The 144,179-nt window shown below is 41.2% G+C and overlaps 1 protein-coding gene and 1 pseudogene across 2 annotated transcripts; both read left to right on the forward strand.

Moving 5' to 3' along the window:
• The first annotated feature begins 4,651 nt into the window (after window positions 1-4,651).
• LOC114293458 (uncharacterized) lies at window positions 4,652-108,440 on the forward strand. 2 transcript variants are annotated; one of them, XM_082910069.1, is made up of 6 exons: window positions 4,652-4,832; window positions 12,028-12,138; window positions 13,503-13,560; window positions 13,776-13,866; window positions 105,756-106,016; window positions 108,332-108,440. In XM_082910069.1, the coding sequence occupies exons 2-5, from the start codon at window positions 12,045-12,047 to the stop codon at window positions 105,957-105,959; spliced, it is 447 nt and encodes a 148-aa protein (XP_082766195.1). In that variant the 5' UTR covers window positions 4,652-4,832; window positions 12,028-12,044; the 3' UTR covers window positions 105,960-106,016; window positions 108,332-108,440. The 2 variants fall into 2 exon arrangements, with proteins under 2 accessions (XP_082766195.1, XP_082766196.1); XM_082910070.1 differs by lacking the exons at window positions 105,756-106,016; window positions 108,332-108,440 and having other exon boundaries at window positions 13,776-14,280.
• On the forward strand, window positions 89,263-91,048 carry LOC145813558 (uncharacterized; annotated as a pseudogene).
• Window positions 108,441-144,179: the final 35,739 nt, after the last annotated feature.

Genomic DNA, 144,179 nt, shown 5'->3' on the forward strand with positions numbered 1-144,179 from the left:
TTTTATTATTTTTTGATTCATAAAAAACGGCTTTGCCAATGCCGTTTTAAGGAAAACGGTTTTGGTAAACCCGTTTCACCCTATATTGGGAATAAAGTAGAAAACACAACCTAGAGTTGGACTAAAATATTCAAAATGCCACAATCAGGGAAATTGGCCATAAATTAGGGTTGTTATGTATAGGCTTTAATGAGTTGATTTATTGTTGAATAGATCTTCTGATAATTAATGATATTTTTTATTAAATATTATTAAAAAAATATCACTAATTGTTAATTTTTAGTAACATTTTAAAAATTTTGTCATAAAAAATATCACTAATTAAAAGTTTTAGCAACAGTTTAAAAAAATTGTCACAAAAAAACATAAACTTTCAGTGACAGTTTGAAAATTTTCTCATAAAAAAATGTCACTAATTGTATGTTTTAGCGACAATTTATAAAAACAATAACAAAAAGGTCATTAATTGCCAATTTTTAACGAGATATGCAAAAAATCGTCACAAAAATTTATTTTTAACGACGATTTTATTATAACTTATTTTGAATAAGACTTTATGGAAATTAAGTCAACTATTAGGACCAATAAGTAGTTTATCTTATAAATTAGGAGATTTTTTAGAGTCCCTGGTATTAAGATTTTATAGAATAAAAGACATCTAATATTTTCATAATGTCTAAGGTCTCTCAAATCGATATAAAGAAAATTTGATTCAGAGAAATTCTCTCAAAACTAGAGAAATTTGCCTTATTACGTGCAGAGAATTATTCTGGGTTCAAACTAGAGAAAATTGAAATTTCTCTGGCTTTGTTCAAAGAAAATTGAAATTTCTCTGACGTTGTTCATAGAGAATTTCTCTAGCTTTCTTCAGAAATTTCTCTATGAAGAAAGCCTCTGTCTTAGCTTATCCAACAATTCTACTCCAAAATTTATACCTATCAAAACAATTCACACAATAGCCAACTAATCACAAAATTCAAAGTCCATTCAGATAGTGAAACAAATTGAAAGTAATATCTTCTAAAACTTAGTAGTATGATCAAAGCCACAATCCGAAATAGCCATAAGACCAGCATCGCTCACCTAAAACCTCTCCAAATGGATTTCGACCAAAGAGTTGTTTCAATTTGCGATCATTTCCAAAAGCCTATCCCAATTACCTAAACATCGCAACAATTTCAGCGTTTTCAGATTCTTCGCTCCAACAATGAGTGGTCCAAAGCATTGTCCATTGTAGAGCTCCTAGAGGCATATGGTTTTCAAAGACGAAGCGGCGATGCCTGGACCAATAGGCTCGGCGCCAGTGGCCACGCCTCCGCTGTTGTTGATGCCACAGAGGCACTTGACGGAGAGCTCTTCAAGAGAGGAACAGTGATCAAGCATTGTGTTTATGCCTTTGACTCCGAATCCATTGGGATTTAGACCTAAGTTCATCAAAGTTGTGTAACTTCTTGAGGGCTTCATTGTGTGCGGTGGTGATCAAGTTTCGACATCGTTAATTTTGGGGGTTTCAACCCTTTTCTTCTCCAAACTTGAGGTAGAGATTTTCTTTGAGTTATATATATTTTTGCAAGATCTAGATAATTTTCGAAATCATCCTTTGATTTGTTTTGGAAAATCGGTTGTTGATTGAAGAAGATGAATGATTTTGGAAGTGGGTATACTTTCTTGTTTCTTTTAAAATAGAAATAAAGGGTTTTGAACTATGTTGGTAAAAGAAATATTTTTTTGGTGAGATCTTCTCAAATCTTTGAAGATGGTTGGTCTTGGTGAGAAAACCTAAAAATTGGTTTTTAGAGAGATGTTGAAGATCTTTGGAAGATGTTGTTATATTTGTTTTGTGTGCCAAAATAAATGGTGTTAGAAAAAATTGTTTATTTATTTACATATAAATGATATTTTCATGGAATATGGGAATTGTTGAGATGGCTTGAAATGTGGGAGTTATGTTATCTCTTGGATGAATTGAAATAAATGTATTTATTCATATTGTGAAATTGTATTGAAAGGAGAAATGGAAATTTTGATCACAATGGAAATATTGTGTGGAAGAACTGAAAATGGATAAAATGTTGCATTTCATTAATTGATACATTAGCATATCAATTTATTGATAATAAAGAGTTTTGAAATTTGATTTGAAAACTTTGCATTGAGTAAAGAATGTTGAGAAACAAGTTTTCATGAATTGGTTTTGGGGTGAATACGGTGGTAAGTCTTGAAAGGTAGTATAGAGGATAGGTGTTGAGCCTTCCAGTTAATACTGGTAAAAATGACAGATTATGGGTGTCGAGCCATCCAGTTGATACTGGTAAAAATGACAAATTGGTAGTACTTATATAGTCTACCTGCAGACACCAACCTAGGGATTACCAGAGTCGTATTTACTGCCCTTGAAATAAATTGTTAAGTTTTGAACAATTGAAATTGCATGACATCATTGAGCATGATGGTTTTCAAACGATAAAGATGTGTTTTATTTTCAAAAAGGCATGGCATGGCATGTACATTTATCTCTTGAGACTTGTATAAAATGTATATACTTTGTTAAGGATTTCCTACTGGGCTTTATGCTCACCCTACCGGATTTTTGTGCAGGAAAAGACGTGGTGAATCTGCCTGAGGGCGTAGAAATGTGTGTGTTGAGAGCACAAAAGTTCTCATTTGCTGTGATCCTATTTGTAAGCCAAGGGCTATGTATGTGTGGGTTTGAATAACCATTTTGTGTACCTGACTTAAGCCTTGGAAGATTGTAAACCCTTGGGGGTGCTTATTTGGTTATTTACTTGTTGTTGAATCAATGTAATATCGCATGAGGAACTATTTATATTATGTAATGCAAGTATGGAGATTTATATTTGGCTTTCCTTAAAAGAGCCATGATTGTTGTATTATCATTTGGACTAGAAATTTGGGACGTTACAATTCTCTCGCACTCTCAATCAACACTATTACAATAATTACCTATAAGTGTTTGGTGTGTCATTGAGAGGAGTTGGAGAATATTATAATCGCATGAAGAGAATGATTTTGTGAATTGTGGATTGAAATGAAAGTAGTATCATAATTTTCATTTTGTTACAAGAGATTATTTGGATAATGAGAAATGCTAAGGATTCACAATAATTTATCCACAATGATATATCAATAGAGTTGGGTTCAATGTAGAGTTAAGTGTATGACAAATAAAAGATTAACACTTATCATGCCATATTATTGTGACATAAATTGACTTTTCTAGGGGTTACAAATATTTTCTTTTGAGTAATTTTTTCTTTCTTTCTTTCTATTAGGTCAATTGAATTAAATGATAAATTCTCACAATGAGGCATTTGTTATTTCCAGAATATAAGGAGAGAATCTATATTTTGGACAAATCTGTGAAGACATATTTGTAATTTATGGGAGGGAACTCTGGTCATAAGTTAAATTTTAAAATTTTTGGAATAATAGCTCCAAATTCTATGTTTTTGAGGGTAAAAAAAACAATGATTTCAAGGATCATATTATTCTTATCTATATATCTATCTGTTACTGTCAACCTCACTTATTTATCCAAATATTATTTATCTGTCAATCTATTTGTCCACGTCTAATCGTCATATTTGTTCATATGGGCAATGATTGGTGGCCACAAATTCTATGGTTCAAATGGCCCGAAAATGCCAAAACGACGTCGTTTTGGAATTTTCGGGCCATTTAAGCCACAGAATTTGTGTCCACCAAACATTTTCCTTGTTCATATATCACCCATATGTCCAACTGATTTGTCTATTTTGTCTATCTAATTATCTATCTGTCTGTCCAAATTGCTACCACCAATGGTTGTATCAACAACTTTATGGCGACTTTTCCAACCATTTTCTAGCAGTAGTCTGATGATCTAGCGGCAATAAGATACAAATAGAAAAAAAAATAATTTAAACAATAAATTTTCGCTAAATAATTTCATTATCATTATTATTATTATTTATAGGGTAAATTACAAACACATCCTCTGAGATTTACTTAAATTACAAATTATCCTTGTGGTTCTAGAAATTACATTATGTCACCTAAGTTTTCTAATTTCATAACAAATAAGTCATTTTATTAATAAATCATCAAGTTAATTAATAGTTTTTAGTAATATTAAAATTTTATTTTAATTAATTATTTAAATAATTTTATTATTGTATAGGTGAACAGTTAGAAATTTTACTTTTTCAATTAATTATGTTAAATAAAAAATTCTGAGAAGGAGGTATTTGTAATTTTTCAAACCACAGGAGACAATTCGTATTTTAAGCAAACCTCAGGGGGTGTATTTGTAACTTACTCTTATTTATATTGGGGGTGTTTGGAAAGATGGTTGAACTAAAATAGGTCACTAAAAGATAAAATAAGTTAAAATAATTAATAAAATAAAATGTCACATATAACTCATAATTATTATATTTTTTCTCTCACAACTATCAGATCAATTACAAAAAAAAGGCCAACTATAACTCCAAATACAAACTTTTTTTTAACCAAATTAAAATAACCCAAAAAATTCCTAACTAAAATAATCAACTATCCAAACAAGGCCATAATTTATTCGGGGGCTGGAACTTTGGTTACAAAGGTAGAGAGACTAGAGAGACGGAAAACAAAAGCACCAAACTCTCTCTAGTTCAAAAAAAACCGTTAACGCCTCACCCACCCATTATTTTGTGAAGAGAGAGAGGTTTTTGGAGAGAGTGGCAACAACTTCGTGGAGTTCGTCAACTCTTCTCCAGTCCCAGATTAGCGGGTTTGGTGGAGGTCATAGACAATCTCGTTCTCATCCCAATTCTCTCACCTTTTGCAAGGTACTATATTGGGTTTTTCACATTTTGTTGATATCTTGATGCTCCTTGGATTTTGATTCCTAGTTTTTTTTTTATTTTTTATTTTATATGTATTCATATGGATACTAGTCCTATGGAGTTTTGAAGATTGAAACACCATATTGATTATGTTCTGATTTTCAAAACGCCAGTAGAGAAACCAAATGGGTTCTTTTGATCTTGTGTTGAATTGATTGGATTATTCAGCTGATTAATTGCATTATGTAATAGTATTAGGTAATAATCAATGAAGGTACTCTGCATTTTTGGGGATTAATGGGTTTGTTCTTAATGAATTGTAATTTATCATTGAGTAAATTCTGCTCTGCCCCCTTGTGGTTTTACCTTAAAAGAACTTTACCTGTGCATAAATTGAACTAAAATAACAATGTGTTCGGAAATTGCAAAAAGAATTGAACACCCTCAACTCAATACTATAACACTGTCTTACTCCCTAGTCCCCATTGTAACACCCTGCCAAAGTCATGGTTTTAAGATCCAGCAATCCCACTGCATCACATGATACACATTTGATTTTGGGTTTGAATTTCAACCCACTGTTACAACCAGCCTAAATCATGGTTTTAAGATCCAATAATCCCATTATATCACATGATACACATTTGCTTTTGATTTTGAATTTCCAATTTAAATTTGAAATTCAAACCCAAAGAAATTATGTATATATATGTGTAATGTATATGTAGAGTGATCTGTATGTAGATATGCATGTGTGTTGTTTATATGTATATTGTTTACTTCGAAATCCAAATAACCTGAAGAGATTAGTTGAAAAAAGAAAAAAGAAAAACGAGGATAATTCAGGTGCAGTGATTTACACTTTGTTTTGTTTTGTTGATTCTTTTCCTTAAAAAAAATAGTTAAAAAAAAGAAAAAAATAAGAACAAAATATTTCTTTGATTCAAGCTCACCTCCATTTTGTCAAAACTTGCTTACGTTTCTATAATTAGTGATTTTGAGACAATTTTTGCAATGAATGTTGTAAATAAATGAAAGTTATTTGTGAAACCCGAGTAGTGCCGGAGAGGAGGTGGTGGGCGTGGTAGAGAGATGGGGGATGGTGGGAGAGGTGGGGGGATAGTGGTGAGAGAGAGTGGGTGAGTTAGAGTTAGGGTTTTCAAACGGAGGAGAAGAAAATGAAATGGAAAATTTGTCTTTTTACACTAAAATTTGACTTTTGACTCTTTGTTTTTCATGCCAACTCTAAAAATAGGCTTGTGTGACCCAAAATCTGTCAATTTGGACAAAATTAGTAACAGTAGGGAGGTAAAGTGCAAAATGGGTCAAAATCACGTGAGGGCACTTTGCATATATATATATATATATTTGATAAATAACCAAACTTTATTAGAAAAGCATCAAGAAGATGCAAAGAATACAGAACTATAAGCCAGAAAGGCTCAACGTATTAACAGATCAAATCCTCCACAAAACTTACAAAACCTACAAACTTTGCATATATTTAAATGTCAGAGGATAAAAATGCCCTAAGCCAATACCGTAAATAACATTTAACTCTTATAATTTTTACTTAGCTAAAACCCAAAAAGTAGAATTGATGTACTGAATTTAGGAAATTTCAAGTGGAAAGCTTTGTGCTTGAAAGAGTCAAGTTGGTGGAGTGTGTTAGCCTCTTACTCGTTTAACATGTTTGTGTCAAATTGATGAATGGTATTTTTTGAGTTTTGCCTATTAAATGTTTGTTAATATACTATACTAAACTATACTTCAGTGTGATAGCTGGTTGGGCCATGATTTTCCTCAAGAGCTAGACAGACATTGCCACAGGGCTTGATCCACGTAATAGAGATGCATAACCTAATACCATCATACTTGAATTGCGTGCATTTTTAACCACTCAGATTGAATTTTACTTGAAGTCATCAACAAATTCTTAGGGCTCTTTAACCATTTTACAGTTTTTTAAACATATTAAAAAAAATTAGAGGTATATTGAACTTACTTCCCAAACTACTTGAAAATGTAGTTTCTAAACGTTGCTTTCTTGAAAGCATGTTTAGTAACCATGCATTTTAGTTTCCTATTTGTTAGGTTTTATTTTTGGCAATCCCGTTTGACAAAACTTCTTTCAGTTGTATTTATTTTCGCACTTTTTATTTCAGTGAGGCTATGAGTGTTTAGATGCGAATCCAACCCGAATTGTGCTTTTCAGAGAAGTTTGTGATACTAATGCTTTCAAGATTGCCACTTCGCTAATTATGACGGGGATCGAGCTGCCCGGTCAGCTCGCGGGGGTCCAGGGGGCAGCGCACCTTGGCGGGTCCGGGGCAGCGCCACGGCGAGGTCGAGGGACAACGCCCCTGAAGCAAAATGCAAAAATGCATTCCAAGTTGCCTGTCCGCTCGAGCAGACATTACCCTGCTCGAGCGGAGAATGCTGGGTTTCAGAAGTTTGTCAGGTCTGTAAAAATACTGGAAGGTGTGATTTTACGCTCGAGCGGGTTCTCCAGCGCTGGAGCGGACCTTTGTTATATCACGCGCATATTTTGCTGAAGCCGCTCGAGCGGGCTGTTGGGCGCTCGAGCGGAGATCGCGGGACAGATTCTATAAATTGGCATGTTGGGTCAGATTTTAGGATTGCTACTCCAGATCTTCTTTTTGGGTTCTAGGGTTTATATCTGGGGATACTTTGTGAGTTTTCTTTGATGTTTTATTGAGTATTCAACTCATGGTTTAAAGAGAGTACATCAAAGGTTTTGTTTGCTATACAAAAGAGAGAGCTGTTCTTCGGTGGATTCTGAAGAATTCGAGTCTGAAGCTTTGGTGGATTCCGGGGTGGCTCATCGTAAAGACAATTCCGAGGTGAAGACGGGGTTGGAAGAGGCACATAGAGGTTGGTTCAATTAGGCGTGGATTCGCTAGGTAATTGGGAGTATACCTGTGTAATTCCTTTAAATCTTCTTAGTGGATTGTTTTGTGGCTGTTGCCCGTGGTTTTTTAATCACAGTTGGAGGTGTCCAATTGTGGTTTTTCTACGTTAAAATCGTTGTGTTGATTTGTCTTGATTGTTTGATTGGGATTGTTATATACTGCTTAAAATTGTTACATAATCACAAATCAATATCTAGAGGATTTCTAGATTTTTCACTATTTATATTCAAACTCTTGTGGAAACATGATTACTAACCATGTTTCTAATAAAAAGTGTGGCCAGCAACCACGCTTTCTCTACACTTCAATTATTAGCACACTTCTCCAAATCTAATTTCAAAATGAGGAAATTTAAAAGCATGTTAAGTAATGATGCTTTCACGTAGTTTGGGACTTAATAGCAGAAAACTCCTATGGGGGCCTTGCTCATCACTCGGAACCTTGCTCCCACCCTCGTCTTGGCCCCCACTCCTGCCTTGCTTCTGCTCCCAACAAAAAACTCTTCTACAGGGCCTTTGCTCCCCCGCTCACATTCCTGCCCCCTCCCAAGCCCTCACTTCGGCTTTGTGCAACTATGGTTTGGGAATAAAATGCAAAAGATCCCTAGTTTTTTAAATAAAGTTTTGGAAAAACATAAAATGGTTAAAAAGCCAATTCTTAGTTGCATGATGAAGTAAAAAAATAATAATGTTGCTCCCTTAAATTTACCTTATATTTCCATTATTTTGGTGGTTGAAAGTGCTATGCAAAACAATATTTTAAAATTTTCATTGAGCATTTGCCCAATTTCAGTTGGCTATTAAATAGTTTCTCTGTAATGAATTCCTAGAATCCATAAAATTACACTTAAATATTATCAGAATCAAATATCCATTGATTTTGATAATATCATAACCTTAAAATTTAGATTGGTGGTTTAACCAAAGTTATACCTTGAAAGAGGGGAATGGTTAAGTAGAACTTACATACCCATCCGACGCAAATGGCACAAGGCTTTGTTGAGTTGGATAAGTTGAATGGAGTTGTGTTTGAGATGGGGGAGGGCGGAAAGCTGAGGTGGTACTTGAAATAGTGTCTCACATATCAACCAAGGAGTTGAATGCTACTAAAGTAGTGCCCTTTTATATGGATGTCCTTTTTACCATTTGTCCATGGTTCTTGTATGACATCATATCAATTATCAATGTTCAATCCAACATCCATACACATTTTTGCTAACTATTCTACAACATAAAAGAAAAAAGATATGAAAGAATTCCTTGGCATCATTCGGCTTTTTCCTTTAATTAGGAAAGAATAAACAAGTCGCTCTCTTTCAATCTTAATACTATGATTTGATTTTCTAGAAGGATATAACTTGAGGATGGGAGACTATTTCATGTTATGGTGTTTGGCACAAGAAACATAACATGAAATAAGGCAAGTAAAATTCTTAATACAACTCAATGCATATTATATAATTGGTCCACCTTGAAATTTTTTAAGGTTCATGTAGAAGTTGATTGCTATGGAAAACCAACCTGAATTGGCAGGTCATAGTGTCTCATTTTGTGTTTATGAAAATGGCCTAGAAGGGGGTGATAGGACAGTTCTTTTGTTTTTTCTTCACTAGTCCTCAATGACCAATCTCAATTTTTCTAACTATTCTGTATGTTTAAACTTAGAAAGTGATTCAATGTGTCTTACACCCCATGAGTTTATAACTAACGCTTATGATATCTAATTGAATTATAGAAATATATCTATCAAAGGTTCAAGTTGTGCTTACTTTTCTAATTAATTTATCTCAATTATTTTAATTTGCTTAGTTGATTAATTAGAGCTAGCTTTTATTGTTAAGTCTAATGTAAAAGTACTTATGTGAAATCAAGTTCAATGGAAGGATGCTGACTCAATTCTTAATTGATCACAATTGAACATACACATGATCTTTCGAAATATATGATCATTCACATAAACAATTATAGAGATTTATATGATGGCTCAAATGCATACATTCATCTCATACATATAACATATTTAAAATAATGAGCAAGATTGTAAAGATATGGACAAATAATATATAGTGGTTTGGCCACTCTTCTCCAACCTTCTTGGGTGAAGCATCCCTGATTCATCCAAACAACTGGTGACTTACAATGGGCATGTCAGCACACACCTAATTTCTCCTCACAAAGGCAATCTCTAGGATTTGAAGAATGTTTCTCCTAGCCCAACCTAAAACCCACTAATCTACCTATTGTCTCCTATTCAAGTACTACACTAGGATTTGATGAAGGTTTCTCCTAGGCTAACCTACAACCTGCAACCTACTAATCTCCCTAATATTTTGTCCTGAAGAACAACACTACAATTTTTTCTAGGTTTTCACACCAAGGGCTCACCTAAAACCCACTACTTCAAGTCTATACCTAGAACCCACCACATAGGATTTTACAGGGTCACCCTCAGCCTCTTCCACAATTCAGAATTCAACAAGTTTCTAGGATAGGATCGCCTACAACCTCAACCACAATCCTTAACTCACAATGGGCTCCCCCACAACCTTTTTCACAATGCACAACTCACAATGGGTAGCCTACTACCACAAGCTATAAGAGTCAAACAAGCATTCCAAGTCTTAACCCCCAACCTTTGCAATTTACAAAATAAATATCAATGTGTGGTAAACTTGTCTCAACAATACACTAATAAGAAGAATTTATTCAATCCCAAGGGGTTGGCCTAGTGACAATGCTTTGTCTCTTGGGGGTGTGCTCTCTCTAAGGTTTAGGGATTAAAACCTCTTAGGTGTTAACAATTCCTTGGGGCCATGAAAACCCTTGAATTAACTGTGGTGCACTTGTGGGAATTAACTGTGGTACACTTGTGGAAAACTCTTTACTGAGGGCTTGTGCACCCTTGAGGATTAGTCGGGCTTTGATCCGGACACCCCGGTGCCAATTAAAAAACAAAACAAAACAAAAAAAAAAAGAAAAAGAAAAAAAAGGGAAGAATTTATACCTTAAATTGAAGCCCAAAAGTTGTCCAAAGTTTGGTTTTCAATGTTCTCAAGCTTGGCCAGTTGTTGATAGTTAGTGTATGATGAGTACTCTTTCTAATTTCTCCCAAATCTCTTTAAGATATGTTCTAATGTATATACATAATATTAGGTCTCAAATCATCAAGTTCTATGTTTAAAATGAAAGAAACTTATGCATAATGCGTGAGTTCCAATGGCTAGATAATGACTAGTTTATTTTTTTCAAACTGCACCCAGTTTGACAGGCCAAAATAGTTCATCATTCAAGTCTGTTGGATTTCTACCACCAGCAGCACACTTCAAAAGACTATTAACTCGCTCATTTTTAACAATGTTTTGGGTGAAAATTGTGCTCAAATTGAAACTCCGTAAATGTAGTTTCATTTGAAATTGGTCTTACTCAAGGATTTTAAACTAGAACCTAAGTTATGGTTTTTGGAAGGCTAGGAGGTCATACTTCATTTACCAAAATGGTCACCAATCTTGACCAAGACCAGCATAACTGTCTTCTAAAGTCTTGACCCTAGGTGGTTCTATTTAATACATTTTGGTCTTCTTGTCACTTGGACATCCCCATTGTTGATGACTTGAGTTCATCCTTCCTCGACTCTTTGATGCCTCTTTGAAATTGTCAAGTTCTTGAGGCTTGTATGTGCTTTCCCTTTCCAAACCCCTCTATGGATATTGGATTACACTTCATCCTTGCTACAATATAAGTCATGAAATTGCCAAACCCTATGGTTCTAGACTTAACTGTTTCTCCATGTTATAGATTGAAAGTTAGCGTTGTGATTGGAAAGCATAAAACGAGATCAACATGTTTAAAAAAAATAAATTATGATCATTGATTTAAAAGAATGCCAACACAGTTCTTGACTATTTTTTTTTTTTTTTGATGCAAGTTTGGAAGCAAAAGCATATGCATTTCGTCTTTTGTGCTTGTGAACATTGAGAAAGGAGTTGTTCTACTATAAGAATCTAAGTTACAAATTACTTACCTTGGTTATTCTGCTATAAGAATCTAAGTAACAAATTGCTTACCTTGGCTAAATGTTTGTTTTCTTGTATCATTCTTTATTCTTCTCTCTCTCTCTCTCTCTCTCTCTCTCTCTCTCTCTCTCTATTTTCTCATTTTTTTTTCATGTTTGGACTGATCAATTTGGTTCTATTTCATTTTCTCTACGATTTTTTTTATGTTTCTGGATACCTTGTTGATAGAAGTGGTGTTTGTTTCTTTGTTCAGTTTCTCTGCTGGATGGAATGGCAAATACTGGAATGGTTGAACTTGGAGAAGTTCAGCTTGCTACTTACCTTTTCGAGAAGATATTTACAGGGCAGCCTTCGTTTCAAAATGGTAAATATTTTATTAGATATTTTTAATTTCAATTTCAGAATAATTACCAAGAAACTAAAAAAAACTAGGACTCTTTGCCTCTATACACCTCCAAAATAGTGCATTGAGCAATCTATGGGATTTACAGCACAAAATCTCACCAAACAGATATTGATCTCCTAAGCTATGGATCAAATATTTGCTCTCTTCCATATAATGTACACAAGTTATACGCAATATGAAGATGATTAAGCACTGCAAACTAAATTTTCAAAAAATTGGAAATGAAACCGCAAAAAGATAGGACTACATGTTGACATAAATGAACTGCACAAAAATATACCGAGTTAATTGTGTGGGCTTGGGATGTAGAAGTATTTTTGTGGCCGAATTTGGGATGATTAGATTAGGCCCGAGGTTGGGCGGGCCTTGGGATAATACATATATTCTTACTATAAAGTGCAAGCCTATCCCAACCCAGTTGATGCCCATCGCTAGTAGAAGGCAAATTTGGATATATGGCTGAAATGATTGTCACATGATTTTCTCCCTAGTAAGAACTTTCTCTCACTTTCTGGAATCTAGTCATGTTTTCAATTGAATGAAGTTAGTAAATTTCTCAGATACATTATGTTATCAGTGTTGTCAGTATCTTACGATTCACAATATGTATCTTACGATTCGATACCTTTCAGAAGGAAATCGATACTATCATCAATACGTATCTTAAATTAAATGTATCTTACAATACATATACGATATGTGATGCAATATACGATATGCGATACATAATGCAATATGAATGTTACTTCTTTTCCTTAAATTTCTTTAGCAAATTAGAAAAGAAAAAAATATAGTCAAATTATTTTAAGTAAATTAATATTGTCGAAAATTTTCATTAACTTATTTTAAAAAAAAAACTATTTTTGAGATGTAGTACTTTTTAGTTTATTTCTCAACCTTTTTGACATATCTATTGTATGGTTTAAGAATCTTGCATTATTAATTTATGCCCTGTGAAGATAATATGTATTGCTGCATGTATATATTTAATTTAAGGAACTTTGCTTTTACAATTGACAGAATTATACATTATTTAGTGTTTTATTCTCATAAGATATTTGTTTTTTATAACTATATTTATTTTTCTACCTATTTCTAAAGGTATTAAAGTATCTTATGCTACACGATACGATACAATACGCGATTCAGAAAAATTAAAACATGATACATGATTCGTTTCCCGATTTGACAACAATGTTATAATTTCTTGTTTGCTATTTGTATTGTTTGATTATGCTTGTTAAAGAGTAGGGAGAACAACTATTATTGTTATAAGCACTTGACTTCTTCCCCTATTTTAACTTCATTTGATATGCTTACAGGCTTTCCTTCACTCATTGCATTTCCCTTTGGATGTAACACTGCAAATTGTCTAATTAGGTGAGTTTCCGCTTGAGGTTTAAATTTTGAAGCTGCGCTCATGATGCATTGTGAGTTTTAAAGTCAGTCAACACACAAGCTTTATAAGCTTTGCACATTTCTATTATGCCCAATGCAATCTATATATATTATATATTTTATGGGATTTGTCTTCTAATTTGCTACTTGATGGATTCTAAAGGAAATTTTAACATCATGTTGATTGTTTGATGCAGGTATGAGAGAGAGCTTTATGTTGACGCTGTTACTAATTGGTTTGCAACCATAAGTTTGCCTTGCATTCTATACTACTCAAAGGATTCATTGGTAACAAATGCACTCTTTCCTGGGTCCATATACACATTTTTTATGACTAAATTGTGACGTAGGATAGTTTGGGAAACGTGGATGATGCTGTCCACACTTGATTTTTTACTAGTTTTAGGGCCAAGAATGGTCGTGGATTTAGAGTTCAATAAGGTTGGATGGTTCTATTGTTTGTGACCATAGTGGATTATAACTGTCTTGCTTTTTGAAGTTAATTTGTGGAGAATAAGGTAGAAGGAATGAACTTTTGTTGGGAACAATTGACTAGGCTTGCTTTACGTTGTAATGCTGGAGTGGAATTTCATAGATTGATGCATTGAAAAAGCAACATGAAAAGAAATCATTATTTAATTAGGAGTCTTTTCTAATAGACCGATTATTTATGTTCATTTTGCTTTTCTGGCATTGGACCAATTGTTAGAATATGTTAGAATAGGAAATAATATTTGCCATATTTTATTCTTATTTGATATTATTTTCCCTTGATTGATGTAATGGCCTGACCCATAATTTATGCCTAATGGCACTCCTGTAATTACGTATTATTATCAATATAAAAGGGGATGAGGTCTCACTCATTGCCTATCTCTTTCTCTTCTCTAAACTCATAACACCCCAGAATTTTTCCCTCTGCTCGAGCGCAAGAGTTCACGCTCGAGCGGTCTTGTGAGGCTCTTAGTACTTTTGCAGTTTGTTCGAGATTCTGAGAGCTGTGAATTTCCACTCGAGCACAGGAGTGGTCACTCGAGCGGTCGGCTTCGGTAGTCTATTCACTCAAGAGCAAGATTGGACGCTCGAGCGGTCTGCCTGGTTGAGTCTGAATTTTTAGGACTAGTGGGGTTGCTCTTGACATTTTTATTATTGTGTTTGGAGCTTCCTTGTTTTATTTTGGGACATTGATCGAAGTAGTAACATGATGGTTGAGTAAGATTGGACCAAAAACTTTGATTCGAATAATTTTCCTATGAACAACAATCACTCTTTTACTCTTTTATTTTTCCACACTTTGAATTTCGATATGGGGCTAGAACCATTGGAAAGCTTGTTTCCGGGGCTTCGATTTGGACACAAAAACGACCTAAAACGAAGTCTGGATGAGAGAGTTATACCCGTTTGAAGTTTTAGTATCTGTACTGGAAGCAAGTGCACTTGAGCGCAGAAAGTGGCGCTCGAGCGGACTGTGCGAATTCAGCAGTTTAAAAAGTGCCTGTCTAGATCATTCTCTCCACTTTTCTTTTCTCTCTTTCCTCCTCTCATCTAAGTCGGAAAACCCTTGATTTCTTGACCTAAATACCTTCCATTTCTCAAAGATTTGGCCATAATCTCTTACCAAAAAGTGAAGAATACATGAAGATCTCATTTTCCTACCGATTGGATTTTTGGTTTTATGAAGGAATCTCCTGGAGCCTTGCTTTCTTGCTTGGTCATTGAGGTAGGGGTTTCTAGTTCTCCTTCAATACTTTCATATATAGATAGCTTTGTGGTATTTTCCTTATACAAATACAAATTTTACATTTTTTAGCATATTGTGAAAAATCATGAGATTGGGAGTTTCGGGTTTGAAGAGTTGGGGTTTACTTATTGGGTTATGATTTTGGGAGTGTATGCAATAGAAGTGTTGAAATAAAAAGTGTTTTTGTGAAAAGCTTTAATTTCTCTTAAAAACCCCAGTTTGGTTCATGAAGATAGATGATGATTTTGCTTAAATTGAAAGTAGTATCATGAAATTGAGGTGTTAAATTACAAATATACAAGTTTAATTGAAATTTTAAAGAGTTTGAAAATTTATGTAAAAGTTGCGATTGAACTCTTAATGTTGATATTTTAAATTATGCTATAATATGAAACCAAACTTGGGAAAATGAATTACTAATGGTATGGATGATATGAGCTTTGTGATGAAATGATGATGTGGAGGTTTAAGAGTTTGTATTTGTGATACTCCTGTTCCGTAGTATGCTAATTGGTCCTTAATTTGAGTATGATTATGTGTTTAATATGATTTCATGTGCCATTGTATGAAAATATATGGTTTTGAATTTCTATCTGTTCACCGTAGGAATATCTGTTTGATTATCTGCTTTGGAAACTAAATTGAGGGCCTTATCGGCCATAGAACCCGAAATTGATTACGCCATTGTGATTGGCATAATTTTTAGAGCCTACAGTGAAGTTTAATTGAAAAATTGATTCGAACCAGATTAAGTTGATTAAATTGCTAAATTAGTGCCCAATTACTTTATTAATATTATATTGGTGCTAGTGGAAACTTATGTAAAGAGGCACTACACCCTCTGTTCTCTCCTTATAACTTCATTTGGCTGATTTGAACTCAAGTTAGAGAGAGGGCCGGCTATAGAGAGAGAGAGGGAGAGAATTGTGTAATTTTTAGCTAAAGCTTGGGGATTTGAAGATTTAACTCAAGAATTGACTAAAGCTTGGGTGTTTGAAGCTCCTAGGTGAGTGAATTTGTATATATTAGTTGTGATTTTGTGAATTCAAGTTGATTAATGATCAAGAGCAAGAATTGTGCCATAAGTGAAGGAATTGTGTAGTATTTGATGAATTTGAAGGTCAATGTATGCATGCATGTGTGTGGTTGTCTTAAATTTGCATATTTGAGCTTGAATTACATGATCTATGTTGAATCTTGGTTGAAATCCTTGTGTTTGATCATCTCTTCACCAATTAAGTTAATATGAATGAATATTTCTCACATGCAAGAGTAGATCATGGAGGTATGAGCTTTGCATGTTTGAATTTGATGTGTTAGTGATGAGTTTGGGTCAATTTGAGGCATGCATGTAAGTAATTCAAGAAATTGAGCTTCATTGTGTTGTAGTTTGGTGTTGGTATCATGTTAGTATCTGTATATGTGAAATTTGAGCCATGGCATGCAAGAAATGTTGGTTAGAGTGTTGAATTCGAGCTCAAGAACCATACTGGAAAACCCAGAATTTTTGATGTCCGCTTGAGCGGGGGAACCGCCGCTCGAGCGGCGATTTCGAGCTCCTAGTATTTTCTTGCAGGCATGGTGTCCGCTTGAGCGGGGAAGTTCACGCTCGAGCGGGGAGCTATGTAGGATGAACTTCCGCTTGAGCATCTGAGTTCATGCTCGAGCGTAAAAATGATACATCCAGCACTTTTTGCAGACATGGTGTTCGCTCGAGCGGGGAGCCATGTAGAGAGGCCTTCCACTCGAGTGTAAATTTGACACAACCAGTACTTTTGCAGGCCTCAAGGGTCCACGCTCGAGCGGGGACCCTGTTTTCTGAAATTTTGAAAGTGTATTCTGTGTTTCATTTTCCGTTCTCTTTCACTTGCAAGCACTCTTAGCCATGCATTGAGCATTGTAATTCAGTTAAAGAGATAAGAATGAAGCCTAAAGAGGAATATGTGAATTTAGAACGGATTGAATTATTTGTGACCCATATGTGTTATGTGATATGTAGGGTCAAGCTCCAGGGCAAATCCACAAGCCCCAGGGCAAATCCACAAGCCAATCACTGTGAGTAATATCAATAGTTGAAGCTTGTCGTTTGTCCAATTGCTTATTTTCTTATAAGCCTTTTAAGTGTGCCAGTTTGAATTATGGACAAATGTTTTGACATGAATGAATGGGCCAGAGGCCGTTTTGACCTGAATGAATAGGCCAGAGGCCATTTTGACAAGAATGAATGTGCCAGAGGCCGATGTGATAAGAATGAATGGGCCAGAGGCCGTTGTGATAAGAATGAAATGGCCAGAGGCCGTTTTGATAAGAATGAATGGGCCAGAGGCCGTTTTGATAAGAATGGATGGGCTAGAGGCCGTTTTGACTTGAATGGATGGGCCAAAGGCAGTTTTCACTTGAATGTATGGGCCAAAGGCCGTTTTGACATGAATGGATGGGCCAAATGCCGTTTTGACATGAATGGATGGGCCAGAGGCCGTTTTGACATGAATGAGTGGGCTAGAGGCCGTTTTGACAGGAATGAAAGCTAAATGGGCCAAAAGGCTGGTATGTTTGAAACTACAATCACTTGGCTTAAATTGTGTATATAAATGTTAAATAAAAATGTGAATTGGGCCCAAGGCCATTCGGAGTATGTTGTTCTACATATCGTTTGTATCGTCTTATTTGATATTATTCCAAGGCCATTCGGAGTATGTTGTTCTACATATCGTTTGTATCGTCTTATTTGATATTATTCACTGGGCTATCGCTCACGCTCATTCATGTGTTTGTAGGTGAGCCAAGAGAGGTCCATACCCAGCCCCAGTGAAGTCTGTGTGGAACAACCGAGTTTTGGAGAGTTAGCCCTAGTGTCTCACGCACAAGACTCGTCTTCACCTTTCTACTATGTTATGTTATTTTTGTCAAGTTGGCGAGGACTTTGCATATGTCTATATATGGTTTTCATGGGTTGACTTAGTTTTTGGATGATCCTGTTTGTACAGAACTTATGCTACTGTATTTCCGTTGTGAGTTATTAATGTATATATGTTTGGTTGTTTGGATGTGCCATGTAAGCACAGCTCTATGGACAAAGTTTTGAACTGCTTCCGTTTGGTCCCCATTAACTCTGTTAAAATACGTTTGTTTTGGTTTGAGGCCGTAGGTAATTTCATGATTACTGGCCGGTTATGTCCTTAACCCACGGGGGCGGGTTCGGGTCATGACACTATTGAATTATGCCAAATTGTATTGAATGGTGTTGAATTGGGTTGTGTTGAGTTTTGTTGTGTTATGTTGAATTGCATTGAGTTATCTTGAAATGTGTTAAGTTGGGTTGAGTTGTGTTGAGTTGGGGTTGAGTTGAGTTGAGTTGGGTTGAGTTATGTTGTAGTTGGTACCTGCGCGGGGAGTTAAAAATATCTTTCGGTGCCCATGTCCGTCTATACAAGAGCCGGTAAATGTGGGGGTGGTTTTGAATTCAAGGTGCCCAAATGCCCTGTCTAGGCTTATCGTTGGATGAATGTGGGAAAAATGTTTTTGGGTGTCTACAAAGTCCTGCTGTATTGTAGTCGGCAAAAGTGGAAAAATGTTTTTTGGGTGTCCACAAAGTCCTGCCGTATTATAGTCGGCAAAAGTGCAAAAACGAATGATTTTAAAAATGTTTTTGGGTATCCTCGTCCTGTCGTATGAGAGTCCGTAAATGTGGAAAAACATGGTTTTTGAAAAAATATGGTTTTTGAGAAAATGGTTTCTGGGAGTTCACTTCTTGCCGTATAATAGTTGGCAAAAGGTGGAGGATGTTATGAATTGGGTGCCCACTATCCCGCCGTATCAAGTCGGCAAAAGGTGGAATGTGTTGTGAAATGCGTTGAATCGGTGATGATATGTGTGACTTGTGATGAACTTATGAAATTACAATTTGATGTGTAATTTGGTATGGAAGGGGAATACATATAGAAATGATTCGAAAAGAATGGATAAGGAAATAGTAATTAGATAAGGGATTGGTGATAATGAACTCGCCGGGTTGTATGTAATTATAAGGAAAGATTAAGAGTTTTGTTTCGTAATTAATTGAGAAATTGAATTAAGTGGGTTTATTATTCTTGTGTTATGTTGAATTATAATTGATAATGCAAATGTGGATGTGATGTAGTTGTTAGACAAATAGGAGTTGGGTCTAGGAGAATTGTTATTGTATATAAAGGAGATTTGGATTTCTACGTTATGGAGTCATAATAATGGGAATTAGTAAAAAGGAAAATGGAAATTAAATGAGGAATATTTTGGAATTGGTTAATAAATTTAAAATGATGTTCCTTAAATATATTTGTTTGCGAAAAGGATTTATGATTTTTCTGATAATGAGGGATAATTTTTATAGCTGAAAGTTTTCCTTAAATGTTCAAAGAAATTTTGAGAAAAAGATACTCTACATATAATATTTTGAGCTTACTAAATGTCACCCTATTATATGGTATCACCTTGCATACATGATCACTTCTATCTGTGTGTTAGTTATTGTTGTAGAACTATGAGATTCTATAGCGATCCCGGTATTCCCTGTTGTTGTTTAAATGTAATCTGGACTCAGTTCCGTAGATTCGTTGTTGTCTTATCCTCATTTCTATCCCTTACTCTTTGTTTTAGAGTTTTGGGTTGTGTTGGGCAAGTTGGGAATTAGTTGGTTGTGTTTTAAAGCTTTGAAATTTTGCCCAGGTTTTGGTCTCTCCGCTCGAGCGGAGGTTTGATGCTCGAGCGGGCTTTTGTTGCTGCCTTTCCGCTTGAGCGGCAGTTTGGACGCTCGAGCGTGAATTTCCTCCTCTCAACATTTTGGTCGTCTGCAGAAAATTCTGGGAGAGTGCATCCGGCGCTCGAGCGGATATTTGAACGCTCGAGCGTGAACCTATGTCGGACGCTCGAGCGGGGAGTTGTACGCTCGAGCGGACCAGCTTTTATATCAGTTCGTGAAACCACCTTTTTGGTCACTTTTTGATTTCCTTTCTCTCTCTTACTTTTTCAAAACCTCCATTGGAGAGCACCTCACTCTAAAACCGAACTTCTCTCTTAGGATTGATCTACCTAGAGTGCTTTCCTCACCTTGGGCCTTTGTAAGAAGTGTGTTGATCGTCGAGGGCTTCGTTTTGATCCGTGAATCTTGGAGTTTGGAGCATTTTGGTTTTCTTCATCCTCTTCTCTTGGGCTCCGAATTTGAGGTAGGGATATCCTACTCCTCTTTATGAATTTTGTCTTTAAATTTTAGCATTTTGATATGTTGGGTGTTGTTGGGTAGATTCAAGAAGGTTTGGGCCTTTGTGTAATTTTACAAGAGTTGGGGTTTTGTTTGAAATAAACCTATATGCAAATTTGGTATGAAAATGAGTTGAGTGATGGGTTGTGGATGAAAATGGAACCTTAGAGTTGTTTTGTTAATTAAGGTAATTAGCCCTAATTGTTTTAATTAATTAATGCATGAGCGATCGAAGTGGAAATGTTGAAATTTGGGAATGTATGGGACTAAAGGGTGTAGCTAGATCATTCATTGCTCACCTAATTGAAATGTTGATATGTTATCCGCTTGTGCATTTATTTCCTGCTTAGAAATAATTGCTTTGGGCTACCGGTGGAGGGTAGTGTTGATTGTTGTAGACAATGCATGATGATTAGGCAAACTAAAACTAATCAATCGGGGGTGTCATAAGGTATGACGGATGATAGAATACATTAACTTTATGTATTGATCGAATGTGTGTATGACCAATGTGTTTATATGCACTGCGTGTAGATAGTTGGTAGAATACATTAACTTTATGTATTGATTGATTGCGTATGTGATTCTGTGTATATATGCATTACTTGTGTATGGGAGGAGATGGGGGATGTACTCCACGGTTTAGAGGAAGATGGGGGATGTACCTCTAAGCTGGTTAATGGTTTAGGGGAAGATGGGGGATGTACCTCTAAACTGGCTAATGGATTCTGGGATGCAGCTCATATGCTCGCCCGTTGAAGGGTAGATATAGCTCATATGCTTGTCTAGTGAAGTGTAGATATAGCTCATATGCTTGTCTAGTGTAGTGTAGATATAGCTCATATGCTTATCTGTTGTAATATCGATATAGCTCATATGCTTATCTGTTGTAGCAGTGATATTGCTCACAAGCTTACCTATTGAAAAGTTTGTTTGATTTGACATAGCACTAAAATGTATATCACCATCGTTTGTGAAGTATGAAAGTAGTTTATGTGCTATCGATGCAACATCAAAACGTGTATCCACCTTGATTTTCAAAGTGTTCTAATGACGAACTACGATCTCATCAAATGTTTTGGCCAGAGTACTGAGCCTTGTTTCAAACCCAAAGTTGAATAAGAAATGGAAAGTGAATTGTAATATTGAATTGACTGTCTTGGAATGGTAATAAGATGTAAATGGAAGTGTAGTATTGACCCTATCCGTTGCTAATCTTTTAGGTATTGTTCATAGTCGGTTTAGTATATTCCTACTGGGCTGTGGCTCACCCTTTATGGGAACATCATTTTCAGGTACAGGTAGCACGCCACCTCTGAGGACATAGCTTGGGAGGCTAGGGGCAAACTCACTTTTGTAGCCTTATTTCCCTTTTGATGTATTACATGTAAATTCAAGCCAAGGGCTAAATTTGTAACCAAGTCAATACTCTCTTTTGTAACCAAGTGTTAACTTGGAAAGTTGTAAGCCCGTAGGGATTCGCTTTAGTTGTTAACGTGTAATACTTTTGTAATGAAGTACCTTGATTAATTAAGGAAATGTGGATCTTTATGTGCCAATTCATGTGTATATGGATGGGTTTAATGTTGTTTTTTTTTGGGGGCGTAACAACTTGGTATCAGAGCGTGCCGGGTTCGAATACTTTGGGTACGTGGGGAGTGATTAGGATCACAATGGGTTTGTCTCGCTTGATAGAGACTTAGATGTAATTTCATATGCTATGTGCTTAATTGATAACATGCTTATGTGACTATGTGGGTATGGGATTTAGTTTCTAGGATGTTGATTGGATCCTTGGGTTTCTGGGAGTCCTGTTGGAAAGGCACTTGATCAATGCTGTTTCTGACCGGAACTCTAGTAACGCCTCGGGACTATCAATATCCAGAAATGAAATTCGTAAGTGCTTATGTGTTTATATGCTTACGTGGAGTGAATTACAGTTGTCCATATATTAGGGTGCGAGTGTTTAACTTCGGCACATGTATGAATGTGCTAATATCCTTTGTTGCTTTTACTAGGATGCCTAGGCGAGGAAGTTGTGATTTCCCTCCTTCCGCTCGGGAAGAGTTGCGGAAACAGTTCGTGGAGTTACGCCAAGGTACTACACCTTTGGTACGGTTTGAAAGATGGTTTGCTAACCTGTCGAGGTTTGCCCCAGAATTGGTGGAAACAGAGGAATTGCGTTGTTCCGAGTTTGAGAGTAAGCTGTGTGACGACATCCGTGATAGGATTGCGGGGTCTTGGCATAGAAGTTATAAGGTGCTTGTTGAGGCAGCCGCCCATGTAGAGGCCGCGGTGTTAGCAATGGGGCAGAGTGGGGAGGAAGCCATTTCGGCGACTCCTGTGACTTGGGGTGTTAGTAGGCCTTTTAAGAGGCAGAAGGGTTTAAACCCGCAACAGGGAGGTCAGACTAGAACTACTCTTCCAGTGTCGGATTTGGGTTCGGGAGAAAGTAAACAGAGGGGTGTTATTTGTTTCAGGTGTGGTCCGCTGGGCCACAAGGTTTCGGTTTGCCCACAGAGGAAGGGGGCAGGGTTAGTAGTTCAACCAGTAGTTGTACCACCAGGATCATTTAACCAGCCGGGCTTTGGGCCGATCAAATGCTCAGTGGGGAGGCAGTCGTTGGGGTCTTCATCAGCCCAGATTTTGAACCAGTCTGGTGCTCAAGCACCGCCTACTTGTTGGGTGTGTAATCAGCCAGGTCATATTCGACGTTTTTGTACTCAGCTGGGGGCTTCCTTAGGGGTTTTGCAACCTAGCCAGGCTCGGTATCATTCGGCTAGGCAGGAACAGTATCGTTTCGGGGATCAAACAGGGCAGGTTTCGAGGGCCTCGGTAGAGTCGAGTTCCCAAGCCCCAGTTGGGGGAAACTCGCAGTTGTTGCAAGTATGGCCAGCTAGGGCACATCAGTAGCCCTTGTTCGTGGCTTGTAAGCTCATAGAAAATCTTGGGTCAGAGAATGACCAACTTTTGGCGGTCCAGCGAGGGACAACAGTGGTAGTAATACCGAGGGGTTGGGTTTGTTTTGACTAATCCATTTTGTAACCAGTGAATTATCGTTTGGTGGCCATTGGGTTCTATTGTGTAACCAATGTGTTTTGGGAATGTTGAAACATCTAAACTGTTTGTTTGTTTATATATATATATCTATGTGTTGAGTTTATTAATTTCTTTGGATTAGGTGGACTGGAACATGTGGTAGCTCTAAAGTTTTATTAATGTGATAAGTTGTAGTGAGACCATAAAATCGTTGGTGATAATGATTCGTATGTGTGTGAAAGAGATGTCAGTCCACTGTCGTGGAAACTCCTCGAGAGGATGTGAAGTATGAGATTAATACTAGGTATAGTATACTTTGTCATAGTATTTTGCAATGGGCATAGCGCATAATCTTGTTAAGATAAGATTTGTACCTTCGTGGTAGGTAACGTTGCCGAATTGGCATGTGTAGTGATTGGTCGTTTTGATAGAGGGGTGTTAGTCCCTATATAGGTGTGTGGCTGTTAGCATCGGGAGTGGTGTGTTGTGAGCAGCTAGTGCTATATCTCGAGTAGTAGCTTATGGACGCTTCCTAAGTCTATGGGTTTCCTTACGCTGATCGAAAGTGATAGGTTGGTACCTTGATACTAGTTAGGTCGGGAGGTGCTGTCGTGAAGGTTGATTGGGTATATAACCCGTGGTTAGAGTGTGACCCGAGGATAGAGTCACAGTAGTATGGTATTTGCGGAGGGAGATGTAGGTTAATGACGAGGGCGGCGATAACTTTTACTCCTCTAGGGAGTTAGAAGAGTGAATCTTTGAAAGCCTTGTCGGCAACTTGTAATGGTGTCGGGGTTTGGTTCATGGTGGTTGCCTAGCGGTAGTTTTGACTAGTGGTTTAGCACGGAGGCTGGGTCTCTGGAGGGTACTCTCGGGATGGGTGGCAGGCAAGATGTGGAGATTTGATGTGATGGTTAGATGTGATGGTTGCGAAAGTTGCGTGGTATCGGCAAGATTATGTGAAAATGTTCGAGGGAATGTGAGATTTGTATCTCGAGTTAGCGGGAATGGTACCTGTACGTTGGTTCGTGTTCTGGGTCTTGCTAGTCAGTGAGTCCGTGGTGACCCCATCGGTTGTACAGTGGCTGCTGGTAGCATTCTTTGAAGGAAGAATAGTTCATGTTCTAGAGTGATGAGTATAACGTTGGTCAAAGTGATCCTTCGTGTCTGGGGTTGTTGTGATTGAGGTTGACCACATCGGTCTTCGGTCAAGGAAGTGAGCAGGCTTGCTAGACAGTCATGGCGGGGGATGTTGATTCCCTTAGACGCATTGCTGATGCGGTTCAATTTTAGGAGATCCGGTGAGATTCCATAGTTTGTGGTTTGTGTGGAGAACTCCGTGGTTGGGGTTAGTGGTTTGAGTGGCACATCAGTGTGTGGGGTACTGAGTGTAGAATTTTTTTGAGTTGATTAGTCAGCTTGTCGGTATCGGGTTTTGGGCTGGCACCGATCACCTTGAATTTAGTCACGTTTATTGTAGACTTTGTATGTTGATTAGGGAAAACTGAAACTAATCGAACATGTTTTGTCGTTGAATCTGACGATTGGAATAATACACCTAGTATACGTACCGATTGATCATTGTGAATGATTGGCTTCTTTACATTATGTATGTATGATGCTTGGTTTGATGTTGATGCAGCACTATAATGTGTGTCATTTGGGTATTAAAGGGGTATTGCTGAGACGAGTTGTAATCTCTGAATTGTTGGCTAGGTTCTGAGCCATGTTTATGATCTCAAATTGGTTAAGTTAATGGAGGTAGAATGAAATTTGCCAAAAACCATGATTTTATTATGCCTTAAGTGTTGTTAATATTGTTGTTATTTCTATTAACCATCATTATAGAAATGTTGTGCCTCATGTTGGTTATGGCATCACTGTGTGAGTGATGGTTCTTGATAATGTTTTTCTTTGGAAAAAAAAAAAAATTTCTAGCGGTTGGGCCATCTAAAAGCGTTGTTGAGCTATTGATTTAATTCAAGGGCTTTGAGGAATTCCAAATGAATCTTTGGGCAGATAAATTGTGGATGGTTATATTTTTGGATAACACCGTATTTGTGAAAATGTTTTCCCTATAGTAGATTTGCCTTGATTATCCTTTTATTTGAAATTATGGTTGTTGTGTAATGACTTGGCTTGAGTGCTAGTCAGATGTGAGTAAACTGTTCCAGAAGGGTTGATTTTATTGTGGCTTTATGCCTATAGTGTTGTCATTTGGAACGTGTTCCCTGGGTTAGTCTCTTCCTTGGTAAGAGTGAAGCGAAGGTTTGTAGTGAGAGTAGTTTCTTTCCTAGTACTCGGGTGTTGGTGTTGTGTGTTCCGTTAGCCATGTGTTTTGGCGCGTCCTTAATTTCGGGGACGAAATTCTTTAAGGGGGGGAGGTTATAGCGATCCCGGTATTCCCTGTTGTTGTTTAAATGTAATCTGGACTCAGTTCCGTAGATTCGTTGTTGTCTTATCCTCATTTCTATCCCTTACTCTTGGTTTTAGAGTTTTGGGTTGTGTTGGGCAAGTTGGGAATTAGTTGGTTGTGTTTTAAAGCTTTGAAATTTTGCCCAGGTTTTGGTCTCTCCGCTCGAGCGGAGGTTTGACGCTCGAGCGGGCTTTTGTTGCTGCCTTTCCGCTTGAGCGGCAGTTTGGACGCTCGAGCGTGAATTTCCTCCTCTCAGCATTTTGGTCGTCTGCAGAAAATTCTGGGAGAGTGCATCCGGCGCTCGAGCGGATATTTGAACGCTCGAGCGTGAACCTGTGTCGGACGCTCGAGCGGGGAGTTGTACGCTCGAGCGGACCAGCTTTTATATCAGTTCGTGAAACCACCTTTTTGGTCACTTTTTGATTTTCTTTCTCTCTCTTACTTTTTCAAAACCTCCATTGGAGAGCACCTCACTCTAAAACCGAACTTCTCTCTTAGGATTGATCTACCTAGAGTGTTTTCCTCACCTTGGGCCTTTGTAAGAAGTGTGTTGATCGTCGAGGGCTTCGTTTTGATCCGTGAATCTTGGAGTTTGGAGCATTTTGGTTTTCTTCATCCTCTTCTCTTGGGCTCCGAATTTGAGGTAGGGATATCCTACTCCTCTTTATGAATTTTGTCTTTAAATTTTAGCATTTTGATATGTTGGGTGTTGTTGGGTAGATTCAAGAAGGTTTGGGCCTTTGTGTAATTTTACAAGAGTTGGGGTTTTGTTTGAAATAAACCTATATGCAAATTTGGTATGAAAATGAGTTGAGTGATGGGTTGTGGATGAAAATGGAACCTTAGAGTTGTTTTGTTAATTAAGGTAATTAGCCCTAATTGTTTTAATTAATTAATGCATGAGCGATCGAAGTGGAAATGTTGAAATTTGGGAATGTATGGGACTAAAGGGTGTAGCTAGATCATTCATTGCTCACCTAATTGAAATGTTGATATGTTATCCGCTTGTGCATTTATTTCCTGCTTAGAAATAATTGCTTTGGGCTACCGGTGGAGGGTAGTGTTGATTGATGTAGACAATGCATGATGATTAGGCAAACTAAAACTAATCAATCGGGGGTGTCATAAGGTATGACGGATGATAGAATACATTAACTTTATGTATTGATCGAATGTGTGTATGACCAATGTGTTTATATGCACTGTGTGTAGACAGTTGGTAGAATACATTAACTTTATGTATTGATTGATTGCGTATGTGATTCTGTGTATATATGCATTACTTGTGTATGGGAGGAGATGGGGGATGTACTCCACGGTTTAGAGGAAGATGGGGGATGTACCTCTAAGCTGGTTAATGGTTTAGGGGAAGATGGGGGATGTACCTCTAAATTGGCTAATGGATTCTGGGATGCAGCTCATATGCTCGCCCGTTGAAGGGTAGATATAGCTCATATGCTTGTCTAGTGAAGTGTAGATATAGCTCATATGCTTGTCTAGTGTAGTGTAGATATAGCTCATATGCTTATCTGTTGTAATATCGATATAGCTCATATGCTTATCTGTTGTAGCAGTGATATTGCTCACAAGCTTACCTATTGAAAAGTTTGTTTGATTTGACATAGCACTAAAATGTATATCACCATCGTTTGTGAAGTATGAAAGTAGTTTATGTGCTATCGATACAACATCAAAACGTGTATCCACCTTGATTTTCAAAGTGTTCTAATGATGAACTACGATCTCATCAAATGTTTTGGCCAGAGTACTGAGCCTTGTTTCAAACCCAAAGTTGAATAAGAAATGGAAAGTGAATTGTAATATTGAATTGACTGTCTTGGAATGGTAATAAGATGTAAATGGAAGTGTAGTATTGACCCTATCAATTGCTAATCTTTTAGGTATTGTTCATAGTCGGTTTAGTATATTCCTACTGGGCTGTGGCTCACCCTTTATGGGAACATCATTTTCAGGTACAGGTAGCACGCCACCTCTGAGGACATAGCTTGGGAGGCTAGGGGCAAACTCACTTTTGTAGCCTTATTTCCCTTTTGATGTATTACATATAAATTCAAGCCAAGGGCTAAATGTGTAACCGAGTCAATACTCTCTTTTGTGACCAAGTGTTAACTTGGAAAGTTGTAAGCCCGTAGGGCATTCGCTTTAGTTGTTAACGTGTAATACTTTTGTAATGAAGTACCTTGATTAATTAAGGAAATGTGGATCTTTATGTGCCAATGCATGTGTATATGGATGGGTTTAATGTTGTTTTTTTTTTGGGGCGTAACAGATTCCTACTGGACAATTGTGCTCATCCCTCGTTTTATTTTTTTTCAGGAAGAGAATTCAGATCCAATAGTTAAAGAGTTAAGAAGTTCATGAGTCTCTTTTGTGTAATTTCGTTGTGGATGTGAAGGAAATAAATATTGTATGTTGATATTTGTAATTATTTATTTGTAGCTCCTTAGTGGAAGCTTGGCATGTATCATTGTTATTGTTGTATTTTTTGAGAGAGAGATCATGTATTATTATGTTTCTATTACTCAATAGTAATAGATATGTGTAAAAAAAATAATAAAAAATAAAAAAAGGACCTAAATTACAGGCTTTTGGTAATGTTTCCGAGTAATTAAAATTTGGGGAGTGACAAAACTTACATGGGTATCATAGCCACAATAGAAGGACCCTACCACCAATCACAACCACCTTGCTTCCACCAAATGCCACCCAAACCCTTGTCTGGGTCAGTCGGACCCCATCCAGCTTAGCCAAAGGTCAATCGGCCCTCTACCAGTGCAGCCGAAGCCTCCTCTACTCTCCTCTAGGTTTGTCGACAGCCCTAGCCTGTCCTTATAGGTTTGTCGGCACTCCTGGATGCTCTGTAGACTGCGTCTAGTTGACTTGGTTGGTCGACTGGTGTCTCTTGGTTGGTTAACTGGTGTCTAACGAATAGACTGAACTCTTGTCATGGTACATACATCTATAACACCTTCTTCTCTGTTTTCTTTCTCTTAAATATATATATATATATATATATATATATGTAGCAAAATATATATATATATATGAGTTCGTAGTCTGTTATGCTTTCATAGTTAGAGGTTGCTCTTCGCCACTTGCTAGACTGTCGGGCCTCTAGTTCATATTCAGGTAATATTGCCCAGTCAGGTAACTTAGCTTCTTCTACAAGGTCTTTCCTCTCTCATCAAACGTTACCTTGGATTATCGATTATGGTGCTTCCAACCACATGTTTGGTTCTTCTGATTTGTTCTCCGTGTATACCCCTTCTTCAGGGCCGGATAAAGTTCGAATTGCTGATGGTACCATTTCTTCTGTGTCTGGGAAATGTTTAATTCATGCCACTGCTTCTCTCTCTTTATCTTCTGTCCTACATGTTCCCAATTTTAGTGTTAATCTTTTGTCTTTGAGTCGTATTACTCGGGACTTAAATTGTAGTGTGACCTTTTTCCCTGACCATTGTCTGTTTCAGGACCTTATCACGAGGAAGATGATTGGCAGTGGTAGACACGAGAATGGTCTCTATATCTTGGATCAAGCAGACAAGCTGGCTCACTCATCCATTTAGTTTCCATCTACCAAGGAAGACATCTGGCTATGGCACCGCCGTCTTAGGCATCCATCTTTTTTGTTACTTAAGCATCTTTTTCCCTCTATTTTTTTTGAAAAATAACATTTCTGAGTTTCATTATTAGTCATGTCAACTTGGAAAACAACACCGAGCTTCTTTTGCTCCTTCTATTAATAAAAGTTTAGTTCCTTTTTCTTTGATTCATTCTAATGTATGGGGTCCCTCTCGTTTTGTGTCTTTAAAGGGCCAATGATGGTTTGTCACCTTTATTGATGATTGTTCTAGGACCACCTGGGTGTATCTTATGAAGGACAAATGTGAGGTGTTTTCTGTGATTCAAAATTTTCAAAAAATGCTTTGCACTCAATTTGAGGCAGTTGTCAAAATTCTGCGTTCTGATAATGGGGGGAAATACATTGATTCTAGACTTGCCAGCTATTTTGCCACTCATGGTATTATTCATCAAACTTCTTGTACCAATACCCCTCAACAGAATGGTGTTGCCGAGCGTAAAAATCGGCATCTTCTTGATATTGCGCATTGTTTATCCTTTGAAATGCGCATTCCTCGATCCTATTGGGGGGAAGCGGTTCTCATTGCTACGTTCCTCATCAATCGGCTTCCTACCCAAGTTCTTCATAAACAAACTCCTCTTCCGATTTTGTTCGGCTTCTAAGCTTCTGCTGCCTTCTCCATTCCTCCCAAAACCTTTGGGTGTGTGTGCTTTGTTCGTAACCATTCTCCTACCCGTAGTAAGTTGGATCCTCGGTCTCTTCGGTGTGTCTTCTTGGGTTACTCCGCCACTCAAAAGGGCTACAAGTGTTATCATCCCCCCTCTCGCAAATGGTTTGTCTCTATGGATGTGTCTTTCTTTGAATCTCAGTCTTATTTTCTCTCCTCCTCGGTGTCCCCATCATCTCTTCAGGGGGAGCCTTGGTGTGAAGAGACTCCTGTATCACTATCATCACGATCAGTTATTGCAACTCCTGAGACTATTATTATTGATGATCCAACTATTGAGAATGCTGACTTTCCATCTGCAGTGAAAGATGGAAAAGTGTATGTCAGGGACAAGGGTAGACAGAAAGTTACTTGGGTACGAGAGACCAATTCAGATTCTCCACTACTATCTTCTTCTTCTGATGAGTGTCCAGAATCCTCTCCTTCTGGTGAACCTCCAGGGAACTCAATTCTTTCTGATCTAGATGTTCCCATTGCTAAAAGGAAGGGGGTTAGGTCATGTACTCAACATCCTATTTCTCATTTTGTCTCCTACACAAATCTGTCTTCTTCCTATAAAGCTTTTTTGTCTAAAGTTTCTTCTGTGAGTTTTCCTTCCAATTTTCAGGATGCTCTTTCTACTCCTGAGTGGAAGCATGCCATGATGGAGGAGATGAGTGCGCTTGCTAAAAATGGCACTTGGGAATTGGTTGCTTTACCTAAGGGCAAACGACCTGTTGGATGTAAGTGGGTGTACATTGTAAAGCACAAAGCCGATGGTTCAATTGAACGTTACAAGGCTAGATTGGTGGCCAAGGGTTTTACTCAGACTTATGGAGTAGACGACCAGGAGACATTTGCATCGGTTGCTAAGATGAATTCTGTCAGAGTCCTTCTCTCCCTTGCCTCTAATCTTGACTGGCCTCTCCATCAATTTGATGTAAAAAATGCTTTCCTCATGGAGATCTGGCAGAAGAAGTGTAGATGGACATTCCCCCTGGCATTGAGGATGTTAAAACCACAAGAAAGGTGTGCCGGTTACGCAAGTCACTTTATGGCCTTAAGTAGTCTCCTAGGGCTTGGTTTGAGAGGTTTACTCAGGCCATGCTGAGATATGGTTTCAAACAAAGTCAAGCTTATCATACTTTGTTTGTGAAACACTCCTCACATGGTAAAACGACAGCCCTCGTTGTCTATGTGGATGATATTGTACTGACAGGGATGATGTTGAGGAGGTTCCTCGGTTAAAGGAGTATTTGGCTAATGAGTTTGAAATCAAAGACTTAGGCAAACTGAAGTACTTTCTAGGCATTGAGGTTGCTTGGTCCAAAGATGGTATCTTCATATGTCAACGAATGTATGTGTGTAGACACCCCATTTTTGACCAACCTTAAGACTCAGACGTCACCAGTTGAGCACTCGGTGATATTGCATAATGTGCTCGTTCAGAAGTTTCAGAGTCGCGGCCGTGAGCCTTGCCTCTGGACTTCCGAACCCTCTTTTGTGCTTTGCCTCGGTTTGCGAACCAGGCTCAGTTTTCTCGTTTTCTTTTCCTGAGGGGAGGGAGAGGTCCAGTAGATCATCTCTCAGTGGCCGTGGGCTACATTTTGTGGCCGCAGGCCATTTTTCCCATTTCGGAGTCCGGTTTCCGGTTTTCGGTTTTCGGACCCGTCAGGCCGTGTGCCTCGGTTCGGGACCGCTTAACCATCTCCTATTGCTCCGGTTTTTGGCATACTTCCTATTTTCTCCCTTTTGAGGGACACTGGGGTCTGAAAAACCCACTTCGTGGCCGAATGCCACTTTCGGTGCTTAACAGCCCATTTTCGGGACCTCGAACTGCGCGTTTTGGCCCCCGAACATTCGTTTTGCATCGGTTTTCATTCATTTTTGGCAGGTACCTCTGTTTTATCACCGGGGAGGTCACTGAAGGGTGAGAGGCCAGTAATTGTTGCAGCAACCAGTTATACATCCTCCGACGCCCTCCGGCGCCCGTTTTTCACACTTCCGGGCTAATGTTGAACACCTTGGGCCCATTTTCTCGAACTTTGAACCACATATTTGTGATGTACACACATGGGAGGACCCTAAAAGATGGTGGCCGGCCATTAATGTTACTTGACCCTTTTGACCCCCTCCTTCCGGGCTAATGTTGAACACCTTGGGCCCATTTTCTCGAACTTTGAACCACATATTTGTGATGTACACACATGGGAGGACCCTAAAAAATGGTGGCCGGCCATTAATGTTGCTTGACCCTTTTGAACCCCTTGGACCCACATTCTTGAACTTTGAACCACAGGGTTGTGTTGTACACACATAGGAGGACACCATCAGTTGGTGGCCGGCCACTAAATCTAATTGACCCTTTTGACCCCTAGCCGGCCGGCTAGGGGGTGTGGCCGGCCGGCCACCTGGAGCAAAAGTAACTGGCCGGCCGAGTTCCTTGCACTGTGCACTTTACAGCTGTGGAGCTTTATCCCCCAGAAAATATCTTTATCCGGGGGATATTTTGTGGGGGAAAGTTGCCCTCCTTTTCCCCCACCTTTACACCCCCTTTTTGGCCCTTATAACCAGCAAGCTATATCACATTCAAGGGTTGGAAAAATTGTTCTTCAAGTCTCAAGAGCCATATCTCCCTCCATCCTTCTCATTTTCCTAAAAAAACCTTAAGTCCTATACCTTGTGTTCTTCTACACCACCAAGCTCTACCATCACCACTTCATTTCCAGCAACAAGGAGGGTTTCTCAAAGGCTAAAGAAGCTGCAAATTGGTCCAAGAAGCCACAAAAGCTTTAGTCTTCAAGGGTGAGTAACATTTCTCCTCTTTGACCCTTTTTCTTGATCCATTTGTAAGCCCCATATTCTTTTTGTTTCAAGCTCCGGCCCTAACTTAAAGGGGCCCTCTTTTGAGTTCATTTTCACTTTTCATTAAGGGATCAACCCTGTTTGAGCCCTCCATGATGCACTTGCTTCATTGACCCTCCTATATGTCATAATCTTGCATGCTATTTTTGGCCCATGAGTAATCTGTTTTTGAGCATGATGTAATCTGTAAATGTGCTTATTTTGGGCCCTTATTCAACATTGTTGAAGGGTCCCTCACCATTTGGTGCCTCCATGTGCCACTTGTAGTTATATCCCTTATTTGGCCCCATTTTTGCATAAATCGGCAGCCCCCTTTACTTCTGTTTTTGGACCTTGGTCCGAACTGAAAGTGGCCTTGTTTTGGCCTATAATTCATGTTTCATTAACATATTTTTTCTGTTTGGTGATTATTTTGTATACTTCATGTTATAGCACCTTTTGAGCCTCAATCTTGTGCCTTTTTTTTAGCATATTTGTATATTGATTTGAGGCTTGTCATATACTGTAAACATTCATATTTTTGGTCCCTCTTCAATGTTGTAGAAGGAAATTTTTCATTTTGGATTTTGGTTATATCACTTGCTTCATTACCCCTCTCTTGGCCCCTATTCTTGCATGCCATTTTTGCCATACCTATGCTTGCTGTTTGGCCATGTTTATAACTGTGAAAATGCTTTTTTTGGGACTGTCTAGCTTCTGTATTTGCATTGCATGTCCATATCGTGCATGTTTGGCATAGCTATAGGCCATTCCGGGTACCTAATATCGCATTTCGAGACTATTTCATGCATTTGGTGTCATTTTGCCTCATTTCGGGACTGTTTTCTCCCATATTTTCATGCTGAAATTCCATTAGAATGATTACTTTCCATTGCTATATCATTGCATCGCATTCCGTCATTGCCTCGGTTTGCGTGCCCGTGTGCACGCATTTCGAGGCACTCCATTTTCATCCACCGGCATCCTATGTGAGTGTGGCTGAGGCTCACTCGTGTCGGTATAAGTCCATGTTGCATTTCCATGTCATTTGCATTGCGTATGCCATTGTCTCGGTTTGTGTGCTCGTGTGCACGCATTTCGAGGCACTCCATTTTCATCCATCGGCATCCTATGTGAGTGTGGCTGAGGCTCACTCGTGTCGGTATAAGTCCATGTTGCATTTTCATGTCATTACATCGCATTCCGTTATCGCCTCGGTTTGCGTGCCCGTGTGCACGCATTTCGAGGCACTTCATTTTTATCCGTCGGCATCCTATGTGAGTGTGGCTGAGGCTCACTCGTGTTGGTATAAGTCCATGTTGCATTTTCATGTCATTACACCGCATTCCGTCATTGCCTCGGTTTGCGTGCCCGTGTGCACGCATTTCGAGGCACTCCATTTTCATCCATCGGCATCCTATGTGAGTGTGGCTGAGACTCACTCATGTTGGTATAAGCCCATATCATGTTTTCATGCCATTCGCATTACGTATGCCATTGCCTCGGTTTGCGTGCCCGTGTGCACGTATTTCGAGGCACTTCATTTTTACCTACCGGCTTCTCATGTGAGTGTGGCTGAGGCTCTCTCATATTAGTATAAGTCCATGTTACATTTTCCATGCCATTTTAGTCACTTGCATTGCATATACCATTTTCTCGGTTTGCGTGCCCGTGTGCACGCATTTCGAGGCATCTCATTTTCATAGCATAGTGCATGCTAGGTTGTATCTTAGATCGCATTCATGCATTTTCTCAATTTGCGTGCCCGTGTACACGCATTTCGAGGCATCTTTTTTTTTACAGCATAGTGCATATTAGGTTGTATCTTAGATCGCATCCTGTCATTTTCTCGATTTGCGTGCCCGTGTGCACGCATTTCGAGGCATGTCATTCCATAGCATTCTGTATGTTAGGATTGTATCTTAGTTGTATTTCGTGCATATCTTGCATATTGCATCGTGTTCGGAATAGGAGTTAGCCCGGACACGGGAAACGAGGTACATTTCGTACTCCGAGTGACGGAATGTATCTCAATTCCCCAGTCACCGACACTCCGGATCATCCATGATGAGTTAGGTTTTATTGTGTTTTCATGTGCATTCATCCTATATTGAATTGTGCAATTCGACTCCTCGGCCATCATGCCTCGGTATGCGTGATTGGTGGCACGAGGATCGAGGCATGCATATATCTGTGCAAATACATTGCTATGCCCCTTTCCTGCTCTCTGTTGCAGCAAAATGAAGAATCAGCAACTTTCCGGGACTTGGCGCGCATTTCAAGAACAGGTGCAAACAGAGGCTAATTGGGGCATCGTCATGGATTTCCGCGCAAGGCAGCCCGGACATGCATCACACATCAGAAGCAAGGCAGTCCTTGGCTTGCACGCCAGTTTTATTTACTTTCTTAGTTAATTTGTTAATTATTAGGAATTTGTATTATTCGGACTGTAATATTCGGGACTGTAATATTCTTTTATTTGGGACTGTATTATTTATTCGGACCCTCTGTGCGAGGGCACAACTGTAATAAGTGTGTGTGAGTGTGATGTATGTCTTCCAACCCCACGTCTTTCTCCCTTTTATTTATTCGCTTATGATGGTTAGATTAGGGCATATTTCAATTAGCATACAGTATGATAGCATGTTTGCATTCATTCATCTGTTTTGCATGCACCGGGCTCGGCGCACCATACTAACTGCATCGTACTTTCAATTCCAAATTGAATACATGTTAGTTGTAGCATTTCATATGCCATGTTTAGAATAGCCGAGCCTACTATAGTTGCATTTTGCATGTGTTGTATTAGGCATTTCTGTATGTTTAGGACCATGCATGATTTCTAACATAGCTTCTGTTTTGGCTTGGAGTACTCGGTAAGTTTTATGCTTTAGCATCCTTGCATGTGTGTGAGTGACTGCCATGAATAACATGCTTACCATGAGGCTAATTGCTTATATGATATAACTGTCTGAATGCCTGTGGCTGAAGGTTGGGTTACTTGGATTGGAATAAATCATCAATTGTTTGTTTTAAGCCCACTAGATAGTGGCGAAACCATCTTTTCCTAAGCCCACCTGCGGGTGGCAAAATCTGCATTTTAAGCCTACTTGCTAGTAGCAAACCATCTTTCAAATAAACAAGCATGAAATATTTTGTTCCAATTCAGGCGATCCAGTCTATACTTGTATGCCGTGAGCATCACATAGTAACCTAGGCTAATAACCGGAATAAGAACTCACAATGTTTTCAAAAATAGATATCATGGTTAGTAGAGGCCGATCTTTGATCGGGCGAGCGGGGGTGCTCACGAAGTGACCTTCCCCAATCGTACCCAAGTTCCCGAGCCGAGGCAACTTTGGTGATGACGGACACGTGGCCTTTTGGCATCGAGTCAGGGTTTCCTAAATTTCCCAAAATAAAATATTTAGGTGGCGACTCTGTATCTGGCAAAGCAGTCCATGTTTGGCACTCCTTTCAAAAATCTGTTTTCTCAAAACGATTTGCCGGATTTGGACTCTTTGGTTCAGATTTAGAACCGTGACAAATTTGAGAGTCCTGAGCTGTAGTGACCCCAAATGAACGGAACGGGACTCACCCTCCCGGGGCGTTCGGGGACGTCTACAGTTTCTGGCGACTCTGCTGGGGAATTAGAGAACTTGACTCGAACTCATGATATCTGTTTTTGACTACACTTGTGTGATTCTTTGCATTGCATTTGCATTGGTGCGCCTAGGACACCGTGTTTGCCATCTGCTATTCCTGAACGGTTTGCCGGAGGCTTGTCTTGTCAAGGCATGACCATAAGGCTGACCGGTTGTGGGCTCTGCCAGTATGGGAACACAAACCCCGGTTTTACCGGGGCACCCTCTTTGACCATTCGACTTAGTGCATATTCGGATCCATAGTGACTATTCCAAACTAGGACAGGTTGCTTACCCGTTTATAAGTTGTTTGAAACCGCTGTGTGCGTAGTGAAACCCTAGCTCCTGACAAAATAGGACAGGGAAACCCTACCCCAACATAGGGGTGTTTTGGCTCTCACTTATCTGTTATGTGCTTTAGAGTGCGTCTCTACAGGAATGCATGTATCAGTATATGAGTTTGGGCATCAAGCCTGCGGGCATCAGATCAGTATATGAGTTTGAGTATCAAGCCTGCGGGCATCAGTTCAGTATTGTCAGCATCAGGCCTGCGGGCATCAGTTCAGTACATGAGTTTGGGTATCAGGCCTGCGGGCATCAGCTAGTATTTGAGAATCAGCTATTTGCGGACATCAGATTCTGTTTTAGGGGACAATGATACAGGGATAATAATCAGTGTTTGAGGACAGTGTGTTTTCAGCTTATCAACTGTGTGTTGTTATGCCCGACTGTGTGTCATGCATTTTATTTTAAGCTGTTATGCTGTCCGTTTATCTGTTTATTTATTTCCTTTTCGCTTTATTTATCTTTTGCTAGGTCAGTTTTAGCACGATTGCTTCCAACCCAACAGGCATTTCCCAAGCACCTTGGACACGAGGGCGTCGACTCCATCGATCTGAGGATCTAATCGACGGACAACCAGTGTTCCATTCTCTACCCCCTGTTACCAGAAGGAAGCAGAAAAAGCGCAGTGTATCTGAACAGAGATCACCAGAACAGTGGTTTCCCCCATTAGTGGACAGTCGGATTGAGATCCCCATTGAGACAGATCTGCCAGTAGTTCAGACAAATCGAAACAGTATGACGGCACCAACAGGAGTTGAGGAAATGATGCGCCAAATGCAGGAAACCATGCGGGCCATGCAACAGGATGCCGTTCGCCGGGACGAACTCGCCAAGCAACAATCCGAGATTATGACCCAGCAGGCTGAGCTGATTACCAGACTGCAACAGTAGAATACAGCGTCTGCTTCACACCAAATCCCTCCTCCAGCAGGGGCTCCATTACCTGAGCAGGCACCTACTGTTCAGAACGCCCCACCAAATGCCCAGAATACCCTGCCGAATGTCCAAAATTTACAAGAGGACACGAATCTTCCAACGGGGCCAGCTCCACCCCCGCTTCCACCACAATTGTCCAAGGTCCATGCACCCAATCGCCCCGACTCTCCCTTCGAGTTCGAGGTTGATCATACAGCTCTGAAATTGAGCAAACTGGAGAAGCTCTTCAAGAAATCCTAAGGGGTCAAGGCTATGCCGGATATCGAAGACGGATATACTGAGGAGGCCGTAACACTCCCCGATAGGTTCAAAATGCCACAAATCGACCGCTTTGACGGGACCGGCGACCCCATGGTCCACCTCCGACTGTTTGCAGACATTTTGCGGCCAATGGGCCTAACACGACCACAGAAGCTTTCATTATTCGGTCGAACCCTGTCGGGTGTGGCCGCCCATTGGTACGCAAAGTTACAAGATGAAGTGAAGAAGAATTGGGATGAAATGGCTGAAGCCTTTGTCACGCAATATTCATACAACACTCAGATCGAGATCACAACTCGTGATCTTGAAACGACAAGGCAAGAACCCAAGGAAAGTTTCTCGGACTTTGTGATCCGATGGAGGGCAAAGGCATCAATGATGACTTTAAGGCCCACTGACAGAGATCAAATCCGGATGATTGTGCGCAATCTCCACCCAAAGTTGATGCAGAGAATGATTGTAGTCCCCTTTCCTACTTTTGCAGATTTACATGAGATGAGGGTGCAAATCGAAGATGCAATGAAACAAGGTCTGTTTGACCACGACAGGGAACAACCGAGGAGGACCTTTAATCGTAACAACAATGCGGGCCCGAGTGGCGCTGCAAATACAAGAGCCTCGGAAGTCAGTATGGTCACCACCACTCCCCCTCCCCCTCCAAGGCCTATGGCTGCCACACCCTTCTCCGGCGCGTCCGGAAGCAACGCACAAAACAGATTCCAACCGCGAGGCCAAAGAACCTTTACCCCACTATACATGCCCCTAACCAAGGCTCTAGGGGTATTGATCAGAAAGAAACATTTGAAGCCTCTGGAGCCGAAGCCACTACCGAACCCACTCCCTCCCTCTCATGACCCATCAAAGTACTGCACATACCACCAACAACACGGTCACGACACCGACCGTTGTTACAGATTGCGTCATGAGATCCAAGATCTTATCGACAAACAGGTGATCGCGCCACCCGACAAACCCAATGTCACAACCAACCCTCTCCCACCACATAACCAAGCTCCTCCTCCCAACAGAATCAATTTCATCCAAACTGGGGTCGCATCTTACGATCCTAGTATCTATATTACGCCCACCCACCTACCCAAGCCGGAGGTGTTCCTCCCCGATTGCACTGACTTCTTGTGCATGGTGGACATCTCCAAAACCCAACCAGAACCGATGGTGGTGACCGTTGAAGATGGGGCAGGGCAGATTTCGGGGGAGAATGAGATTGTTGAATCTGGGACTGGACAGAGTTTTGCTGGGGGAGCCTATGATCCAAGCGAGTATATCCTATCAACGAGCCGAATTGGGCTAGGTATAGAATTGCCAGAGACAGGAGAGCTATGCATGATCCGGGGGGATGGATCTGGGCTATGGGCAGATGATCTGATAGCCGTAGATGAGGACTTTGCCAACTTGCAATTTTTCAATGACCAAGAACTGGGGGATGCATCAATCAACTGGTTCGACAATGAGGAATCGGCAGAGGCCACCGGATGGCTTGAGGATCAACCAGATGAAGTGGGTGAAACCCAACCAGAACAGAGCCCGGCAGGGGCAGGGGTATCAGTTGTGGCCGGAATGGCCGAAAGTCAAGTTGTATCGCCGGAGAGCGCCGGTGCTAAGAATTCCGCTCGGGACATGGGCATTATGGATACAGGAATTGTTGAACAACCAGCTGTACTGATGCAACTAGAGCGAGAAAAGTTTGAGGAGGCTGAGAGAATTAGGAAAGCTAAGGGCCCTGAGGGGACTGAGAGTGCTGTGTGCACGAAGACAGAAAATGCTGCGAGCATGTGGACGGAGAGCACTGCGAGTGCGAGTGCGAGTGGACCGGAGCCAGACAGGTGCCTATTGGCTGCCAGTGGGATGTGGTGGGAAGACGACGACTTATGTCTTGCCCACACGGATGAAGACTGGGGAAGTGGCCAACCGGATGACACTTGGTACCTCGATGAGGTTGACCATATGACAAGAAGTGGGCGGTACTTTAAACCCCCACACCTAGACCAACCCGAGGTATCCGGGAAGGATAGAGAAGCGGAGAAACAGAAGGAGAAGCAGATTGAAGAGGAAGCTGTGCTGAAACAATTAAAGAAGATACAAGCAGACATCTCCATCTGGGGACTGCTAATGGCATCATGAGTACATAGAGAAGCTGTCCTATCTGCTATGGACAAGTCCAAACTCTCCATAGACACCACGCCTGAACAGCTGGTTGGGCTGGTTTTTCCGGGAGGAGGTTCCCCGGCGTTAACCTTTTCGGACAAGGAACTACCGCCTGAGGGCACAAATCATAACAAACCTCTCTATATCTCCGTGGAATGTAGAGATAAGTGGATACCGGTGGTACTTGTTGATACCGGGTCTGCGATTAATGTCTGCCCGACCAGAACGGCATATGCAATCAGGTTGAAGCCCGCGGACTTCGTCCCGACTACCCAAGTGATCAGAGCATACGACAATACCAGCAGAGAAGTGATGGGGACTGTTAAAATTCAAACCAAGGTTGGTCCAGGACAACATAACATCGAATTTCATATCTTGGACGTTCCCGCAACCTTTAACTTACTTTTGGGGCGACCGTGGTTGCACCAGGTCAAAGCAGTCTCTTCCACTCTACATCAGATGCTAAAGTACCCTCACGGGAAAGGGGTAGCGATCGTTTTTGGAAACTCATCAATCCATCCGCCGCCGGAAGTGTCCACACCTGTCTTGGAGATCGAGCACGTCACGGAGGATGTGTTTTTATCGGGGTTCACTTTGGCAGAGGCCCGAATTGTGCAGAATGTCATGGCTGTGAATGAGGGTATGTACGTTAGTGCTCAATCTATCTACCTCATGAACAAGCTAAAACATACCCCCGGGATGAGATTAGGGAGAAGCGGCCGGAAGGGCGTCTCAGTGTTGGCCGAAGTGCCACACAACCCTCACGCCTTTGGACTGGGTTATCTGCCCACCAAGGAGGATTGGGTGAGGAATGGAAAAGAAATGGCCGGAAGGGCCAGAGCAAAGAAGGCCGGGAAGCCATTTGAGTTAATGCACAGGCCCATCTGGGGTACCCTAAACGGACGTTTCGTCCGGGAGGGGGAAGATTTTCCATTCTGCGGCTTCCCGGAGCCATGGCTAAACGCGGAGGGGAAACGCGTGCCTGGTTTTGAAATCTTCTTCGACATACAATTATCTGGGGATGACGTTGCCGAAGCGCAGACAGACCCACCAACTGAGGCTGAGCAGTGTGAAGTAGTGGATTCTGAGAGCATAGAGCTTGAAATGGGGATAGCACTGGCGTGTCTACTATCAGATCCTCCGATCGGCCAAGAGTGCTTGGGGGATAACTCTTCGGTTTCTATGATTGGAGATGAAATAGCTGCAGGCTTTCCAGCGCCGATCTTGGATGCATCTATCGCACCTTCTCTCATCTGGCAATATGAAGAAGGCTTTTTATCTAGCAGTTTCGGGTCAGGTAGTGAGCCGGAATCTGATTCTACCGAATCTTGTGCATTGGAATCAGATTCCAGCTCGACTGAGTCTGAGTCCGGTATTCTTGGGGGTGATAACCCGGATGCCACAGTCCTGTCTAGGTCGTCTTTTTTCATTTTCTTTTGAGTCTGTTGTAACAGAGGAATCTGACGGCTTGGAAATATTTAATGAGAATGATGTGGATGTGGTTTCTGAGTATTTTTCTGTGCCTTTGATTTATTGCTTAAATCAGGATTTTCAAAATTTTGATGAAAACAACGAGGGAGAAATTCCCCCAGTTTTGCAACGATTAATTGATCAAGAGCAGGAAAGATTTGTTAAACCTTTAATGGATGAAATCACTACTGTGAATGTGGGTACTGAGAAGGACCCGCGGCTGGTCCAGATCGGGTCCACGTTGTTTTCGGAGGAGCGCGAGCGCTTAGTCGCTTTATTAAAAGATTTTAAAGATGTTTTCGCGTGGTCCTACGAAGACATGCCTGGAATCGATCTTGAGATTGTACAGCACCGGATCCCTCTTGATCCCGAGGCCCGCCCTGTCAAACAGAAACTCAGAAGGATTCGCCCGGACTGGGCTCTTAAGATTAAGGAAGAGGTCACCAAGCAAATTGACGCAGGGTTCCTGCTGGTATCTGAATACCCAACTTGGTTGGCCAACATTGTTCCGGTGCCAAAGAAGGATGGCAGAATTCGGGTCTGTGTAGACTTCAGAGATTTGAACAGGGCCAGTCCGAAGGGCGATTTCCCCTTGTCGCACATTGATGAATTGGTAGATTTCACGGCAGGACACGCCTTGCTTTCGTTTATGGATGGTTTCTCAGGCTATAATCAGATAGTAATGGCACCCGAAGACCGGGAGAAGACTGCGTTCACTACCCCGTGGGGTACATATTGTTATAGAGTGATGCCATTCGGGTTGAAAAATACTGGAGCTACGTATCAACGGGCAGCAACTACAATATTGCATGATATGATCCATAAAGAGGTCGAGGTGTATGTGGACGACATGATTGTCAAGTCCAAAGATAGAGAGGGCCACTACACCGCCTTACAAAAATTCTTTCAAAGGATCAAAGAGTTTCGGCTGCGACTGAATCCCCAGAAATGCACGTTTGGTGTTACAGCAAGGAAGATGCTAGGGTTTCTGATTACACAAAGGGGCATCGAGGTCGACCCTTCCAAAATCAAGGCCATCTTAGAAATGCCACCACCAAGGACTGAAAAGGAGGTGCGAGGCTTTCTGGGTAAAGTGCAATTCATAAGACGGTTTATTTCTAAATTAACCTTGACTTGTGAACCACTTTTTGGTCTCCTGAAGAAAGGAAAGAAATTCCAATGGGACGGCCGATGTCAAGCAGCTTTTGAACAAATAAAAGAGTACCTACAGAACCCACCCGTGTTGTCACCACCAGAGCCGGGGAGACCGTTGATATTGTACCTTTCGGTAACTGAGACTACCATGGGCTGCATGCTCGCGCAGGAGTCAGAAGACAAAGTGGAAAGGGCCATTTACTATCTGAGCAAAAAGATGCTGGATTATGAGACCCGCTATACACCGCTGGAGAAGGCTTGTTTGGCCTTGGTATGGGCAACCAGGAAGCTGCGGCACTACCTGTTAGCTCACTCTGTAATGTTGGTTTCACGATTGGATCCCATTAAATATCTTTTCGAGAAACCAACACTTACGGGTAGGCTAGCTCGCTGGCTGCTGTTGCTCTCCGAATTTGATTTAAAATATGTAACGCGCAAGTCAGTAAAAGGAAGAGCGGTAGCAGAGTTCCTTGCCGACCACCCGGTTGAGGAGGATGAAGCGGTTGAGTATCTATTCCCAGATGAAGCCATTCTACACGTCGAAGATGAAACTTGGACGATGTACTTTGACGGAGCGTCAAACCAGTATGGATATGGGATAGGGGTGTTGCTGATAGCGCCTGACGATTCCCGTATCCCCTTAGCATTCAAGCTCCGGTTCAAGGTCTCGAATAATGAAGCAGAGTATGAGGCATGTATTGCTGGCCTTGAAGCAGCCCTGGAACTAGGGGCAAGACGGTTGGACGTCATTGGGGACTCAAACCTTGTTGTGTCTCAAGCAAAAGGAGATTGGAAAGTCAAGGAGGAAAGGATGATAATCTACCACCAAACCTTGGATTTGTTAATTCCTCGGTTTGAGAAGCTAAATTTCACCCACCTCATAAGAGAGAACAACAGGTTTGCAGATTCACTAGCAACTCTATCTTCTATGATAGACATCCCGTCCGGAGTCCGGATGCGTCCAGTCATTATTGATCAAAAGTTTGCTCCAGCATACGAGTCAATTTCCGCCATAGATGAGGTTCAAGACAGCAACCCTTGGTACTACGACATCTGGAACTTCTTGGAAAAGGAGACATATCCACTAGGGGCAAATGCCAAGGATAAGAGGGCCATCAGAAGAATGGCCGCTCAGTTCATTATCTGCGGAGGTAAGCTGTACAAAAGGGGTCATCTGGGAATGCATAAGCTCTGTGTAGAAGCTGAAGAGTCGAGACGCCTAATGGAAGCCATCCATGGGGGGGAGTGCGGTGCACACATGAATGGAGTAATGCTGGCCAGAAAGATCCTCAGGCAGGGCTACTACTGGTCAACCATGGAGGAGGATTGTATTAGTTTTGTTCGGCGATGCCACAAGTGTCAAATTCATGCAAACCGCATGAACATCCCGCCGTCAAAGCTGTACAACATGACTTCACCATGGCCTTTTTTAGTCTGGGGAATTGATGTGATCGGAGCTGTTACCCCGAAGGGGTCAAACGGGCATGAGTTTATCCTAGTAGCGATAGATTATTTCACAAAGTGGGTCGAGGCCCAATCATACGCGGTGTTGAAGGCGTCTCACGTCGCAAAGTTCATCAGAAACAACATCATCTGTCGCTACGGGGTGCCAAACGAGATAATTTCAGATAATGGTTCCCACTTCAAGAAAGAAGTGATAGACTTGTTGGAAAAATACAATGTGGCTTTCCATAAGTCATCTACATACCGGCCGCAGACCAACGGAGCGGTTGAGGCCGCCAACAAGAATATCAAGCATTTACTGCAGAAGATGGTGGGAACCTACCGGGATTGGCCAGACAAGCTGCCATTTGCTCTGTGGGGCTACAGGACTTCAATCAGAACTTCTACTAGAGCAACTCCATATTCATTGGTCTATGGAATGGAGGCTGTTCTACCCATTGAGATTAAGGTTCCGTCGTTACGAGTATTGGCTGAATGCCAAATAGCCGAAGCAGATTGGCAGCAAAGCAGATTCGAAGAACTCATGCTCTTTGATGAAAGAAGACTGAAAGCACTGTACCACATCCAAGGCTATCAACGCAGAATTGCCCGGGCTTTCAATAAGAAGGTTAAGTCCAGGAATCTGAAAGAAGGAGATTTGGTGCTCAAAGACAACCGAGCTCCCATCCACAACCCAAGGGGCAAGTTCAAACCCAAATTGGACTGGTCCTTACATCATCAAAGCTATCTGGTCAGGTGGAGCTGTGGTTCTGATGGATATAGATGGCTTGGAGTTCTCACAACCGATCAATATGGACAAGTTGAAGAAATACTATCCTTGAGAGGCTCGCTAGGCCGAAAACCCGAAAGGGCGACCTAGGCAAAAGTCAGAGCACAAAAAATTAGAAAATATAAAAACTGAGCTCGCAAGGTTGAAAACCCGCAAAGGGCGGCCTTGGCAAAAGTTAGAGCGCAAAAGGAGAGTGAAAATACTCGAGTGAACCTTGGCCTGAACTACGTAAGGCTTGATTCCCATCTTTGGGATACGTAGGCAACTTCACCTTGAAGTTCAGCCATAAATTTTTTCCCCGATCAACTCTGTCCATTCTGATCACCTCAGTCATCTTTATCCATCAGCATTTATCGCGATCTCCGGTACAGTGCTGTTCAGACTAGGGGCAACTTTCTGTTGCCGTGCAGTGCCGCATTGTTCTTCAGACTAGGGGCAACTTTCCAGTTGCGGGGATCTGGGTTGTGCGTCTCAGTGACAGATCTTCGGCGTGTCCAGTTCTGATCCACATCGAAAATAGTTTTGAAAAGTTTTAATAAAAATCGACTTTGTTCAAATTAATCTTTTTACGACTAAGACCATTTTTGGACCAAAAGCGGAAAATTTTCAGTACCACAACTTTCAATTTCATTGATTTCAAAACTGAGTTCTCCCGCTCTTGCATTACAATCGAGGTTGCTTTTTTGGTACATTCATAAAGAAAACTTGAAAATGCTAAATAAGCAATAAATTTGGGGCATAGTTGAATCAAGTATCTCTGCGTCCCCTCCCAGAGCTGGACGAAGCATCTGATGCCAAGCTAGGCCCAACCTGTGCCTCCTCATTGAGCCAATCCAAGCACTCGTCGGACAAAGTGCAACTGAAAGTGGAAGCAGGGGCTAGGAGCTCTCTAGTCCTCCATGCTGTGGCATATCGGGCAAGCTGTGCACCCCGGACCGGGAAAGCGGCTGGGTACTCAATCCCCTCCGGTGGGCAGGTCTGATCATGACCAAACTGACGCAGGAACCGGAACGGAAAATAGAATACGCAGTGGGTTAGACCAATCAATTGGATCCCGATTAGCCGGGACATACTATAGCTCATTGCCGGGAGGTTGAGCCAAGGACAACGCCAAGCAATGCTGTCTGCAGACAAATTGCACATCCAATCAAACCACCACCTTTCGTCAAGGGCATTGACTAGGCACTGCCGAAAGAAGTAGCTTCGAGCTGAATAAGCTGGGCAGGAGTCCACAACCTGCAACTTGTCCATTAACCATACCTAGGGGAGGGATGGAAAATGAGAGAATAAAGAACAGAGAGATGTACGATGAGAGAAAAGTAAGACAAGGGTTTTGTGAGAAAAACCGAGCCTGAGGGTCGAGTGATGTGAGCAAATATATATGTAAGGTTGGGTGGGAAACATTACCTGCAGTAGCAGTGGACTCCCAGCAAACCTAGTCGCCTCCCGGCGATAGACAGAATCTAAGCCCATCAGTGTCTCGGCCAAGGTCATGGCAATACAACTCTTTCCTTCTCTCAAGCCTTGGGCGACTTCAATCAGGTGAATGCTAGCCCCGCCGAAGCCCGAGGAAAGCAGAAAGTGAGACAACAAACATAAGCAGAGGGCGTGTTGCCGGAAACCCTGCCAATAATGGTTGCCGCGGTCACCGGCGTCAAAAAAACGATGGACCAAGCCGAGGATGTCCAGTTCCCCACTGCAAATCAGAGATCGAGCATCATGCGCCGTGAGCCCACACATCCGCCCTAAAGCCTGGGCGTGACCAAAACGGAGCTGAGGCAAGATCACTTCAGAGCATTCAGACTCCATCAAAACCTGAAAATCTTCGAAAGTGGGACATACCTCTTGGCCGCCGAAGTTAAAAACGTGCGTCACTGGGTTCCAGAACCTTGCCGCGGCATGGAGAAAAGGGAGATGTAGCGGAGTACGGCTCAGCGTGAATAGTGCATTCAAACCGAAACCCCGGAAATTCAGCTTTTCCGAGCCATCTAGAGAAGAAATCCAAGATGTGACATTTTCTGCGAGAAACGCCTCCATCTTTGTCTAAAACTAAGATGAAATGAATGTTCCCGAAGTTGAGGCTTTTATAGAGGGAAAAACACTATTCACAGGGACACGTGTCAAAAACCAGGAGACTGCAGGAATAGCTGGCCGGCCGGCCACCTTTTCTGGCTGGCCAGCCATTTACTTTTTACAAAACTGGCCGGCCAGCTATCTCTCTCCACAAAAATGGCCGACCGGCTCCCAAAGATGGCCGGCAATGCTGCAGTGTATCCCTTTGGCCCTGTTTACCCTCTGGGGAAAAGTTTTGAGCATTTCCGTGCAACGGGAGAGTCAAAGGCCTTCTTCTCCCTCCGTTTCGCATGCGTTCCGATGCCCAGATCGTCAGAAGTACACTCTGTTGTCGTTTTGTTTATCGAGTTGTTGTTTTGATTATCGAGTTGTTGTTTTGCTTATCGAGTTGTTTGTCGAGCGGACGTGTTTCGTGTTTTCGATTCATTACTTTCCGATTAAACAATCTTTGTTTAAAGTCTTGTTTATTTGCGTTGTCAACGTTGTTACATTTTGCTTATCGAGTTGTAAACTTCCTAAGGTTCTGTTATATCTTAGTAAGTTGAGTTGTTTAGTTTGTTGCGTCGGTTCACTACCTGACTTGGTAATTACGCAATGCGCATTCCCATTCAATTTCATTTTTTGTGCAAAATAAAATGATGCGATACGATGCTAAAGTTTAAAATACAAACACCTTTTCAAAAGCTATTTCATTCCATCATGCTTTACAACAAACAAAGGTACAAGTTTCACAAGAAATAAAACTGCCTAACAATGTGCAAAGTGCTACAAACTACTAGCAAAAAGAAAAATAAAACAGGAAACAGCAGCATCAATGTCCTCGGGAGCGGGAATGAGAAGCACTCCTCATCCTCTTTTGCGGGACAACCTCTGCACCATCATCATCTGAGTCGGAGCTGTCATCCTCAGGATCCCCCTCAGCCCCACCTCTGTTCCCCGAACCAAAACCGGAGCCCCCCTCCTCAGCAGATGTCTCTGACTGACGATCGGTAGCCTCCTCCTCCTCCTCAGCATCCTCCTCCTCCTCATCAGGCTCCACCTCTACAACGTGAGCCCTGCGTCTGCGGACAGGCCCCCCTCGAGCTCCTCGAAAAGGCCTAGATGGCCCGGCTCCTCGGGAAGGCCGAGATGGCCCCGCCCCCTGAAAAGGCCCGGATGACCCAACTCCCTGAAAAGGCCCAGATGGCCCAGCTCCCCAAGGAGGCCCAGGTGGCCTGGCCTGCGGCTGACCGGACCATGAAGCCATCTGAAAACAAAAAGTTCAATCCAAATACATCAGTTCAAATATATACATCAGATGCAGATACAAGTAAAGGCTACGTGAAGTGGGTGCATGTAAATGCAATGTACAAGTGGGGTGTGTGTCAGATGTGCTCTACACAAGTAGTCTATCGATGCAGTAGAAATCAGCATGTCATCAGAAGTATGATAAATGCCAGAAAACTGAAGGGTACCTGAATGCCCGCGACAGACAACTGTGCCTCCCTACGCAGGACCATGCCCTCGAGTGTGGCCACCAGTCCAACCACCTCCTCCATATACCCTCGCGGTGGCTGCAAATATGAGCTCATAATCATCAATGAACAAAAGAATGTCTAAACATCTGAATAATGAATGAAAAACAGCGGAGCATACCAGCGGTGAGTCAGGATCAATGGCGTATCGATCACTGGGCATCGGAGGCTCTAGCGGAATCGAAGTCGGGGAGATAGCCCCACACTGCCACGCCATCAACTCAATGGGCATATCTGGCCATCCAGGATGAGGATAAGCCGACGGAGTCGGAGGAACCGGTCTACTCCCACCTCTAGATGTACCAGCCCTGCTAGTAGAAGGGGCGTCTGCAGCCCGAGCCCGAGCCTGGCCCGAGGATGACATACCGGCAAGCCTCATCATCGGGATGCGAGCACCCGTCAATGGAGGCATCAAATATATGTGACGGTAAGTGGCGTAGTCCCCCTCCTCAATATATAGTAAAGCATCACTACCCAGCATGGCGCCGACTACCTCCGAGTAAGAGAGCCTGTCAGCAGTCCGCATACTGACTGGGGGTACTGCGGGAGGATCCTGAGAAAGATACCCCCATACCTGACGCAGAAAACGTTCCCCCAGAAACCATGCCCTGCCAACCGGCCCTTCGAGCAGGACCCTATACTGGGAGATGTCTGACCCTTCGGTATACTGAAGTCGGAGACCGTCACCCAGGGACACCCAGGGCTGCCATGTGATCTGCGGATGTTAAATGCATAAACCAATCAGAAATCGAGAATATACAGAGCAAATCAAAGATGAAAATGAAAGGAACTGAAAGTTCTGAGGTACCTCTGAATGTCGCACAATGTCAAAGTACTGTCGCAGGTAAAGGAGGGTCTCTCGGGGTCTCGGCCGGTGCGGGCCCTCGAACACTAGTGAGTATGGGGTCATGGGAACCCCTGCCACCTCCAACTCCGGGGCCAATGCTGGGAAGTATACATAGACCCATAGCTGAGAAAAGCAGTGCAGAATGTAAGTACGAAATGCTGAGAGCAAAATACAGACTGTAAAAGTGCGCTGTGTGTGCAATGTACAAGTAATGAAGAGCAGAAATGTAAATCAAGAGGACAGAAAAGGACCTCCCAGGCTCTCCAGTAGCCGCCAAGCAAATCGCCCCACCCGCGGGAGGTCGCACTCATATAAAAGTAAAGGGTAGCCAGGCCGGCGCCACCCCAGTCATATCGATGGACCTGTGATAGGTCAACCAGAGCGCTCAGCAGATATAGCCCGACTGTGTTCCCTCTATCGGTGAACAGGGTAGTCCCGAAGAGGATCATAAGGAAACCACGGGCGTACTGCTCCGTCTCCTCGGGAGTCTCGGGCACCATCTCCGCCCGCCGAAAGTGGGAAGAGAACCAAGTGTATCGGACTCTCCCAGAAACCCTGTCAACAGGCGGGCGAGCCCCCAATAGATATGTCCAGGCGGCCTCCCACTCGCCCATGTCCTCGTCATAGGGGATGGGCCAACCTCCTATGTCTAAGCCAGTCAACACAGCGAAGTCTAGGGGCGTCATGGTCATGTCTCCAGTGGTAGAGAAATGAAAGGAGTTGGTGGTGTCCCACCATCTCTCTACCAAGGCTGCCATCAGTGTCCTCCTGGCAGGACAACGTGACAACCCGACGCAGAAGGGCCCGAACCCTGCCAAGTCTACTAAGTCTCGGACACCATCCGGGAGCTCAGCGTACCAGTCCCGCGCGATGGTGGAACCATACCTCCGCACACTGCGGGAACCAACCTGCATTCAGAATGAATACATGTATCAATAACGAAATGAAATGGGCTGTGTGCCGATGAAATGAAATGGGCTGTGTGCCAATGAAATGAATGGGCTGTGTGCCAATGAAATGAATGGGCTGTGTGCCGATGAAATGAAATGGGCTGTGTGCCGATGAAATGAAATGGGTTGTGTACCGATGAAGTGAAATAAGCTACGTGCAAATTTTAAAGTGTGGGCTGCGTGTTCACTATCTATCTGGGCTGCGTGTTCAGAAAATTTGAAGTTTGGGCTGCGTGTTCAACTTTCAGTTAAATTGTGGGCTGCGTGTTCACTATCTACCTGGGCTGCGTGTTCAGAAAATTTGAAGTTTGGGCTGCGTGTTCAACTTTCAGTTAAATTGTGGGCTGCGTGTTCACTATCTATCTCGGCTGCGTGTTCAGAAAATTTGAAATTTGGGCTGCGTGTTCAACTTTCAGTTAAATTGTGGGCTGCGTGTTCACTATCTACCTGGGCTGCGTGTTCAGAAAATTTGAAGTTTGGGTTGCGTGTTCAACTTTCAGTTAAAGTGTGGGCTGCGTGTTCACTATTCTTATCTGGGCTGCGTGTTCAGAAAATTTAAATTGTGGGCTGCGTGTTCACTATCTACCTGGGCTGCGTGTTCAGAAAATTTGAAGTTTGGGCTGCGTGTTCAACTTTCAGTTAAAGTGTGGGCTGCGTGTTCACTATTCTTATCTGGGCTGCGTGTTCAGAAAATTTAAATTGTGGGCTGCGTGTTCACTATCTACCTGGGCTGCGTGTTCAGAAAATTTGAAGTTTGGGCTGCGTGTTCAACTTTCAGTTAAATTGTGGGCTGCGTGTTCACTATCTACCTGGGCTGTGTGTTCAGAAAATTTGAAATTTGGGCTGCATGTTCAACTTTCAGGTAAATTGTGGGCTGCGTATTCACTATCTACCTGGGCTGCGTGTTCAGAAAATTTGAAGTTTGGGCTGCGTGTTCAACTTTCAGTTAAATTGTGGGCTGCGTGTTCACTATCTACCTGGGCTGCGTGTTCAGAAAATTTGAAGTTTGGGCTGCGTGTTCAACTTTCAGTTAAATTGTGGGCTGCGTGTTCACTATCTACCTGGGCTGCGTGTTCAGAAAATTTGAAGTTTGGGCTGCGTGTTCAACTTTCAGTTAAATTGTGGGCTGCGTGTTCACTATCTACCTGGGCTGCGTGTTCAGAAAATTTAAAGTGTGGGCTGTGTGTTCACTTTCGAATTCGGGCTTTGTGTTCGACAAATCAGTGTTTGAGCCGTGTGTTCGCCTCTTAACTAATGTGTACTGTGCGTTCGCAATTAATTAATGAGCCGAGTGTTCAGAAATTCGAGCGTTGAAACTGCATGTTCGGGGTGCAAGCAAAGTACTATGTCATAAGCTAAGCTGCGTGTTTAAACATGGCAAAGGTGCTGAAATGTACGAAAAATGCAGAAAATGAAGTAAATACCTCTCGGGCCTCATGAGAGAGGTGATGCTCTGGCTCTCGGAGAAGCAGATCCCCGGGTGCTCGCTCGTCAAAGCTAGTGAAGTGATGGAAGACAGCACGCGGAAGGACATGTGCTGGCGGGTTGTACCTCCCGGGAATAAAAGGTCGGGTCCTCGGGGGTAGGGTCATGGGATCAAAATCACCTCCGGCACCTGGAAAACCTCCGCCGTGGGGAGAATTACCCGCCATTTTCAGAAGATCTGCAAAGAGAGCAAAAATGAGCGAAAATGAGCCGAAATTGGAAAAAGTCAACAAAAGTCAACTCTCGGGAAATAAAAAGTTGACAAAAGTCAACTCCCGAGAAAATATTCCAAATATTGAGACAAACTTACCTCAAGTGGCGAAAATGCGAAAAGAAGCTCCGAAACCGAAATTTAGTCGCTTCAAAGTGCTTGAAACTGAATATTTTAGCGAAAACAATTTGCACGGGGCGTTGGAAAACGCGTATGAAACTCAGATCTGGAAAAGAAAGTGTTGTAGGAGGCAAGAAAGGAAGGGATCTCGGCTGCCTTATATAGGCTCAAGGTCTTGGTTGAAGAAGCATGAAGGAAGGAGGTGAAAAGACCAAAGTGCCCCCGGATTTGGGCATATGACCGGCCGGCCCTCTTTTCCAGCCGGCCAGCTATCTGCTTTTTGGAAAACCGGCCGGCCAGCTATCTGCTTTTTGGAAAACCGGTTGGCCACCTCCCCTTGGGAAGATAAACGGCCGGCCATGTCCCCTCCATGCCCACCTAGCTCCCTGCAAATTTTGAGGAGGATTGGAGTTCCCGGGACCTGAAAAAGTTCAAGAAAAGTACACTTCCGGTCGCGAAATTGCTCCGTCGGAACTTCGGTTTCGAGATCTGACATGTGTCTCATCATCATTCATCAAAATCAAAGTGTATCCTTTTTGAATGAGTTGTAGCCCTTCCAGGAAGTGGGTCGGAGGCCGTAATTGAGTCGTCTTCACCGAAACACGCATTTCTGTACTCGTTGTTTCATGACAAACGGGCACCCTGATTCATGCTCGTGTCACATTATCGTGCACATAACTTGCATTCTCATGATCACACTTGCATTTCCGTGCACATTTCTTGATATTTCCATACTTCTGTGTTTGAGCATACGTTGTTACATATGTTCCACTCTTGCATTGCGATGCATTCACTCACCAACACTGCGCGTGTCAAACTTTCGGAATCACATTAAATATATGTTGGTAGCATATTGTACTTGTTGCAACTTCTCTCTTTTACAGGCACGATATTGTATGTACGGTTCAATTGAGGCTGGTGCGACCAGACGAATCGCGCAGGTATCGTATCTTCTCCGTGTGAGACATGGCGGGGATTGAATAATCCTCCGCATTCTTAACTGCATGAAATATAGTTGTTGCTTTGCATTCTTGCTTAAAACTGTTGCATCTATTTGCGAATATTTGCCTCATTACAGCTTGCTGCATTTGCATGATCATTGAGTTATGTTCGGCTTCTTGCATATCATTTGCATTTTGCCCCTGCCTGCTGGCACATCTCTGTTTATCTTGTATGTTCGTCTAAGTCTTCGGCCTTGTCAAAAATGGGTCGTCTCTGGGCTTTAACATTCACTCCCGTCACTTGTGACTTCCGAGTTCTGTCAAAGAGGGGCAACTGTAGACACCCCATTTTTGACCAACCTTAAGACTCAGACGTCACCAGTTGAGCACTCGGTGATATTGCATAATGTGCTCGTTCAGAAGTTTCAGAGTCGCGGCCGTGAGCCCTGCCTCCGGACTTCCGAACCCTCTTTTGTGCTTTGCCTCGGTTTGCGAACTAGGCTCGGTTTTCTCGTTTTCTTTTCCTGAGGGGAGGGAGAGGTCCAGTAGATCATCTCTCAGTGGCCGTGGGCTACATTTTGTGGCCGCAGGCCATTTTTCCCATTTCGGAGTCCGGTTTCCGGTTTTCGGAGCCGTCAGGCCGTGTGCCTCGGTTCGGGACCGCTTAACCATCTCCTATTGCTCTGTTTTTTGGCATACTTCCTATTTTCTCCCTTTTGAGGGACACTGGGGTCTGAAAAACCCACTTCGTGGCCGAATGCCACTTTCGGTGCTTAACAGCCCATTTTCGGGACCTCGAACTGCGCGTTTTGGCCCCCGAACATTCGTTTTGCATCGGTTTTCATTCATTTTTGGCAGGTGCCTATGTTTTATCACCGGGGAGGTCACTGAAGGGTGAGAGGCCAATAATTGTTGCAGCAACCAGTTATACATCCTCCGACGCCCTCCGGCGCCCGTTTTTCACACTTCCGGGCTAATGTTGAACACCTTGGGCCCATTTTCTCGAACTTTGAACCACATATTTGTGATGTACACACATGGGAGGACCCTAAAAGATGGTGGCCGGCCATTAATGTTACTTGACCCTTTTGACCCCCTCCTTCCGGGCTAATGTTGAACACCTTGGGCCCATTTTCTCGAATTTTGAACCACATATTTGTGATGTACACACATGGGAGGACCCTAAAAAATGGTGGCCGGCCATTAATGTTGCTTGACCCTTTTGAACCCCTCATTCCGGGCTAATGTTGAACCCCTTGGACCCACATTCTTGAACTTTGAACCACAGGGTTGTGTTGTACACACATAGGAGGACACCATCAGTTGGTGGCCGGCCACTAAATCTGATTGACCCTTTTGACCCCTAGCCGGCCGGCTAGGGAGTGTGGCCGGCCGGCCACCTGGAGCAAAAGTAACTGGCCGGCCGAGTTCCTTGCACTGTGCACTTTACAGCTGTGGAGCTTTATCCCCCAGAAAATATCTTTATCCGGGGGATATTTTGTGGGGGAAAGTTGCCCTCCTTTTCCCCCACCTTTACACCCCCTTTTTGGCCTTTATAACCAGCAAGCTATATCACATTCAAGGGTTGGAAAAATTGTTCTTCAAGTCTCAAGAGCCATATCTCCCTCCATCCTTCTCATTTTCCTAAAAAAACCTTAAGTTCTATACCTTGTGTTCTTCTACACCACCAAGCTCTACCATCACCACTTCATTTCCAGAAACAAGGAGGGTTTCTCAAAGGCTAAAGAAGCTGCAAATTGGTCCAAGAAGACACAAAAGCTTTAGTCTTCAAGGGTGAGTAACATTTCTCCTCTTTGACCCTTTTTCTTGATCCATTTGTAAGCCCCATATGCTTTTTGTTTCAAGCTCCGGCCCTAACTGAAAGGGGCCCTCTTTTGAGTTCATTTTCACTTTTCATTAAGGGCTCAACCCTGTTTGAGCCCTCCATGATGCACTTGCTTCATTGACCCTCCTATATGTCATAATCTTGCATGCTATTTTTGGCCCATGAGTAATCTGTTTTTGAGCATGATGTAATCTGTAAATGTGCTTATTTTGGGCCCTTATTCAACATTGTTGAAGGGCCCCTCACCATTTGGTGCCTCCATGTGCCACTTGTAGTTATATCCCTTATTTGGCCCCATTTTTGCATAAATCGGCAGCCCCCTTTACTTCTGTTTTTGGACCTTGGTCCGAACTGAAAGTGGCCTTTTTTTGGCCTATAATTCATGTTTCATTAACATTTTTTTTCTTTTTGGTGATTATTTTGTATACTTCATGTTATAGCACCTTTTGAGCCTCAATCTTGTGCCTTTTTTTTAGCATATTTGTATATTGATTTGAGGCTTGTCATATACTGTAAACATTCATATTTTTGGTCCCTCTTCAATGTTGTAGAAGGACATTTTTCAGTTTGGATTTTGCTTATATCACTTGCTTCATTACCCCTCTCTTGGCCCCTATTCTTGCATGCCATTTTTGCCATACCTATGCTTTCTGTTTGGCCATGTTTATAACTGTGAAAATGCCTTTTTTGGGACTGTCTAGCTTCTGTCTTTGCATTGCATGCCCATATCGTGCATGTTTGGCATAGCTATAGGCCATTCCGGGTACCTAATATCGCATTTCGGGACTATTTCATGCATTTGGTGTCATTTCGCCTCATTTCGGGACTGTTTTCTCCCATATTTTCGTGCTGAAATTCCATTAGAATGATTACTTTCCATTGCTATATCATTGCATCGCATTCCGTCATTGCCTGGGTTTGCGTGCCCGTGTGCACGCATTTCGAGGCACTCCATTTTCATCCACCGGCATCCTATGTGAGTGTGGCTGAGGCTCACTCGTGTCGGTATAAGTCCATGTTGCATTTCCATGTCATTTGCATTGCGTATGCCATTGCCTCGGTTTGCGTGCCCTTGTGCACGCATTTCGAGGCACTCCATTTTCATCCATCGGCATCCTATGTGAGTGTGGCTGAGGCTCACTCGTGTCGGTATAAGTCCATGTTGCATTTTCATGTCATTACATCGCATTCCGACATCACCTCAATTTGCGTGCCCGTGTGCATGCATTTTGAGGCACTTCATTTTTATCCGTCGGCATCCTATGTGAGTGTGGCTGAGGCTCACTCGTGTTGGTATAAGTCCATGTTGCATTTTCATGTCATTACATCGCATTCCGTCATCGCCTCGGTTTGCATGCCCGTGTGCACGCATTTCGAGGCACTCCATTTTCATCCATCGGCATCCTATGTGAGTGTGGCTGAGACTCACTCATGTTGGTATAAGCCCATATCATGTTTTCATGCCATTCGCATTACGTATGCCATTGCCTCGGTTTGCGTGCCCGTGTGCACGTATTTCGAGGCACTTCATTTTTACCTACCGGCTTCTCATGTGAGTGTGGCTAAGGCTCTCTCATATTAGTATAAGTCCATGTTACATTTTCCATGCCATTTTAGTCACTTGCATTGCATATATCATTTTCTCGATTTGCGTGCCCGTGTGCACGCATTTCGAGGCATCTCATTTTCATAGCATAGTGCATGCTAGGTTGTATCTTAGATCACATCCATGCATTTTCTCGATTTGCGTGCCCGTGTGCACGCATTTCGAGGCATCTTTTTTTTTACAGCATAGTGCATATTAGGTTGTATCTTAGATCGCATCTTGTCATTTTCTCGATTTGCGTGCCCGTGTGCACGCATTTCGAGGCATGTCATTCCATAGCATTCTGTATGTTAGGATTGTATCTTAGTTGTATTTCGTGCATATCTTGCATATTGCATCGTGTTCGGAATAGGAGTTAGCCCGGACACGGGAAACGAGGTACATTTCGTACTCCGAGTGACGGAATGTATCTCAATTCCCCAGTCACCGACACTCCGGATCATCCATGATGGAGTTAGGTTTTATTGTGTTTTCATGTGCATTCATCCTATATTGAATTGTGCAATTCGACTCCTCGGCCATCATGCCTCGGTATGCGTGATTGGTGGCACGAGGATCGAGGCATGCATATATCTGTGCAAATACATTGCTATGCCCCTTTCCTGCTCTCTGTTGCAGCAAAATGAAGAATCAGCAACTTTCCGGGACTTGGCGCGCATTTCAAGAACAGGTGCAAACAGAGGCTAATTGGGGCATCGTCATGGATTTCCGCGCAAGGCAGCCCGGACATGCATCACACATCAGAAGCAAGGTAGTCCCTGGCTTGCACGCCAGTTTTATTTACTTTCTTAGTTATTTTGTTAATTATTAGGAATTTGTATTATTCGGACTGTAATATTCGGGACTGTAATATTCTTTTATTTGGGACTGTATTATTTATTCGGACCCTCTGTGCGAGGGCACAACTGTAATAAGTGTGTGTGAGTGTGATGTATGTCTTCCAACCCCACGTCTTTCTCCCTTTTATTTATTCGCTTATGATGGTTAGATTAGGGCATATTTCAATTAGCATACAGTATGATAGCATGTTTGCATTCATTCATCTGTTTTGCATGCACCGGGCTCGGCGCACCATACTAACTGCATCGTACTTTCAATTCCAAATTGAATACATGTTAGTTGTAGCATTTCATATGCCATGTTTAGAATAGCCGAGCCTACTATAGTTGCATTTTGCATGTGTTGCATTAGGCATTTCTGTATGTTTAGGACCATGCATGATTTCTAACATAGCTTCTGTTTTGGCTTGGAGTACTCGGTAAGTTTTATGCTTTAGCATCCTTGCATACGTGTGAGTGACTGCCATGAATAGCATGCTTACCATGAGGCTAATTGCTTATATGATATAACTGCCTGAATGCCTGTGGGTGAAGGTTGGGTTACTTGGATTGGAATAAATCATCAATTGTTTGTTTTAAGCCCACTAGATAGTGGCGAAACCATCTTTTCCTAAGCCCACCTGCGGGTGGCAAAATCTGCATTTTAAGCCTACTTGCTAGTAGCAAACCATCTTTCAAATAAACAAGCATGAAATATTTTGTTCCAATTTAGGCGATCCAGTTTATACTTGTATGCCGTGAGCATCACATAGTAACCTAGGCTAATAACCGGAATAAGAACTCACAATGTTTTCAAAAATAGATATCATGGTTAGTAGAGGCCGATCTTTGATCGGGCGAGCGGGGGTGCTCACGAAGTGACCTTCCCCAATCGTACCCAAGTTCCCGAGCCGAGGCAACTTTGGTGATGACGGACACGTGGCCTTTTGGCACCGAGTCAGGGTTTCCTAAATTTCCCAAAATAAAATATTTTGGTGGCGACTCTGTATCTGGCAAAGCAGTCCATGTTTGGCACTCCTTTCAAAAATCTGTTTTCTCAAAACGATTTGCCGGATTTGGACTCTTTGGTTCAGATTTAGAACCGTGACAAATTTAAGAGTCCTGAGCTGTAGTGACCCCAAATGAACGGAACGGGACTCAAGGTATGTGTGAGCTTTTATGGATTTGATTATTATTGCGGGATTTGGGGATTCATCAAACAGATTCTATGAGGCTATACTGTGACAATAAGGCCGCCATTAATATAGCCCACAATCCGGTTCAGCATGATCGGACCAAGCATGTGGAGATTGATCGGCATTTTATCAAGGAAAAGCTTACTAGTGGCACTATATGTATGCCTTTCGTGCGGTCTGGGGATCAATTAGATGATGTTCTTACCAAAGGATTAGGGATTAAACTGTTCCGTGACATTCTCGACAAGCTAGGCATGAGAGATATCTTCGCACCGGCTTGAGGGGGAGTGTTAGAATGTGTTAGGATATTTCCCATTTTATTCTCATTCAGTCTCTTTATTTGCTGTAATGGGCCTTTATTTAGGCCTTAACTTATGTTTATGATTTAATATAAAAGGGTATGATTAACCACTCATACCCTAATCTTTTCTCTTCTAAAATTAACAACACCCTCCTCAGGTCAGGAAAAAGTGCGAATTTCTAATGGCACTATTTCGTCTGTGTCAGGGAAAAGGTTTAATCCATGCCACCTCTTCCCTTTCTTTATCATCTGTACTTCATGTTCCCAATTTTAGTGTTAATTTGTTATCCTTGAGTCGTATTACTCGTGACTTGAATTGTAACATGATATTTTTTCTTGATCACTATCTTTTTCAGGACCTTCTCACAAGGAATAGGATTGGCAGTGGTAGAGAGGAACATGGTCTTATATCTTGGATCAAACAGACAAGTTGGCTCATACATCCCTTCAGTTACCATCCACCAAGGAAGACCTTTGGTTGTGGCACCGTTGCTTAGGACAACTCTCTTTTTTGCTACTTAAGCATCTTTTTCCTTATGTTTTTGAGAAAAATAATGTGTCTGATTTTTAGTGTGAGTCATGTCAACTTGGAAAACAACATAGAGCTACATTTGCTCATACTTTGAATAAAAGTTTTGTTCCATTTTCTTTAATTCATTCTGATGTATGGGGTCTGTGTCTTTAAGGGGTCAAAGATGGTTTGTCACTTTCATAGATGATTGTTGTAGGGCCACTTGGGTGTATCTTATGAAAGACAAGAGTGAGGTGTATTCTGTTTTTCAAAATTTTCATTGAATGGTTTGCACCCAGTTTGGGGCAGTTGTGAAAATCCTGCGTTCTGATAGTGAGAGGGAATACATTGATTCTGGTCTTGCTAGTTATTTTGCTACTCATGGTATTATTCACCAGACTTCATGTTCTAATGCCCCTCAACAAAATGGTGTTGCCAAACGCAAAAATCGTCATCTTCTTGATGTGGCTCATTGTCTGTCTTTTGAAATGCTTGTCCCTCGTTCTTATTGGGGGGAAGTTGTTCTCACCGTAGCTTAGTTGATTAATCGCCTTCCCATCCAAGTTCTTCACAAACAAACCCCTCTTCAGGTTTGGGTCCACATCTTCTGGGTTCTCCATTTCACCTAAGACCTTTGGATGTGTTTGTTTTGTTCACAATCATTCTCCCACTCGTGGCTAATTGGATCCTAGGTCTCTTAAGTGTGTTTTTCTGGGTTACTCTACAACCTAAAAGGGCTATAAGTGTTACCATCCTCCCACTCGCAAATGGTTTGTCTCCATGGATGTCATCATCTTTGAGTCTCAGTCTTACTTTCTACTCTCCCTAGTGTCACAGTCATCCTTTCAAGGGGAACCTTGGTGTGAAAAGATTCCTATTTCACTACCACCAGTGGTTGAACAAATAGAGGATGATGAGCCAGTGGTTATTGTGGAAAAGGAAACAGGCAAAGTTTATGTCAGGGATAAGGATAGACAAAAAGTCACCTAGATGCAAGAGACTACTTTGCCTCCTCTATTGCCAACTTCTTCTCCGGATGAGTGTCCAGAGTCACCCCCCTCTTCTGAGAGTCTAGGTAATTCTGATCCTAATGCTCATATTCCTGAGTTTTCAGATCTTGATGTTCCCATTGCTAATAGGAAGGGGGTTAGGTCATGTACTCAGTATTCTATTACTAATCATGTCCCTTATTCTAATCTGTCTCCCTCATATAAAGTCTTTCTGTCTAAGATTTCTTCTGTGAGTCTACCTAACAATTTTCAGGATGCTCTCTTTATTTCTAAATGGAAACATGCTATGATGGAGAAGATGAGAGCTCTTAACAAGAATGGGCACTTGGGAGTTAGTGAAGTTACATAGAGGCAAAAATCCAGTTAGTTCTAAGTGGGTGTACATTGTAAAACACAAAACAGATGGTTCCATAGAATGGTACAAGGCAAGATTGGTTGCTAAGGGCTTCACTCAGACTTATGGGGTAGATTACCAAGAGACATTTGCACCGGTTGCTAAGATGAACTCTGTGAGAATACTACTTTCTCTTGCAGCAAATTTGGATTGGCCACTTCATCAGTTTGATGTGAAGAATGCATTCCTTCATGGAGACCTAGAAGAAGAGGTCTATATAGATATTCCCCATGGTTTGAGGATGCTAAGTCCAAAGGTAAAGTGTGCAGGCTTCGAAAGTCACTTTATGGCGTAAAGTAGTCCCCTAAGGCTTGGTTTGAAAGGTTTGCTCAAGCTATGCTGAGATATGGGTTCAAGTAAAATCAAGCTGATCACACCTTATTTGTGAAACACTCCTCACATGGTAAGACCATAGCTCTTATTGTTTATGTTGATGATATTGTTTTGACAAGAGATGATGGTGAGGAGATCCCTCGGTTGAAGGAATACTTAGTCAAGGAGTTTGAAATCAAAGACTTGGGTAATTCGAAGTATTTTTTGGGCATTGAAGTAGCTCGGTCCAAGGATGGCATCTTCATATGCCAGAGGAAGTATGTACTTGACTTGTTAAAGGAAATTGGAATGCTTGGAGGTAGACCATGTGATACACCTCTAGAACCGGGTCAAAAACCAAGTGAGGATTGAAGGGGAGATCCAGTGGACAGGGGGAGATATAGAGGCTAGTGGGTAAGCTCATATACTTATCCCACTCATGTCCAGACATTGCCTTTTTAGTAAGCATGATTAGCCAGTTTATGCATGCTCCTAGACATTCCCATTTAGAGGCGGTTATGAGAATCTTGAGGTACTTGAAGTCTTCTCCTGAAAAGGGTCTCTATTTCTCAAAACATGGACATCTCAGTGTGGAGGCATTTACTGATGCGGATTGGGCTGGATCAGTCATTGACAGACGATCAACTTCTGGATATTGCACATTTGTTGGAGGCAACTTAGTCACATGGCGAAGTAAGAAACAAATTTTGGTTGCTAGATCTAGTGCTGAGGTAGAATTCAGGGTTATGACTCAGGGTGTATGTGAGTTGCTATAGATTAAGACTATTGTTGGGAGAATTGGGGATCCATCAAACTAATTCCATGAGATTGTACTATGACAACAAGGCGGCGATCAACATAGCTCATAATTTAGTTCAACATGACAGAACCAAGCATGTGGAGATTGATAGGTACTTCATCAAGGAAAAGCTCACTAGTAGCACCATATGTACTCCATTTGTGAAGATTAGGGATCAACTAGTAGATGTTCTCACCAAAGGAATAGGGAGCAAACCATTTCATGACATTCTCAACGAGCTGGATGTGAGAGATATCTTCAAACTAGCTTGAGGGGAAGTGTTAGAATATGAAATAATATTTGACATATTTTATTCTTATTTGATTTTATTTTCCCTTGATTGATGTAATGGGTTGGCCCATAATTTATTTCCCTGGCACTCTTGTAATTACGTATTATTATCAATATAAATGGGGATGAGGTCTCACTCATTTCCTATCTCTTTCTCTTCTCTAAACTTACACCAATATCATGCAATATTCTCTTGAATTTATTATTTGCATAATCATGACTAAGTTCGCTCTTTCATTGGTAGGGGACTCCACCATTTTTTTTCCTTTTCTAAACCCTTCTTTTTGTCTCACTTACGCTCTCTATTAAACTGTTATAGGTTTGGGCAAGATGGGTAACAATTTGACCTTGTCCTTTTCACTTAAAAAGAAAAGGTAAAAAAGTGTTTTTTATGGCTAAAATTACATTGACCACTCCTAAGGTTTGGCTATAATACTCCCATTGACCCTATCATATAAAAAATTACATTGAACACCCTTGTCAGACTTTGTTGGAAACATTATTAACGAATGATGTCAATTTATTTTTTAATCCTAATAAATTAAAGCCCTTACTATTTCTGCCAATTTATCACTCAAAACCTTTTTTTCTCAACATAACCATCACAACCCTCTCTTGCATTGCCCACCCCTTCAAATGAAACCTTGACAAAATTGTCTTTGACGACTCACTTCCACCACCAGGTCCAAGACCCATATTTCTCTAGCCTCTTTCCCTTCGTCTTCTATCTCTCTTTCTGATAGATCCACAATAATATGAGCCATAATGAATTCCAAGCCCTCCACCTTTGATCTAAACCAGGGCCGACCCTGCCTATAGGCAGGTAAGGCTTGTGCCTTAGGCCCCAAATTTTGGCCCAAAAATAGGGCCCCAAAATTTAAAAAATTGTTATAGGTTTAATTTTTTTTTTTTTTTTTTAAGATCAATTTAAAGGGTCCCAAATGTTTTATTAGGCCCATGTATAATTTAGCCCATATTTATTTGTAAATGTGTTTGGCCCATATTTATTAAAATAAAAATATATAAATAAATAAAAACAAAAACTGAAAATGTGTTTGGCCCAATCCAAAATTTATGTGGTGTGGGACAGTGAGTGAAAACAACTTTGGAAGCTTTAAAGGGCCCCATAACTGAAAATATATTTAAAGGGGCCCAAAATGTGTTTGGCCCAACCCAACCCAAACCATACATACAAGTATAATACACAATAGCATATAGCAGTGATGAAACGAAGTGGCTTTTCAATCTCTGTTTAACAAAACAAAACGAAGTGAATCACTCTCTCTTGAAGGCAAGCAAACGCAGATGAAAGCATAAACTCATTCTTCCTCTTTCACACACTCCTCCTCCCGGCGATTCACATTCACTCTATGTCACAGACTCTCTCTCATGTTGTAAGTCCTTTCTCTCACTATCAGATTTTATTAAATAAAGTTGCCCTAATTTTTTTTTATATTCTTTCTCTACCAATTAGTGGAATAATAAATTTGCCATAATTTTTTTATTACCTTCTTTATCCATTAGATTTTAGTGGAATAAATAATTTTGCCCTAATTTTTTTTTATATTCTTTCTCTACCAATTAGTGGAATAATAAATTTGCCATAATTTTTTTATTACCTTCTTTATTCATTAGATTTTAGTGGAATAAATAATTTAGCCCTAATTTTTTTACCTATGTATTTATCAGTTTTAATTGAATAATTTGTTTGCCCTAATTTTGTTTCATTAAATTATTTTTTATAATTTATTTTCTATCAGATCAGTGGATTGTGATTTGTGGATTGAAGTGTTTGTGATTTGTGGATTGATTTGAAGTGTTTGTGATTTGTGGATTGAAGTGTTTGTGATTATAGCCATGTTTCCTAGGAAGTATAGTTCTGGAAATGAAAAGAGAAAGAAGAGGATGAAACTAGAACAATTAATTCAATCTCAATCGGGAGCACTTGATAAATATTTTGGTACCAAGAAACAAGTAGATATTTTGGGTTCAAATGACAATGATGATGAAGATTTGGTAATTGAAGAGCCTACTCATTGTGTGAGTAATAATGAGCATGATGATTTGGTGATTGAACAACCTAGTGAACATATGAATGAGAATGAGAATGAAGATTTAGGGAATGTAGAATCTAATGAAAGTGAAGATGTGAATGTTGAATGTGGACCTCTAAACATTTATGACCCTAGTAACTGGGACAAGATTGATCAAAATTTAAGGGATTTACTAGTTGAAAGAGGTCCCATAAGAGGTAATGGTGTGAATTTTCCCCTAGATGACAAAGATAGGCATTTTTCTTCTACATTTTACATGCGACAGTTACAAAATGGAGAGAAGCAGGATAGAAAGTGGCTAGTATATTCAGATGCTTCAGACAAAGTGTTTTGCTTTTGTTGCAAGTTGTTTAAGCAAGATGGGAACAATGTTCATTTGGCTACTGATGGATTGAAAGATTGGAAGAATATGGGCAACAGTCTTAGAAGTCATGAAACTAGTAATGAACACTTTATTTGCATGAGCAAATGGGTTGAGTTGGAAAGTAGATTGAAGAAGAATGAAACAATTGATAGAAGTGTTCAAGAACAAATCAACAAAGAGAGGGAACACTGGAGACAAGTGTTACTAAGGATAATTTCTATTGTGATCACTATTGCTAAAAATAATTTAGCTTTCCGTGGAGACAATGAGAAGATTTATCAAGAAAGAAATGGAATCTTTTTAAGCTTAATTGAAATGCTTGCTAAATTTGATCCAGTAATGCAAGAGCACATTCAACGTATTCAAAGGAGTGAAATTCATTACCATTATTGTAGACGCGCCCGTGGGCCTCATGCTACAGTTTGGACTCGATTTGTGTCACGGTTCTTAATCTGAACCAAAGAGTCCAAATCTGGCAAATCGTTTTGAGAAACAGATTTTTGAAAAAGTAGTGCCAAACATGGACTGCTTTGCTAGATACAGAGTCGCCACCTAAATATTTTAAAATGGGGGAATTTAGGAAACCCTGACTCGGTGCCGAAGGCCACATGTCCGTCATCACCGGAGTTGTCTCGGCTCGGGAGCTTGGGTACGATCGGGGAAGGTCAGCTATGAGCACCCCCTTTCGCCCGGTCCGAAGACCGGCCTCTACTAACCGTGATATCCGTTTTTGAAAACTTTATGTGTTCTTAAACCAATTATTAGCCTAGAATTACTATGTTATGCGCGCAGCAAACAAGTATAGACTAGATTGCCTAATTTGGAAAGAAACATTGCATATCCGTTTGTTTTGAAAATGCTTTGAAGTTTGCTACTCGCAAGTAGGCTAAAAACACGGATTTCAATGAGTTTTTCCAACTCAAACAATCCAACCTTCACCCACAGGCATTCAAAACATTTTAACACATAAGCATCTAGCCACATGTTAAGTATGCTGACATGGCAACATTCACACTCATGCGATATGCTAAAGCGGAAATACTTACATCGTACTCCGTGCCAAAACAAAGAACTTGTTAGCAAACATGCATGATCCAAGTCCATGTTAAGTGCCTAATGCATCGCATACAAAGTGTTGCTAGAATAGGCTCGGCTATCCTAAACATGGTATGTGAGAAATGCACAACTATCACATATTCAGTTTGGGAATTGAAATATTGATGCAGTTAGCGTGATGTACCGAGCCTAATGCATGTAATACGAATGCATGGATGAACGCATGCATAGCATAAGGTATGCTAAATTAAACGTGCCCTAATACTAACCATTAAAGCGGGTAAGTAAAAGGGAAGAAAGAAGTGAGGTTGGGAGACATACACACCACCCACGCACACTTATTACAGATTTGCCCTCGCTCGGAGGGACCGAATAAATATTACAAATAAATTAACTACGCAAGCTAATTAATATTACAAATTAACTAATTTAATTAACAAATTAAATAAATTAATTAAAACAGGAAAACGCCTCGGGAAGCGCGCCACCATGCACGGGCTGCCTCTGTTTTCCTTCCTTTCCTCCTCTGGAGGCTGTCAAAGCCTCAGGACTGATCCCTTGGACAGAGAGGATCACCACCAGCCGATTGAAATTGCCACCGGCAGTGTGGTATGGCCATCGGCACAAAATTGAATCTGTCGGCAGAGAAATTGTTGCCGGTCGGCACATTACACTACCGGTCGGCAGAGTATTCCTGCAGAACCTGCAACTTACAGCAACAGAGGGCAAAACAAGGCATGGCAGCACAATTCAAGGCATGTATGCACCAACCCTGTCTCTTATCATTGTGATAACTCAAAGGGACATGTGTCTCGGTTCTCGGACCACCAATCACGCATTTCCATGCATGATGGCCCAAAGAACCAAGTATGCAACTTTGATTTCAAATGTATGCAAACCAATCAAACAAAACTCCCAATCCCTATCACCCAAGTCAAGGGACAAGGAATGCATGCAAGATGCAATGCAACCTAGGCATACAAGCTAAGGATGCAACATGGCATGGCAAAGCACTTATGCAAGCATACAAGCATACATAGGGCAATGCAAATAGATGGAAAGGTGGTCTTATACATGAATTAGGCAGCTCTAATAAGGCCTAAAACAGTGGCCATAAGTGCTAAAGAGTGAGGGCTAAATGGCATACACACACACATGCACATAAGGACCAACACTTGAGCACAAATCAAACAACATTCAAGAACACTTGAAAGGGGGGAATCATGGACAATTAGCATGCAACATAAGCATTGAAAATGCATGTTAGGATGGTGCCAAACCAAGCAACAAATCAAGCTAAACATGCGACAAATAGTCTAAGTGTTCAAAGCAAATCCAAGGAGCATTGAAATACACTTGCAAGACTAAACATGGTATGAACTTATTGACCCAAAACAGAGTTTTAGCACATAACATAAGGCCCGAAAGACCACTTAGATGGCATCTAAATGGCTTAAAACAAAGGCATGCACAAATGGTCAAAACAAGGAGCATGCAACACATGCTTCCAAAGCATTAAAGAGGCATGCAAGGCAATCAAACAAGCATGGAAATGGGACTGAAATGGCATATAGGATGGTCCCAAATCACCAAAACAATGCAAAGATGGCATGCTATACATGCGCATACTCAAGGCCAACAAGCCCAAATACAATGGAGCTATATAATGCATGCTAAAACCAACCCAAATACTTATGGACAGATCTAAAACATGGCAAAATAAGCACATAATCTTCACAAGACTAAGCCTAAAACATGCTCCAACAAAGGCTAACAACCTAAGACATGTTAAGGCATAAACAAGGCATTACATGGCAACTATGCTAAGCATGCATGGAGTTCCAAAACCAACTTAAAATCATGTTATATTATGGATATATAAGCATGAAAAGCAAACCAAACATGCTCAACACACACTCAAGCATAGGCTTTCTTAAGAGGCCAAAATATGCCCTTTTCAAGGACAACAAGGAGAGGGGGAGGCCCTCTCCTTCTTGGGACTTCAAAGCATCATCTTCACCACTGAAATCCCTCAAGATTTCAGTGGTGAAGAGACCTCAACACCAAAATCCCGGAGCTAGCACAAAATGGCTCAAAATGAGGCCTTTTGAGGCCTAAGGGTGGTCAACAACCCTCAAACAACAAAGCACTCTTAATAAACAATAAAGAGGGCCTAAAAACAGAACTTTTGTGTATTATATACCAAGCTCAAAAACAAATTTAAGGCAGGTAAAAATAAGGTGCAAGAATGGGGTAAAAAGGGGGAAAATTCTTACCCTTGAAGCCTTCTTCAACAATGGTGCTCCAATGGCCCTCCTTGGCTTGAAGTCAGCTTCAAAACCTCAAAATCAGTCCCTTAGAACCTCAGTTCCAAGAGAAATGTGAAACACTAGGTGCTTGTGTGCAATAGTATGGACTAAAACACACACAAGAGGGAAAAAGAGAGAGATAAGGTGTAGCAAACCCTAACCCTAGAACTCAAACCCTAACAATGGCTGTCTAAGCTCTCCAAAATATCCTAAGTGTCTAACCCCTCAAGCCAAGAGAGAGCCTGTCTCTATATAAGCCTTATGTCTTGTAAAGCTTACAAGACAAGCTACAATAGAGGGAGATCCCTCCATACACGTGTATGGAGGGAAAGTCACTGCAATACAGCTGCCTAAAAATATCTCAAAAAGCAACTGAACAGCAATCGGCCGGCCAAAAATGCCATCTTGGCCAAAAAGAGTGCCGACCGGCACAATAAAGTGTTGACCGGCAACAAATAGTGCCGGCCAGCAAACTACATTGCCGGTGACAGCAGACACCAGCCGGTGGCATCTAGCCACTGCCGGTGGTGGGTAGGGATGGTCTACAAGCCCTACCCTGCCTCTCAAGGGCAAGATGCAAGTGTTTGGTGCAAAACCAAACACTAAACGGTCGAGTTCGGAGATCCTGAGGCAAGGCACGCGAGCCGAGGCCTCCGGGAACTCCAAACGAACACAAACATGGATAATCACCGAGTGTTCAAACGGTGACGTCCGAGTCTTGAGGACGGTCAAAAATGGGGTGTCTACAGTTGCCCTCTTTGACGGAACCCGAAATTCATAACAATGATGGGAGTGAATGTCAAAGCCCAGAGACGACCCATTTTTGACAAGGCCGAAGACTTGGACAAACATGCAAGACAAACAAGGTATGCGCCCGGAGGCAGGGGCAAAATGCAAGACAATGCACGAAAGCCGAGCATAACTTATGATCATGCAAATAAAGCTGTAATGAAGCAAACATGCGACAGTTTTAAGCTAGCATACCAAACTACACTACAATGCAGAAAGGATGTAAGAGAATTATGCAATTCTCAATACGTCTCACTCGGGAGATACAATACCTGTGCGGCTCGTCTGGTTGCACCAGCTTCAAATGAACCGTACATACAATATCGTGCCTGCAAAGAAAACAAACTTAACAGGTACAATATTGTTAGCAACAAGCATGACAATGCAAGGATAGTGGCGTACTCGAAATGCGTGACAGCGCAAAGCAAGTGGGGAGCATAACAATGCTGTGAAGATACAAACATGTAAGTGGGGCATGCGGTCTACGCAGGCAACGAAATTGATCATAAGCATGCGGTCTACGCAGGTGATGGAATTGACAAACATGCGGTCTACGCAAGCAATACGTGCGGTCTACGCAAGTAACGAAATTAATCATGGGGTCTACCCAATGCGGTCTACGCAGGTAATGATATAATAATGCGGTCTACGCAATCAAAACATGCGGTCTACGCAGGTAACGAAAATAAGATGCGGTCTACGCAATCAAAGCATGCGGTCTACGTAGGTAATGAAATTAAGATGCGGTCTACGCGATCAAAGCATGCGGTCTACGCAGGTAATGAATTTAAGAAAGATGCAGTCTACGCAATCAAAACATGCGGTCTACGCAAGTAATGAAATTAAGATGCGGTCTATGCAATCAAAGCATGCGGTCTACGCAGGTAATGAATTTAAGAAAGATGCGGTCTACGCAATCAAAACATGCGGTCTACGCAAGTAATGGAATTAAACATGCGGTCTACGCAATCGAAACATGCGGTCTACGCAGGTAATGAAATCAAACAAATCATGCGGTCTACGCAATCAAAACATGCGGTCTACGCAGGTAATGAAATTGATAAATCATGCGGTCTACGCAAGCAAAACATGCGGTCTACGCAAGTAATGAAATTAAATGATCATGCGGTCTACACAATCAAAACATGCGGTCTACGCAGGTAATGGAATTAAACATGCGGTCTGCGCAATCAAGACATGCGGTCTACGCAGGTAATGGAATTAAACATGCGGTCTACGCGATCAAAACATGCGGTCTACGCAGGTAATGGAATTAAACATGCGGTCTACGCAAGTAATGGAATTAAACATGCGGTCTACGCAATCAAAACATACGGTCTACGCAGGTAATGGAATTAAACATGCGGTCTACGCAATCAAAACATGCGGTCTACGCAGGTAATGAAATTAAACATGTGGTCTACGCAATCAAAACATGCGGTCTACGCAGTCAGAACATGCGGTCTACGCAGGTAATGAAAATAAGAAAGATGCGGTCTACGCAATCAAAACATGCGGTCTACGCAAGTAATGAAATTAAGAAAGACGCGGTCTACGCAAGCAAAACATGCGGTCTACGCAGGTAATGATATAATAATGCGGTCTACGCAATCAAAACATGCGGTCTACGCAAGTAATGAAATTAAATGATCATGCGGTCTATGCAAGTAAAGAAAGGATTACAAACATGCGGTCTACGCAGGCAAAACATGCGGTCTACGCAGGTAATGCAATTAAGCATGCGGTCTACGCAATCAAAACATGCGGTCTACGCAGGTAATGGAATTAAGCATGCGGTCTATGCAATCAAAACATGCGGTCTACGCAGGTAATGGAATTAAGCATGCGGTCTACGCAATCAAAACATGCGGTCTACGCAGGTAATGGAATTAAGCATGCGGTCTACACAATCAAAACATGCGGTCTACGCAAGTAATGCAATTAAGCATGCGGTCTACGCAGGTAATAGAATTAAGCATGCGGTCTACGCAATCAAAACATGCGGTCTACGCAGGTAATTGAATTAAGCATGCGGTCTACGCAATCAAAACATGCGGTCTACGCAATCAAAACATGCGGTCTACGCAGGTAATGGAATTAAGCATGCGGTCTACACAATCAAAACATGCGGTCTACGCAAGTAATGCAATTAAGCATGCGGTCTACGCAGGTAATAGAATTAAGCATGCGGTCTACGCAATCAAAACATGCGGTCTACGCAGGTAATTGAATTAAGCATGCGGTCTACGCAATCAAAACATGCGGTCTACGCAATCAAAACATGCGGTCTACACAGGTAATGAAGTTAAACATGCGGTCTACGCAAGCAAAACATGCGGTCTACGCAATTAAAACATGCGGTCTACGCAGGTGATGAAACTAAACATGCGGTCTACGCAATCAAAACATGCGGTCTACGCAATCAAAACATGCGGTCTACACAGGTATTGAAATTAAACATGCGGTCTACGCAAGCAAAGAATTATCGTGCGGTCTACGCAAGTAATGAAATGGGATGCACAAAACCGCGCAACGGAATGCAATGCACAAAACAGTGTGATTGATTGAAATGCACAAAACAGTGCGATGATTTGAATCGCGCAAAACAGTGCGAAGATACGAAACAGTGCGATAATAAGTGTGACACGCATGCCACACGAAATGTAAATGGGCTCAAATGCGCAACAACGCACGTATTCCAGAATACATGACAATGCATGGAATGGAAATGCAATGATGATGCATGAGAAATGTGCATGACAATGCAAAGGGGTGCGTGTTGCAACGCATGTAACACGTGCATAACAATGCAAATGTGTGGCGCATGACAGCGCGATGTAATGCACCGAAGTAGTGTGATGAACTCGTGCAACACACATGGGGTAATTTTTGAATTTAAAAGGATACAAAAAGGATACACCTTGCACGAATTCGAGTGCCACGCACTGAAGACACGGCCCGAGGTCGAAACGGAGGCCGGTTGAGCGTCGGAGATGCACTTTCTTGCACTTTCTTGAACAATGAAGACCAAAAACTTCTCATATGGCCTAAACAAGGCTGTGGGAATACCACCGGCCGGGAGGGGAGGCCACCGGCTGGCCACCGGCATCAAAATAATTCCATCGGCACAAAAAAGTGCCGGCCGGCACAAAACATTGCCGACCGGCAAATAGTTGCTGATTCGGGGCAGTTTCGACTTTTCACCTTGGGTGTTTTAAAATAGGGTTTCAAAACCCTATTCCTTACTTTTCCACCGCCGAAATCCCTTGCTCTCTCTCTCTAGAGTGTTTCTTTCTCATTTTTCACCCGTTTGTTCGCGTTCTACGCTCATTTCGTCGTCGGATTCGCGATTCCCTTCGCGTTTCGGACATTTTCCACCGATCACATTTTCGTTTCGGTGCCTCGTTTGGCGTTCTAGCCTTTTCGGGGTTTGTTCCCCTCACTTTCCTCTTCATTTCTGTGCCTTTTCACATTCCGGCCTTCCCGGTCATTTCCGACCCTCTCAGGAGTTGACTTTCCGGTTGACTCTTCGTATTCCGACCCGGTTTTCCTTTTCCGGCCATTTTCACACCATTCTCTGCATGGCGGACGACATTCCACGTGGCGGGACTTCCCCGGACCACGAGATGGATCCCGGGGTCGAGCTCTTACCACTGAGCGAGCGCCCGTTCGACCCGGCGACCTACCGGCCGGCGATCCATGTTCTGCCCCCCGACGGCCTGCGTCAGTTCCGGAGCTTCGAGAGGCATGTGGCGCCTGAGCTACTACTGCGTGAGCCTACCTCCCACCTTTCATTCGGCACTTCCGAGGTAACTCTTTGTCTTCTGCTTTACTTTCCGCAATGTAGGATACAAAAACTGTCATAGTTAGTTGTATTCTTTAACTGCTGAAAACTGATATGCTGTAGACTGTAGTTGATTGTAAACATACATACAACTGATATCTGCTTGAGACTGACACATGCACACACACTGCACTAGCCCTGAACCATTCAAACACACTGCGCTCACTGTATTTCACTGCCTACACACTGGCACCCAGTATTTGTCTGAATCTGTTAGATTTGCACACATGCTACATCTGTTCTGAAACATCCAAACACGCTGACACAGCACACGTATTTTACTGTAAGCACACTGGTACCCGGTGTTTGCCTGAATCTGACAAACTTGCATACATGCCATATCTGTCCTTTCAAAACTGCATTTTGAATGTTGTCTTGCAATTGTTATTTCTGTTTACAGGAGGGTTCCCATGCCATTCGCGGGTATGGGAATACTGGTGCACGGGAGTGGTATGATGAGCTCCCTGATGCGGTCCGACGCATCGTGGACCGAGCGGGCTTCGGCACCTTCTGCCGAGGGCTCTCCAGGTTGTCCACATGCAGGCCTCTCCTTGCTGCTCTGGCGGAGAGATGGTGGGACACCACCGATTCTTTTCATTTCTCTGCTGCGGGGGATATGACGATGACCCCTCATGACTTCTCGATGCTCACTGGCATCGGGGTAGGGGGGATCCGATCCCTTTTGACATCGACATGGATGAGTGGACCGCCGCTCAGGTCCATCTACTGGGGGAGGCGCCACCCCTAGCTCGCCCAAGTTTCGTTCGATACTCCTGGTTTGAGGTCCAGTTTCGAGTCCAGCCCGTGTTGGAGGAGGAGTGTCACGACCCGAACCCGCCACCATAGGTTAAGGACGTAACCGGCCAGTAATCCTAAGATCACCTACGGCCTCAAACCAAAACAGACTTAACACATCAGAGTAAAGGGGGCCAAAGGGAAGCAAAATTTAAAACTTTGTCCATAGAGCCGTGCTTATATGCACATCAAACAAACCATGCTCAGATATGTTAATAACCCACGTCAAAAATACAGTTTCACAAAATTCATTACAGACAGGATCATCTAAACTGAGTCAACCCATATCACAATTACATACTGATATACACAAGATCCTTGCCAACAAGACAAAATGGAAATACATAACAGAATGGCAAGGTTGAGTCTCGTGCGTGAGACACAAGGCTGACTCTCCAAACTCATGTTATTCCTGGCAGACTTCACTGGGGCAGGGTTTGAACTTCTCTTGGCTTACCTACAAAGACATGAATGAGCGTGAGCGATAGCCCAGTGAATAATATCATCAAATATGACAGTTACATCACAATGTGTAGAACAACATGCTCCAAACGGCATTGGGCCCAATTCATACTTCTAATTAGCAAATATATAAGATTATACGAAATGCAAATCAAGTAACTGTAGTTCCAACATTCTGGCCTTTGGCCCATTTGGGTTTCCATTCATGGCAAAACGGCCTTCGGCCCATTCACTTATGTCGAAACGGCCTTTGGCCCATTCATTTTTATCAAAATGGCCTTCGGCCAATTCACTTATGTCGAAACGGCCTTTGGCCCATTCATTTTTATCAAAATGGCCTTCGGCCAATTCATTTATGTCAAAACGGCCTTCGGCCTACTCATTCATGTCAAAACGACCTTTGGTCCATTCATTTACATCAGGACGACCTTTGGTCCATTCATTTATATCAGGACGACCTTTGGTCCATTCATTTACATCAAAACGACCTTTGGTCCATTCATTCACATCAAAACGACCTTTGGTCCATTCATTCACATCAAAACGACCTTTGGTCCATTCATTCATTTCAAAACGACCTTTGGTCCAATTACTTTCATGACAGACTTTTGCCCACAATCCCAATCAGCAATTCTAGCAATTCATAAAGCTTATGAGGGAATAGACAATTGGACATTCACAATTATTCGAATATCGATATTACTCACAGTGATCGGCTTGTGGATTCGCCCTGGAGCTTGACCCTACACATTCCATGCACACAAAAGGGTCATTAACAATTCAATCCGTTCTTTAATTCACATATTCCTCTTTAGGCTTTATTATTATCTCATCAACTCATTTACAATGCTTAACATATGCCTAAGAGTGCTTGCAACTGAAAGAGAACGGAAAACAGAACACAAAATGCAAAAACAAAATTTCAGAAAATATGGTCCCCGCTCGAGCGTGGACTTCCCCGCTCGAGCGGACCCTTAGGTCTGCAAAAGTACTGGTTGCCTTCAATTCCAGCTCGAGCGTGAGCTCGGCCGCTCGAGCGTACTGCCTGTCTACATAGCTCCCCGCTCGAGCGTCAACTTCCCCGCTCGAGCGGGAACCATGTCTGCAGAAAATGCTGGGAGCTCGATTTCTCCGCTCGAGCGTCACTTCACCCGCTCGAGCGGACGTCGAAAATCTGGGAATCCCAGGTTGAGTTCTTGAGCTCCATTCCGACTTTTAACCAACAAATCATGCATGTTGTAGCTCAAATATCACATATAAGTATACTAACAAGGTATAAACACCAAAACACCTTATTATGGAGCTCAATTTCAAGGATTAAACACTTGCATGTCTCAAATTGACACCAAACTCAATTCTATCATACATATTCATGCATTCAAAGCTCCCATCTTCAATTATTCAGACATGCATGCCCATTTGACTTCATATTCACTTCAAATAATGTAATTAGTGCTCATTCCCATAAAATTTAACAAAGACATGCTTGCATGTGGGATTACACTACCAATCTTTCACAATTTCACAAATTACATGCTAGATTTTGTGATTCCATAGGAGTTCTTTACATGCATGTACATATCAAGCCTCAATTTCAATAAAACCAACTCAAATCATGCTCTTGATCACAAACAACCCTTGAACACACAAGATTACACATTAAACTCATGAATTCAAGAATCAATGCTTACCTAGGGGCTCAATTCTTCCAATTTGGTCAAGTCTAGAGTTGTCTTCAAGACTTCCAAGATTCAAGAGCAAAACTTTGATTTCCTCCCCTCTCTCTCTCTAATTCGGGTCTCTCTTTCTCTAGAGAGTTAAATCAGCCAAGAATGAAATAAGATGAGGGAGTTGAATACATAAGGGTCCCATATAACCCCACTAAGCCTCATTAATTTAATATTACATATTTGAGCACCAATTCATTAATTAATCAATTTAATCTGGCCTGAATCATTTTTCAATTAAATTTCACCGTAGGCTCTAAAAATTATGCGAATCACAATGGCATAATCGATTTCGGGTTCTGTGGCCGATAAGGCCCTCAATTAAATTTCCAAAGCTGATTATTCAAACAGATATTCCTACGATGAACAGATAGAACTTCAAACCACATATTTTCACATAGTGGAATACAAAATCATATCAAAATACATAATCACATCATGTTAAGGACCAATTAACATATTACGGAACAGGGGTATTACAAGGAGGCAGAGATGACCCCAGAGGACGTGGAGAGGTATGCTCGCGGCTTCCTCATGTTCCTGTTCGGGACTACCATCTTCACCGACCGGGCGAACACCGTGCCTCTTTGTCTTCTCAGCGCACTGGTGGACGTCCGGGACATTCTGCACTATGATTGGGGCGGCGCCGCTCTGTCCACCCTCTACGGGTACATGAGCTCGGCTTCTCGCGGCAGCGGCCAGCTACTCGGAGGCTACTGGCGGGCTTGGGAGGTACATTTCTTCTCCGCTTTTCATTTCTGCCCTATACTTTCTGTACTCTGTACACTGCACACACTGTAGTCTGCTTTACACTTACTGTATACTATACACCCGGCACACACATACATTCTGCTTTACACTGACTGCACACGGCTCACACTGTACACTGCACACAATACACTGCACAACACACGGCTCTGCCATTTTTGCTTTATTCTGTATATTCTGCTTCAACTGATAAATGCACTGGTATTTACCTTGCAGCTGTGGGTTTACGCCTACTTTCCTAGGCTTGCCCCCGTGCCAGTTGCGGAGACTCCTCTGGCCGTTCCCTTCTCGAGTCGTTTCGATGGGAGGTGCACCCGGCGACCACGGGAGACGTTCGGCTTCTTCCGCCGATATTTCGACACCATCACCCCGGCCGAGGTATGTTTTACTTTCAGTTCATTTAAGCTTCGCTTTTCAACTGTATATTTCCATAACAGTGGATAACAAACTGTCTGTCATTTTCAGATCACTTGGCGGCCGTGGGCTCTTATGCCGGCGGCGATGCGGGGTCGGTTCCCTGGTGCGGAGGAGACCTCGCGTTTCCGGATTCTGCTTGAGGGCCCGGTCTGTCGGGCTTGGTACCTGGGGGAGCGTTTTCTACGCCAGACCCTAGGGTTACCTGAGCAGATAGTCCCGGTTCACCCCCCTGCAGAGATGAGGGAGACCGAGGGGCTCACGACTGAGCAGATGGACGACTACACCATCGGCTGGGAGGAGGTCGGCTTCAGAGGTGCCGGAGACTATCAGGAGTACGTGCGGACGTACCTGATGCGCCCCCTGAGCAGTCGTCGAGCAGAGGGGGCCAGGCCTGTGGCATCGGCGGCTGGGGCCGGAGCGGGAGCAGGGGCTGGATCTTCGAGGAGGGCCCGGGTCCGTGGTAGGGGTGGAGCGCAGGGAGGATGAGGAGCTGGCTGGCCTGCCCTGCCCGCTGTACTGACTTTCCAGGGGCAGGGTGGGTCGACCTATCAGATCCCCTTCGCCCCTCCACCGGCTGGTCATGAGTTCGTCGACGTCCCCGACCTACCACCGGTATGTATCACTGCATTTCGTACAGTTATTCATTTCAGTTTACTTGATATTCCACGGAATACTGATGCATCTGACACTTTTGCAGGCTTCTTCTGGGTACACCCGTCAGTCGTTGGCGATGAATGCCTCGATGATGGGGATGCTCCAGCGGACATTTGATCTCCTAACCCTCTACAGCATACCGGTATGTCCTTCTGACACTGGCCTCAAACCATTTATATACTGATTCGCATAATCTGATACACGGCATGACATCTGATCCACTGATCTCACAGTATCTGACACACTGCATACACTGCATTCTGCACCGTACTCTGTACTGATAAACTGCTCACGGCATTCTCACATTGCACTCATATACTGCATTCTGCACTGATAAACTGCTCACGACATTCATACACTGTACTCTGCATTGTATTCTGCACTGATAAACTGTCTACAGTATACTGATGCATTTCCCTTTTTGTGTACTTTTTCAGCCTCCTTTCCAGATTCCCATGGCAGGAGGTGCTCCAGCCGGACCTTCTGTCCCTGCTCGAGGGAGAGATGAGGAGGGCAGGATATTTCCCCGTACCAGGGGAGGGCGTACTCACGTCGGGAGCAGCTCGCGAGCTCTAGTCCCGGATGATGACGACGACGAGGAGTCAGAGGCAGAGGCGGAGTCCGAGTCATCGGGGGAGGAGACCGGAGACGGTTCTAGCTCGGGCTATGACAACGATGCTGATGATGCTCCTGGACCCTCATCCAGGAAGAGGACTAGGACGGACTGACGGCCCCCCGGAGTGCTCAACATGGATGCAGATTTTTGCTATCTTCTTCTTTCTTGTACTTTTCTTTTGGTTGGTAGATAGATTACCTTGTACTGCCGCAGGCAGATTTTTGTTTCCAAAATTTGTACATTTGAAAAAGATTATGAAATGAAACGGACTTTTTATCTGAAAAAAGTGTTTACATTTACACATTTCATGCATTGCATCGCATCTCATCATGTTACACCTCAATGTAAATGGAACTGATTGGTTATCTGAAGATTAAACACTTGCACTTTAATAATCAGATAACTAAACAGCCAACAGTAAAATACACCCAAGCAACCCACTGCCTGATTCTGGACACACAGCCCTTGCTCTACTGGGGATTAATCTGCATACAGCCCATAACACAACATTCGATTCATTCTGCACACGGCAATTCTCAAACAAACAGCCCAATCTGACAGGACGGACCTCAAAGATGGAACCGGTTGGAGTCGAAATGCGTTCAAATGTAGAGAATGGCACAGCATTCTGAGCATAAACGATTTTTGAAATCGAATTGAGGGTTTTTCAAACCGGGATATCGAGCCTACAATTGAACACAGCGAGGAGGACTCAAATAAAGAGGTACACGACCTAAACACAACGAGACACGCTCGGGAGAGACTAAAAACAAAAGATGAGGTCGCCAAATCAAAAGGACACGACACGCAGACGCTTTAGCGAAGATGGGGGACCTCGGACCACGAGGAGCCAGTTCAATCTGGGTATTGTTTCCCACCCTTTCTGATTTGTGATCCTCACATCACTCGACTCTCAAGCTCGGATTTTCTCTCAAAAACCCTTTTCCTCACTTTTCTCTCAACTTACACCTCTCTATTCTTCATTCTCTCATTTTTCATCCCTCCCCGGGGTGATTGATGAATGAACAGGAAGTTGCGGGTTCACGCCCGATGCCGTTAGCTCACAGCTATTTCTTCTGGCGGGTAGAGTGCTCTTCTGGCAAGTACGTCGGTGACGGGGGAAAGACAGAACGCCTGGCTCAACTGTGCCCCTAGTTCATCATTTTAACCATTCTTTGTTTTTGCTTTCTACTAAAACAGTTTTGATCAAAATGAGCGTCGGATTAACGTACTTGTTCGATTTTTGATTTGAAAAGCATGCAAGTCAGGCTGCAAGCACTGAAAATTTTCCTTTTTTGGGTCCAAGACAATGGTCCAGTTTTGGAAAATGGAATAGTTTTCGAGAAAATAGTCAACCTCAGTAAAAATTTTCAAAAACTATTTTTCAAACAGTCAATGCTCGACGAGCATGGAGCTTACTCTTCGATACGCGCAACCTCGGATCAGAGGCAATGGAAAATTGCCCCTGGTTTGAAGGGGGGTGGGAGGCAACGCTAAGTTGCCCCTAGTTTGAATGGCGGCTCACGGCGGCTCGCGGCAACGGAAAGTTGCCCCTTGTTTGGGATGGTGCCGCAGCAATCTGCAGACAGTCTTCGTTGGCGGTGGTCGAGCTCTCGGACACAAAGACGGCGAAGACGGTCACAACAAGATATATGGACACAATCACCTTGAAGGGTGTTGGCCACTGGGCTTTGGGGATGAAATCGAAACCATTGCATGGACTGAGACGCTATGAAAGCGTTGGGGGCTGGACTTCATGATGAAGTTGCCTACGTATCCCAAACATGGGAATCAAGCCTTACGTAGTTCCGGTTAAGGTCCACTCGGGTATTTTAACCTTCACTTTGTTTGGCTCTTACTTTTGCCAAGGCGCCCAATGCGGGTTTTCAACCTTGCGAGCTTCTTTTCATTTCCTATTTCTTTTTCTTCTTCTTTCTTTTTTTTCTTTTTTTTTGTATTTTTCTTTGCATTTTTTCCTTTTTTGTATTTTTTGCTTTTTTGTATTTTCTCTTGCTCTAACTTTTGCTTGGACCGCCCTTCCGGGTTTTCGACCCAGCGAGCCTCTCAAAGGGTAAAAAGTGTAGCAAGTCCATGCCAAATGGTTTTTTTTTGAAGTTGAAGCCTCTCTGTGTCCAGGAGAACGGCCGTTGCGCTGATTTGCGGAGAATCCATCCCGGTTGCTCCACGAGCTTCTTCCGGCGAGATCCACTCCTTCTGATTCAATTTCTGCGCCTCTTGGTCGAGGGCTGTTTCAAAATTGGCCACACGGGCCTTCTCTGACAATCGGCCGTTTAGATGTTCTGAACGGGTCCAAGGTTCAGAGCGGGTGAATTGAATCTTGAGGCCGAGAGCGATCCTAGGCTGCGCAATCTCAAGAGCGATTCCACACAGGTCTTCACAGGGCCGCGTAAAACATTTGTTTTTGAAAGTTTTTAAGAAAGCGACGAATCGCTCGCGCCGAAGATAGTGTGGAACCAATCTGGATCAGGCCAGGATCCTTCTCAGTACTCACGCCGACAAGCATGGTTTCATCATTAAAAGGCTTAGCACACCTTTCTCTCTCTCAAAATGATCAAAATTTTGCAAAACCCGAGGAATTCCTTCCTCTTCGTTTTCATCACCGCAGTGTACAAAAGGTTTGTTTTTTGAAAATCTTAGGTTAATGCAATGAGTTTGGCACGCAGGGGAGCAGGCGAGATGTACTGTCGACCCAATCGAATTCTCTGGCACTTATGCTGAAAGCGAGCATGAAGTTGAGATAGCAACAGCTGTTCCGTTCGGGTTTGTTGATGCAACTGGTCCCTCGGCAGAAACAGACTCAAAAAAAAAACAAATAATTGCAAAACAAGACGGTGTTCGAGGCAACAACCCCTGAATCACCTGGTATTATATACAACGGGGACTGACTCGATACAACCAGACAGACCCTTAAGCAAAAAAGACTGACTCAAGGCAAAGAGACAGACTCAAAACAAAAGACTGACTCGACATCCAAGCCAGGATTTACAAAACTCGGTTTCACCGATGCTCAAAAATGCGTGCCAGACGCTTCAAAAATACACCAAATGTTGCCCGCAGGCGGTCCACTTCACATACTCGCAGTATCTGAGCCCTCGAAATCCAACAACTGAGTGGTGACGGGCTTGCCTAAGGTGGGTAGTAGGATAACCTTGTTATCAATCAAATCCTGCACTTCATGACGAAGGCGGGAACATCCATCGGTACTGTGACCGGACTGTTGAGGGTACGCGCAGTACAAGGTAGCATCATGAGTGGTGGGGAGATTCTTCGGGAGTGGCCGGGGGTCCAAAGGCTTAAGATGCCCCTTCTTCGCCAATATTAACAATGCCCTAGACAAAGGCATGTGGAGGTCGTGAAAGACCCTGCGCCCTCGAGGCAGGTACTTTGTAGTTTGAGGATTCTTGCCAGATGCGCTGGCGAAAGGATCAGCTGCCGCTGCCTTAGCTTTTTGAACCTTCCCCGGTGTAGGGTTGGGAACTACTGGAATTGTCTGGGCATGACGAGGCCCATCCCGGTTTTCTGCCTGGCTTGAACTGCCTTTGATTGGAGCGGGGAAAGCATCATCTACAGCTTTGGTCACTATTGCAGATGTTTGTTGCTTGTTCATCCCCCTGACTTTCAGAGCCTCGACTGCCCACAGCAGTTGCTCAATGGGATCGGCGTCTATCTTTGCCTTGTCTTTTCCTTTGGCCTCAGCCTGATCAAGGGTCGGGGTTGGTGCTGGCATGCCGTGGCTATAGCCGGAAGCCACCTCTGGCTGGCTGAGCTCTATCACAATTCACCCCAGCAGCGGGGGCTCCTGTGGTACGAAATTCCCGGCATACGGCGCCGCTGGCGGTGAAGCCGACATTCCATAGGCTAGATCGGCCACGGACCTCTGGAGATCGCCTATCATCCCCATCAATTCGAAGGTGGTGGGCTCGCGAGCCTGGTATAAATGGGGAGCCCAGACTGGGTGCACAACGGGCAACCTGGGTGGGTGCGACATACTGATGTTGGCCTCACTCTGCGGAGCAGTTCCTTGCTCCAATGCAGCCGTCATAACCACAATTTCTTCTAAACTTTGTGCCGCCATAAATCTTGCCTCAGCAAAGGGGAGACACGGGCTATTCTGTATCAACTCTGCAACTCTCTGAACTGAAAGAAAGACAGACAGTATTTCAGCCCAAACTGATCAAACACGGGTGTAGCCAAACAACTGTACCCTACTGCCGATCACTGTTCCCAGAAGTCACTGTTCCCGAAAACTGAACCGATACCCGCGGACAACTGATTCTCACAACTGATACTGATACTGGTGTCCCCAGGTTCGATACTCAAACTTGCAAACTGACATGTGCATTCCTGTAGAGCAACACTCTAAAAGCACATAGCAAGTAAAGAGAACAAAACACCCCTATGTTGGGGTAAGGTTTTCCTGTCCTATTTTGTCAGGAGCTAGGGTTTCACTACGCACACAGCGGTTTCAAACAACTTAGCATCGGGTAAGCAACCTGTCCTAGCTTGGAATGGTCACTATGGATCCAAATATGCACTAGGTCGAATGGTCAAAAGGGTGCCCCGGTAAACCGGGGTTTGTGTTCCCATGCTGTCAGAGCCCATAGCCGGTCAGCCTTATGGACATGCCTTGACAAGACAAGCGTCCGGCGAACCGTTCAGGAATGGCAGATGGCAAACACTGTGTTCCTAGGCGCACCAATGCACATGCAATGCAAAGAAACACATAAATGAAATCAAAACAGGATATCATGAGTTCGTGTCAAGCTCTCTAAAATCCCCAGTAGAGTCGCCAGAAACTGTAGACGCGCCCGTGGGCCTCATGCTACAGTTCGGACTCGATTTGTGTCACGGTTCTTAATCTGAACCAAAGAGTCCAAATCTGGCAAATCGTTTTGAGAAACAGATTTTTGAAAAAGTAGTGCCAAACATGGACTGCTTTGCCAGATACAGAGTCGCCACCTAAATATTTTAAAATGGGGGAATTTAGGAAACCCTAACTCGGTGCCGAAGGCCACATGTCCGTCATCACCGGAGTTGTCTCGGCTCGGGAGCTTGGGTACGATCGGGGAAGGTCAGCTATGAGCACCCCCTTTCGCCCGGTCCGAAGACCGGCCTCTACTAACCGTGATATCCGTTGTTGAAAACTTTATGTGTTCTTAAACCAATTATTAGCCTAGAATTACTATGTTATGCGCGCAGCAAACAAGTATAGACTAGATTGCCTAATTTGGAAAGAAACATTGCATATCCGTTTGTTTTGAAAATGCTTTGAAGTTTGCTACTCGCAAGTAGGCTAAAAACACGGATTTCAATGAGTTTTTCCAACTCAAACAATCCAACCTTCACCCACAGGCATTCAAAACATTTTAACACATAAGCATCTAGCCACATGTTAAGCATGCTGACATGGCAACATTCACACTCATGCGATATGCTAAAGCGGAAATACTTACATCGTACTCCGTGCCAAAACAAAGAACTTGTTAGCAAACATGCATGATCCAAGTCCATGTTAAGTGCCTAATGCATCGCATACAAAGTGTTGCTAGAATAGGCTCGGCTATCCTAAACATGGTATGTGAGAAATGCACAACTATCACATATTCAGTTTGGGAATTGAAATATTGATGCAGTTAGCGTGATGTACCGAGCCTAATGCATGTAATACGAATGCATGGATGCACGCATGCATAGCATAAGGTATGCTAAATTAAACGTGCCCTAATACTAACCATTAAAGCGGGTAAGTAAAAGGGAAGAAAGAAGTGAGGTTGGGAGACATACACACCACCCACGCATACTTATTACAGATTTGCCCTCGCTCGGAGGGACCGAATAAATATTACAAATAAATTAACTACGCAAGCTAATTAATATTACAAATTAACTAATTTAATTAACAAATTAAATAAATTAATTAAAACAGGAAAACGCCTCGGGAAGCGCGCCACCATGCACGGGCTGCCTCTGTTTTCCTTCCTTTCCTCCTCTGGAGGCTGTCAAAGCCTCAGGACTGATCCCTTGGACAGAGAGGATCACCACCGGCCGATTGAAATTGCCACCGGCAGTGTGGTATGGCCATCAGCACAAAATTGAATCTGTCGGCAGAGAAATTGTTGCTGGTCAGCACATTACACTGCCGGTCGGCAGAGTATTCCTGCAGAACCTGCAACTTACAGCAACAGAGGGCAAAACAAGGCATGGCAGCACAATTCAAGGCATGTATGCACCAACCCTGTCTCTTATCATTGTGATGACTCAAAGGGACATGTGTCTCGGTTCTCGAACCACCAATCACGCATTTCCATGCATGATGGCCCAAAGAACCAAGTATGCAACTTTGATTTCAAATGTATGCAAACCAATCAAACAAAACTCCCAATCCCTATCACCCAAGTCAAGGGACAAGGAATGCATGCAAGATGCAATGCAACCTAGGCATACAAGCTAAGGATGCAACATTGCATGGCAAAGCACTTATGCAAGCATACAAGCATACATAGGGCAATGCAAATAGATGGAAAGGTGGTCTTATACATGAATTAGGCAGCTCTAATAAGGCCTAAAACAGTGGCCATAAGTGCTAAAGAGTGAGGGCTAAATGGCATACACACACACATGCACATAAGGACCAACACTTGAGCACAAATCAAACAACATTCAAGCACACTTGAAAGGGGGGAATCATGGACAATTAGCATGCAACATAAGCATTGAAAATGCATGTTAGGATGGTGCCAAACCAAGCAACAAATCAAGCTAAACATGCGACAAATAGTCTAAGTGTTCAAAGCAAATCCAAGGAGCATTGAAATACACTTGCAAGACTAAACATGGTATGAACTTATTGACCCAAAACAGAGTTTTAGCACATAACATAAGGCCCGAAAGACCACTTAGATGGCATCTAAATGGCTTAAAACAAAGGCATGCACAAATGGTCGAAACAGGGAGCATGCAACACATGCTTCCAAAGCATTAAAGAGGCATGCAAGGCAATCAAACAAGCATGGAAATGGGACTGAAATGGCATATAGGATGGTCCCAAATCACCAAAACAATGCAAAGATGGCATGCTATACATGCGCATACTCAAGGCCAACAAGCCCAAATACAAAGGAGCTATATAATGCATGCTAAAACCAACCCAAATACTTATGGACAGATCTAAAACATGGCAAAATAAGCACATAATCTTCACAAGACTAAGCCTAAAACATGCTCCAACAAAGGCTAACAACCTAAGACATGTTAAGGCATAAACAAGGCATTACATGGAAACTATGCTAAGCATGCATGGAGTTCCAAAACCAACTTAAAATCATGTTATATTATGGATATATAAGCATGAAAAACAAACCAAACATGCTCAACACACACTCAAGCATAGGCTTCCTTAAGAGGCCAAAATATGCCCTTTTCAAGGACAACAAGGAGAGGGGGAGGCCCACTCCTTCTTGGGACTTCAAAGCATCATCTTCACCACTGAAATCCCTCAAGATTTCAGTGGTGAAGAGACCTCAACACCAAAATCCCGGAGCTAGCACAAAATGGCTCAAAATGAGGCCTTTTGAGGCCTAAGGGTGGTCAACAACCCTCAAACAACAAAGCACTCTTAATAAACAATAAAGAGGGCCTAAAAATAGAACTTTTTTGTATTATATACCAAGCTCAAAAAAAAATTTAAGGCAGGTAAAAATAAGGTGCAAGAATGGGGTAAAAAGGGGAAAAATTCTTACCCTTGAAGCCTTCTTCAACAATGGTGCTCCAATGGCCCTCCTTGGCTTGAAGTCAGCTTCAAAACCTCAAAATCAGTCCCTTAGAACCTCAGTTCCAAGAGAAAGGTGAAACACTAGGTGCTTGTGTGCAATAGTATGGACTAAAACACACACAAGAGGGAAAAAGAGAGAGATAAGGTGTAGCAAACCCTAACCCTAGAACTCAAACCCTAACAATGGCTGTCTAAGCTCTCCAAAATATCCTAAGTGTCTAACCCCTCAAGCCAAGAGAGAGCCTCTCTCTATATAAGCCTTATGTCTTGTAAAGCTTACAAGACAAGCTACAATAGAGGGAGATCCCTCCATACACGTGTATGGAGGGAAAGTCACTGCAATACAGCTGCCTAAAAATATCTCAAAAAGCAACTGAACAGCAATCGGCCGGCCAAAAATGCCATCTTGGCCAAAAAGAGTGCCGACCGGCACAATAAAGTGCTGACCGGCAACAAATAGTGCCGGCCGGCAAACTACATTGCCGGTGACAGCAGACACCAGCCGGTGGCATCTAGCCACTGCCGGTGGTGGGTAGGGATGGTCTACAAGCCCTACCCTGCCTCTCAAGGGCAAGATGCAAGTGTTTGGTGCAAAACCAGACACTAAACGGTGGAGTTCGGAGATCCTGAGGCAAGGCACGCGAGCCGAGGCCTCCGGGAACTCCAAACGAACACAAACATGGATAATCACCGAGTGTACAAACGGTGACGTCCGAGTCTTGAGGACGGTCAAAAATGGGGTGTCTACAATTATCTTGGCCACAAAATCCAAAATGAATTGATACAAATGTTAGCGAGTGAGATTATAGCGATCCCGGGTTTACCCTTGTTGTACAGTGATCCGGACATGTGTCCGTGGATGTTGGTAGTTGTCTATTATCTTGTTTACATCCTTTTTACTTTGTATATTGAGTTATAGGATGTGTTGGGCAGGTTTGGTACAGGTTGGTTGTGTTTGGGAGCCTAGTGCTGGTGCCCAGATTTTTGGACCTTCGCTCGAGCGAGGAGTTGGTCGCTCGAGCGAGAGTTAAGTTCGTGTCTGGTGGATCGAGCCAGAGTGGCTTCGCTCGAGCGAGCGATTGCGTCTGGTTCTGGACCTGAGAGTTGCATTTCTTGGCTCGAGCGAGCTTCCTTCGCTCGAGCGGTCTGGTTGTTCTTCGCTCGAGCGAGAAGTCTGTCGCTCGAGCGTGCTTCTGGTTGCAGACCTGAGGGTTTGAGTTGTTGGCTCGAGCGAGAGTTCTTTCGCTTGAGCGCACTTCTGAGTTGTTGGCTCGAGCGAGAACTTCTTGGCTCGAGCGAGAGTTTTCTGTGTCTGGTCACTCGAGCGACAAAGTCTTCGCTCGAGCGAGCGTGTTTTATATCAGCGGACAGTAGCGTTTTTGAACATCAGTTTTTCACTTTCTTTTTCTTTCAAACCCTAGATCCGAGACTCTCTCTCTCTAAACTTACACTCTCTCTAAGATTTGATCTCCCTAGAGTGTGAATCTAGCCTAGGGCCTTTGTTAAAAAGATAGAGGGCGTTGAGAGCTTCGACTTAATCTGAAAAAGTTTGGATTTGGAGCACTTTGATCTTCGAGTCTTCATCTCCTTTTTGGCTCAAACTTCGAGGTAGGGATATCCTACTCCTCTCTATGGATTTTGTCTTTAAATTTTGGTATTTTGAGATGTTGGGGTTGGTTTGGTAGTTTGGTGAAAGTTTGGGGCTTTTGTGTTATTTTACAAAAGTTGGGGTTTTATTCATAATAAACCTAGATGCATGTTTGGCATAGAGAAATGGAATAAATGTTGAATCATTGATGAAAATGGGACCTAAGGGTTGAAATGTTAGTTATGGGAATTGACCTAATTACATTGTTTGATTAATTGGGATAATTAATTGTGAGAATTGTGGTAATGAAATGATATCTGTTGAGAGTGGGAATGTATGGGGAAAAAGGGTGTAGTTGAACTAATTGTCACTCACCGGAATGAAATGTTGATTGAATATCCATTGTGCATTTATTTCCTGTTTAGAAATAACTGCTTTGGGCTATCGGTGGAGGATAGTCGTGATTGTTGTAGACAATGCATGATGATTAGGCAAACGGAAACTAATCAATGGAATGTGTCATGGAATTTGACGGTTGATAGAGTACATTAACTGTATGTATTGAGTGATTGTATATAGAACCAATGTGTTTGTATACGTTATGTTTAAGAGGAGGAGATGGAGGATGTACTCCGCGGTTTAGGGGAAGATAGGGGATGTACCTCTAAACCGGATAGTATTGGGAGAAGATAGGGGATGAACTCCGTAGATACAGCTCATATGCTTGTCTAGAGAAGTGAAGATAGAGCTTATATGCTTATCTTTGTGAAGTGTGGATACAGCTTATATGCTTATCTGTGAATGTGGGATATTGTTGTTATACATATCTGTTGAGAATGTGGATATAGCTTATACGCTTATCTGTGAATGTGGGATATAGTTTTTATACATATCTGCTGAAATAATGATAGAGCTAACATGCTTATCTGTTGAAAAGGGGAAAATGGAAAGTAACTTGGACTCATAAGTCGTATGGCATAAATATGTGATTTATGTGAATGTATCAGTGTTGGCCATCTATCAATTGCTAATTTTTTTGTCATTGTTCATGGTTGGTTTAGTGTATTTCTACTGGGCTGTGGCTCACCCTATATGGGAATATCATTTTTAGGTACAGGTAGCATGCCACCTCCAAGGACATAGCTTGGGAGGCTAGAGGCGGACATACTTTTGTCATTTTGCTTTTGATGTATTACATGTAAATTCAAGACAAGGGCTTAATGTGTATGAGTTAGTACTCTTTTGTTGTAACCAAGTGTTAACTTGGAAAGCTGTAAGCCCGTAGGGCATTTGCTTTTGTTGTTAACATGTAATACTTTTTGTAATGAAACTCTGATAAATGAAAGAATGTGGAACTTTTGAATATCAATGCATGTCTTATTTAATGGGATTAATGTTATTATTTGAGGGCGTTACAGAGATCAAGAGTACGATTGTGGCAAGAATCAAAGAAGCGAAATATTTTTCAATTATTCTTGATTGTACTCCAGATGTTAGTCATGAAGAACAAATGTCTCTTGTGATAAGATGTGTAGATGTTTCAACTAGTCCGGTAAAGGTAGAAGAATTCTTTTTAGAATTTTTGAAAGTGGATGATACATCGGGGTTGGGACTTTTTAATGTACTTAGAGAGGCATTGCACACACTCCAGCTTGATATTGGTGATATAAGAGGGCAAGGATATGATAATGGCTCTAATATGAAAGGGAGACACAAAGGTGTACAAAAAAGAGTACTTGAAATAAATCCAAGAGCATTCTACACGCCATGTGGGTGTCATAGTCTTAATCTTGCCCTTTGTGATATGGCTACCTCTTGTTCCAAAGCTATATATTTCTTTAGAGTGGTACAACGCATATATGTGTTGTTTTCATCTTCTACAAAGAGGTGGAAAATTTTCAAAGACAATGTGGAAGGTCTCACACTTAAGCCATTATCACAAACTCGTTGGGAAAGTCGCCTTGAAAGTGTTAAAGCTATACGGTACCAAGCTCCACAAATTAGAGATGCTTTAATTCAGTTGGAAAAAGAAGCTGATGATCCCAATACAAAGTGTGAAGCTGAATCCTTAGTTACATCTGAAATTGAGAACTTTGAGTTTTTGCTTGGCATGATTATTTGGCACAATCTGTTGTTTGCTGTTAATTCTGTTAGCAAGACATTTCAAGCTGAAGACATGCATATTGATGTTGCTATACATCAATTAAAAGGACTCATTACATTTCTTGAGAAGTATAGAGAAACTGGATTTTTGGAGGCCATGATTGAAGCTAAAGAAGTTGCAATTGAAATGGAGATTGAGCCTACATTTCGTGAAAGGCGTGTCATTCGTAGAAAGAAACATTTTGATGAGAATGTTAGTGAAGAGGTTGCACAATCAGCTGAAGAATCCTTTAGAGTTAATTATTTCATATATATAATAGATCAAGCTCTTTCTTCACTTAAGAGTAGATTTGAACAATTTCAAATATATGATGAAACTTTTGGATTTTTGTTTGATTTGAAGAAGTTAAATTCTACCAATGATGAGTGCTTGAAGACTTATTGTGCTAATCTTGAAGACTTTTTGAAACATGATGGGCTTATGGATATTGATGGGAGAGATTTATTTTCTGAGTTGAAAGTCTTCAAAGAAATTTTGCCAAAAGAAATCAGTAGGCCAATTGAGGTGATGAATTATTTGAAATTGATGGATGGTTGTTTTCCAAATGCCTGGATTGCGTATCGAATATTATTGACTATTCCAGTTACCGTTGCCTCTGAAGAAAGAAGTTTTTCAAAGTTAAAATTGATCAAATCCTACCTTCGATCAACAATGTCACAAGAAAGATTGAATGGATTAGCTATATTGTCTATTGAAAAGGATTTGGTAGATAAATTAGATTATACAAACTTAATTAGTGATTTTGCAGCTAAAAATGCAAGAAGAGTAGTATTTAAGTGATCGTTGGGTTAATTGTAAGCTGGATATTGCTAAACTATAAAGCAACAAAACCAGTTTTTAATGTTTTGGAGTCATTATACTGATTTCTTCCTATCTTAATATATGAAAGTAAATTTTAGTTTATAATTTTAATGATTATATGTTCAAGTATACTTAAATAAAAAATTTGTAGATACTTATCATTTTATGCATAAATTTTTTATTAAAAAAAAAATATTCGAGGGGCCCCATTTTCACAGGGCGCCTTAGGCCCCACAAATCTCAGGGCCGGCCCTGATCTAAACTACCAATCAACAAAGCACTCAATGGGCACACATTCTAACTCCCGAATCAACTTCAACATCTTTGGTGAGCTGAACTTTGCAATCTCTAACTTTTTGGCCCATCTGTAAGCTCTTAAACCCATTCAACCGGCATATTGTCCAACAATAGCCGAATGATTGTTATATTTGAATCAATGGAGAAAATAGGCAAAAGAATATAAAATATATGGGTCATGGGTGCAGTGGCTTTTTAAAGGCCATGCTTTATTGGTGGACCTGGTGGCTGATTCATGTTGCTTATCTGGAGTAGATTTAGATGGAAATGGTATTGATTTGTAACATCAACAAACCTTGTCTTGCATTAGTGGCATTTTGATCTTTTTACAACTACTATAACAATACCCTTGTTGAATTTTTTTTTCATTGCCAAGCCTTTTTCTTATTTTTGGTCAATAATCCTTCTCAGAGCATATCTTTTATCAAGTTAGGCTTTGGGTTGTGTATGATATCTGATAAATGATGGATGATAGGGGTTTGATTTTGGTGGTGGAAGAGGCATGGGCAATGTTTGTGGTAGTTGTGGTCTTTTTTATAGCGATCCCAGTTATCCCTTTTCTGTTCTGTTGTTTTCCGGATGCGGTTCCGTTGTGTTGGTAGTTGTAACTATCGTGTTGTCAACCTTTAAACTCTTTTGTTTGAGTTTTAGATTGTGTTGGGCTCGGTTGTTTCAGGTTGGTAGAGCCTTGGCTCCCATTATAGTTGCCCAGTTTTTTTTTTTGGACGGTCCGCTCGAGCAGGTCTTCTTGCGCTCGAGCGGGGTTTTCACAGTTTCAGTATTTCGTACCTCTGCAAAACTTCTGCAGATGTGTTTTCTACGCTCGAGCTGATTTCTTGTGCTCGAGCGGGTCACGCTCGAGCGGGCTTGTTAGCGCTCGAGCGGGTTGTACTGTTTGGTGTAAGTTCTGGAAAGGAGAAATCTACGCTCGAGCGGACTGGTTTTCGCGCTCGAGTGGATGTACTTTATTCTTGTGTCTTGGCGCTCGAGCGGGACTTTTTGCGCTCGAGCGTACCTAGCTTTTTGCCCTTGACGCTCGAGCGTTGTGTTCTCCGCTCGAGCGGGAGAGTCGTATATCAGTTGACAGCTAGGCTATTTTAAATCACTTTTTACATCCACACTCTCTCTCTTACTTTTCTAAAACTCCATTGGAGAGCTTCTCTCACTAGAAACCTGACTTCTCTCTAGGGTTTGATCTAGTAGGAGTATCCTCCTACCCTTTGGCCTTTACAAAAAGTGTGTTGATCATTGAGGGCTTCGTTTTGATCCGAGAAAGTTGGAGTTTGGAGCACTTCCGAGTTTAGCTCTTCTTCTCCTTGGGTTCTACATTTGAGGTAGGGAATTCCTTGTTCTTTTTCAATACTTCGTCTATAGATAGACATGTGGTAGTTTTGTATTGCATGAAAACCATACCTATGTTGGGTTTGTTTGAAAATCATGAGGGAACCTAGAGTTGGTTGATTAACAAATGGATTTATTGTCCTTGGTTGTTCATTGGACTATTTGTGGCGTGAAATAGCATGTTGTTGTTGAAATATAGAAAAGCCCTAATTTATATGTGTCATGATAAATTGAAAGAGGGGTTTTGATCTTTGGGCAAACACTTATGTATTTTGGGTATGAAATGAGGTCAATGTTGTGGGTTGTAGTTGATTGAACCCTTTTTGGTCAATATTGGGAAAGAGAGAGGAAAACCCAAATTTGAAGATTATGACTTAATTTGCATGATAAATTTGGAATGGCTTTGGAAAGAATGTAGTGGATTAAAATAAGTTATGGCGTTATCGTCCATGGAATTGATTTTTGTGAAAACAAAAAGGAATGGGATCGGTTTTGTGGAAACAAAAGGGATGAAGTTAGTTTTGTAAAAGCAAAAGGGATGAAGTTAGTTTTGTAAAAGCAAAAGGGAGTGGGAACTTGTTTTGTGAAATGGGAAAGGTATTTTCTGAAATAAGTATAAACATTGAAATGTTGTATCTTGAGTGTCGAACACACACTTGTGGGGAATCGTAGCTTTAACTACCATGTTAATGTTGTTGTTGAGTTTGTGGTCTCATAGTAGTTGAGTCCTTAATAGATGTACTAAATATTTGCATCTAGAGGTTTTGTCCTTGGTCATCGGTGGAGGATGACATGGTTGTGTTGAATTGTCGTGTATGCATTATACCATTGTTAATGGAACATCGTATGTGATGAATTGTTGAGATACATTATATATGTATGCTTGCCCGGGAAGAGGTAGTTATGTGTTCATATACTTTAACACATTGTTTGTATCTGGATGGTTTATGTATATGTGTTATACATGTTAGTTGTGCCTTGTTGCATTTGGTTGGTGGTGTTATACCCTGCGCTAATAATCAGAGGTACCGTGACCTTCCAGCTAGCGCCTGAAGAACTGTCTGCGCTAATAATCGAAGGTACCATACCCCTCCAGCTAGCGCCTGGTAAACTGGCTTGTTGTTGTAAAAGGTGTATCTTTGGCTTACTACACACATAGCTAGTAGAGCAAGTTTGGTTGTTGTTATAGTTTCAATGTTTCTGAGAACATCATGATTTGTGTTGGTTACAGTCTTGGAGGGCCGAGTTGCCTCATTGGTTTATCTTGTGCATGTATAGTTATAACTGAATTGAGAATGAACCAAAATGCATTTTGTCTTTTGGTAGTGTGAAAGAGACCGAACACTCTAGAAACATGTTTTGAAAGGGGGACATCTATAGTATGTGTAGAAATGGAAGAGAGTAGTGGGCTTAGTGAATTTAATCCCTAAGGAATTGTTAATGTTATGAAAGATTGGGAGCGGGGGTTAATGAAAAGAAAATAGAATTGAATCGCCTGTGGTGTTGATTGAAATGGTTGTTTTCAAGGAAGGTTTATATATATATATATATATATATATATATATATATATTGTATAAACTGTCACATTACTATTCTAGTATGAGATTGAGCATTCATGATCATAGATATCTGTAAGTTGTTATTGTTGAGAGCCATGTTGAAATCCCTACTGGACTATATGTTCATCCCACTTTGTTGAATCTTTTTCAGGTGTTTAGCAGGATGTACTACAAGATTTGGATCTTCTTATTTGTTGGCCACGGGGCCTCTTTGTTGTAGGCGGAACGCCATATATGTAAAAAGGGTTGCACCCTTCATTTGATTATTCAATGTTGTAAGCCTGAGGGCAATTTGTTCATTATACTCATGTTGTACTTAATTAGTACTCGAAAGAGAAAGTTATTGTTCACTCCTTTTAGTTGAACATTTGAGTTTATTTCCGCATGTTATCTCTGAAATTGAATTAAGTTAATGAACTTGGTAATGACTTCGAGTAATAAAAAGTGGGGCATGACATTTTTGGCCAGCGAAGTGTGTGTGCGCCCACCATTATGGCCATTGGCAAAGATTAGTGGAACTGAAATTCTGCATATTGTGATCTATATTGCATTGGGTCTGTCATTGCAAAGCTTCTCCAAATCGAAGAGAAATGCCTCTCGTGTTTGGGTATTTGGAAACTTTATGGTGATTCATGGATGATTGTGTTGTTGTGAATGTTTAAGGTTGAGTGTGGTGGTAAAGTAGGTAGTGATTGGAGTTTGTGAAACATGGGGTTGGAATTGGGTTAGATGATGGTGGTGGTGGTTGATGATCAAGGTTTTAAAAAGCGGCTGCAACTGTTACATAACGCCGTTACGTAACGGTTGCAGTGGTTACTGCTAGCCGTTACGGCTGCTATAGCGGTGTGACAGAAATTCACTACCATAACAGCTACTACCGTTACGTAAAGGTCGTAGCAACCGTTACATTGCCACTACAACATCGTTACAACCGTTACACTTCTATATATATATATTTTTTATAAATTTTGTATATATTGCTATTTTCTCTTTTTATTTTCTAGTTACATAGAACTTAAGAAAAAATGTTACCTATACATGTTTTGAATGTCCAATCTTCAAGTTCTACAAGATTTCATTACTTTTTTACTTAATTATATTTGAATATGAACTTAATCTATTTCTCTTATGTTAAATTTATTGAACAAAATTTAAATTTCATGTTATATACTTTTACATTATTATGTTGACATTTTGTATTTTGAACTCCTATTTATGAGACAATTGTGTTTTTAATATTCATTTTTTTTCTTAACAAATCGGAAAATTATCCATAATTATAATTAGTAAAGTAAAGAAAATTAAATAAATTTAACAATAGGATAATTCTCTATAGCAACTTAAAACTAATATAAAAATTAGTATATATATTGGATCATGTTTTAAAACTAAACAAAAATACGAAAAATCATTTTGTGCCTCACTAAATGTGATTCTGAAATAAAAACACGTGTATCGATATGTTTTCCTAAAGTTGTGCGAATAATTAAAAAATTCATGGTTTCGGTTGCCGCCACCATTACGCTACAACTGTTACACACCGCAACCGCATCCGCATTACCTCTATCATTATGGTAACCGCCAGCGTTATTTAAAACCTTGGTCCTATGTGAATTTCAATTTTTTTGAAAGGCTGTTATATCTTGGATAAGTGTAGTTATCAAATTTATTTATTTATTGCAATGGTAGGGGGTAGAAAATGTCTGTGGTCATGTTAACACATGACAATAATAGAGTGTTATCTGTGAATTTTTTTTTCTTGCCTCACATGGAAAGAGTTATACAAATTTTTTCTTTCAACGACATCCTATTTAACTTTCACTATGTTCAATTATATCCTTAAAGGGGATAACAATTTTCAGTTCAGTATTATATGAAATGTAAGGCATTTGACTGTGTAGGATGTTTCCTTGTAGCTTTACCCAGCCCTTGTACGTATTTTGAGCCAAGTCCCATCATAAGATCTGGGTTTCTGGAAGAGGCTTGACAGTTAGATCCGACATATCTACCCGAGTCCATGCTGCACAGTTTTAAAGTTGTTAGGGTCGATTATTCATATTTCAAATCCTTTGAAAAATCTTGTGCAAACTTTTAAAATTTGCATTTCATGCTTCTGTTTGTAATCTCAATTAGGCTCACAAATTTTCCGTATCATTTCATGCTTTTGTTGGCATCTCCTTATATTTTTATGTGAAGATTATGAAGTCGACCTCCAAGCATATTTGTTTCCTCTATTTTGCTTTAGACTATTAAATTACAGCATAAGTTTTTAGATGAAAATCAAGTGAAGAAATTTCTTGTCATCAGTGTTGTTGAATACATGTCATGTATTGTTATATCACTTTTGTGCATTGTGTATCATGTCTCATATCTCATGTCATATCATGTATAATAAAATACATTGACATATATGACTATAGATGAATAAATAAAAAGTACTTTCATATGATACATAAATATATTGAAAAAATGAAGTACTAAAGCATATAACCAATGACATGAAAAATTATCTTTAAAAACTTACAAATTGGACAAAAAGGTAAATATGCATTCATTAGAAACCCAAATATTCAACTCATAAGAAATTGGAAAGAAAATTCAAAATTTAATATAATAGAAAGATTAATGAAATTTCATTGCAAATATAAAAATAACACAAAAGGTTTTTGTTTTTCAATTGGGCCCAACGTCTTCATCGCTAGTTCGTTTGGTTCCCGGTTTGCAATCAATGACATTCTTTAGGACTTGTTTGGATGAGTAGCTTAAACATACTTGTTATGAGGTATATGGTCATAATCTTGGGTCTCAACCCAAATCCAAATGGACTGTGTGTAAACTCTTTGTTTCTGTCGTTTGAATTAGATCCATGATAGTTGTTCAATTTTTGTAGCGAAGGAAGTATGGGAATCATTTTTGCTTGCGGGTTTATTGCGATTTGGGTTTGTTCAACGAGTGCGGGCAATGGCAATTGACATTGCGAAATGCTGTTAATAGGGCAAAAGGTCAAAGAGAAGGTATTGATATCTAATCACAAAATACATGTTAAATTGTGATACAATATGAAATTGATACAATACAAAACATATTTCACAATTCAATCTACCAACATATGAATCTGCAATACATATATTTTTCATAATGATTCTGACAACATTTGTCACGCCCCACTTTTTATTACTCAAAGTATTACCAATTTCATTTACTTAATTCCATTTCAGAGATAACATGCGGAAATAAAATCTTATATTCAACTTGTAGAAGTGAATAACATTGCTCTCATTCGTATGCAAGTAAATACAACATGAGAACACTAAATAAATTGCCCTTGGGCTTACATCATTAAAAAGTCAAGAAGAAGGGTATAACCCTTTTTACATAAATGGCATTCCGCCAACACAAAAGAGGCCCCGTGGCCAACAAATAAGAAGATCCAAAACCTTGTAAAACATCCTGGCTATCACCTGAAAAAGATTCAACAACGTGGGATGAACATATAGTCCAGTAGGGATCTCAACATGATCTCCAACAATAACAACTTACAGATAGCTATGATCATGAATGTTCATTCTCTTACTAGAATAGTAATGTGGCAGTTTATACAAAATATACATAAGTATGAACTTTTCGAAAACAGCCATTTCATTCGACGCTATAAGCGGTTCACCTTTTTTTTTCCTTTTTATTACCCATTTTTCCAAACTTTCATGACTATAACAGTTTTAGATAAAAACAATTTTACCAAGCCCATTACTCTTCCCCCATTTTCCGTACTTACAACAAAATGACCTTTTTTGAAAACATGTTCACAAATACCCCATTTTCCTTCACACTTTCCAAAATCTCAAAATGGCATTTTGGTTTGTTCCCAATACATTCATATCAATACATGCATGCCTTAAATAAAAGGGAAATAACAAATCATCAACATGTATATAATCCACAAATGAGGCAGCTCGGCCTTTCAAAACTGTAACCATCGCAACCCATAACATACTTTGATACACTGACGATAATAATTAAAACTCTGCTCTACCGGCTATATGCACAGTAAGCTAAGGATACACCAAGCGATAAGCGAGATAATAACTCATTTTAAACATTTCATACCTCATAATAGATACACATTTTAGTACTATATCAATCTCAGATAAAAACACTTCCATACTTCACAAATGATACACATTTTAGTGTTGTATCAATATCAACCAAAAACACTTCTATACTTCACAAATGATATACATTTTAGTGCTGTATCAATATCAAACAAAAACACTTCTATACATCACAAATGATACACATTTTAGTGCTGTATCAATATCAAACAAAAACACTTCTAATATCAATAAGCACACATATAGTGGTGCTAATGGAGTCCATCCCCTATCTCCTCCCAAACAAAATCCGGTTTAGAGGTCCATCCCCTATCTTCCCCTAAACCGTTGAGTAACCAAAACACTTCTATACTTCACAAATGATACACATTTTAGTGTTGTATCAATATCAAACAGTTTCCGGTTTAGAGGTCCATCCCCTATCTTCCCCTAAACCGTGGAGTACATCCCCTATCTCCTCCCAAACAAAATCCGGTTTAGAGGTCCATCCCCTATCTTCCCCTAAACCGTTGAGTAACCAAAACACTTCTATACTTCACAAATGATACACATTTTAGTGTTGTATCAATATCAAACAGTTTCCGGTTTAGAGGTCCATCCCCTATCTTCCCCTAAACCGTGGAGTACATCCCCTATCTCCTCCCACACAACACAATGTATATAAACAATTATCATATACAAATTCCTCAATACAACAAAGCATCAATAACAAGTGTAATACATACACATAAACTATTCAATAATGTTTAACCAACACAAGTGTAACGCATACATCACAATTCAACACAACAATGTCATCCTCCACCGATGACCAAGGACAAAACCTCTAGATGCATGTATTCAGTACACCTAATAAAAGAGACTCAACTCTCAAGCAATCCTTAAACCCAACAACGACACTAGTACGATAGGTAAAGATAAAACCCCCAAATGTGTGTATTCAACACTCATGATACAATAGTTTAATTCTCAAATTTATTTTCTGAGACTCACATTGAGTTAACATTTCATTTACCATTGTCAAGATCAACTTTCATAATTTTTCAAGTCAACATGTTCCATCACTTATTCCAAAAACACTTTTCCCTTTTTACAAAACCAATTTCATTCTCTTCATTTTACAAAATCAATTCCATGGATAATAAGCCATAACCCAACTTGATTCAATACGTTCATTTCAAAATAACTCCAATACCATAATTAATCCTTTAACTGTTAACACCTTCTACACAACTCATATTAACAATAGAAATTTACCAACATTGTTCAACCATAAACCCTTTTTATTTTACCAAATCAAAATATAATTTAGGGCTTTCTCTTCTTTCAATAATATCATGCTAATTTTATTCTCTAATTAGTCCAAACCACAGTCAATGATAACAAAACCATTCTCAAACAACCAACCCTAGGTTCCCCTCATGATTTTAAAACAAATCCAAAACGGATATGATTTTCATGCAATACAAAATTACCACATGTCTATCTATAGACGGAGTATTGAAAAAGAACAAAGAAATCCCTACCTCAAATGGAGAAGATGAAGGCCAAAAACCAAAGTGCTCCAAATCGCCAAACTTTCAGATTAAAAAGAAGATCAAGGGAAGCTCCACACTCAATACAAAGGAACTAGGGTAGAAGATCACTAGAACTAGATGTATTTATAGAGAGAAGATGTAGTCTAAAGAGAGAAACTCTCAAGTTATTCATTCAATGAACTTTATTAAATTGATTAATGTATCTCATACATTCATAATACATAATGCATCTTCTATATTAATGAATTCATTAGATAGATTAATGTATCTTACATATTCATAATAAAAACATAATGCATCTCTAAGATTCATTCATAATAAATCCATCACATTCAATGTATTAGCATTAGTCTTCTATACATTGTATAAATAGGTATCAATGATTAGTCACCATCTAATTGATGTACATGTATCTTACTAATGAGATGAATCTAGTATAATCATGCAAAATCCTTGAAAAGTTGACATATATTACAATTAAACAATGAAGGTAAAATCGGGATCGCTATAACCTCCCCCCCTTAAAGAATTTCGTCCTCGAAATTAAGAGTACAGCAGAAACACAAGGCCAACTAATCACATAGCACTCAACACCCGAGCACTTAGAAAAGAAACTATTCTCACCACAAACCTTTGGTTAACTCTCACAAAAGAAAGGGCTTACCAAGGAAACACGTTTCAAAAGGCAACACTTAGGCACAAAAGCCTCAACAAAACCAAACCCTTCCCGAAACAAATCACCAAAACACCCGACTAGCGCTCCAAGCTAAGTCACTACTCAACATTCATAACTTCACATAAGACAATCAAAGCAAATCTTTTGTATAAATATAAGAAAAATCATTCCTTTGTTCATGAGACATTTCTCAAAGATAATCAAATTTTCAACGTTGACATTCAAAAATAAATTTTGCATTTTCCATGCGAAACTCAAAAGTTTTGTAAACATTTTTCATAAACCCATAATACATAAACATCTCCAGTTTATTTGCCAAAAACTACTCGTTTGGAAATTCTCATAACATTCAAATTAAATCAAATCCTCAACATTTTCCTTTTTAACAGCGCCCTTAGAAGGCCAAAACACTAGGAAGAATTTATGTTCCAATCTATTTCCAACATAACACCCACCACTCACACGGTGATGCCACAACCAATATAAAACATAACATTTCTATAATAATAGTTAATAGAAATAACAACCTTGCTATCAACACATAAGGCATAAGAAATTCATGATTTTGGAATTTCATCCTACCTTCCTTTACTTAATCAATTTAAAATCATAAACATGGCCCATTGCCTAGCCAAGCTATTAAATGAGACTACAACTCATATATAAACATTTCCATACTTCAATTGATACACAAATTTGCTGTATTAACAACAGTCAAAATCAACGACTTAACTAATGTGATTAGTTTCAGTTTTTCCTAATCCACATGCAATGTCTACAACAATCACGACTATCCTCAAGGTGACCAATGCCAACATAAACCTGATGCCAACAAGTTGACTAATCAACTCAATAAACCGCCACACTTAGTAAACGACACATTGATGTGCCACTCAAAACCATTTACCCCAAACACGGAGTTCCCTACACAAACCCCCAAATTTTGGAATCTCACCGGATTTCCTAAAATCGAACCACACCAACATTGCTTTTAAGGGAGTCTTCACCCCCAAGCCTACATAGCAAGCCTGCCCTTCTCCTCAAACTCAAGACTGACATGGTTCACCTCAATCACCCAATCCCTAATACAAATGACAATTTTAACCAATGCTACCCTCGTTATCCGAGGACACAAACTGATTTTCCTTTCAAAGATTGCCATCAGCATCCACTCAAGAAATTCTCTTCCCACTCACAAACCATACCCAATAACCAATAACACCACTAACTCATTTCACCCACACATAGTCACCAACCGATAACAAGTCATAATACGAACACCACCCAAATACATAATTGATGGGATCACAACAAACTCATTAACTAGTAAAGCCCAAAACACTAATCAACACACCGGTACCATTTCCTCTAACCCGAGATACAAATCTCATGCTCCCTCGTGTAGACATCCTATAAAGTCCAAAAACAAAACCACACTTACTGCACAACACAACAGCCTTCCCCGAGGCATACACTTACTACCTTAAACATACATTTCTATTGCATACAAACATTTAAACATTTAAACACATAATCGAATCAAGTCTATAAAGATAGTCACTCATCCCGGAACTCTCAAGGAATTCCTATCAGAAACCACGTTGATCAGGCGTGTTTCCAAGAGGACCTCAAAGCAAGTTCACCGGCTACGAGTACTATCCAGAAAACTTAATCCCATGCTCATATAAATGCAACATACAAGTCCTAACATTCATGTTAACTATATGCAACATCCTCACAACCTGAAGCAAACCCACTGTAGTAAAAACTACTTCCCACGAGCCCAAAGTATTCAAACCCGGCTCGCTCTGATACCAAGTTGTCACGCCCCACTTTTTATTACTCAAAGTATTACCAATTTCATTTACTTAATTCCATTTCAGAGATAACATGCGGAAATAAAATCTTATATTCAACTTGTAGAAGTGAATAACATTGCTCTCATTCGTATGCAAGTAAATACAACATGAGAACACTAAATAAATTGCCCTTGGGCTTACATCATTAAAAAGTCAAGAAGAAGGGTATAACCCTTTTTACATAAATGGCATTCCGCCAACACAAAAGAGGCCCCGTGGCCAACAAATAAGAAGATCCAAAACCTTGTAGAACATCCTGGCTATCACCTGAAAAAGATTCAACAACGTGGGATGAACATATAGTCCAGTAGGGATCTCAACATGATCTCCAACAATAACAACTTACAGATAGCTATGATCATGAATGTTCATTCTCTTACTAGAATAGTAATGTGGCAGTTTATACAAAATATACATAAGTATGAACTTTTCGAAAACAGCCATTTCATTCGACGCTATAAGCGGTTCACCTTTTTTTTTCCTTTTTATTACCCATTTTTCCAAACTTTCATGACTATAACAGTTTTAGATAAAAACAATTTTACCAAGCCCATTACTCTTCCCCCATTTTCCGTACTTACAACAAAATGACCTTTTTTGAAAACATGTTCACAAATACCCCATTTTCCTTCACACTTTCCAAAATCTCAAAATGGCATTTTGGTTTGTTCCCAATACATTCATATCAATACATGCATGCCTTAAATAAAAGGGAAATAACAAATCATCAACATGTATATAATCCACAAATGAGGCAGCTCGGCCTTTCAAAACTGTAACCATCGCAACCCATAACATACTTTGATACACTGGCGAAAATAATTAAAACTCTGCTCTACCGGCTATATGCACAGTAAGCTAAGGATACACCAAGCGATAAGCGAGATAATAACTCATTTTAAACATTTCATACCTCATAATAGATACACATTTTAGTACTATATCAATCTCAGATAAAAACACTTCCATACTTCACAAATGATACACATTTTAGTGTTGTATCAATATCAACCAAAAACACTTCTATACTTCACAAATGATATACATTTTAGTGCTGTATCAATATCAAACAAAAACACTTCTATACATCACAAATGATACACATTTTAGTGCTGTATCAATATCAAACAAAAACACTTCTAATATCAATAAGCACACATATAGTGGTGCTAATGGAGTCCATCCCCTATCTCCTCCCAAACAAAATCCGGTTTAGAGGTCCATCCCCTATCTTCCCCTAAACCGTTGAGTAACCAAAACACTTCTATACTTCACAAATGATACACATTTTAGTGTTGTATCAATATCAAACAGTTTCCGGTTTAGAGGTCCATCCCCTATCTTCCCCTAAACCGTGGAGTACATCCCCTATCTCCTCCCAAACAAAATCCGGTTTAGAGGTCCATCCCCTATCTTCCCCTAAACCGTTGAGTAACCAAAACACTTCTATACTTCACAAATGATACACATTTTAGTGTTGTATCAATATCAAACAGTTTCCGGTTTAGAGGTCCATCCCCTATCTTCCCCTAAACCGTGGAGTACATCCCCTATCTCCTCCCACACAACACAATGTATATAAACAATTATCATATACAAATTCCTCAATACAACAAAGCATCAATAACAAGTGTAATACATACACATAAACTATTCAATAATGTTTAACCAACACAAGTGTAACGCATACATCACAATTCAACACAACAATGTCATCCTCCACCGATGACCAAGGACAAAACCTCTAGATGCATGTATTCAGTACACCTAATAAAAGAGACTCAACTCTCAAGCAATCCTTAAACCCAACAACGACACTAGTACGATAGGTAAAGATAAAACCCCCAAATGTGTGTATTCAACACTCATGATACAATAGTTTAATTCTCAAATTTATTTTCTGAGACTCACATTGAGTTAACATTTCATTTACCATTGTCAAGATCAACTTTCATAATTTTTCAAGTCAACATGTTCCATCACTTATTCCAAAAACACTTTTCCCTTTTTACAAAACCAATTTCATTCTCTTCATTTTACAAAATCAATTCCATGGATAATAAGCCATAACCCAACTTGATTCAATACGTTCATTTCAAAATAACTCCAATACCATAATTAATCCTTTAACTGTTAACACCTTCTACACAACTCATATTAACAATAGAAATTTACCAACATTGTTCAACCATAAACCCTTTTTATTTTACCAAATCAAAATATAATTTAGGGCTTTCTCTTCTTTCAATAATATCATGCTAATTTTATTCTCTAATTAGTCCAAACCACAGTCAATGATAACAAAACCATTCTCAAACAACCAACCCTAGGTTCCCCTCATGATTTTAAAACAAATCCAAAACGGATATGATTTTCATGCAATACAAAATTACCACATGTCTATCTATAGACGGAGTATTGAAAAAGAACAAAGAAATCCCTACCTCAAATGGAGAAGATGAAGGCCAAAAACCAAAGTGCTCCAAATCGCCAAACTTTCAGATTAAAAAGAAGATCAAGGGAAGCTCCACACTCAATACAAAGGAACTAGGGTAGAAGATCACTAGAACTAGATGTATTTATAGAGAGAAGATGTAGTCTAAAGAGAGAAACTCTCAAGTTATTCATTCAATGAACTTTATTAAATTGATTAATGTATCTCATACATTCATAATACATAATGCATCTTCTATATTAATGAATTCATTAGATAGATTAATGTATCTTACATATTCATAATAAAAACATAATGCATCTCTAAGATTCATTCATAATAAATCCATCACATTCAATGTATTAGCATTAGTCTTCTATACATTGTATAAATAGGTATCAATGATTAGTCACCATCTAATTGATGTACATGTATCTTACTAATGAGATGAATCTAGTATAATCATGCAAAATCCTTGAAAAGTTGACATATATTACAATTAAACAATGAAGGTAAAATCGGGATCGCTATAACATTGCTTTTCATATTTAATCTGCATTTCTTTTCTGAAAGTTTCTTTTCCTTTTCTATTTTTTTGTTCCTTTTTTCTGGTAGGCATCTATTTTCTTGTTCCTTATTAAATAGTTCAGAGAAGAATCAACTGTTCCTTTTTTTCTTTTTTGTCAATTTTGCATCAGGCTAAGGTGTTGGCTAGAAAGATTGGTTGGTCTAACCAGTATACTGGACTGTACTTTTATTTATTACAATTTACATGTCATTATAAGGCTAAATAATAATTATGTCATATATATGAATATATAAGTAAAATACTCAGTTTTGAAGTATGACGGAGGAGAATAGGTATAAATTTACTTAATTTTTGTTTTATCATTGGATTCTAAGTTATTTTATTCAAACTCATAATATGTTTCATGTGTAAGTGTTGGAAAGTGTCCAGTGAGCGTTGTGTCATGTTAGTGTTAGACACGGCACGTTACCTTCTTAGAAGTGTCTGTGCTTCTTAGATTGATACTCATTGAACTTTGTGGGTTTTTAAGGATGTATACACTCTGGAACTTAGAGTTCTCTTTCATACAAGATGTTGTCTGCTCAAACCTTTTTTGTTTATCTCATTGTAGAGAGAAAAATCTCCTGCACTAGTTCCTGAAGATGCAGATCCTATTTGGTCAGTAGGTTCCAAAACCATTCTATCCGAAAGGTCAGGAATGAAACAGAGAATTGGCAGCATCATGAATGGAATCCACAATTTCCTGGGAGATCCAAGGATTGGCCTAGTCTTGCTCTTAGGAGCATTGATGTCTTTTGGTAGCATCTGGCTGTGAAGGAGCCAATCAACTCATCCAAGTCGATCAAATAATCAAACTCAACCGAGCAAAAAAGTAAGTGATGGCATATTGTGCTCCTGGAAGCATTGTTATTGTTTTTTTTCCATCTATTATTATCTTTATCTCCAATGTGATTTCATTGAGCAACAAACAATATATGTGCATTTTTCTTCGTCATTATTCTTATAATTTTTTTTTTTCGAGTTGATTGTGCGAGCCGCTAGTATACATATATATAATTATTATCATTGTCTTTATTTTTATATATGTGATGTCTTGGCTGCATATCATTTTACTTGATTAATTTAGGAACTTCTATTAATATTATGTTAGAATTAGTCCACCTATGTGATATATGTGGGTCCCATAAAGTTGTTAGGTTAGTTTAAACATGTATTTGGATTAGGATAGTAGAGTCCGGAATCTACTGGGGAACTCAATGTGTAGGTTTTGGTTAATATTGTATGGAACTAAGTTTTTTGTGAGTAGACTATTAGAAGTAGTCATGGAGACTATCGGTTTTGGTGAGATTAAGAGGAGGATAAAATAGAGATGTAAAGGGTGACAAAAAATACCGTGAAGGCACCGTGGTTAACAAGGGCTCAACTACTCTGGAGCATGGGATTCGGGTAGTGATGTGGGTTTTGAGTGTGTTGACCATCTTACATGTATTATTTATTTTTATTCATAGTGAAGTTTCTCTCCTGCCAATCACATAAATCTGTTTGATTGTTTTTCTCTTTGGTGTGTGCATTGTGTGCTTCCATTCACATTGGTGGGATGTGGTATAAATCTCAACATATTCTTCAAAGTTTCCCTTTATTTAGTTCAAATGCAGTCACATATTCCTTGTGGGAAGCAACCCTTTTTGTTTTTTTTTCTTAACAGTCAGGTTATTGGCTATTCATTAGCATTTTATTACTGCCCCTAACAGATTATTGTACTAAGTGATAGCTTTGTGCATATCTCTGAATCATCTCATTGAACAATTCACATTTTTCAGCTTTGCAATTTCTAGAGACTCGTCATTCTCATTGAACAACCCACCCCAAACATTAAAAAAGACAGAAAAAAAACCCTGAAGAAGGATTTTTCTGTCTCCCTCACCACGAATCATTCTTGTATGATTGTTCCTTCGTTGGGAATCTAGTGCTTGCTAGTTGAAATTGTTTCCCTCACTACCAATCATTCTTGTATGATTGTGTTCCTTAATTGATATTCTCTGACAATTTTCTTTCACATTTACCCCCCACCATTTTTTTTGTAAGGAATCTTTAAAAGATTTTGTTCAAGGACAATATTGATTCAGTGGCTCCTTTGGAAAAGGAAATTGTGTCTCGCTTTGTGTTGAACTACCTAGAGGCTAGTGGTGTTATGTGTTTTATAGTTCCCAACCTCAAAACTCGAATAATTTTTAGAGCCACTGCCGACATTTCTCGTTTTGGCACCTCTTACAACTAATAATCAAAGTTTTTAAAGGCAAATGTGTAACGCGAGGCATTTTACCTCTTGTAAGGGGAGGCATAAGCCTCAAGACATTGAGGCATATGAATTTTGAATTTTAAATTTTGTATTAAAATAGTGAAAAAAATTAAAAATTAAATATGCTAGAAGTACTTTTCTCCGTAAGGCATCAAAATATTTCATTGTAGAGATGGAAGCTTGCCATCATCAAAGGTGAAATTGGCATTTTGAGCTTACGTTATCGAGCTTTTCACTCTTAGTAGCAAAAAATTCTTTCTTGGTTAACGTTTCTTGCTCAGAAACACGATTCTTAGCTCACAAGGAAGAAACCTGTAAGAAACTCGCTTCCATTGAGAAAGAAACTCACACTCAACTGAGATAGAACCTCTCAAACATACAAATCTCAAAGAAATAAAAGAAAAACAACTCAAACTTATTGTCAACTTATTTAGGGCAAATTACATATACCTCCCTCGAGGTTTAGCTAAATTACAGATACCCCCTCTGAGGTTTATATTTTCATAACAAATTGCCCCATGAGGTTTATATTTTCATAACAATTTGCCCCCTAATTTGTTATGCAAATAATACCTTCGGGGGGGGGGTATCTGTAATTTCTCAAACCTCAGGGGGGTATCTGTAATTTTACTAAACATCGAGGGGGTATATGTAATTTTCCCTTTTATTTATACTTAGCAAAAACAATTTACAGCTGACATCAATCTCCAATATTAATTCATATTTTAACACATAATTACAACTAACAAACATAAACATCAGTGATCTTAAAAAGAATTCACTGCAGTGGGACTTGCATACGTATTTTGTGCTATTTTTTTTTAAATGCATTTTTATTTTCCTTTGCTTTCTATATTTTTGCTCAATCACCGTATGAAAATTTCCAGGATGACGAAGATAGACCAAATCGGACATGCAAGAAGAGAGTGGTGTCAAATCAAGATCGTTCTCCTTCCATCACTGACACAGAACCAAAAGATGCTTACCTGTTACGCCCTCAAAATAATAAGTAAAACTCATCATTCTAGACATGCAACAATATACGAGAAATAAACATCTTTCTATTTATCAGAGTAATTCTTACAAAAGTATTACATGTTGACAACAAAAGTAAATGCCCTATGGGCTTACAACTTTCCAAGCCAACACTTGATTACAAGAAATGAGTACTAACTCATATACAGATTAAGCTCTTGGCTTGAATTTACATGTAATACATCAATGAAAGTAAAACAACAAAATTTCTATCTGCCTCTAGCCTCCCAAGCTATGTCCTTGGAGGTGGCATGCTACCTGTACCTGAAAATGATGTCCCATATAGGGTGAGCCACAGCCCAGTAGAAATACACTAAACCAGCTATAAACAATGACTAAAAGATTAGCAGTTGATAGATGGTCAACACTTATACATCCATTTATCACATTACAGTTCCATGACTATCATGTCCATGTTACAGTTCACTTCCCATTTCTTATTCAACTTTGAGTTTGAAAATAAGGCTCAGTACCCTGGCCAAATCATTGGATGGAATTATAATTCATCACTAAAACACTTTCGAAATTCAGGATGGATACACATTTTGGTGCTGTATTAATAACATATAAAATCACTTCCATACATCTCAAATAACACACATTGTAGTGTTGTATTAATGAAACAAAAACACGTTCATATGTCTCAAATAATACACATTGTAGTGTTGTATTAATTAAACAAAAACACTTCCATACTTCACAAATGATACACATTTTAGTACTGTATCAATATCAACCAATTTCTGGTTTAGAGGTCCAGCCCCTTTCTTCCAATAAACTGTGGGGTTCAGCCCCTTTCTTCTCCCACACAATACAATGTATATAAACAGTTATCATATACATATTCAATCATTCAATACACAATTTGATGTATTATACCAACGGCTATATCTAATAGCACACTCAATTGATTAGTTTTAGTTTGCCTAATCATCATGCAGTGTCTACAACAATCAAGACTATCCTCCACCGATAGCCCAAAGCAGTTATTTCTAAACAGGAAATAAATGCACCAAATGGATATAATAATCAACATTTCAACTAGGTGAGCAATAGATTTATCCAACTACACCCTTTAATCCCATATCTTCCCAATTCCATTATTCTTCATTCAATTCCGCATTTATCAAAATTAATTATACAAATCAATTTATTCAAACTAATTAGGGCATTTTCCCATAATTCTCAATACCGACCCTAAGGTCCCATTTCTATCAATTTCATAACATAACTTCCATTTTCAATGTTACAAATACACATGGGTTCAATTAGTCCAAAACGCCTCTTTTATGAAAATTACATAAAGACCCCCAAACTTTCTCAAAATTACACAACAACCTCAACATATCAAAATGCTAAAATTTAAAGACAAAGCTCATAAGAAGGAGTAGGATATCCCTACCTCGAAATTAGAGCTCAAATGGAGATGAAGACCAAAAATCAAAATGCTCCAAATCGCCAAACTTTCAGATTAAAACGAAGCCCAAGCCACCCTCTACCTTTTTAACAAAGGACTTAGGGTAGATTCACACTAGAGGGAGATGAAAACCTAGAGAGAAGGTTTATAGAGAGAGAGGAAGCTCGGATCTAGGGTTTCCAAAACAAAAGAGGTGAAAAAGTGAAGTGTTTACCCGCTGCTGCCTGCTGATATACAACAGGCTTGCTCGAGCGAAGACTTGGTCGCTCGAGCGACCAGACACAAGAAACCTATCTCGCTCGAGCGAAGGACGTCTCGCTCGAGCCAACAATTCAAACCCTCAGGTCTGCAACCAGATGCACGCTCGAGCGACAGAACGCTCACTCGAGCGAAGAATAACCAGCTCGCTCGAGCCAAGAAAAGCTCGCTCGAGCCAAGAAATGCAACTCTCAAGTCCAGAAAGAGACGCAGTTTCTCGCTCGATCGAAGAAACTTTGGCTCGAGCCACCAGACACAAAACTCGACTCTCGCTCGAGCGAAGGATCAAATGCAAAGAGCTCGCTCGAGCGACAAACTGCTCGATCGAGCGAAGGACCAAAATTTTGGGCAGCAACCATTTGTTCCCAAACACAACCAACCTGTAACAAACCTGCCCAACACATCCTGTAACTCAAATACAAAGTACGAAAGGATGTAAACAAGATATAAACAACTGTTAACATCCACAGAACCAAGTCCGGATCACTGTACAACAAGAGGTAAAACCCAGGATCGCTATATTACCAGATGCCACTATCAGATTTTGACTCTGAGTAATAGATGGTGTTCAAAGGAATCTAGGTTTGACATTAAGCAAATTAAGCACCTGGGGTTCTTGACCTAAAGATCAAAGTTTTATCTCCATTGTGATTATACTGATTTTTGGTCATAGGTGTATCAAGTAACTAGCAAATGGCTGCCCAACATATATACATAGAGCATTTAGAAATTATACCATGAATTTTGTGAACCTGTTTGAATTGATAGTTTGTTTGTTTTAGTCACAATGTGTGATTGAATCATAACTTTGGGATAAGTTTTGATTTACTTACCGTTGTGTTACCTTCAAGAGCTGCATTACCTTTCTTATCTGGAAAAGGAAGCACGTATGTGCTTGTATCACTAAGTTGTAAAATTTTAGTGAAAAATTCTCATGAAATTGATTGAGGAGATATGTGAAATTTTAGAAGGTTAATTCCCATAAAAGAAAATTTCAACATGTTTAGAATAATATATTGTTCAAATTTAATGGAGTCTTAAGGTTAATTTCATGTGCCTCCTTGAGATTTGGTAAGATAATATCTAGCCCCCAAAGGCTTCTAAATAGGAAGGGTTGGACATGGGTGTCTCCATTGAGTCTTGTTAAAAGATAAAAGTGGGTGAAAGTAAGTGAAATATAACTATATTTTATGCATATTTCACCTAGTTTTATTTTTTATTTTTTTTAATTGCTACTCAAATTTATGATTCAAACACAACTTAAAAATATAAGTATGCTCTTTTCATGATTTGAAATAAGGACCTTTAACCATAATGCCCATGCATAACAAATTGTTTTTACATTTGAAATTTTGATTTACCAATTTCAATTATGTGCTTATCTGTTAGAAGAGTCATATGGCACGTGCAATGCATGTGCATTGATTGATAATCCAAAAAATATAAAAATTGCTATTTAGTTCTTCATGATACTCTCTGTATATAAATATATGTATGTATATAATAACGTAGATATTAGATTTTTATCTAGAGGCTGTGTTGATGACAATGGATAAAAAGGTGAGGAGGGATGTTTATTTGCACTTTATGGAACTATGATTTATCTTTGGTAAAAAGTTGAAGAGCGACATTTATGAAGAATGTTAATTAAAATGAAAGAAAGTGAATTTATCTTATTTTTGTTTCTTTATCAAATCAAGTCCTATGCTTCATGGCTATCCAATATATCTATATATATTTTTTAATCCATCACTTGAATTTATTGCTCGTAAAAAACAAATTAATGAGCATAGGAGGAAATAAAATAAAAAAAGAGAGAAACCCTATACATAACAAAAGTTTCTCGTTGAGCGTGAAGCCTCTTTTTACCACAAACTTTTTAACAACCAATGCTAATTTTACATTTTATCCCTCTAATTTAAAATTTTCTACTTGATGTCAGTTTTTTTTTTTTTTTTTTTTTGGACTAGTACTTGATGTCAATTGTCAATGAAATTTCTTTGTAATCTACAGACAATATGAAATATGTTTTTTTTCATTTTGTAGTATTTAATTTTGGATTTTTAGCTTTTAATTTTATCATAGATAATAAAAATTTCATTGTTCAAAAATAAATAACATAGTGAAATTTTATCATTTTCTTCAAAATTTTATATTCAATGTGAACTCTTATTGAATGGATTCGAGAAGTGTAGTCCAAAAAATATCATTTAAAAAAAATTTAAAAAGAGTTGCAGTATTTTAAAGTTAAAAAAAAAGGGAAATTAGTTGTTTCAATAATTGGGTTGTGTGGGGTGCACGTGTTGTCCTTCTCACAGTAAAACTTATGAGCTTGTTTGTTTCTTATAAAAAAATCTTATTATAAGGGGTCTATTATAAAAAATTTCAACTTTTATTGTTCTGGCCATGTATTAAAAAAATCTCTATGGATATGAACAATATAGGGGTGTGATTGGGTTAGTTTGGTTTAAGTTGACATTAAATTTAGAATGAACTTAAATGAATCATGCACTTGAACCAAATCAATCCAATCCAAAAAAATAATCAATCAATAATAAATAATTAAAATAAACAAGTCTTTAATATTTAAATATAACACAAATATAAAATAAATATTGTTTAATATAAGCCCACAGTTGTGAATAGTATAGTGAACTCCAACTCAAGCTTAAACACAACTAATACAAAACAAATCCAGCAATAAAATAAAATTAAGTACCGTGAATTCCAACTCTAACTTTTAATATTTTCTTCTTCCACTTCCCGTTGGCCAATATCCTATCGACTGAAAATCAAAATAAATAGTGAGAAATGATTAGTTTCAATCAAGTCCATTAGAATGGACCAATTAGGCAAAAACATGCCAATATAAATTGAATCTTATAACCAAAAATCAACCCAAACCCATTGGATTGAAGAATTGAAAACTCTAAACTAAACCAATGTATTCAAAAAATCAAACCAGTCCAATCTAAAGAGGCTGGTTTGGTTTGGTTTAGTTTTTTTATTCTATGTAATTTGTCCACCCCTAAACCAATATAAAGGCAAAAAAGCTTGGACAGATATATCAACAAATTTTATGATGAAAATTAATGAGGGGGATGTGAAAGAAATGATGAGAGACCCAACAGTGCTTTCGTCTCTTGGGAAAGGATTATAGGAAATTAAGAAATTTACCGAATGTTGACGGAAGACACATGTTGCACTTTGTAAAAATCTTCGCTCATTTCTTAGAAGCTTGTTGTTAAATGTTTCGCTCATTTCTTCAATTGTAAATTCTTGGAGGGCATCGATGAATCTTAGGCCCTCTGGAACCATTTCTAGTCCTTGGCAATAATGAATGGCTAAAACAGAGAGATTGGGCAGGGCTCCTCTTTCCACCTCCCACTCTTTAAAGTGCATCAAACAATGGAGTTGTAGGGCTTTGAGTTGGGGGAAACCATTAGCTGAGCAAACCATTTTGTCCCCTACAAAGGCATCAAAATCTAAATTGAGGAATTGTAGGCAAAGCAGCCTCTCCAATGTTGGCCTAGGGTCTTCTTGAAGTTTACATGAGCACAACTGTAACTTGATGATGCTGCGAGAGAAATCTTGTTACTCTGGTAACTCAGGAATAAATCCAAATATAGACAATTTGTAAAGATGGCGACACCCTAACAGTTGTTTGAGAATAGTCAACTCTTCTCTTCGAAGGAAAAATAAACTGATAAGGATGTTTGTCGGAGATAGTTGGCACTGATGTTTAGGTAGTCGATGAATGCCACAAAGTCCTGACTGTTGTCTGTCTCCGAGAAAGTTGCCTCTAGTTGCCGAAGATTGATTAATTTGAACAGATCATTGATGTCACACCCCCATGTGTTGAACCCTTCGAATGCCTCGAGGTTGCTCAACTCATCCAATTTGAATTTGTTTCTGAAATTCCAGTTCGAAAAAATAAACAAATGCCTCAATCCTTCCATTGAATGTAAGACTATTTCTTCACCTAAGTTGAAATTGCAACCTCGTAAATCCAAGGTTTGCAAGTATTTCAACTTGCAGATAGACGAATGCCATTTCGGTATGAAACAACTTCTAAAACTCAAGTATCTCAATCTAATAAGGTTACCTATTGATTCGACTGACTTTTCATCAAACTTAAATCCTTCAAGATCAAAATTCCTAAGCAATTTGAAGTGCTTGAAATGGGATTTGGAACTTTATTAAAGACTTGTTGTCACGTCTTGGATTGCAGAACAATATTGATCTTAGCTGTTTAGTTGTCCCCAAGTCAGGGAGGACAACTCTTTTGAATCATCTCAAGAAAATCATTCATTTTTGCCTCTGATAAACACAGATCCAGCATTAGGTCATGAATGCGGCAATAATCGATACTTTGAGTATGCTTTTGTACTTGTACTTGTACTTGAACCATGCACCTCTGAGCAAGCGCACCCAAGTAACGTTTTGCCACATCCATTATTGTTTCATTCCCCATTCTCTCACCATCTACAATTATACCTTCACCTATTCACAAGTGATAGTCTTTTTGCATCTATCTCAGAATTCTCCAGAAAGTGACCAAAATATAGAAAACATAGCTTCAATCGATAAGACAAATCGTGGTAGCTTAAAACTAATACCTTTGATACTCCAGCAAAGGCGCTCCATTTATGCGAACAAACATTTTGTTATACCATCTCCCATTCCTTTAATGTATGCTTTGCTACCAAAAGTCCACCAAGCATAATGATTGCTAACGGTAAACCACCACACAGCTTTACCATTTCCCTCCCTAATGCCTCCATATTTGTATCAAGCACTCCGGAGTCTACAAAAGCAACAAAATGCAAAATTTAAAAACAACAAAAAATAGATTACTGCCTAGAGACTATAAAACAAAAATGAAAATTTTAATGAATGCATGCGTGAATAAGCAATAAAAAAGAAAAATTTGCTGACTTTTTTGAGAGCCAAATCAAGTTTTTTAGCAAGGGCCTTTTATACATAGATAGATAATTTCAAAGCAAGGTTGTAATATGGACTGATTTTTAAACACTTTTTTTTTTTTTTTTTGCAAAATCAAATCGGTTGATAATTTAAATTTTATTTAAAAATTTTGAATTTCCGTATTCTCAAGTATAAAACTCAAAATATTAGTTATAAAATTACTAATCAAACTTGCATAATTCAATTTAACAATCAAATCCATTGAATCATTCTTGTGACAAGTTGACCAATGGTGCGATTTAATAAATTTCAATGTTAAAAGGTTTATTTCCTTATAAACAACTGTAGCAGGTATAGTCAATAACATTCTATACACAAACTATATATTTGGAAAATAATCATCCATTAGTTTTAAATAATTTACTACATCAATGAGCTTTTTTGTTTCTATTTACGGGATAGGTTTTTAAAATCTTTTTTTCAACCAATTTTTGGGGTCCAAAACAGCCGTTCTCTCAACTTTGCCTCAAAGCCAAAGCTGTTTACATTGATACTTGCATCTTTTCAATGAAAGGTACTATATCAACAAAGAAGAAGAAAAAGGATTTCTCAAATTCATGCAGGGATTTGGCGCAGAGAGAAGGATGTTAGGGGGGCAAGAAGTGAATTGTGGCCCTGTTTGGGAATTGACTATTTTAGTTGATTTTTAATTTTTTTATGAAAAAATGTATTAAAAAAATAGAGAGGGTAGTGTATGTACCCCTAACCGTCCTTTTAGATTCCATTCTCAGCGCTAGTATTACAAAGTTGTCATATGTAACTTAAGTTATTCAAATTTAATGAATAATTAGTGGCTTGCCTTAGAGTATTATGTGTCATTGTCTATATGATATTTCAAATTAATTACATAGCAAAAACTTTTATGAATTGAACATGCTAACTCATCTTTGTGAGGTAGTTAGGAGACAAATGATGACTACTTACTGTGTGTTGTGGTTTCTCATTGGCAAAGAGTGGATCATGTAGATAACGTAGTTACTCTGGAAGTATTTAATAATTTTTAGCTCTAGAGACTCATTCACCCAGCTAAACAGAGGTATTTGTATAATTTTTTTAAATTAAAAAGTTTAACTGTGATCACTAATATCCAGTACTAATTCACGAGATATTATAATTAACACTAAGACTTCGTTTGGTTTAGTTTTTAAAAAGAGTTTTGAGTTTTGAGATATATTTTGAAAGATAAGTTGTTGAAAAAAGTTTTGAAAATTAAAAATTTGTTTAGTTATGTGGGATGATTTGTAGTTTTTATTTATTTTTTTGTAATTGAATAGATGGGTGTGAGAGAAAATTTAATTGATTGATATATAGAATGTGAGAGAATGAAAGAGGAGAAAGGAGAGAGGAGGGAGAAAAATTAATTGATTTATTAACAAAAAAAGAGAAGCAGCGAGGAGAGAGAAAAAATAATTTTAAAAAGAATTTTGAAAATTAGTAAACCAAACATGTGTTTTGATTTTTTGATCCAAAACTTAATTTAAAAACAAAACCAAACGATACCTAAATCTTTTAGCATCCAATTATGTTGGGGTTTTTTTTAGATTAATAAATTACATAAAAAAAGTAGCTTTCTTTCTAAGTGGAATGCTTGGAAAGTGCTATTTTATAATTAATTTATACAAAATACTTAATCAGAATAATATGATAGTTGTATTTTTGAAATAAAGGCGACTGAGGGAAAATTCTACTTTCGAGGTTTGTATCATATGCTCCACTTATAATTTTTGTGATATTATTATCTATTGTGTTGTTAGTTATAATTTGATTACGACTTGGTTATAACTCATCATTGTGTTAGTTATGACTTATTGTGATGTTGATTGTGATGTTGATTATGACATTATTTTAGATATGATTCAAAATGTCTTTGGTTATACCATATGTGGTATTTAGTTATGACTCTTTTTTTATTCTATTTTAATTATGATTGAAAATAATCTAGTTATCACATTTTGTATAACCAAAATTACAAATGTCATAACTTGCATATAGACCCATCCAGTAAGTCTTTTGATTTTAATTAATGGGAAACACTATGGTACACACCCATCAAATGGTGTGTACCATATGCACCTTATAATTAAAGAAGAAAATGGTATAATTTCATAAGAAAATTGTATAACTTCATATTTTCTGAGTCATAACTAAAAAAAAGAAATTTTGTCATAACTAAACACAATATGCGGCATAACTAAGGAACTTATGAATCATAACTAAAGAAGAAAATGATATAATTAGGAGTGCATATGGTGCACTTCTTTTAAAGGTGTGTTTGTTAGAATTTCTCTAAATTAAGACTTAAATATGTCACATCATATCTATATAAATATATATATATATATGTATATATATTCATATAAATTTTATGTTTATATGTGTTTGATAACCATTGAGTTGTTGTTGGAGATTTGGGAATGCTGTTGTGGCCCTTTGTGTGGGGCAATTTTGGGCCTATTTCGATTATTTGAATAATTTATATTGAAAAGTGCTAGGAATTTACTCTTATGGTCCCCAAATTTACTCCGAATATGTTTGTGTGGTAAAAATTGAATTGATGAAGTGTAGGGTTCATATATGAAATGAATTTGAGCCATTGATTTCTTTTTCCGGATAAATTCTGGGTTGATAAGGGTGGGTATGTAATATTGTTGATTTATTGTAAGATTTGTTGAGTAAATCAACCATGAAAAAAAAATCATGGTTAATCATATATTTATAATCACATAATAAGATTACATTTATTCTTTAAAATATAAACGATAAATAGAATTTTGATAATATAGTATCTATTTTTAGAAAACAATTATGGATGATGTGATTTTTGTTGGGATTTATATCACATCCCACAAACGCGAACGGAAGCACATTTACGCACACACAAAAGAGAAGAATAATCATACATAGATTTACGTGGTTCAACCTAAATTGCCTATATCCACGGGAGAAAGATTTTCCATTATGAATAAAATAGAAAATACATGTGAGATGTCCAAAACACTCAAAACCTACACCACTACCCGAACCTCATGCGCAAGGGTAGTTGAGCCCTTGCTCACCCGGTGTCCTCACGACATTCTCTCTCACCTTACATCTCTATTTTTGTCCCCTCACCTTAACCTCTCAATCTCTCTTAAAGAAACTATATACGCCACATGACTATTTATAATAGTCTATCAATGAGAATCTTAGTTCTATACAATTAGGTAATCAAATTCTACACATATTAGGTTTCCCAGCAGATTCTGAATTCTACTATCCTAGCCCAAATACATGTATAAACTAACTTAATAATTGTATGGGACCCACCCTTATCACATGGATGGACCAATCATAACAATCACCTCCTCCACCCATGTGGGGTAAATGTTATATGCACCGTCTAACTTAGATACCCTAGTTTGTGTGATACACTTCACTTTCACTTAGAAGACGTTGCACCCCCTTGAAGCGAATGCCCATGTTATTTGCACCTCATGACAATAGTGTTGAAACGTGTCCTTCGTGGCTTCCTTTGTCCTCATACTCAAGCTGATGAGATCCGTTGCACCTCCCTAAGGTGTCTCTACTATCGCGAACCAAAACCTTCATAGAAAAAGCATCCTCCCTTGGTGTACACCATCTTGTCGCGAAACCGTCTCAGATTCTATGCTCGAAGCTTCCTTCTATGAACGTCTAACAACTTGTTGTCTTCCTTTTGGTGGCCACCAAATATCTTTACAACTGTTACTTACACTGCTCACCCATGACTCGTACTATTTGTTTGATGTTTGACAGCAGCTTCCCTCTTGTCACAACATACTCCATGAATTTGTACAAGTTGTCAATCATGATGTCCAATTAGAAAAACACCGTTTAATTGGTCTCGCAATGACTGGACTCCTTGTTGATTGAATCAGATTACTCCTGGATCACCTAGATCACATGCAATCACCTTTGATCACCCTTGAATTTGTCCTATTCCTTTAAACCTGTTCGGAATCTAAAAATTATGACCAAACCGATGAAACTGCAACCCCTGAAAACCTTGAGATCCACCTTCACTGTGAATTTATCTATTATATATGCATCGATATAACAGAAATATTCTAAACCGTTGATTTTATGATTTTTGTCACACAAGATCATAGTCCTTTGACAAGACAAACACACAAAACCAAACCCTTAATTGTGCACTCTACTATGCACTACCTTCACTGCGTTGCCTTCACTAGATTTTGATTTATTTATTTATTTCCTGTACCACTAGAAGTTCTTTCTCTTTTATGCAAGACCTCCGTCTGCAGTAACCGCACCCAGGATCAATACCACTCGTTGAGATTTGTATCACATCCCACCAATGCAAAAGGAAGCACACTTACACACACACCAAAGAGAAAAACAATCATACACAGATTTATGTGGTTCGGCCCAAATTGCCTATAGCCACGGAAGAGAGATTTTTCACTATGAATAAAATAGAGAATACATGTGAAATGACCAAAAAATTCAAAACCAACACCACTACTTGAACCCCATGCTTAAGGGTAATTGAGCCCTTGCTCACTCGGTGTCCTTACGGTATTTTTTCTCTCACCCTTACATCTCTATTTTTTTCCTCACCTTAACCTCTCAGTCTCTCTCAAAGAAATCCTATAGTCTACATGACTATTTATAATAGTCTACCCATAAGAATTCTAGTTCTATACAATTAAGTGACCAAATCTTACACATATTGGGTTTCCCCGTAGATTTCAAATTCAACTATCTTAACCCAAATGTATATATAAACCAACCTAACAACTATATGAGACCCACCTTATAGCGATCCTGGTTGTCCCTTTACTGTTCTGTTGCGTTCCGGACTTGGGTTCCGTGATGTTGGTGGTGGTATACCTTCTTGTCATCCTTTAATTCCGCTTAATTGAGTTTTAGGATGTATTGGGCAGAGTTGTTACAGGTTGGTTGGGCTTTGGTTTCAATTCTTTGTTGCCCAGTTTTTAGGAGGTCCGCTCGAGCAGTTCTTTTTGCGCTCGAGCGAAGATTGCATGCTCCCTGTATTTTGGTGCTCTGCAGAACTTCTGCAAGCATGTTTTTCACGCTCGAGCGGGTTTCTTTGCGCTCAAGCGGTGGTGCTCGAGCGGGTAGTACTTTTTGGTGTAAGTTCTGGGAGGGGGAAATCTACGCTCGAGCGGACTGGTTTTCACGCTCGAGCGGATGTACTTTATTCTTGTGTCTTGGCGCTCGAGCGGGCCTTATTGCGCTCGAGCGGACCTAGTTTTTTGTTCTTGACGCTCGAGCGTTGTGTTCTCCGCTTGAGCGGGAATGTCGTATATCAGTTGGCAGCTGGGCATTTTAAAATCACTTTTTACATTCTCTCTCTCTCTCTCTTACTTTCTAAAAAGACATTTTGAGAGCTCCTCTCTCTAGAAACTCCCTTCTCTCTAAGGTTTGATCTAGTTAGAGTGCTTCCCTTCCCTTCGGCCTTTGTAAGAGTTGGGTTGATCGTCGAGGGCTACGTTTTGATCCGAGTATATTGAGTTTTAGAGCACGTTGAGTTTCTTCATCTTCTTTCCTTGAGCTCCGAATTTGAGATAGGGATTCCTACTCACTCTTATGGGTTTTAACCTAGATTTTGAGCTTATTGTTTAAATGGTTGATTTTGGGACTTAGGGTTTCAAAATGTGTTAAAGGAGGTTTTGTGATTTTGGGCTCATATATGTATTTTGGGTTTCAGAATGATAATATAATTGTTGGTTGGTGATATTTGAACCTTTGAGTTGATATTGAGAGTTGGGGGAAAAAGCCCTAATTTGTTGTTTAAATTAATTGGTATAATTAATTTGGGAAAATTGTAGTTATATGGAATTGAGTTGGAAATAATGAAATTGGTTCATTATATGGTAGAATAGTGGAGTTAGATTTATTAATCGCTCACTTTTGAAAACATTGATATTTTATCTGTTGGAGCTTTTATTATCTGTTTAGAAATAATTGCTTGGGCTACTGGTGGAGGGTAGTTTTGATTGTTGTAGACAATGCATGATGATTAGGCAAACTAAAACTAATCAATTGGATATGTCATAGAGTATGACGGTTGGCAGAATACATTAACGTTATGTGTTGATTGATTATGTATATGACCTTTGTGTATATACGTTGTGTGTGTGGGAGGAGATAGAGGATGTACTCCACGGTTTAGGGGAAGATAGGGGATGGACCTCTAAACCGGATGTTGTTTGGGAGAAAATAGGGGATGGACTCCATTGACACAGCTCATATGCTTGTCAGATAATCTGTTGATACAGCTTATATGCTTATCTATGGAAGTGTTGATACAGCTCATATGCTTATCTTTGGAAGTGTTGATACAGCTTGTATGCTTATCTGTTGAAATATGGATACAGCTTGTATGCTTATCTGTTGAAATGTTGATACAACTAGTATGTGTATCTATTGTAAAGTGAGAAACGTTTAATATGAGTCACTGTCTCATATAAGTGGTTGGCCAGGTTCTGAGCCGTTGATGTAAATTGTGAAATTGATAAGAAATGGAAACTGAAATAAAACATGAACATAGTGGTCATGAAATGGAAATGGGTTATGAATTGATTTATGGAAATTGAACATCTATCAATTGCTAATGTCTTAGTTATTGCTCATACTGTGTTTAGCATATTTCTACTAGGTGTTGGCTCACCCTATATGGGACATTATTTTCAGGTACAGGTAGTATGCCACCTCCAAGGACATAGCTTGGATGATGATGAGAGTTGAAGACTCTTTTTGTTTATTTTGTTTGTATTACATGTACATCAAGCCAAGGGCTTATTTTGTATAGAGTTAGTACTCTTCTTTTGTGTAACCAGGTGTCGACTTGGAAAGCTGTAAGCCCATAGGGCGTTTCCTTTTGTTGTTAACATGTAATACAGTTGTAAGAATTACTCTGATGAATAGAAATGGTTGGTTCCTTTTATATCAATGCATGTCTTAAGTGATGGGTTTTATGTATTTTTTTGAGGGCGTTACAACTTGGTATCAGAGCATACCGGGTTCGAATACTTTGGGTACATGGGAAGTAATTAGGATCACAATGGGTTTGTCTCGCTTGATAGAGACTTAGATGTAGTGTCATATGCTATGTGCTTAATTGATAACATGCTTATGTGACTATGTGGGTATGGAATGTAGTTTCTAGGATGTTGATTGGATCCTTGGGTTTCTGGGAGTCTTGTTGGAAAAGCACTTGATCAATGCTGTTTCTAACCGGAACTCTAGTAACGCCTCGGGACTATCATTATCCAGAAATGAAATTCGTAATTGCTTATGTGATTAAGTGCTTACGTGGAGTGAATTACAGTTGTCCATGCATTAGGACGTGAGTGTTATAGCTTTGGCATATTTGTGAATGTGCTAACGGTCTTGGTTACCTTTATTAGGATGTCAGGACGAGGACGTGGTAGACGTGGCAGGCGTGGTAGGCAGGAGATGCCTTTACCGGATGATAGTCCGGCATAGCAGGAGGGAGTTGGTCATGCCAATGTGGCCGAGCCAGCGGGTCAGCAGGCTATGAGTGCCTTGGCCCAAGAGATAGCAGGAGCTTTGGGTATTCTCCGAGCAGGGAATCAGGATCAGGCCCACGTAGCTGAGGCAGGGCCTTCCTTCTTGAAGAGGGAATTCTTCCGGTCCAATCTGGACGAGTTTGTTGGGGATCCGAAGGAGCCACTTAAGGCTGACGAGTGGTTGGAACAGATGGAGAAGACGTTCGAGATGCTTGGCATCGAGGACGGGGCTTTAAAGGTGACCTTGGCATCCTTCCAGCTGAAGGGAGATGCGGGTCAGTGGTGGAAATACAAGAAGGGCGGTGTTGGTGGTGCATGGGAGGTGTTTGTGAATGCCTTCCAGGAGAAGCTTTTATCTTCAGCTGCTAGGGAGAAGCTGAGGGAGCAGTTTTGCCAGCTTAAACAGCAGGGTTTGTCAGTGGCCGAGTTTGAGGCTACTTTTACTAGTCTGTCCAGGTTTGCACCTGAACTTGTGGCGTTCGAGGAACGCCGCTGCTTTGAATTTGAGCAGAAGTTAAGGCGTGGACTCAAGTTGAGGGTTGGAGGGTCCTTTATCCGAGAGTACAGACGTTTGGTTGATGCTGCAGCTCATATGGAGATAATGATGCAGGAAGAGGATGAAGGGCAGAGAGGCTCCAAGAGGAGCCAAGATGGTCAGGGTGACGGCAGGAGACAGAGGGGTTCTAACCCTCAGCAGTCTCAGGGTGGTTTGTCTAGATCGACCTTTCGAGTGCCGAGTGCGGGCTCTGTGAGAGGTAGTCAGGGTGTCACGACCCCAAACCGCCCCTAGTAGTTTGGTGCCGTGATGGCCAGTAATCCGAGATTACCAAAGGCCAACTTTCAAAATTCACACACAATCAGAGTATAATATATAGGGCTCACAAGTGCGGAAGCAATAATCCAAAATACAAGTGGTCCATAAGAGCAGTGCATAAGTCGAATGGAATGGCATACATCTTTACATAGCTTTAAAACTTGAATACAAATAAAATGAGATACAAAAATACATATTACATCTTGATAAAAAGCTTCTCGAGCCGACATGTTCAAAATACATAAACTTCAAGATTGCCGACATAAACAAAAACACTTGAGCTACAAATCATGAAACATAATCTTCAGGATTGCCGACATCCTTACAGCCGACATAACATGCATATACAAAGCACACATCTCGGCGTAGCCGACTTCTTGCTTGTTACCTACATATATACATAGGGAGGGTGAGCTTGGATACTCAGTGAATGGTATAAGTAATAAAGGGGTTAAATGAATGATTCCCGAGGTCTTTCAAAACAATATATAGTATATCTTTGTCAAAACCATACTTATCATAGCTTGTACAAAACATGAGATAAATCTTGTTCATCAAACTTGATCTTACAAAACTTACTTACTTAACATACGTCAAATCTTAAAACATAACCTCGGCATAACCTTGGTCCTTTAAAACAAAAGCATAACCTCGGCATCGAGCACACCCGTTCATAGTCCGTAGGTGGCCGATATCTTAATAAGGGTGCTACTTAGGCTTAACGTCCCCTAGCACGAAAGGACGGTGCTACTTAGGCTTAAAGTCCCCTAGCACGGAAGGACTCTCAAAACAAGATGTGCTGCGAAAGTTTAGAGTCCTCCAACACAAGGGACTTCCAAAACAAGGGAATAATCGACCCGGAATCGATTAGACAAACCCACCCGCACAAGGCAGTCGGTGGCAAGGGAGATATCTCAAACAAAGGTGCTACGAAAGTTTAGAGTCCTCCAGCACGACGGACCTATGTTACAAAGGCCCGTAGCCCTTTAACACTAGAGTACAAATCAAGGGTGCTGCGAAAGTTTAGAGTCCTCCAGCACAAGGGACTTTCAAAACGAGATGTGCTGTGAAAGTTTAGAGTCCTCCAGCACAAGGGATTTTCCGAAAATGTCATCAAAACAAAGCTTACTTGATACATTACCATCCAAAACAAAGCTTATACTTGATACATAAAAATAGGGGTAATCATTCATACTTGATCAAATACTTTTATCAAAACGAAACAAGGTTTTATCAAATCTTTATAACATAACTTTATTAAGAATACCACTCACATTAGTTCTTGGGACGTCGGGGTCAAGGCAAAGGTCCAAGTCCTACAAACACATGGCAGAGCATACTGAACATACTTCTCAAAACAAGTCTCACATGCATGCAAATGATCTCGGAAAAACATGCTGGAAGTCAAAACACTGTTTTACATGTCAGGAAGACATGCTGGGTACCCACCAGGTCTTTGCCGAGGTCCCACACCTCCTGGCCGAGGTGTGGCTACCCTGGCTTCGGCAAGCGGTTGCATGCCGAGGTGTGCACAAGATAAACTAAAGGTGTAAGTGATCATGCAAGGTAGGCCAAGGTGAGATACGATGCTTGGCCTAAGTGTGAGGTCTAGGTAAGAGTGATCTCAGCGGCTACACCTCGGGAAGTGAGGTCTGGAGATCTGGGTTTCCACCCGTGAAGAACAGGAAGAACATGAACATGGAGATCATGAAGAACATGAATGCTAAAATCATAACTTCTTTATTACAAAAATCTGGGATTTCATGCTATGAGTTCGAAAACATGGACCTGGGTACCCATACTTGAAAATCATATGAAAACAAACACAAAACATGGATCTTGGCATGAACTTTCGGATGAAAACATGATTTTTCTTGAAGAACACATGAATGTTATTTTCTCTTTCTAAAACCGAACTTCAAAGCAATGCATGGCTTACAAATCATATTCAATTATGTAATGCAATAACATAAACATAAAGAACAACATGGGTAGATCAAGAATCTAACCTTAGAATACGGATCTAACGGTTCGATCTCTAGGGATCAAGCGTAGAAATCTACCTCTTCTCAAGAACTCCTCTCCCTCTTCTAGAGCCTCTCTCTCTTCTTCAAAACAAGTATAGAAACAATTGACGGGTTTCTCTCTCTGCCAGCTAACTTAACTCTCAGCTCGGACACGTGGCAGTGACTGATTGGTTCTCTTCAAAAAGGTGATAGATTGACAAGACAAGACTATGACAAAGCGTATCTAACAAGCTACTCGGTAAGGCACTCTGGTAATTGATGACATCGGCTAAGAACAAGGCTTCGGCAACTAAGGTGACAATGACCTCGGCTAGGAAGGACAACACTTGACTAAGCTATGCCACACCTTGGCCTAGATGTGCCACACCTCGGTCTAGGTCATACCACTCCAAGACAAGATCACACAGGTGCAAAGGTAACATCTCGGCCTAGATGATACACATCTCGGCCATGGTGATTCACACCTCGGCCTAGATAATGACATCTCGGCCAATATGTCAGGGCAAAGGTGGAGGTCAAACAAAGGGGTTCCAAGATACTTCTAGACTGGAGATGACCTCGGCTTGGAATGATCTAGGCGTAACATAACTAAGGCTTAGCATAACTTTGGCTTAACATAACTTAGGCTTGAGGCACCAAGGAAGGAACAGAGCATGTACACAATACTTAAGCAAATCACATAGACATCAAAACAAGGCATGGATCTTACTTAGGCAAAGCAAGTCAAAAACATACAAATGCAAGCTCAACGAGTCATAATCATACAAATGCTCATGAACATGACTAAGACATAAATATGGGCTGTGACAGCAACTTAACATGGCAAAACATATAATGCAAGCAAACATAACTAGGACATGAAATGTGGGTTGTTATACAGGGAGGCTTGACTTGTTTTGCGTGTGGCCAGCTGGGTCACAAGTCTTCGGTTTGCCCGCAGAAGGGAGGGGGTCAGCGAGCTGCTTCTTCTTCAGCTAGACCTCAGGGCTAGAGTCATGGCAAGGGCCAGTCTTTGTCTTGCTATTAGTGTGGTTAGCCTGGGCACCTGAAGAGGTTTTGCCCACAGTTGAGTGCCACTTCAGGAGCGTCTGGTTCTAGGCAAACGCAGAGTTATCAGCCAGCTCAGTCTGTGCAGGCCTCGAGGGCCAATCTGGGAGCTTCGTCATCCCAGTCAGTGCAGCAGTCTTTTGCTCCTAGAGGTGAACAGGTAGATCAGGGGCCTACAGGGCGCGTGTATGCTGTTACCGCGCAGGATCTTGTACCTACTCCGTCAGTTGTGAGAGGTACTTTCTTGTTTTGCAACTCGGTTGCTAATGTATTAATTGATATGGGTGCATCTCATTCTTTTATATCTGCTGCATTTGCATCTATTTTGGAATTGGAGTTGGCACAGTTAGCATCTCCTATATGTGTAGTATCGCCTGTTGGTGGTGAGTTGATCTTGAAACAAGGTGTTAGAGGTTGTGATATAGAGGTCGCTGTAGACACCCCATTTTTGACCGTCCTCAAGACTTGGACGTCACCGTTTGAACACTCGGTGATTATCCATGTTTGTGTTCGTTTGGAGTTCCCGGAGGTCTCGGCTCGCGCGCCCCGCCTCAGGATCCCCGAACTCGACCGTTTAGTGTCTGGTTTTGCACCAAACACTTGCATCTTGCCTTTGAGAGGCAGGGTGGGGCTTGTAGACCATCCCCACCCATCACCGGCAGTGGCTGGATGCCACCGGCTGGTTTTTGCTGCCACCGGCAATGTAGTTTGCCGGTCGGCACTATTTGTTGCCGGTCAGCACTTTTTTGTGCCGGTCGGCACTTTGTTTGGCCAAGATGGCATTTTTTGCCGGCCGATTGCTGTTCATCTGCTTTTGCAGATATTTTTGGACAGCTGTATAACTTTTGCTCCCCTCCATACACGTGTATGGAGGGATCTCCCTCTTGCAAAGCTTGTCTTGTAAGCTTTACAAGAGGCTTATAGAGAGGAGCTCTCTCTAAGGCAAAAAAAAGGAGGCTTAGACATTTTTGAGAGAGAAAATACAGAGGAGAGCTCTGGTTTTCTAGGGTTAGGGTTAGACATACACAACCTATCTCTCTTTTCCTCTCATTTTTGCATACTAGGTGTTTTGTGTCTCATTATTGCACACAAACACCTAGTGTTTCACCTTCCTCTTGGAGCTGAGGTTCTAAAGAGTGTGTTTTGAAGTTTTTGTCTTGGATTCAAGCTCAAGGAGGCCATTGGAGCATCTTTGTTGAAGAAGGCATCAAGGGTGAGAAACTAGTCCTTTTTTCCCCCCTTTTTTGCATCAATTTTCTACTAGTCTTAGAGCTGTTTTTGTGATTATTGTATAACATAAAAAAGTTCTATTTTTAAGCCCTCTTTATTGTTTATTAAGAGTGTTTTGTTGTTTGAGGGGTGTTGACCACCCTTAGGCCTCAAAAGGCCTCATTTTGAGCCATTTTGTGTTAGCTCAGGGATTTTGGTGTTGAGGTCTCTTCACCACTGAAATCTTGAGGGATTTCAGTGGTGAAGATGATCCTTTGAAGTCCCAAGAAGGAGAGGGCCATCCCCTCTCCTTGTTGTCCTTGAAAAGGACACATTTTGGCCTCTTAAGGAAGCCTATGCTTGAGTGTGTGTTGAGCATGTTTGGTTTGTTTTTCATGCTTATATATCCATGATATAACATGATTTAAAGTTGGTTTTGGAACTTCATGCATGTTTAGCATAGTTGCCTTGTAATGCCATGTTTGTGCCTTGACATGTCTAGGTTGTTAGCCTTTGTTGGAGCATGTTTTAGGCTTGTATTTGTGAAGATTATATGCTCATTTTGCCATGTTTTAGATCTGTCCATAGTCGTTTGGGTTGATCTTTGCTTGCATTATATGGCTCCTTTGCATTTGGGCTTGTTGGCCTTGAGTATGTGCATGTGTAGCATGACATCTTTGCATGAATTTGATGAATTGGGGTCACCTTGTATGCCATTTCAGTCCTATTTCCATGCTTGTTTGATTGCCTTGCATGCCTCTTTAATGCTTTGAAAGCATGTGTTGCAATGCTCCATGTTTTGGCCATGGTGTATGCCTTTGTATTTGGGCCACTTAGATGCCATCTAAGGAGTCCTTTGGCCTTGTTTTAGCATGCTAAAAATCTGTTTTTTAGTTGTTTAATGCATGCCATGTTTGATCATGATAAGTTTAGTTCAATGCATTATTGATTTGCCTTGAACACTTGGACTACTCTTTGCATGTTTTGGCTTAATTTATAACTTGATTTGGCATCATTTTATAACATAATTTTAGGGCTCATGTTGCATGCTAATTAGTCCATGACTCCTCCTTTCAAGTGTGCTTGAATGTTGTTTGATTCATGCTTAAGTATTGGTCCTTATGTGCATGTGTGTGTGCATGCCATTTAGCTCTCACTCTTTAGCACTTTTGGCCACTGTTTTAGGCCTATTTTAGAGTTGCCTAATTCATGTATAAGTCCATCTTGCCATCCATTTGCATTGCCATATGCATGCTTGTATGCTCGCATGAGTTAATTGCCATGCCATGTTGCATTCCTAGCTTGTATGCCTAGGTTGCATTGCATTTTGCATGCATGCCTTGTTCCTTGAATTGGTGATAGGAATTGGGCCTAATTTGTTTGATTGGTTTGCATGCATTTGAAACCAAAGTTGCATGCTTGGTTCCTTGGACCATCATGCATGGAAATGCGTGATTGGTGGTCCGAGAACCGAGGCACATGTCCCTTTGAGTCATTACAATGATAAGAGACATGTTTGGTGCATACATGCCTTGAATTGCGCTGCCATGCCTTGTTTTGCCCTCTGTTGCTGTGAGTTGCAGGTTCTGCAGGAATACTCTGCCGACCGGCAGTGTAATGTGCCGACCGGCACTATTTTCTCTGCCGACTGCTTCAACTTTGTGCCGATGGCCATACAACACTGCCGGTGGAAATTTCATCTAGCCGGTGATGATCCCCTCTGTCCAAGGATGTAGTCCTGAGGTTTTGACAGCCTCCAGAGGAGGAAAGGGAGGAAAACAGAGGCAGCTTGCGCATGGTGGCGCGTTTCCCAAGATGTTTTCCTGCTTTAATTAATTTGTTTAATTTGTTAATTAGATTAGGCAATTTGTAATATTAATTAGCTTGCGTAGTTAGTTAATTTGTAATATTTATTCGGTCCCTCCGAGTGAGGGCAAATCTGTAATAAGTGTGTGTGGGTGGTGTGTATGTCTTCCAACCTCACGTCTTTCTTCCCTTTTATTTACCTGCTTATGATGGTAGATTAGGGCACATTTATTTCAGCATACCTTATGCTATGCATGTGTGCATCTATGCATTTGTATTACATGCATTAGGCTCGGTACATCACGCTAACTGCATCAGTACTTCAATTCAAAAATTGAATATGTGTTAATCGTGCATTTTCACATGACATGTCTAGGATTAGCCGAGCCTATCTTAGCGACATTTTGTATGCGATGCATTAGGCACTTAACATGGACTTGGATCATGCATGTTTGCTAACAGGTTCTTTGTTTTGGCATGGAGTACTATGTAAGTATTTCCGCTTTAGCATATCACATGAGTGTGAATGTTACCATGACAGCATGCTTAACATGTGGCTAGATGCTTATGTGTTAAACTGTTTTGAATGCCTGTGGGTGAAGGTTGGATTGTTTGAGTTGGAAAAACTCGTTGAAATCCGTATTTTAGCCTACTTGCGAGTAGCAAATCCAAAGCATTTTCAAACCAAACGGATATGCAATGTTTATTTCCAAATTAGGCAATCTAGTCTATACTTGTTTGCCGCGCGCATAACATAGTAATGCTAGGCTAATAATTGGATTAAGAACACATAACGTTTTCAAAAACGGATATCACGGTTAGTAGAGGCCGGTCTTCGGACCGGGCGAAAGGGGGTGCTCATAGCTGACCTTCCCCAATCGTACCCAAGCTCCCGAGCCGAGACAACTCCGGTGATGACGGACATGTGGCCTTCGGCACCGAGTCAGGGTTTCCTAAATTCCCCCATTTTAAAATATTTAGGTGGCGACTCTGTATCTGGCAAAGCAGTCCATGTTTGGCACTACTTTTTCAAAAATCTGTTTCTCAAAACGATTTGCCAGATTTGGACTCTTTGGTTCAGATTAAGAACCGTGACACAAATCGAGTCCGAACTGTAGTAGCATCGAGGCCCCTCCCCGGGCGCTGTCTACAGTTTCTGGCGACTCTGCTGGGGATTTTTAGAGAGCTTGACTCAAATTCATGATATCCTGTTTTGATTTCGCTTATGTGTTTCTTTGCATTGCATGTGCATTGGTGCGCCTAGGAACACAGTGTTTGCCATCTGCCATTCCTGAACGGTTTACCTGAGGCTTGTCTTGTCAAGGCATGTCCATAAGGCTGACCGGCTATGGGCTCTGACAGCATGGGAACACAAACCCCGGTTTACCGGGGCACCCTTTTGACCATTCGACCTAGTGCATATTCGGAATCCATAGTGACCATTCCAAATTAGGACAGGCTGCTTACCCGATGTTAGGTTGTTTGAAACCGCTGCGTGCGTAGTGAAACCCTAGCTCCTGACAAAATAGGACAGGGAAACCCTACCCCAACATAGGGGTGTTTTCTTCTCTTTACTTGCTATGTGCTTCTAGAATGTATTTCTACAGGGAAGTACGTATCAGTTTGCAAGTTTGAGGATCAAACCTGAAGATACCAAGTATCAGTATCAGTTGTAGGAATCAGTTATCCGCGGGTATCAGATTCAGTATTTTGGGGAACAGAAATCTGGGAACAGTGATCAACAGTAGGGAACAGTTGTTTGGCTACACCCGTGTTCGATCAGTTTGGGCTGAAATGCTGTCTGTTTTTCTTTCAGTTTACAGAGTGGCAGAGTTGATACAGAACAGCCAGTGTCTCCCCTTTGCTGAGGCAGGATTTATGGCGGCACAAAGTTCAGAAGAAATTGTGGTTATGGCAGCTGTATCGGAGCAGGGGACCGCTCCGCAGAGTGAGGCCAATATCAGTATGTCATACCCGCCCAGGTCGCCCGTTGTGCACCCGGTTTGGGCTCCCCAGTTATATCAGGCTCGTGAGCCCACCACCTTCGAATTGATGGGGATGATAGGCGATCTCCAAAGGTCTATGGCAGACCTCGCCTATGGAATGTCGGCTTCACCGCCAGCGGCGCCGTACGCCGGGAATTTTGTACCACAGGAGCCCCCGCTACTGGGGCGGATTGTGATAGAGCTCAGCCAGCCAGAGGTGGCTTCCGGCTATAGCCACGACATGTCAGGACCAACCCCGACCCTTGATCAGGCTGAGGCCAAAGGGAAAGACAAGGCAAAGATAGATGCCGATCCTATTGAACAACTGCTGTGGGCAGTCGAGGCTCTGAAGGCCAGAGGGATGAACAAGCAACAAACATCTGCAATAGTGACCAAAGCTATAGATGATGCTTTCCCCGCTCCAACCAAAGGCAGTTCAAGCCAGACAGAAAACCGGGATGGGCCCCGTCATGCCCAGACAATTCCAGTGGTTCCCAACCCTGCATCGGGGAAGGTTCAAAAAGCCAAGGCAGCGCCAGCCGATCCTTTCGCCAGCGCATCTGGCAAGAATCCTCAAACTGCAAAGTACCTGCCCCGAGGGCGCAGGGTTTTTCATGACCTCCACATGCCTTTGTCTAGGGCATTGCTGATATTGGCAAAGAATGGGCATCTTAAGCCTTTGGAGCCCCGGCCACTCCCGAAGAACCTCCCCGCCACTCATGATGCTACCTTGTACTGTGCGTACCATCAACAGTCCGGTCACAGCACCGATGGATGTTCCCGCCTTCGTCATGAAGTGCAGGATTTGATTGATAACAAGGTTATCCTACCACCCACCTCGGGCAAGCCCGTCACCACTCAGTTGCTGGATTTCGAGGGCTCAGATACTGCGAGTATGTAAAGTGAACCGCCTGCGGGCAACATTTGGTACATTTTTGGATGAAGCGTCTGGCACGCATTTTTGAGCATTGGTGAGACCGAGTTTTGTAAATCCTGGCTTGGATATCGAGTCAGTCTTTTGTTTTGAGTCTGTCTCTTTGCCTTGAGTCAGTCTTTTTTGCTTAAGGGGCTGTCTGGTTGTATCGAGTCAGTCCCCGTTGTATATAATACCTGGTGATTCTGGGGTTGTTGTCCCGAACACCGTTTTGTTTTGTAATTATCTGTTTTGTTTTGAGTCTGTTTCTGCCGAGGGGCCAGTTGCACCAACAAAGCCGATTGAAACAGCTGTTGCTATCTCAAACTTCATGCTTGCTTTCAGCATAAGTGCCAGAGAATTTGATTGGGCTGACAGTACATCTCGCCTGCTCTCCTGTGTGCCAAACTCATTGCATTAACCTAAGTTTTCCAAAAAACAAACTTTTTAAACACTGCGGTGATGAAAACGAAGAGGAAGGAATTCCTCGGGTTTTGTAAAATTTTGATCATTTTGAGAGAAAGAGAGGCGTGCTAAGTCTTTTTATGAATAAAGCCATGCTTGTCGGCATGAGTACTGAGAAGGACCCTGGCCTGATCCAGATTGGTTCCACACTATCTTCGGCGCGAGCGATTCGTCGCCTTCTTAAAAACTTTCAAAAACAAATGTTTTACGCGGCCCTGCGAAGGCCTGTGTGGAATCGCTCTTGAGATTGCGCAGCCTAGGATCGCTCTCAGCCTCAAGATTCAACCTATTTGTTTTCTGACTTTGAACCCTTTCAGAATGTTCAGAAAGCTCAACGGACAAACGCCATGAAAGGCCCGTGTGGCCAGTTTTGAGGTAGCCTTCTATCAAGAAGCATCAAGGCCGAATCAGAAGGAGTAGATCTCGCCGGGAGAAGCTCGTAGAGTAACCCTGATGGATTCTCCGCAAATCAGTGCAACAGTCGTTCTCCTAGACACAGAGAGGCTTCAATTTCAAGAAACCATTTGGCATGGACTTGCTACACTTTTACCCTTTGAGAGGCTCGCTGGGCCGAAAACCCGGAAGGGCGGTCCAGGCAAAAGTTAGAGCAAGAGAAAAATACAAAAGAAAGAATGAAAAAATACAAAAAAGCAAAAAAGAAAAGAAAAAGAAAAAAAGAAAAAAGAAAAAAAAGGAAAGAAGAAAAGAAAAAAAAAAGAAAAAAGAAAGAAGAAATAGAAAATGAAAAGAAGCTCGCAAGGTCGAAAACCCGCATTGGGCGCCTTGGCAAAAATGAGAGCCAAACAAAGTGAAGGTTAAAATACCCGAGTGTACCTTAACCGGAACTACGTAAGGCTTGATTCCCATGTTTGGGATACGTAGGCAACTTCATCATGAAGTCCAGCCCCCAACGCTTTCATAAGCGTCTCAGTCCATGCAATGGTTTCAATTTCGTTCCAAAGTCCAGTGGCCAACACCCTTCAAGGTGATTGTGTCCATATATGTGTTGGGACCGTCTTCGTCATCGCTGTGTCCAAGAGCTCGACCACCGCCAATGAAGACTGTCTGCGGATTGCTGCGGCACCATCCCAAACAAGGGGCAACTTTCCGTTGCCACAAGCCGTCGTGAGACGCCATTCAAACTAGAGGCAACTTTCCGTTGCCTCACACCCCCCCTTTAAACCAGGGGCAATTTTCCATTGCCTCCGATCCGAGGTTGCGCATCTCAAAGGGTAAGTTCCATGCTTGTTCAGCATCAGCTGTTTGAAAAATAGTTTTTGAAAATTTTTACTGAGGTTGACTATTTTCTCGAAAACTATTTCATTTTCCAAAATCGGACCATTGTCTTGGACCCAAAAAAGGAAAATTTTCAGTGCTTGCAGCCTGACTTGCACGCTTTTCAAATCAAAAGTCGAACAAGTACGTTAATCCGACTCTCATTTTGATCAAAACCGTTTTAGTAGAAAGCAAAAACGAAAGAATGGTTAAAATGATGAACTAGGGGCACAGTTGAGCCAGGCGTTCTGTCTTTCCCCCGTCATCGACGTACTTACCAGAAGAGCACTCTGTCTGCTGGAAGAATAGCTGTGAGCTAACGGCATCGGGCGTGAACCCACACCTTGCTATTTATCCATCAATCACCCCGGGGAGGGATGAAAAATGAGAGATTGAAGAATAGAGAGGTGTAAGTTGAGAGAAAAGTGAGGAAAAGGGTTTTGAGAGAAAATCCGAGCTTGAGAGTCGAGTGATGTGAGGATCACAAATGAGAAAGGGTGGGAAACAATACCCAGATTGAACTGGCTCCTCGTGGTCCGAGGTCTCCCATCTTCGTTTACGCGTCTGTGTGTCGTGTCTCTTTCATTCGACGGTCTCGTCTTTTGTTTTGAGTCTCTCCCGAGCATGTCTCATTGTGTTTAGGTTGTGTACCTCTTTGTTTGAGTCCTCCTCGCTGTGTTCAGTTTTGGGCTCGATATCCCGGTTTGAAGAACCCTCATTCGATTTCAAAAAAATCGCTTATGCTTAGAATGCTGTGCCATTCTCTACATTTGAACGCATTTCGACTCCAACCGGTTCCATCTTTGAGGTCCGTCTTGTCAGATTGGGCCGTTTGTTTGAGAATTTGCTGTGTGCAGAATGAATCGAATGCTGTGTTATGGGCTGTACACGGATTAATCCCCAACAGAGTAAGGGCTGTGTGTCCAGAATCAGGCAGTGGGTTGCTTGGGTGTATTTTGTTGTTGGCTGTTCAAGTTATCTAATTATTACAGTGCAAGTGTTCAATTTTCAGACAACCAATCAGTTCCGTTTACATTGAGGTGTAACATGATGAGATGCGATGCAATGCATGAGATGTGTAAATGTAAACACTTTTTCAGATAAAAAGTCCGTTTCATTTCATTATCTTTTCAAGTGTACAAGTTTTGGAAACAAAAATCTGCCTGCGGCAGTACAAGGTAATCTATCTACCAACAAAAAGAAAAGTACAAAGAGGAAAAGATAGCAAAAATCCGCATCTCTGCCGAGCACTCCGGAGGGCTGTCAGTCCGTCCTGGTCCTCTTCCTGGACGAAGGTCCAGGAGCATCAACAGCGTCGTCGTCAGAGCCCGAGCTAGAGCCGTCTCCGGTCTCCTCCTCCGATGACCCTGCCTCCGCCTCTGACTCCTCGTCGTCATCATCGTCCGGGGCTGGAGCTCGCGAGCTGCTCCCGACGTGAGTACGCCCACCCCTAGTGCGGGGAAATATCCTGCCCTCCTCGTCTCTCCCCCGAGCAGGGACAGCAGGTCTAGCTGGAGCACTTCCTGCCATGGGAATCTGGAAAGGAGGCTGAAAAAGTGCACAAAAGTGAAATGCATCAGTATACTGTAGACAGTTTATCAGTGCAGAATGCAATGTCGAGTACAGTGTGTGAATGCCGTGAGCAGTTTATCAGTGCAGAATGCAGTGTGCGAGTACAGTGTGTGAATGCCGTGAGCAGTTTATCAGTGCAGAATGCAGTGTGTGAATACAGTGTATGAATGCCGTGAGCAGTTTATCAGTACAGAGTACAGTGCAGAATGCAGTGTATGCAGTGTATCAGATGCTGCGAGATCAGTATGTCAGGTGTTGTGCCGTGCATCAGATTATGCAAAGCAGTGTATGAATGGTTTGAGGCCAGTGTCAGAAGGACATACCGGTATGCTGTAGACGGCCAAGAGGTCAAATGTCCGCTGGAGCATCCCCATCATCGAGGCATTCATCGCCAACGACTGACGGGTGTACTCAGAAGAAGCCTGCAAAAGTATCAGATGCATCAGTATTCTGTGGAATATCAAGTAAACTAAAATGAAATGACTGTACGAAGTGCAGTGATACATACCGGCGGAAGGTCGGGGATGTCAGTGAACTCATGCCCAGCCGGTGGAGGGGCGAAGGGGATCTGATAGGTCGCCCCACCCTGCCCCTGGAAAGTCAGCACAGCGGGTAGGGCAGGCCACCCAGCTCCTCGTCCACCCCGCACTCCGCCCCTGCCACGGACCCGGGCCCTCCTCGAAGATCCAGCCCCTGCTCCCGCTCCGGCCCCAGCCGCCGATGCCACAGGCCTGGCCCCCTCTGCTCGACGGCCGCTCAAAGGTCGCATCAGGTACGTCCGCACGTACTCCTGATAGTCGCCGGTGCCTCGGAAGCCGGCCTCCTCCCAGCCGATGGAGTAATCATCCAGCTGCTCAGGGGTCAGCCCCTCGGTCTCCCTCATCTCTGCAGGAGGGTGAGCCGGGACTATCTGCTCAGGTAACCCGCAGGTCTGGCGTAGAAAACGCTCCCCCAGGTACCAAGCCCGACAGACCGGGCCCTCAAGCAGAATCCGGAAACGCGAGGTCTCCTCAGCACCAGGGAACCGACCCCGCATCGCCGACGGCAGCGAAGCCCATGGCCGCCATGTGATCTGAAAGTGACAGACAGTTTGTTATCTACTGTTATTGAAATATGCAGTGGGAAAGCGAAGCCTAAACGAACTGAAAGTAAAGCATACCTCCGTGGGGGTGATGGTGTCGAAATATCGGCGGAAGAAGCCGAACGTCTCCCGTGGTCGCCGGGTGCATCTCCCGTCAAAACGACTCGAGAAGGGAACAACCGGAGGAGGCTCCGCAACTGGCACAGGTGCAAGCCTAGGGAAGTAGGCGTAAACCCACAGCTGCAAAACAGATGTCAGTATGACTATCAGAAAAAGCAGGATATACAGAATAAAGCAGAAATGGCAGAGCCGTGTGTTGAGCCGTGTATTGTGTGCAGTGTACAGTATGAGCAGTGTACAGTCAGTGTAAAGTAGAATGTATGTGCGTGCCGTGTGTACAGTATACAGTAAGTGTAAAGCAGACTACAGTGTGTGCAGTGTACAGAGTACAGAAAGTACGAGACAGAAATGAAAAGTGGAGAAGAAATGTACCTCCCAAGCCCGCCAGTAACCTCCGAGCAGCTGGCCGCTGCCGCGAGAAGCCGAGCTCATATAGCTGTACAGGGTGGCCAGAGCAGCGCCGCCCCAGTCGTAGTGCAAGATGTCTCGGACGTCCACCAGTGCGCTGAGAAGGCAGAGAGGCACGGTGTTCGCCCGGTCGGCGAAGATAGTAGTCCCGAACAGGAACATGAGGAAGCCGCGGGCATACCTCTCCACGTCCTCCTCGGTCATCTGAGTCTCCTCCCCCAGTGCGGGCTGGACCCTGAACTGTGCCTCGAACCAAGAGTATCGGACGAAGCCTGGACGAGCTAGCGGTGGCGCCTCCCCCAGTAAATGGACCTGAGCGGCGGTCCACTCATCCATATCAGTGTCGAAAGGGATCGGATCACCCCCTACCCCGATGCCTGTGAGCATCGAGAAGTCATAAGGGGTCATCGTCATATCCCCCGCAGCAGAAAAGTGGAAAGAATCGGTGGTGTCCCACCATCTCTCCGCCAAAGCGGCAAGGAGAGGTCTGCATGTGGAGAGCCTAGAGAGCCCTCGGCAGAAGGTGCCGAAGCCCGCTCGGTCCACGATGCGCTGGACCGCATCAGGGAGCTCGTCATACCACTCCCGTGCACCAGTATTCCCATACCCACGGATGGTATGGGAACCCTCCTGCAAACAGAAAATGACAATGGCAAGACAACATTCAAAATGCAGTTTTGAAAAGAAAGATATGGCATGTATGCAAGTTTGTCAGATTTAGGCAAATACCGGGTGCCGGTGTGCTTGCAGTGAAATACGTGTGATGTGTCAGCGTGTTTGGGTGTTTCAGAGCAGATATGGCATGTATGCAAGTTTGACAGATTCAGACAAATACTGGGTGCCAGTGTGTGTGCAGTAGAATACAGTGAGTGCAGTGTGTTTGAGTAATTCAGGGCTAGTGCAGTGTGTGTGCATGTGTCAGTCTCGAGCAGATATCAGTTGTATGTATGTTTACAGTCAACTATGGTCTACGGCATATCAGATTTCAGCAATTAAAGAATACAGCTAACTATGGCAGTTTTGTATCCTACATTGCAGAAAGTAAAGCAGAAGATGAAGAGTTACCTCGGGAGTGCCGAATGAAAGGTGGGAGGTAGGCTCGCGTAGTAGTAGCTCAGGGGCCGCGTACCTCTCAAAGCTCCGGAACTGACGCAGGCCGTCTGGGGGCAGAACGTGGATCGCCGGCTGGTAGGTCGCCGGGTCGAACGGGCGCTCGCTCAGTGGTAAGACCTCGACCCCGGGATCCATCTCGTGGTCCGGGGGAGTCCCGCCACGTGGAATGTCGTCCGCCATGTAGAGAGTGGTGTGAAAATGGCCGGAAAAGGGAAAACCGAGCCGGAATATGAAGAGTCAACTGAAAAGTCAACTCCCGATAGGGTCGAAAATGGCCGGGAAGGCCGGAATGTGAAAAGGCACGGAATTGAAGAGGAAAGTGAGGGGAACAAACCCCGAAAAGGCTAGAACGCCAAACGAGGCACCGAAACGAGAATGTGATCGGTGGAAAATGTCCGAAACGCGAAGAGGATCGCGAATCCGACGACGAAACGAGCGTAGAACGCGAAGAAACGGGCGAAAAATGAGAAAGAAATGCTCTAGAGAGAGAGGGCAAGAATTTTCGGCGGTGGAAAAGTGAAGAATAGGGTTTTCAAGCCCTATTTTATAATGCCCGAAGTGAAAAGACAAAACTGCCCCGCACCAGCAACTGTTTGCCGGTCGGCACCTTTTTGTGCCGGTCGGCACTTTTTTGTGCCGATGGAATTGTTTTTGTGCCGATGGCCAGCCGGTGGCCTCCCCTTTCTGCCGTTGGGGTTCCCACAGCCTTGTTTAGGCCATTTGAATTGTTTTGGGTCTTCATAGCTCAAGAAAGTGCAAGAAAGTGCATCTCCGACACTCAACCGGCCTCCGTTTTGACCGCGGGCCGTGTCTCCAGTGCGTGGCACTCGAATTCGTACAAGGTGTATCCTTTTTGTATCCTTTTGAATTCAAAAGTTGTCCCATGTGTGTTGCACGAGCTCATCACACTACTTCGGTGCATTACATCGCGCTGTCACGCGCCACACATTTGCATTGTTATGCACATGTTACATGCGTTGCAACACGCACGCCTTTGCATTGTCGTGCACATTTCTCATGCATCATCATTGCATTTCCATTCCATGCATTGTCATGCATTCCGGCATACGTGCGTTGTTGTGCATTTAAGCCCATTTACATTCCGTGTGGCATGCATGTCGCACTTAGCATCGCACTGTTTTGTGCATTTCAAAAAATTCCTCGCGTTATTCTGCGCATCGCACTGTTTTGTGCATTTCAAAATTGTTCGCGCTGTTCTGCGCATCGCACTGTTTTGTGCATTTCAAAAAATTCCTCGCGCTGTTCTGCGCATCGCACTGTTTTGTGCATTGAATTGTTCGCGCTATTTTGCGCATCGCACTGTTTTGTGCATTGTATTGTTCGCGCTGTTTTGCGCATCGCACTGTTTTGTGCATTGTATTGTTCGCGCTGTTTTGCGCATCGCACTGTTTTGTGCATTGAATTGTTCGCGCTGTTCTGCGCATTGCACTGTTTTGTGCATTTCAAAATTGTTCGCGCTGTTTTGCGCATCTCATTGCATTTTGCATGCATTCCATCGCACTGTCCTGTGCACTCGCGTTGCCTAACGCATAGCGCTATCTTGCGCATCATACCATCGTGCAATACATGGTCTGGCGAGACCTTAAACACGCACGGTCTAGGAGACCTTAAATCCTTTGGAGGTGCGAAACCTTCAGCGCATTGTCACGCGTCTTGTAAATACCCCCGTGGTCTGGCGAGACCTTAAACACGCATGGTCTGGCGAGACCTTAAACACGCATGGTCTGGCGAGACCTTAAACACGTACGGTCTAGGAGACCTTAAATCCTTGGAAGGTGCAAGACCTTTATTGCATTGGTGTGCACACTATTGCTTTGTACATATCTTAAGCCGCGTGTTGTCGCGCATCTCATGCAACTTGCATTTTACTTGCATCATTTGCATTTCAAAAAAAAAACAAACAAAAACATGCATTGTCATGCATACATTTTTTCCGGTCTAGGAGACCTTAAATCCTCTGAAGGTGCAATTCCTTCGGTGTTTGTCGTGCCCGAATGACTTTTCGGTGGTCTGGTAAAGCCACCTGTCTGTGCTTGCGATGAGTTCCTAGAAGACCAACTGGGACGGTGGAAACTAGAGTTCGAACGGCTTATGCCTAGAACGCAAAGGTTCGGGAGTTCCGAGACTAAAGTCTGGTTTAAATACCCAGGGGTTTACCCTCGGCTTGAAATCTGTATGGAAGCCCCATAGGTTGAGGCGGCATGTCTACGCCTCAATTCTGGATACTGAACCAACCTAGTATATCACCCTGTTGGTAAGATAGGGAAAGTTGCAATCATAGTCATTGCATCATAGTGCATTGTCATATTTGCATTTGCATTGTAGATTGCATGCATTCATTGCATCACCTTCCGCCTATGGCTTGCGCCTTTCCAGGTTGAGCTTGGTCTGGTATGTGCCCTTACTTTTCATGTTAAAACACAGTTCTGCATGTGTATCGCGCCGATTCCACGCTGATATGTTGGTTGAGGGTTGCGGCACCTTTTCTGTGTTACACATGGCTCGTACGTGTGCATGCCTTTCCTAGGCAAAATTTGGTTTGGCTTGCGTGCCATATCCATTGTATCCATATCCATTCCATTGCATATTTGTAGATATTGCATTGTAGATTGCATGCATTCATTGCATCACCTTCCATCTATGGCTTGCGCCTTTCCGTGTTGAGCTTGGTCTGGTATGTGCCCTTACTTTTTACGTAAAACACAGTTCTGTATGTGTATCGCGCCGATTCCACGTTGATATGTTGGTTGAGGGTTGCGGCACCTTTTCTGTGTTACACATGGCTTGTATGTATGCATGCCTTTCCTAAGCAAGATTTGGTTTGGCCTGCGTGCCATATTCATGTATTACATTGTAGTGTAATTTTTGCATCCGGCATTAGGATCGTAGTCCTTTCTCCAGCGGGTTGTTTCCCCACTTATGTCAATTCCACCCAATACTTGTTCTTGCGTCTGTCTACAATGCTCACAGTTCAGTTGACCGTTCTGTGGTAGACAGACTTGTTATCTCCATCAATCTATTTGGCATAGATGTGGTTTCGAACCGCTCGTGATTGGATCACGATTCAATTGCTTTGCATGTAGCTTGCATTGTTTCAATTACATTGCATCTGCATTTGCATTGTTTATACATTGTTTTGTATATATCGCATATCGTTTTGCATCCACATTTGCATTGTCATGCATGTTGCTAACCATATTGTACCTGTTAAGTTTGTTTTCTTTTCAGGCACGATATTGTATGTACGGTTCATTTGAAGCTGGTGCAACCAGACGAGCCGCACAGGTATTGTATCTCCCGAGTGAGACGCATTGAGAATTCCATAATTCTCTTACATCCTTTCTGCATTGTAGTGTAGTTTGGTATGCTAGCTTAAAACTGTTGCATGTTTGCTTCGTTACAGCTTTCTTTGCATGATCATAAGTTATGCTCGGCTCCGTGCATTGTCTTGCATTTTGCCCCTGCCTCCGGGCGCATATCTTATTTGTATTGCATGTTTGTCTAAGTCTTCGGCCTTGTCAAAAATGGGTCGTCTCTGGGCTTTGACATTCACTCCCGTCATTGTTATGACTTTCGAGTTCTGTCAAAGAGGGGCAACTGTAGACACCCCATTTTTGACCGTCCTCAAGACTTGGACGTCACCGTTTGAACACTCGGTGATTATCCATGTTTGTGTTCGTTTGGAGTTCCCGGAGGTCTCGGCTCGCGCGCCCCGCCTCAAGATCCCCGAACTCGACCGTTTAGTGTCTGGTTTTGCACCAAACACTTGCATCTTGCCTTTGAGAGGCAGGGTGGGGCTTGTAGACCATCCCCACCCATCACCGGCAGTGGCTGGATGCCACCGGCTGGTTTTTGCTGCCACCGGCAATGTAGTTTGCCGGTCGGCACTATTTGTTGCCGGTCAGCACTTTTTTGTGCCGGTCGGCACTTTGTTTGGCCAAGATGGCATTTTTTGCCGGCCGATTGCTGTTCATCTGCTTTTGCAGATATTTTTGGACAGCTGTATAACTTTTGCTCCCCTCCATACACGTGTATGGAGGGATCTCCCTCTTGCAAAGCTTGTCTTGTAAGCTTTACAAGAGGCTTATAGAGAGGAGCTCTCTCTAAGGCAAAAAAAAGGAGGCTTAGACATTTTTGAGAGAGAAAATACAGAGGAGAGCTCTGGTTTTCTAGGGTTAGGGTTAGACATACACAACCTATCTCTCTTTTCCTCTCATTTTTGCATACTAGGTGTTTTGTGTCTCATTATTGCACACAAACACCTAGTGTTTCACCTTCCTCTTGGAGCTGAGGTTCTAAAGAGTGTGTTTTGAAGTTTTTGTCTTGGATTCAAGCTCAAGGAGGCCATTGGAGCATCTTTGTTGAAGAAGGCATCAAGGGTGAGAAACTAGTCCTTTTTTCCCCCCTTTTTTGCATCAATTTTCTACTAGTCTTAGAGCTGTTTTTGTGATTATTGTATAACATAAAAAAGTTCTATTTTTAAGCCCTCTTTATTGTTTATTAAGAGTGTTTTGTTGTTTGAGGGGTGTTGACCACCCTTAGGCCTCAAAAGGCCTCATTTTGAGCCATTTTGTGTTAGCTCAGGGATTTTGGTGTTGAGGTCTCTTCACCACTGAAATCTTGAGGGATTTCAGTGGTGAAGATGATCCTTTGAAGTCCCAAGAAGGAGAGGGCCATCCCCTCTCCTTGTTGTCCTTGAAAAGGACACATTTTGGCCTCTTAAGGAAGCCTATGCTTGAGTGTGTGTTGAGCATGTTTGGTTTGTTTTTCATGCTTATATATCCATGATATAACATGATTTAAAGTTGGTTTTGGAACTTCATGCATGTTTAGCATAGTTGCCTTGTAATGCCATGTTTGTGCCTTGACATGTCTAGGTTGTTAGCCTTTGTTGGAGCATGTTTTAGGCTTGTATTTGTGAAGATTATATGCTCATTTTGCCATGTTTTAGATCTGTCCATAGTCGTTTGGGTTGATCTTTGCTTGCATTATATGGCTCCTTTGCATTTGGGCTTGTTGGCCTTGAGTATGTGCATGTGTAGCATGACATCTTTGCATGAATTTGATGAATTGGGGTCACCTTGTATGCCATTTCAGTCCTATTTCCATGCTTGTTTGATTGCCTTGCATGCCTCTTTAATGCTTTGAAAGCATGTGTTGCAATGCTCCATGTTTTGGCCATGGTGTATGCCTTTGTATTTGGGCCACTTAGATGCCATCTAAGGAGTCCTTTGGCCTTGTTTTAGCATGCTAAAAATCTGTTTTTTAGTTGTTTAATGCATGCCATGTTTGATCATGATAAGTTTAGTTCAATGCATTATTGATTTGCCTTGAACACTTGGACTACTCTTTGCATGTTTTGGCTTAATTTATAACTTGATTTGGCATCATTTTATAACATAATTTTAGGGCTCATGTTGCATGCTAATTAGTCCATGACTCCTCCTTTCAAGTGTGCTTGAATGTTGTTTGATTCATGCTTAAGTATTGGTCCTTATGTGCATGTGTGTGTGCATGCCATTTAGCTCTCACTCTTTAGCACTTTTGGCCACTGTTTTAGGCCTATTTTAGAGTTGCCTAATTCATGTATAAGTCCATCTTGCCATCCATTTGCATTGCCATATGCATGCTTGTATGCTCGCATG

The sequence above is a fragment of the Camellia sinensis genome, chromosome 15, assembly GCF_055761805.1.
Source record: "Camellia sinensis isolate YWXY chromosome 15, ASM5576180v1, whole genome shotgun sequence".
Lineage (NCBI taxonomy): Eukaryota > Viridiplantae > Streptophyta > Magnoliopsida > Ericales > Theaceae > Camellia > Camellia sinensis.

What these genes read in the sequence shown, in the direction of transcription:
- LOC114293458 (XM_082910069.1), top strand. Translation starts at nt 12,045, where the DNA reads ATGGCAAATACTGGAATGGTTGAACTTGGAGAAGTTCAGCTTGCTACT. An exon ending in ACTGCAAATTGTCTAATTAG is followed by an intron (nt 13,561 to 13,775) that starts GTGAGTTTCCGC and finishes TGTTTGATGCAG; the next exon opens with GTATGAGAGAGAGCTTTATG. An exon ending in ACTACTCAAAGGATTCATTG is followed by an intron (nt 13,867 to 105,755) that starts GTAACAAATGCA and finishes ATCTCATTGTAG; the next exon opens with AGAGAAAAATCTCCTGCACT.